This window comes from Danaus plexippus, chromosome 4 (assembly GCF_018135715.1).
Source record: "Danaus plexippus chromosome 4, MEX_DaPlex, whole genome shotgun sequence".
In the NCBI taxonomy this organism is placed as follows: Eukaryota; Metazoa; Arthropoda; class Insecta; order Lepidoptera; family Nymphalidae; genus Danaus; species Danaus plexippus.
Window position 1 is genome coordinate 8,204,016 of NC_083538.1, and position 135,104 is coordinate 8,339,119.

Consider the following 135,104-nt stretch of genomic DNA (forward strand, 5'->3'; position numbering starts at 1 on the left):
GAGTTTCAAAATATAATACATATATATAAATACAATTACAGAGACCGAGTCTGTTAATTCCTTTTTTGTTTGTTGTGCTTAAACTTTATAAAAATACAATATAATAATTTGCAATATTGATAAATTTGCTGTATGTTGAAATTTAATTTTTATAAAATAATGTATAAAGTATATAATTATATTAGTGACAATTTGCCAATATAGTCTATAGTTGGCTTAGAACAGTCTTTCATTTTGTTTGGGCTTGTTTATGTTGTCAATGTCATATTCCAAGTGACAAATATTTGTCAGAATCTAGAACTATATTTTTGGTCTATAAGAATTTAGTAGGTACAACAAATGTTCAGTATTTTATCAACGTATGTTCGCGTAATATTGTTTTAAAATGTCGGAACTTAAAGCTATTTTTATTTTATTCACCACATTTATGTATGTACAAATAATCAACTTTTATTTCTGTTTAATCTCTGTAAATACTGTATAATTACATTACGATTTCAGTATTCATTTTGCAGTGCCAACCGTTAACGCGGGATCTGATTTCGATTTGCTCATTTTCACACAACAATGGCCTGCAACAGCTTGCAAAGAATGGAAGAAGCATAATCCTTCCCACACATGCTCAATGCCAAAAAATTCCGAGACCTGGACTATACACGGCATTTGGCCCACAAAAATGGGAATGATCGGACCAGCCTTCTGTAATAGGACGTGGTTTTTCGATCCCGAAAAGATAAGGCCTATTGAAGAAGAGTTATTACAAAAATGGCCAAACATTTATGGAGGTAAGCTTGTTGTTTGTAACATGTTATCAGTTGTTAACAAAATCATTGTGTACTGTAAGTAGGTCGTAACAACTCTTTTTATCATAAATTTCATTATTTTGTACATGTAAATAACAAAGACATCTTTCTCAATAAAATCAGCCCCATAATTTCCAATGCCCTTAATTAATATCCATGTTGTTATAAAGTGAAAAGTGAAGTATTTTAATGAAGTCTTAATATTTTGAACGAAATTTAAAATAATAACAAGTTATATACATCTTTTGAAAAACATAAGCTTAGTGTGATTAGTAATCTTTATCAAAATTATAAAGAAACCAGTTTACAATGAACAAAGTATTGTTGGAAAAGATATCAGAACTAAGTAATGTTATTCCACGCGGGATTAATTAATGATTTTAAAACAAGCTTTAAGGCAGAAAGAAAATCCTGTGAAGAAAGGGACTAAATAAATAAAGTTATTACATAAAGAAGAATGAAGCTAATATTGTGTTACCGTCATAAAGTCTAAGGACTCTTTCATCGTGTTTATTTCAGGTACTTCAGAATATGCTCTCTGGTCTCATGAATGGGCCAAACATGGCACCTGTGCTGCCATCCTCAAACCTCTCAATTCTGAACTAAATTATTTTCAAAATGGCCTAGAATTCCTCAAAACATTCACAATGACCGACATACTTGAAAAAAATAGTATTGTGCCATCAAATACTGAAAAATACACAGTTGCTGATATACACGACGCAATCAAACAGAGAGTAAATAAAAATCCCGTAATAGAGTGCAAGGTAGAGGAAGGAGGGGACAACTATATATCTGAGATCAGGATTTGCTTCACAAAAGAGCTCCAACTGACAGACTGCGATGGAGTCGTAACTCAGAAATATGGATATGGAGGTATACTTACAAATTGTCATTCTACAAGGGGTATAATTTACCCACAGTATAAGAAATATATATGGTATGTGGAATTGTACAAGCTGTTAACTTGGTTACAATGGTTCACTTTGTAGGGGCATTAAGTATCTAGTCTAATTGATAAAAATACAGAGAACTCGTAAGAGGAAATGTACATTAAAGACATAAAATGGAAAAAACAGGAGTTTGTTCTATGAGCAGACATAAAAGATTGTAGATATACAAAATTATGGAAATGACTTAAAAACATGGCTTATCTCGTTCAAATAAACTGTGTCCATTCCTCTGACGTTGGTTTCTTGTATTCACTTTTCCTGCCATTTTCCTCCCAGTTTTATATATATTTTTGACTTGTGTAGCAATAATTTAATATTTCAAACATTAAAGACTGTACAATTCACTATTTTTCATAGATGTATTAATATTTAAATTAAATAGTTGTTACAATAAACAAACTAAAATGACATTTCTGTTTTTTTTTCTTTAATATTTTAGATTGGCAACACTAATACAGACAATACATACTAGTTAGGACTTATGTAATATAATTATTAAATAAGAACATATTTTTTTTATATACTTACTATGCTTTTGGTACTTTCTTTTAAAAAAATTTACCTGTTTAAAAAAATATATTCAGAGAAAACTAATTTATAACACTAATAGAAAAATATGTTATAAATAAAAAATAAATACACCTTAATAATTATCTTTATTGAAACAACCAAACTTTATAGACACATTATAAATTAATGTTACCTTTAGCTCAATGAGATTTTATTAGTTATTATACACCCAGAGACGTACCTACATGAAGGTCAATGACATAGCATGGACTTAAGTCACTTGTGACCTTAATTACCTCTGGACACAATTATAACCGCAGACGGCACAAGACCTGCAAATAGAGATATATGTTAGGCTCTATTCAAATAACAACAATAAACAATTACATTATTATAAAAAAAAAATGATGAGACTAGCAACACTGGATGCAAAACTCAGCTAGAGGCAATTTGACGAGGGAAATCTGACAAGTGATTAGATTATTGTCTGGAAAAACAGATTGCTAAATTGCAGGATAAATTAAAAAAAAATTATAAAAGACACCTGATGTACACAGGATAACTTATCCCTTGAAAGAGATCTCTAGCAGGGATACTAATAGAAAAAAAAAATGGGAAATTTTTTAGGAAATGTGTAATGTTTCTGCCAAATATATTTTCCGTGTCTATGAAATATATTACAAACGTCGAGACAAATAATAAATCTAATTTATATAATGTTGTTTACTAAACGGCTACATTTATTGTATTTATCATTAAAAAAATTCTTAAATAATGAAAAAAAAAAGTTAATTTTGAACATCATCTGTTGTATATGCAAAGTAGATTTGGTTCAAAATAATATTATAGTTGCCATATAATAAAATGAAGGATTATTGTCACCAGCCACATCAATTACAAATGAGAATCATTTTTATTAACAATAATACAAATAGCTGTAAATAGTTTAAGTTTTATTTAACTAACATAATAAATGTACTGATAGAGAATAAAAAAAAATAATTTTACAATTTGAGGCCAAACTGAAACAACATAAACCTAGCCGAAAAATCCAAGAGAATTAAAAAAATGCAATCAATATAAGTGAATTAGCTGGGATATTCTCAGACATAGCGAGTCTTCACTTATTTCTAGGAACTATTTAATCCACAAATAATAGTAATTCCTCAAGGAGTACGCTGACCACCTTTGTCACGACTTGGTTATGTCATTATGAATGGATGTCAACGGTGGTATATGTATAGCATATATTCCTATATTCCGCTGTGTGTGTATGTTTTAAGCTTTCAATATGAATAATCACCTAAACATTCTAACGGCTTCTCGTAGTCCTCAAAGGTGAATACCTTCTTTGGGAATGTTGTCATCAACTTGAAGTTGTCATTGTCAGCAAACTCGGGCTTATTCATTTGCAGATACAATCTATAAAAATGAAGAGAAATAATTTTATTAGTATATAGGCACAGTCGCTTAACTGGATACTTTAAACTAACTAGGTATATCATAGCAATTGCTTTACTGTAACAAAGTGTTATCTTATTCAGTAAAGCAAAATCCATACAATTGAACCAACGCTTTTTACTATATGCGTATTATATATATTTACCAGAACTATTTAGAAACTTTTGTCTATCTGTCTTTCTGTTTTGCCTAATTTCTGAAACAAATGGCGCAGTTTTGATAGAACTGACACCGGCTAACATCTGATTCAATAAGTAACATGATGTCCCTAATCTTATTATTTTCATTAGTTTTCAGTACATATTAAGATAGAGGTATTCTAGGGCCAAGTCGCGGCCTCAGCTAGTGTGAAAACACTTAAAAATTCCATGAACTCAGACATAATATTAAGTGTAACATACTTTACAGCCGCCAACTGCTCCTTGGCACTGAATGTGTGCGATATTGACTGTCCGTCGGGTAATTTGAGCTGGATCCTAGCTGAATCGTACGTTCTGGGTGTGGGGTTGCTTGCTACTGGTGCTGGGATTGGTGCTGGGGCTGGCTCCGGAGCCGGTTGACCAGATAGGGCTTGTCTAGAAGGATATTAACAGAATAAATCATATATACAGACTATCGAGACCGTTGGTTTAATGCAGTTGTCGCGAAAAATTAAGATTTGCGTCATTGTTTTAATAAAAATTAATTTATTACGGAGTTATACATTTATTAATTTGATTACAATGTGTAATCAATATACATATAATAAGACAGTAAAAACCGAATGTCTGTACATTAAATACTTTTCCAAAAAACTGACAGGAGGCAATTAAAGAAGAGTCATAGAGACTAATAAACAAATTTTTGGAATTTTTGTCTGTCTGTCTGTCTGGTAGGTTATAACTTCAAAACTACTCAACGGATTTGAACGCGGTTTTCACAGCTGGATAACATATAATTAGGAGCATTATCAAAACTTTGTTTCGTCAAAATCGGTTAAGGGAAAAAGTAGTTATGGTAAATTTTAAGTTTGATATGGTTATTTGATATTTATTTGATATGGTTATGCGAAAAGCGAACAACACGCGGGCGGAGCCGCGGGCAACAGTTAGTATGCAATATTGAAATGGTGAAATAAGTAAAGATGTCGACAGATATTTGAGATTCTTTTTTCTTAACGTACTTCTCATTTTTAAGTTTTAATCCAAGTTAACTCTATTTCATGATTGTAGATGACGCAAAATCTCTCCGACGTATTAAAATCGTATATACACCAAAGTGAGTTTTCGTCTAATTTTCGATCCGACGTCCAAAATATATTTGTAATATACAAATTAAACATTATATGTTCGTGTAAAGAAATCTAAACAGGATCACTGGATACTTAGAACGAATTCACACGCACGCACGCACGCACCAACACACACACACACGCGCACACACAATAAATTACTGCTTTGTATGTTTGTATGTCCATGTTTTTCGCCTCCAGTTCCCTGTTATAATATAATCAATAGTTATCTATAACTTATAATTTGAACCGTTTTTCTCACTCGGTGATGACACCAAATATATCTTATTATAACCCAAATGGAGACCAGTTAGATTTCAGATCAATTTCTGTCAGTTGTTATACCGTTTTGTGATGCTACTGGCCAGTAATTGACACCAACAAATATTATATACATACGAATAATATAGATAAAGTGGCAAAAATCCTATTATTTGAATAACTAATAATTGAGGGTAGCTGAGTTTATCAGGTGTCACCCGCATAGCCACCTGTGCAAGTGTAGTCACAACAATGAGTGTCTGTGGGTATAGATAGAGGCGAGAGTACAGTGAGTCAATCTCGAGCTGTTGCAAGGAACGGACGTCTTCAAAGTAAGGGTTTGTCAAACTGTTTATCAGGTAATCTTCAAGAGTCTGAGATCCTGATGACATTCAAGAATAAAGGCGTTGGTGGCGTCAGTTATGCTGACGTCACTGTTTTTAGAAACCCCAGTCTGGACCCTACTCCCACATACATAGTATATGTAAATCATAAATACACACTTCCTAGCCTGCCTGTCTGCTTCTATTTGTGCACGAACTCTCTCTCTTGCTCGTTGATCTTCAAGTTTCTCCCTTCTTCGTTGCTCAACCAGCTTCTGCATTTCTTGTTCCTGCATTCTTTGCCGAGCCTCCTGCAAGTCCTTCCCCGATTTGATACGCAGCCTCTCTCGTTCTAATGCTTCAGCCTTAAAATAATCATACATATAAATTAAATTCTTAAGTAATGTTTTAATCATGTTTTATTAAACTTAATGTGAATGTTAACTTTCTCATTGACTTCCTATTAGAAATTCACATAGAAAGCTATGTGGGGATAGATTTACTGCAGCTCAGTTTAGCTCAGCAAAACCTGGTCAGATCTCCACATATAGACACTATACCAATTTAACTTTTCTCCTTATTTTAACAACTTTATAATTACTATTGACAATGACTATTCAGAATCCTTGCAGAAGCCATCTTCTAAACCGTTTTTCTTGACTATTGTTATTATTACAATTTACACGAAACAAACAATATGAATTGTGTGTTATATCATCAGCGTATCGGAGCCCACTGCTGAGCAAAGGCCTCTTCTCACATGGAGAAGGTTAGAGCATTAATCACCATGCTTGCTCAAGACAGGTTGGCGGGTTGTGTGTTATAGATTCATCAAAAATAATTTATCCATACTAACTTTGTAAGTGTATACAGAATACAGTTACATATGTGATTTATGTATTTTCTAACAAATATACATCTAGGAGAGTAAAAACTATGAAATTGAATACCTTCTCTCTCTCCTCTCTTTCTTTACGTTTCTGTTTCATTCTCTCCTCCAGTAAAGCCAGCTGCGCTTTTTTTTCCTCTTCAGTCAAAGGTTTCTTCTCTTCAGTGGATTCTGAAAAACTACTGTGGTTCGTCTTCGCAGCATGAAATTCCATTTCATCCTGATTTTTGAACAGTTTGCCACATTCGTCACATTTAAATGACTTCGCTTCTTCCTCGGCTGCCTCTTTGGACTGCGTGTCGGCAGCCGCATCAGGGGGTTCGCTGCTGCTTTGTGGTTGGTTTTCACCAACTATATGTCCCGGACTAGGCTCGGGATCATCAGCGTGAGCTAGTAACCACTCCATTGCCGGCTCTACACCTTTGTAATTTGTCACTGCCAAAGCTTTTTCACTAAAACCAATGATATGAATGTAACCTGGTCATTTGAAAAAAGCTTGAATATAAAAAAAAAACTTACGCTCTGTCTTTCGGAAATCCCATCTCAATTAACGTCTGTATCTCTGCCATTTTTAAATCCGATATGTATCAGATAAATACCAATTAAAATTATTTGAGACTAACTTTTCATCACTTATCAGCTGTTTTGATTTTCTAGCTTACTTTTTAAAATAACAGATACCAAATTTCACTATTCATGACAGATAAAACAATATTACCATGTTGTTTAATATTTATATATAAAAATGTTGCACTGTGGGATTAATTAGACTGCTTAATAAGCAAAATAATATTATTATTTAAGTAATACATATATATTCAATTATAATTTTAATAATAATGTAAACAAAATATTCGAATGCATCCAAAAATAGCATCTGTGAAAAAACTTGACTTTTATGTAATCTAATCTAATTTTTGAAAAGGAAACGTTGTATTTTAAAATTGTTATTCATTTCTTAATAATTTTAAAATATTTAATCACTTATTTAATAATTTTTGTTAACAATTTAAATGGCGACGTTAAAAAAGACAAACAAACGAAAACATATCCAAAACAGTGATCCTGGAAAGATATTAGATTTGGTAATGAACTTAACTGACGATAGTTGTTCTCAATTACAAATAAAAATTAACTCTTACGTAAGTTTCCAACGATAACCAACTTCAGTTGATCATGATCAGTATAGTACCTTATTTAGATAATAATAACAATGAATGAACATTATTCTTATGTTTATTGTTCAGTTAAAAGAAGAATGTGACGCCGAGACCGTGTTTGAGATTATAGTGCATGGGGGTGTGGAAGCCTCGATTGAAACCGTTGGTTTAATACAGTTATCGCGAAAAATTAAGATTTGTGTAATTGTTTTATTTAAAATACATTTATTATGGAGTTATTTATATTTTTAGTAATATGATTAATTGTAGACATTGGTCTAATATGCAACATTTAAATAGTCAAATCAGTAAAGATGTTGACAGATATTTGAGATTTTTTTTCTTAACGTACATCTCATTTTAAAGTTTTAATTCTAGTTAATTCTATCTAATAATTATAGATGACGCAAAAGCTCTGCGACGTATTAAAATTGTCTATAGACCAAAGTGATTTTTTGTCTAATTTTGGATCCGATGTCCAGACGATTTTATCACCGGTTTGTATTTCTTTGACTACACCCAATCTTACGATAAATTGATAAGAGCACTGTTAGTTATAATAATTACTTTATACAAGACTTTAATTTGTATTAATTGAAGTTTATAATCCCAGTTCGTAACAAAGGAGGCTAAGAAACGCGTCGTGATGTTTCCGATAGGAGATAATCCGTTCTCAATTATAATCTGTGCCGTCGCCCCGAAGATTGTTGAAGAACAAGTCGCTTTAATTATACACGAGTGCTTTGTGTATGTATTTTTATATTTAAACTAATAAACAAATTAGTTGTTACATAATTACTTTCTAGTTTAATTAGATCTATATAACTATTATTCCTAGCGTATCATCATCTACCCTCAAATTATTTGTCCCAAACATCAAAGCACATTTTAACGTTCCTATAGTTTTGTATGGCCCGTACTTAAGAAAAGCGTCGCTCTGGAATACGAGTGTACTTTGAAACAGAAATGTCAGCAGTTACTCCGTGTTGCCAGAAGACTGTTCACTCAAGTAAGTCCGAAAATAATATTTTTAAAATCACCACACATCGGCTTATATTCTGTTTTATGATATTATTTGTATGTTCGTATGCAAATGCGTATAGATCTATACTTAATAGTCCTATTTTGGTAATTTTTATGTCAAGACGCCGTATTGGAGTATTGTTACGTATTAGGTCTGTTGTATACTGCTAGGGCTTCAAAAATTTATTTGGTCTTCTGTCCATTTTGAGAATAAATTATTTTTTAGCGCCCTCATTTTTTCACTTAGTGAAAAATCGCTGTAAATAAAATTATAAATCACCCCCTAGCTTTACAAGGCACCCATTTTTTTTTAAGTCAATTACAGCTTCTTAAAGCCTGCAGCGCCCACTTTGGGAAAGGCTGTATTATGCTTTTAATAAGCCCACCTTTAGTATCAAGTATTGCGCTAATCAGATAATACCTTACGTATCAACATTAAGTATACTGATTAGCACGGTGATATTACGAACGATATACGATAAGACAACCGAAAATTAGAATCGCGTTATTTAAGGGAATATAATTGTTATAAAGTTATCCATAGAGCCTTCTACATCCCATTTGGTTGATCGGAGGGTCTTAGAAAAATTTAACCATTCAACTGTGACTCATTTCATGCGTGACACTATCAGATCACTATTTGCCATTCATTAGTGTAGGATCAACGATGAGATATGTGCTTTTATTTTATTAAGCTAGACAAAATATTAAAGTATTTTACACAAAATTGGTTTACACGACCTATGTATGGCAAACGAATTACTTTGGGTTGCAAATGTGCTGAAACGACTTTAGGATTAAAATTTCTACCTTAAAGTAGTTGGACAATTTTGCAGATGAGATTCCTTTGAAGTTCAAATTCTTTGAAGATCTTTTGACCAAGATTTTTGTGATTGAGCAAATCTTGCTCCTTTTTAGTGATGTGGCATCCAATGGGGTTTTGATTGTGAATAAAATACGCTGTGTTTTAATTATACATTATCATACATATGTAATATCAATTATCTGAAAGGTGGCATCCTTGGAGACTTTGCTTCAAATGGCGATGGAGCAAGCCAAACAACTCACGAAAGCGGAGTATTGCTCTGTAATGTTGGTAGACGTGGACCGTATGGAACTTGTTGAACGAAGCGGTCCCGGACATACGGGGCTAGGGGTACGTCATTATTAAAATTGACGAACGCTGTATTGTCTTAATATACAATCATTAGGTAGATTGTCTTAATGTACTCTTGTGCATTATTATTATTAAACAAAAAGACGTTATTTAAAGACGGCAATATATATATTGAATATTTTTATTATATATAATTTTGTTGTGTAATAAACTTACCATAGAAATGCACTTCTTCAGGACGTCAGTGAAACCTCAGAGCGAAGGTTTCCCATAAACATAGGTATAACGGGACAAGTTATTAAAACTGGTAAACTAATAAACTGCAAGAACGCCAAAGAGCACGCCGCCTTCGACCCTTCTGTAGATTGTTATCCCGATATAGAATGCAAGTAGGGGCTTTTGGTCTATTTAGATTCCTGGTAATTCTTTTTGGAAGTCTATATACTGAATATAATCCCAGGTCGATCCTCTGCTTCCCAATTTGCGAGCGTTCAGGCATCATAGGCGTGGGTCTCTTGATAAATAAAATCGGCGATCCCTACTTCGACGCCATGGACGAGGAAATGGCGTTGGCTTTTAGTATATACTGTGGGGTTTGCATCACTCATTCTGTGGTGTATCAGAAGATACAGGAGGCTCACATCAGGAACGCTCTCACCAACGAGCTGGTCATGTACCATATGAAGGTAACCAATACTTTGAGCGCTGTGTGAGGTAGATAGAAACTGTTATGTATTTCCTGATTTATATTTTAGATCAGGTTTTAATAGGTAGGTTATTCTGTGAAATCTTCTATTGTTAAACATTAAGCTTGTCTTTAACTGAAAGATAAGGAATTGTGTGATGACGCAAAAAGTACATAAATGCAATTTTTTTTTATTGAATATATCCTCTATGGATTCTTTAATCTCTTAGGAAAAAATCCCTTTTAATTCATTCTCTCTGGACCTCATGGAAAATATATTATAACGTATGATTGCGTAGGTAAGCGACGCCGAGGTGAGTCGTATGTTGGAGTGCACGGGGTACCACAACCAGGGTCATATAACCAGCTTGCATTTCAACCTGCGAGCTTTACCTCTCAGGGAACTGCCGTGCTACGTGTTCAAAATGTTCTCGGATCTCGGCTTTGACAAAAAGTATTATTATTGATTGTCCATAGACATGTATTCTGATATTTGAATAAATTTATTAAGATCGCAGTTAGAACATAGCGCAGGTATGTGTTTGTAGAGTAGATCTGTTTGTGGCCTAACAGCGTTTTAGTTGCTGTGAATATTCAACACAGGATTGTCCAAGTAGAATCAATCGGCGTTACTATTTACATCGTTATCCTGTTTTCAACATTATGCTAATTTTTATCATTAGACACAAACTTCCAGATTCAATATAAAGTCCCAAAAACTGGCGAGGTTTATTCTCCACGTGAAGAAAGGTTACCGGGACGTTCCGTACCACAGTTGGTTGCACGCGTTCAACGTCTCTCAGTGGGCGTACGCCGCTATCATAAACTACAAGCTCGTGTCTCAGGGCTATTACACGTACGTTTACAATCCTTGACCCACGTACCTACTGTAGGGATGTGATACATTTTATACAACTGTTCTAGTGAGCTCCAAGGACTCATGTATATGGTAGCAGGTCTAGTCCACGATATGGATCACCGCGGGACCACTAACAGCTTCCAGATACAGGGCCGTTAGTATTCATCATTCCTTCACCTTCATGAGAAGTTCTAATCATAGTCGTATGCAACTTAACTCATTTTTCATATCAGACAAAGGGATTAATTGCATCTTAAGACAGCCATCAATATCCGTAGTCATTTTTAGCCCATGTTTGTGTTCTTTTATTTTCTTTTGCTTCATTCGTCTGTGGTATATATTGATACTGTATAACATGTTACTCGTCACGTCCAGAAACAACCTTAGCAGCTTTATACTCTAGCGAGGGTAGTGTGATGGAGAGACATCACCTGGCCCAAGCGATGTGCGTCCTCAACACGGACGGCTGTGATATATTGGAGTCTCTGCCCAGGAGGGAGTACGACAGGGCCATTATTTTGCTCAGAGATTACATCCTGGCTACGGATCTAGCTAACTATTTCAAGTAAATGATCTTAATATTAACGAATTAATGAGATCACCTTAGAGAGTCAAAGAAATATGTAGCGATTATGTTGTCTATTACAGTAGAATACATTGGTAGTTAATTTTCATAGAGTGAAAAGGTCGTCACGACAACACTGTCGTATTTCAAAACGTGTGACAGAAATTTTATTAATATTAATTATAAACTACCCTCAGACGTCACTGTGTGGCAATAGTCCATTAATGATACAGATTGCTACCTTATAAGAGATTAACACAGAACAATCTGTCCACCAGAAATCTTAACGACTTTAAGGCTATATCATACGACTTCCAAAAAGGCAATCGATCCCACACAAGCGCGCTCCAAGCCATGATGATGAACGCGGCCGACTTGAGCGATCAGCTCAAGGATTGGGGCAGCGTCAAAAAGACGGCGGTGAGTACCTGCCTTTATCTTAGTTAATGATGGCCATGCTTCATATCTTGCTTTTGCAGTAAATCTTTACGCACGCTTGGGGGTGAGATTACGAAAGCGTTACGGACATGTGATCGGGCGAGGCCAATGAAAGTGAGAGGGGGGAGAGTGTTACGGTTCATGGATGGACGCATGGATGGATTTATCAATGATTACCCATAATGATTTCAAATATTTGTACAAAATTAATATGTGTATATATATACACACATGTCTGTATTATACATATATAAACATATTACACATAGATGGAGCGAAAAAAGTTTTACTTCTGCCGTGTGGTCTAAAGCACACTGGTTTAAATTTATTTTTTTTATGCAATCGTTTTAAAACTCCCGGTTGTGAATGTGACCTCTGAAAGCTCACACTTAAAACTTATTCAGATAGCATTTTATAAAATTCCTATAATAATACTCCGTGAGTTGTGATAGTAAATATTCATATGCCTTATATCTCTCTGGCCTGACATTTTAATGAATTCTGCCATATTTTTATAGGCTTTCTAAGCAAATGAAACTATTATTTTCCGAATTCACTACGCGTTTTTAATCATTTCAACTACCTGCGCCAGACGTGCGGTTACTCCGCAGCGACCGCGACCACGGGCGGGCGAGACGTGAATATCAATATGAAGTTTAAAGTAATTAAAACGCGTAGTAAATGCGAAAATATTAGTTTCATGTCAATGAATACTCGCGAAGGCTTTAAGCGGTTGCTTCCATAATGTTAGGTAGTTCTGCATAATTTCCAAACAAATTCCTACAGGCCGCCGTACTGACAGAGTTCTTCAAGCAAGGCGAGTTGGAGAAGAGTCTTGGAGGTCTCCCCGTCAGCATCATGGACAGAGAGAAGTGTTTCATACCAGACCTCGAGATACAATTCCTTAATACAACATGCCTACCGCTGTTTGAGTGAGTGTTGCCATGTTCTAATATTTCATTTCAAATATGTAGGTAATACCATGAAACGATCCTGTTAATGGAGTGACAACACTCAAAAAATCTTTTAAATTATTCCTTTGCCTCAAATTAAGTAATCTCCATTGATATATATAAATGACGTTCATAAATGTTTGAAATGAGTGTTATAAGATTAATCGCTATCGATTTTCTAATGAAATACTCTATACTACAAGATGTTTAGACAGTGTTGCCAATATAAAAAATGTAATTGCTAATTAGAAGAAAAAAAAACGCGACCTTGTTCATTCACAAATCCCTCTTCATGTAGCTCAGAATAATATTGACACGTGACATTGGCGACATCTATAATGAAACGCCACTAACTAAAAGAGAGAGAGAGAAGAGTTATTTTTAGAATTTACTCTTTACAGGACGCTGTGTCGCATTATACCGAAAGCAAATCCCTGCGTCAAGATAATTGACAACCACATCGAGCGATGGGACGCCGCCAGACCGATCTTTGCCGAGGTATTGAAAGTAGACGACAGGTCGGCATCTCGCTTCATGTTTTTATCAACAGATCGTAGTAATGTAGCCATGTCTTCAAGGTGCCGATAACGGCCGGGTTGTCGGTGCTGCTGAGTCCGGAACTGGACACGTTGATAGAGAAAAATATAAAAGAAAAAGAGAGGCTCCGTCTGGAGGCCGACGCCGCGGAGAGGAGCAGCGAGACGGACTGAGCGCGCCGCGGCGGCTTGTACAGTGAACAATAAAATACGAGTCGCTTGATGCGTTTATTGCTAAATGGTGTTTTATATGGCGTCTATAGTACAGAATAAATATGGTAACGACATTGTTATAAAAAAAATATACGACACGAGTCTCAGACTTGTAGGTTCGTCAGACTAACCTTACAGTCTTGAAATCTGATTTGACACATTGAGATGACTGTATATATATAAAACGATAAGTATGTGCGGAACTGGAAGTTACCGACGAAAGATACGTCCAGGAATTATGATTAAAATATCACAAAATAAATTAAAAACAACTCGCGTTCAACGGGAACGATTATCACAGAGTATAACAACTTTGGTTGAATAAATATGGTAATGTTGGCGGCGTAGGACAATGTTAGCTATGCTAGGAATGTGTTCAGGCGACCAGCCCGTTGGCCTCGGGTTGCAGTAGGTCCTCAATAAACTCCTTCACCATCTCCTCCATTATAATTTTCTTTTCCTCTTGCTCCCTGGAAAAAATTCAGTTTATGACCAAGTAATATTTTGCTATCAACCCTTTTAATGGTTTAAATTAAAAAAATAATAATAATATTAAAACCACACCCAGCCTTCTTTCTTCCGTCCTACTTATCACGTTTAAGACAATACAACCAGTACGGAATCTCTCAATCAATCAATCATTAAGCCCTTTATCCTGAACTAAAGTAGTCGTGGAAGATATGTTTCCCTGTTTAGAGGATATCTCTAAATACAGTGTGCCTTTTGGCAAAGGTCTGCTCCAACAATTTCCATTGAATTCTGTCTCTGGCGATCCTTCTCCAAAAAGGGCCAGCATCAAAGCATAAGTATATACTAAGAGAAGGAACACTACAGATAATTCAGGAGAGAAAACAATCTCTACGAGAGACTCGATATGCCTATAACTATTTATATTATATATAAAACAATGTCGAGAGTACACTTTAATAAAATCTTATAGATAAAAATATGCCAAAAAACATTAGGCACGATGGTTCAGTTGGCAAAGTGACTGAAGCTCAGTACTCTGTAGGCAGCGGGTTCGGACTAGCTACATGTCGTATGTTTGCTATATTGGAGTGAAACTCCTTATGCGACTTACAAGGTTGCGTTAAACGTTTAACACTCCTGGGAGAGGGGAGGGGATGAAAAGAGAGAGCGAGAGAGAATGACTGGCAAGTAATAAAGATTCGTATTTCTAAACAATTTCCACCCATTTCCGTTTAAATTCGAAAATGAAGCAGTTTACTTAGTAATACTCTACCGGACGGTGGGCGCGCGGCACACGAACTCCGTGTAGTATTTAAGCTTGGGCTCGGTGCCGCTGGTGCGAACGGTCACGGCCAGCCCCGAGCTGCACGAAAACGTGATCATCTCGCCGCTCGTGTAGTCCTGGTCCAGACCCGTGCCCAGCACCTCTGTGACGACAACATCCAAAACATATTATACTGTAAAAATACTATTTCTAATTTAAGTTATATTTGTTTGCACAGATTAAATTTAAAGAGGAAAAAGTTAAAAAAATATATCATCTTTGAATAATTCAGCCATGGATTCCAAAAAAAAAAACATAAGATTTCATTACCTAGGACCTATTAATTTTCTTTATATATATTTTTAAGACTAAAACGAAAAAGATGCGCGCCTGAGATGGAAAGGAGATTATAACAATGTGTCTTGAGCTACGGTTCATGGTACTGAAGCTGTGTGTTAGGAGACAATTTTTTAAAATGTTATTTGAGAAATGTGTAATAGAAATAAACGTGCATTTTAATAATCGCTTGGTGGAAGCAAAAAAGTAGTCATAGTAATGGTTCACTCACTGAGATGGGCGTCTTTGTTATTGTCCTCCGGTATTTTGACGCCGGCGGCAAAGTCATTCATAAAAGTCACCTCGCATGGACCGACTACCCTCGGGTACTGTACAAAAATATAATTTAACACATACATACTTTGTTTGCGACTCTGTCTGCTTTTACTTCAAAATTTATCTCAGAGGAAAATGTATAAAGAGTATCAAAATGTGGGACGTGACTGTGACATCTATAGTTTATGAGCTGACGGGACTTCATCAACAAACACAAATTACTATGCCGTGACAGTAGATGAAGTACGTGGAATCCGAGATAAACTATAGTCTGTCTTTTTCTTAAATGTAAGCTAGATTATTGTGAACTCTCCTCAAAAAAAAAATGAAGTGGTTTTTGCGGAAAAGAGGAACAGACATCCCCACATCACGAACACACACAGCTACATTTATAACTAGCAGAGATATGTTTAATATACTGAATTGGAATCCTATTTCAGCTACATTAATTACTAGTGAGCTAAGCTAATTACTAAAATAATATATATACATTTTTTAAGTATTTCAATAGTCATATAAAAATATTTAAATGTGTGTTCCGCGGGGGTTTATTCGACGGCCCCTTAATTTCCTTGTCTACATAAATGAGATACGACGTTTTAAAATCCACTCACCTCCCCGGGCCCGTGGAAGTTCCTGATCCGTCTGAATATCTTCTGAACAATGTTCTGATCCTTGACGGTGAAGTATGAATTCAGCGATATGTGGTAGCCATAGTCTCTGTACAGCGCCTGTAGCTGGTCGACCAGCGAAGATCCGTTGGCGTAAAGCTTCGACGCCAGGGACGCCACCTGAAAAGTTGAGTGTTACAAAACATTCTACCAGCGTGTGCATAGTCCAGTCAGAGTACACACTTGGACAGCGGCGGAGACTCCGTCCTTGTCGGGGACTCGAGGATTGCACATGTATCCGATCGCTTCTTCGAAAGCAAACAATGGTACTTTTCCTTGTTGCTGGAGAAGAAGAGTGGCGTTGCCTGTGGAAGATTTATTCCGGGTAAGTTTAAACGACTGCACCTAAATAATGATCGCCCACAAACACACAACACTAGTTCGCATGAACCTAATATTTGCGGATTACTGCGCGTCATTTCATTATTTTTAACACCCCCCCGACGGTTTCCGGTCTCCGGTCACCGTGCCGCAGCCGTGATCACGGGCAGACGCTATTTAATCTCGTATTCTAAGACGTTGGTCATTTAAATAGATACTCGCGATAGTCTTGGACCTCGTTAAGACTTATTTGGATTCGCTTCAATGCTAAATCTCTCACCCATCCACTTGAAGCCAGTGAGCGTTTCAACCAACTGTCCCTTTCCTTTGGCGATGGCTCGCAACATCTTGGAGCTGACGAAGCTCGCCAGCAAGTAGACCTCCTCGTCGACGGTGTTGTGGGAACAGTGTTGATTTAAGATCCACCACCCCAGCAACGATCCCATCTCGTTCCCGGTGAACACTTTCCAGGATTTTGCTCTGAGGATTTTTGAATAAGGATTTTGTTTCAGCAAAAAAAAACTTCCGACGTCACCATATCTCCGCTATTAATGATAAGAAAATTTCTATACACGACGAGTATATATGAGAAATTATTGATTTTGGTAGGGACTTTTTTGTGTAGAAAATTCATTACTCTCGAAATTATTGTAAACTGAATTCACGAGTCAAACTGTTCAGTAACGAGAACTTCTCAGTTTAGGATCGACATGCTGAGGGTGCGCCGACATGTTCATTAACAAGCGAGGTGTTAGGGTTTCGGGAAGACGTTAAATGAGTTACTCCTTATCGTATTCAGCTACGGCCAGTCTATCGGCGTCGGGATCGTTGACCAGGACCAGGTCGATCCCTCTCTCTTCAGCCAATTTCTTGCTGAGATCCAGACACTCCTTCTCTTCGGGATTGGGGAACTTCACCGTGGGGAACTCAGGGTTTGGGGACTGTTGCTCTATAACGCTGATAGGGGTCTAGGGGGAGCAAATATTATATTTTATTTGACAAGCATTTTCTCCCTCCTTAGATCGTTTTTGTTGTTGATTTATTTGATACATAATTAAACAATTCATTAATCAATTTCCTTTCTGTTAAATTATATTAATGGGAGACGATTAGGCAATGATAAAATCAAACAACAGTTAGTTAACTATTTAAGGAATCCAATATTATAAAGGTTTCTAAGACTTTGACCTGATTTTTAAAATTAATATAAACTCCGACTTAATTCGCGTATAAATAAAATAAGAAGATTTTTTATTTCGACACGCATTTCGAAGAAAAAAATATATTTTTCAAGGACAGCGCCGTAATATTTTCGCATTAACCAGGCCCAAATACCTGCAAATTAGCAGCTCGGAATGCCTTGACGACGTACTCGTACCCGACGCCGTGCATGGCGCTGTACACGGTGCTTATCTTCGCCAGCCGGTTCTGTTCCAAGACCTCCTCGTGTAAGCACGACTGGATGTACTCCATGTATTTGTGTGTGACGTCTTCCGTACAGTCCTTCACCAGCTCATGGCCGGTCACGTCGTCCGTGTTCCAATGCTCCAGTGGTATGCTACGGATGGATAATTACGTATATAAATACGTAAATACGTAAATCATAGTTTAGTCAAAATTTATTCGTGAACGGTTTCTGAAACATTTCTCATCTCAAATGAAACTAATATCTTAGTATTATTACGCGTTGTTTTATTATTTTTGAAAACTACATGCTCCCGACATACTCATCTCCTCTGCCCGTGATCACGGTTGCTGCAAATTAACCGAAACGTCGGAAGCATTTAGTTTGAAACAATAAAATAAGGTGTTGTAATCCGGAAAATATTAGTTTAATTTAAATGAATACTCGCGAAAGTCTTAGATCTCATTGTTTCCCAACTCACTCCAAGCAGCTATATATTTCATCTAGAATGTTCTCATCGTGTGGAGCTATTATCTGCGATCCATTGCTCCAGTAAACTTTGTAACCGTTATCGTCTTTGGGATTGTGGGAGGCTGTCACCATGATCCCGACAGCAGCGCCGTAAGATATTGTCGCGTATGACACGAGAGGAGTCGGACAGACTTCGGAGAACAGATGGACTGGTATTGAAGAAGTCACGAATACCTTAGCCGTGAGCTCAGCGAACCTTAAGAAAATTATATCCCAAATAAAATTCCTATACACCTAAATATTAATTAAAAATTATAACATTAAGTATTATAAAATAAATCATATTATATATTTTGTTTACAATAAATTTATTTGGTAGATAAGTTATCGTAGTGCGTGAAAAGTTTCGAACGTAATACATAATTAAAAATATCGCGATGTTACATCACGCAGACGTCAACTCAAAAAAAAAAAAACAATTAGGTTATATTGTACGGTTCCTATTAAAAGGTTTTAGTCTATCAAGAGGTAAAAAAATCATTTTATTAAATCGGAATGCTAACAGTCGTAATCTACACTACCTAAGCATTGTTGTCAAGCTAATTTAAGGTGACGGTGATAATTAAAAACCCGCCTATATCTTGCAAGGTTATTTACTTCAAATCTATGTCTGATTGTTTTTGAACAATTCAACTGCCGATTCAAATAACATATATCTGAAAGAAAGTTGTTACTAAACAGAAACTATTAGTTATATAGAATTGAACTTGTGCTTGTAGATAGCCGCGTTTGAACTCAAATTTATGTTTTTAAATTATGTCAAAGCAATGTCTTGTCAAGAAATGTTTTAATTCACAATTAACAAGGTAAACGATGTCATTCATTTTTTTTTTTATAAAAATTCAAGATATTCGTTATAATATATACTTATTATCTTTATACATATACAAACTCCTTAATTTTAAATTAAAATAATAATATTTTAAATTAAATAATTAAACAGCCTACCGCCGGCTGTTGTATCTTCCATCGTAACCGATGACAACACCGCTTTGAATTTGCTCGAAATTACATATCTTCTGTATGTAAGAACATATACCCTGAAATAAAAAAACTATGTGACACTGCTATTATTAGTACGAAAATTGTATTGATAAAGTAAATTTTTCATAAGACTATAAATCAGTGAGTCAATTCAACTAATTAATATTGACGATTCTTCATAAAAAGACGTAAAAACTACTTAGTATTTAATTTGTTTAGTCAGTGATAACGAAACGGCAAAAAAAAAAATTTTTCCTCTAAGGCTACCATTTAAAGAACTTAAATTAAATAAAGATAATATAATTAATATGGTTTTATATAAATTATAGTTTCTTTACCTAACATTTTTCTGATTTAAATATCAACTTCGTAAAATTTATATCTTAAATTGACAGCTCATTCAATTAGTTTATTTAAATAAAAAATTCAATATATCAAAAAATTTAACTCAAATTACAAGATTATTTATCTTAAGTCTTTGAGTAATTCTGAATATTGTTTTACAAATAAGTATTGCCGATGTCTAATCTGAATGTACCTGGGCCGTCTGCAGTACAACCACATCATTCATACACATGTACCCGGCTCCCATTCTTCCTCTAAGCCCTGCCGTCCCAAACTTCTGTCGACTCAGCATTGTCTTCTTCAGTTTATCCCATCGTCCGGCCTCTATATCTTCCAATACTTCACTGCGAGTTGCTTTGCACTGTATAAGAAAAGTGTTATCCGACTGAACTTTGTAACTATCACAGTGTATATAATATGTTCCACTTATTTTGGGGTAATTTTTTTCATTAATAATTCAACAAACCACTCGTATTAATTAATTATAACCAAATTTAAAGTAAATTGTTTAAAATTACATTTAATATATATTTTTAGACAAAACCTAATTAAATATTATTTGAGATGTACTGGAGTGAAAAATTTATTAGTGATAATTTGTATATCTGACATAAGACTTTTATCTAAAATTATTTTCTTGAAAATCAAATCTTTATCAATAAATATCTTCATAACATGCAAGAAGTGTTAATTGAAACTTATTCATACTGTAGTGTTTTCATGTCACAATATATATTGAATAAACATATAAAATGTCCAAGTCGCACTGTTTGTACTCAAAACATGCATTTTACATTGTATAAAAGAATATAAGTAGAAAGGTATATTGGTATTATATCACTTCAAATAATGTGTAATTCAAATTTTAGTTTAAACATACAGAAAACACTTAAATAAGATCATAAAACATATATTTTTTAATTTATTAATAATAAATAAATAACTTTGTAAAACCTATTACTAAGTATCATGGCAACTGGTATTTTACGAATCAAGTTTACTTATTACGAATTAATAATACTGACCATGTCAATATTCAGCCACCTTTCAAGAGCTCTATCCAATGTTTCATCACCGCTGTACACAACCATTTTCATTGAATGTTTGCAAGATCTATCCAAAAAATGCTAAGCCGGCTAAGAGTTTTTTTCTGTAAAATTGCTATAATTAAGACTCCACTGGAACTTGGACAGTAACTAGTGACCTTTCACAAACCCTCTATCAAGGATTCTGCCGTCTGGTTATTAAAAGTAAATCAGAATTTGCTCAAATGATTAAAACGAGATGTATGCTTTATTTCAACGCGATAAGGTATTTAATAAACGTTAAGTGGTGATTTATCTAACTTGGAGTTTGGACTGTCAGCTGTCAAAGTCAAATAAATGAAGTATTACAAGTAAAAGATTGTCAATTGATCGAGATAGGAATTATAAAAGTCTAACGAAGAAGGCTGTCACTGTGATCTTTGTCACGATAATGTCTTAAATTTTGCTATAATTTATTTAAAAATGTGATATTGTTAGTTCTTATAACTTTGGCATTAGTATAATATTCCGATTCTAGTGCGAATGAAGCCATAGCATAAATAAAAAAAAAGTCTAACGAAATAAAGAAGATAATTAATCGGTCAATGTGTTTTACATTTTTTAAGGCTCTACTTATTAATGAAACTTTTTGAAACCCGAAATCGTAATAAGGCTGAAATAAAAAACGCAATTTACATTGATCGCATAATCAATTGGATTTTCTTAGACACTGTTACTATAATAATTATTATTGGATCTTAAGTCATAAACTAGCTCATTGGTTATTCTAGTACCTACTTATGCTACTACTTCCAAAAAAATCATTCAATTTACAAATTAAAAGCATAATTTATAGAACCACGCGTATGTGTATATGATGTTGTATTTGAAAGTAATACTATGTTTTATATCGTTAAGAAATATTTGTAATAGTTAAAAAAAATCGAATATAATTTTGGTTTTTCACAAATTTTTGTGACTATACCAAGCTATTGTCAAGTAAAGTTTTTTGTCTGTTAAAGTTCTTTACCAGTATAGCATGAAAATACCAATATTATTTTATATAGGAATATATATTGAATATTTCCCAGATGAATTTATTGTTGTTATGCAGTTTAAGTCATAGACGTTGTTATATTCACATCAGTAACATAATTCGCAATGTAGAAGAGTTTTCCTCTTTAAGCCATTTTCTTTTTTCGTTTGTTTAAATCTGTTCAAAAAAATACAAGTATATCATTTTGTTATCTAGTTTTGTTAAAGTATATATAAATATATATTATGAAATAGAAAAAGGGGGACAGTAATAAATTCTTCTTTCTAAATAACGCGATATAGAATAACGATTATAACGTTTGATAAAATTGTTGCGAAAGATAAACACAACACAGTTTATGATTGCTAAATAATTAAACAATATTTATAGCAATTAATTATCTGTTGCTCTATCAACAATTCAACACAACAAAAAAAAACATCCATAAATAATATTCGTATCTTTTATTTTGTAAGAATAATTGATTTCAAATAAATATTTGTTTATACTCAAGATGAATGGGAAAAAATATTTTACCATAAAATATTTAGATATAAATACAAGGAAAATTATTTTATGGCAAAATATTTTCCCTTTGCGTAAAACAAATATGTTGAGTTTTGTCCGTTATCAATACACCTAAAATAAGCTAAACAGAATCATGAGGTCAGTTTAATGTAGGTAGTTAAAATTTTAATATGTTATCTTTTAAACTATAGACCCGTAGAACAATATGCAGTTGAAAAAAATATCCAAATTAATTTCGACAAAATTATGTACATGCATTACAATACATTGTTGGTTACATGAAAATGTTTTAAAGTTACTGATACTATCAACTATGAAGGAGGGGAATAAGTCATCGAATTAGGTATATAGGGTAGCAACCAAAGGTTCCAGGAAAACAACGAACTTACTTATATGTACATTATAATAAGAATTACATATTAAAACTTATAACCTATACCTAAGACTACATGATTGCCCCGATGTTAGGATAGCATTCTCATTCCATTGCTTGTGTGGTGTCAGGAATCTGCTGGTTCTCATAGTTTGGTGTTCGTTCCGCGGAGTCGGCAACGCCACTCGTTATATGATATTTTATCCATACAACATATTATATCCATACAACGATGTTGATGTTCATTTATTTTTTAATATGTTACGCGTACGTAAGAATCGATTAATTTTTATAATTTATGTTTCTTCTTTATCTTTCTTAATGTCATGTCTTTCCCATAAAATATTTCTATCTGTTTTTGATAAATTTTAATTATATTCGTGAAATTAGACAATTAATTACGGTGTTAAATGAAAACAAAAAAAATATCCTTTGATCTTTCGATCGATGATAATTTGTATGTAAAAATAACGTTCCTTACACGGAGTTCCGATAATGTGTTTGATTTTATAAAATGTCAAATTCATTACAATGTATTTCGTTGTTATTGGTATTTGAAGACATACATTGAAATGCCTTCACATACTCTTTAAAATATATTTAAAACGCACGATTTATATAAATTCTCTATACCAATACAAAGATTCTTTTAAAGAAATGATAAAGTGTATTATATTTTAATGACTTATAAAAGTTTATTGTTTATTTCATTATGTGTACATTAAATATATATTTTACAAAAAAATAGGAGGTTAACTTAACGGAAAATGTTACTTTATTGACCGGAGCTGGGTTAGTCATAGGTCAATATAAAAATACTTGTCCGTTACGTTTGGGGACCGGGAATTTACCAGTTAGCGCCACATATGAGCGTTACACATTGACATTCAACAAGCGATAGCGGGGTTAAATGTTACATGTACAGATATAGACAGTTTATATCATATAATAAAAAATGTTAATAATAATAATAACAATAATAAATAAAGGTTACCGCCTAGGTAACAGGAATCATGAGATATGTTAATTTAGTCATGTGATAAGTATTTGAAACTTCGAGTTTGCAAGTTGCAAAATGTCATTGTTTGAAATTCATGTCATTATTTATCGTTTGCTTTATATAAAATCAAAATTGCAGCGTTTTATCAATAAAAATTACAAGAACTGTGTACCTACTGTCAGCGATAGCGTTGTCTCTTGTTAGTTAACATTATTTTTTTTCGTATTTCAATATTGCCATTGCGAAATTTATTTAAATGTATGGTTAAAATAATAGTAATGAGTAAAATCTCATACTTTCTGTTAAATATTTTAAATTACTTTTTCTTGAAGTAAAAAAGTAAAGAAAAAATCGCACCTAATAAACATTTTTAGAGTAACGAAGATTAGAATATTTTCTCAGTTTTCTTAGGATAAAGTATTTTTGATTTAATTAATACGTAATATATTTTATTTCTAAAAACAAATATTATATACGGAGTTTTATTTTTATTTTACGTCTCCTTAAATATATAGTTTATTGCAATAATTCTTTTAAAAACTACGCACTAAATACTATTTTATGTTAGTCATTATCTTTATTACAATTTCTATTATGTCGGTAGAGGTTTTCACCGTTATGTTGTTCACAAATAAACATATCACCACGACCAATACACAATATTTCGCATACAGTGTGTGCATTAATTAGATAAGTAGGAATCCCCTACGAATGTTCCTACCTACCGCGTTCATATAAAACATGACTTACTGCTCACATCTTCAGATCGTTTCCAACACTCGGAATAGTAGTACACCTAAAGATAAAAATATATATTTGTTATAATGAAATTCGTAGCAATTTTTCTGTTTTTTGCCTTAACGGCACTGCAATGTGAAGGAAAAACGTTTACGAGATGCGAGCTTGTGGCACAGCTCAGAAGCCATGGATTCCCTGAGAACAAGATGAGAGATTGTAAGACACATTACATTTGTTAACTTGATGCTTCAAAGAAAGTTTTAGTAGACTTTCATATGATACTCCACTTATTTATTTGTCCGTTGTTCGATGTTGTCACAGATAACATTTTTTAAATATATTTTAAATCAAGTAAATATCCATATGTGATATTATTACGACCTTCCGTTTGAAATATTCGCACGGAAAAAGTTATTAAATAATCGAGTGATATAATTTTTTGATTGATTGAATTCAAAGTTCATGAAAAATATAATGGAAAAAGCAATTTATGCGAATAGTCTATATTTTTGACGTTAACCAGGGGTTTGTCTCGTGGAGAACGAGAGTGGGCGGAACACGAGCAAGATAGGAAAGGTCAATAAGAACGGCTCCAGGGACTACGGCCTGTTCCAGATCAACGACAAGTACTGGTGCAGCAACACCAGTAGTAAGGGGAAGGACTGCAACGTCACTTGTGCTGGTAAGACAACTTTGATACGTCCACTTAGTATGGACAATGAGAGCGAAGATTTTCGCGAGCATTCATTGGGATAAAACAAATATTTCTCGGATTTACTACTCGTTTATCATTATTATTAACTACATGCTCCAGATGTTTTGCTTGCTTTGCAGCAACCATCTCGTCTCGCCGAGATCACGGGAGCATGTATTTAAAAATAATTATCGCGTAGTAAATGCGAAAAATATTAGTTTTATTTCAGTATAGACAAACTCTTCCTTTGAAAGCTATCTAACTCATTTAAAAACACCATTAATTTTAATGTTAGCATACCATTTTTATCACTTTACTTAATGAAAGCTGAATAACTTACATTTGACTGAATAAAACCAAAACTGTTCTGTGACAATTATTCTTTCATCTGTAATAAAAAATCTGGAGTTTGCATATGCTACCTAAACACTACTATTTCTTTAATCACACCTATTAAAGATTTATTTACAATCAGAGGTGAGCCAAGACGATATAACTAAAGCCGCGACGTGCGCTAAAAAGATCTTCAAGAGACACGGCTTCAACGCCTGGTACGGATGGAAGAACCACTGCCAGGGAGCTCTCCCAGACATCAGTTCCTGTTAGATGCTATAATATTACTCAATATCTGTACTATCCTCAGTCTAAACACTTGCATGTTTATAAGAATCATGTACACTGTACACAAATGTATAAGAAATTTAAAAATATCTTAATAAACTATTATTTACGTATAAATAAATGATTGTAAAGATATATATTTTTTATTATTCTTCACAATATAAATATTTGATTGTTCATCGTTGCCTTAGATTGAATAAGACGTGAATATGATGAAAAAAAATATGTCCAAAATTTATTCCATGTTAAATGAAGTTAGGCTGAATATAAGCTAAACTTAATTATTTTAAACTAAGCGAGAATACTTCGCCGTTATCTCTGCTTGGTCTGGATTATTGTGGCTTAACGCCTACTGAAGACAATGAAGGTAAGGCGGCTTGCACACCTGCGGAATTCTCGTATGAAAGCATGTTTTGACAAGAATGTTATGCAAACTATATGAAAAGCGTATTATAGTACGTTGCATTTACAAAAGAATGTTTTGGAGTTTCTAAAGCTTTAAGTTATTGCTAAGAATTAAATATCAAATAAATAATTTGCCTAAAAGCTTATTCTTAGGTTCTTTAATAAATATATATATATATATATATATATTTATATATTTTTTAAGTAATAATAACATATATTTGTTAAGGAGACGTTATTGTAACAACTGCAAATCTAACATTTGACATTGACATATGTATTGGAAAAATAATAAGTTGGCATATTCTGTCACTCTATTTATTATCTGTGTTATATACAAAATAAAAAGCTTAATATATATTTATTGTTGTTTTATAACATCATAAAAGTATGTCTACATTTATCGTTATGCTGTAACTGTAAGTCCAAACCTTACAAACTGTCCACAACTTTGTTAGTGTTCACACATACTATTAAGGAAGCTTTCAAACATTAAAGCTAAAGAAACTATGCATATTACAGGGTCATGAAAGTTGTTATCACCGGAATTATATATTCTTCTCAGATATTTTAAATTAATAAAATTATAATTAAAGCCATATTTCATTGAATTTTATAAAGAGCTCTCTAAAATATTGTAATAAATACAGATAACAATAAAAAAAACATAGTGTCATTATAAAAATAATTAACAGATGAAAATTTCGGGAAAGTTATAGGGTTCTTGATTAATATAATATAGAAACTAATATTTTTTTTATGTCATCATAATTAAAAATCCTCATATAACCTATAAACTACGATCCCAAGGGTAAAAATGAAATTAAAGCTACAGGTTTCATTGTTAGCCATTTAATTACGTCGGTTCGTTAATTTGTAGCACGAACAGATAAAAAACACTAACATAAGCTGTTCAGATAAAGGTGACTGTCACTAGAAGGTTACAAATAACTAAATTAATTTTAATAATCAAACTTTATGTACCCATATATTTAAAATTTGTCAACAAAGTATATGTATTCTGTGACATTTTTTATATTTACTATTTCTTTATTCATTAATTATAATTCTGAATTTTCTATTGTAGTAAAAAGTTTACAGTATTAAATTAAATAGCATAATAAGAATTTTTTTTTCGTTTTAGTCCTATAAAACTGATTGTAATTTGTCATTAGAAAGCCCTTTAATAAAAGGACAAATTTTCACCAAACAGGCTGGTTGTGACTCAACGCCACTTTACGCTAAACGCTCCAACGACTATTCACATTTAACTAACAATCGGAGGTCGAAAAAACCTGGTCCACGCATGCGCTATACATATACAATACATACAAACGAATAACGCCTCTATTTGTTTATAAATAGAGGTCATTGTATCGGATACGAGTTGAAGTACCACCATCGATGTTTCATGGTTGTCAGTTTCACGGTGCAGTTTGGAAGGGATGTCGCGCGGATGGGCGGCGCGGGTTGGACGCGTGAGGCGCGAGTGGCTGAGGACTCCGACTTCCAGACCCTGAAGAACCTGCTGTCCTCCGAGGACGGATGGACCCTGGAGTACGAGAAGGATGGAGTCAAGGTCTGGGCGGAGGACGCCGCTCACGGCGCGCTGCGAACCGTCAAGGTTTGTTTTTGATTAGCCGATAATTAAAGTTATCTATGTTAAAATGTTTACAATTTTATCTATTCAACCGTCGTTTGACCTATTTAATATTTATCGTCGGCTTATAAAACAGATTTCATTTCTGCGGAAGTGCAAAAGCGTGTCCTACAACATTTACCACAAACTTGCAAGACTTTACTATTGTCCGCGTAAATTTTATTTATTTCGACAGAAATTTATTCTTTGATTAATTTTAGAGAGCACAGACACAGAATATTTATATTTTCACACCAAAATTTTTAACTGAGCCAGTAAATGTAACACTTAGTTTACCTTCAACATACTACACAGTCAGGTTGTGGTTGTAATATTATAATATTGAGTATTACACAGATAAAACACAAAGTCTAATTTCAACAGTAAATTATTCCTAATAAACTTATAACAAAAAAGTTGTATTGATTCCGAATACAATCTGATAATGTAAGGGAGACGCAATTTAACGTTTTGGAGCGTATTAAATTTATTAATTTCATCACGTCATGTTTATTAAAACAATAGCGACCCCGGAGGTTTTGGACCCTTGTCAAAGCTTGTTTGCGTGGGATAAAATCATGGCTTCCATAGACACCGTAAGTGGAAAACAAACAAAGAGGTCACACACATTAACTGCCATGGCAATTTACATTTACAACATCTGCTTTTTTTTAAATCCCTTTATACATATATATTGTATTTTTAATTTAAATATAATTATCGTGCTACATTAATCAGTACTGCTGGGTAGTTAATTAGTTACGTTCATGAACTCTGTGATGTCTTTTGCAGTAACTTTTTTCTATACATACTGTTTAATTGTCTCTTTGAATTCATTGTTTTATATTAAATACAAACTTTTTAAAGATTTTTTAAGCCTTTGAAATGTAAGTACAAGTCACAAAAGGATTTTTTTCTTTTATATAATATGAAGGTTTTGTTCCTTAAGAACATGACACTTATTTTTCGTTAATTATTAACGCTTCAATTATTTTCTATTTCGAACCAGAACAAATATTTCAAAGAATTATATCTTTTTAAAAATATTTTTTGCCTTCTTTTTAATATGTAATTAACAATATTTTATAAAAATTAACGTAAGGTAACTCACAGTTTTTGAACGAAAATTGCGTTAAGTATGCGATTCCCACTATATTATAATTTAACATAAAAAAAAAAGTTTGCGTGTGAACTCATCATAACAATTTGTTACCTTTTGACGTTTAAAACAAAATGAAATTAATACTTATAATTAATAAATGTAATAAAAATTTATGTTTAGATATCTTTGTTTCGAAATAACTTTTTTTTTATAAAAAATATCATTAAAGATTTTACAGAAAATTTCAGCATATTATAATTAAATGATGATTCACAGTAGACACTTCTTTTGAGACTTAAATGTGAACAAAATAGTTAGAAGTTCTTAAAATAATAGACAACATAACCATAAACAAAAATCAACTATAAATCTTTATCCTTTTACAGCGATCTAATGGATGCAGAAGTTTATTCCGGTTTACGCTACAATTCCGCTTTCTGAGCGATTACAGTATTTTAACCGAAATTTTTTTTTTTATTATTTACTATATACAAATTGAACGATAAAACCGTAATGGACAGTCACGAGGTTTTTGAATTAATTAATATATATCAGATATAAATTTTGTAATCATTCTCACGTTACTTATTATTCAATATACCATTGTTTCTGATGAAAAATATGTCACGATTTTGTATCGTTTACGAAAAATTCAATCTTCAAAAATGACAAAAAAATTACTGAAATTTCTTTTTTTTTTCATTGAACTAAAATTTTAAAGCCACTCTTTTTTAACAAATCCATAATAGAATTAATTAAACCGATTACTCGTGGATTATAACGCCTCTAGTTCCTGTCACGTAAATTTTTTATATTTTTTCACAAAAATTTTGGCGGCTAACATTTTTTATAGCATGGCGGAACTCGTCGGCGTTCAGTCACGTAAGATATAAAATCATGAACGCAAACGAAATCCCTGATGAATTGTGTTTACCAGACTCGTGCCTTGTCTTTTCATTGACCCAATTAAAAATATGAAACATGTTTCATGACGAAAATATGTTGTAATTATTATAATACAATAAATAAATAATTATATATTAACTCCTTTGATGGCAACACTCGCGTCTCGTTTGACGTTAAATTGATTTGAAATTTACATTTAGATTTTAAGGTACTCGTATGTGTAAATACATGCGTAATTGGAATTAAGAGCGTGGAATATCGTATATCTTTTTCATGTAAATAACAACAAAGTGGTATATAATTTGCTACCATTTATAACATAACAATATATAAAAGAGATAAGGGAACAATTATATTACATGTTTGTACAAAGTTTCACTAATAACCGCCTTAAAATTGGATGTTAAATATTTCTTTGTATCATCTGATAAATCACAATCAATTTAATTTAAAAAGTCTCTGTTTGCTATCCAATTATTTTAATTAAAGAGAGAAATAAAAAAAAACAAACATATTGGTATAATCGTATCAATCACAAGGTTGAAAACAGACAGCACAAGACACGTAGTGGTTGTATCAATGAGTATCTCTTAAGTATTTCCTATTTTAATTATCTTTACAACCCTTTGTTGGATACAAACAATAAAAATCCTATCCAAAGTTTATTCTGAACCAGTGGAGCGAGTTTATTGCGTGCTTAAAACGATCTAAATAAAATAACATTAATGAATATAAAGGAAATATACATACTCGTTCATACATGCGACTTCACACAGGATTTCGACTATTTTGCTGTATTAATTAAAATTATATATTACATACTTTCTTCGCCATTTGGATAAAGGGCACTTCAGCTTAGTAGAAAAACGATTGACAAGCTATCCCAAAAGTCCCATGTACGAATATTGTTCCCATAATTAAATTTTTCTTCTATATCCCAATAAATAATGTGCGTTTAAAGTAAACTCATAATTAAAATAGTCAAAAGTTTTTTCATACAAGTTGTATTAACAAAAATATTGCTACCATTTTTTTCTCGTTATTCAAGCGTGTGTAGAGTCGTGTCAAATCGAATTATAAACAAAGTATTAGACATCAATCGGAGCCATCCAGCTGTAGAGGTCGGATCCTAATGGTGTGTATTGGACGCAGAACTCCAGGGACCTGGAAATTGCCTTTTATAAGAGGGTAAATCAATTACAAAACCCCAACGTAGTGAACAGTTTAACAAGCCAGCTTGATTGCCAATATGGACCATTTCTGGCCTATTGAAGATGTCAAGGGTTAAATTTTGTTGTGCTGTTTTATTTAGTCTGGCAATGTTTGTGTGAAACCTAAGTATAAAATCATTGTTAAAAAAACATTTGTCATTTAGAACCTCTTTCGTTTTGTGTACAAATAATATTCGTCTTAAAAACCTGTGGCATACCTGTTTGTAATTTTACTCAAGTACCATTGTAAAACATGTGCTTTCATGGTGTAGTGTATGTGTGGTTGTGGTTGTGGGAACCCTCATACAAAACTAAAGCTGAAACTTGGAACCCTTCCAGGGTTTCCTTCCGAGAGGTTATTGAACCCCATTCTTTGTTGAGCCGCACTCGACTGCATTGTAAATATGGGTCTTTGTTTAAAATTTAAATGGTACCACATATGATACAAACGTTGAAAGAAAAAAATAAATCTAATACATGTAGCTCTAGAAATGGTTTATTCATTATCCGAATAATTTCCGTTTTTTAATGTCTTAGTCTTAATCATCATTGATAATATTTTCATGATGAAAATATCATGCCACTCTTAACATAGCAACTTCACGATAAAAGACTGAATCATGAGTGATAATACATCACTATTAGTTGAATAATGGTTTGTCATTCGCTTATCAAGTTGTTTACATTCTCAATTACACAAACCGCAGACAAAAGAATGTTACAGAAGAATGAAGAAGATTTTCCTTCGTATGAAATATAATAATAATATATATATAATTTGGAGATGACTTTAGCTTCAATTTTATCCGACGATATAAATTTATTCTTTATTTAACATTAAAACATGTCTCTCATGTCTTATGATTTTTAATAATAAATAAATTAGGTAAGTCATTTAATCGCTGCATTAATTTAGAAGTTTCGTACTTTTTGCAACACCTTGCGATCGTAAACCATAGTACTGAAACGCTTTTGAAAGTTTTAATTATAATTTGCAGTATAAAGTTGTGATGCAAGTTAAATGTTTTATTCTAAAATAGGGATTATATTGAACGTAATTTATATAGTAATTGTTAAGGAGATTGGCTGAGTAACGTAATATATCACGTATTCAATAGATTTTACGAGGTAATGAGTTTGGTCTCCCTCTTAGAAATGCTGATATAAAGGTGTAGCACTACTTTAACGGGTAGTAATGGCTTCGAGCAGCTACAGCATTTTGCTGAGTAATCATAAACTGTAACCCACCTTCTGGCTCCTTTTCTTATTACCTTGCGATTTGTCTTTACCCGCGTTAATCTCGACTTTCTTTATCTATTCTTTCTTATATGATAGGAGTCATATTTTAAAGAGTCATACTAATGAACACATGTCATAAATTTTATAGTATTATTTATAATTTAAATGAAACTAATATTTTCGGATTACTACGAGATAGAATCTTTGTTTGTTCGTGATCACTGTTGCTGAAAAGTAACGGAAACGTCGGGAGTATGTAGTTAAAATAATAAAAATACGCGCGGTAATCCGAAAATATTAGTTTCATTTAAATGAATACTCGTTAAAGTCTTAGATCTTATTATTTATGAATTTCATGGTAGGTGGTCGCTGAATTCGAAGATGTGGATCCTGAAGCGTTGTACGACGTGCTTCACGACCCGGAGTACCGATCAGTCTGGGATACACACATGCTGGCGGCCGAAGACGCAGGTCACATCAATGTCAACAACGATGTCGGATACTATGCCAGTGAGTTCTATTTATCATTGTGGCTAGATTCGTTTGCAGGAATTAACTGAATCACGTGTCGACGTGAGATAGGAATATGCTCTAGTGGGCAGCTATGTATTTAAGCTTGTATTAAAACCGATTATTCACACGGATAACCTTCGTTACAACAAAAAAATAATGCGTGGAGTCCCTCCGCAGGGAGGAAGTGAAACTTCGTAATGTGGAAATGAAAATAGGAAGGGGTAGTAATAATTTTTAATGAACTCATATTGTTTGTTTAGGACGAGCTTTATAAATATTCCTTACAATTCACAATGGACCCACCCATTCACTCTCGCTCCGTCTCTTTCTATTCCCCCACGAGCGTTGAACATTTAACGCAACCTTGTTGGAAGTCGCGTTACAAGTGTCACTTCAAAAATATTAAAATTATGGTAATTAAAGAGTATTTTTTTGGTTGTTCTTTACCCGAGAAGCTGTTTTCATTATCTACGAGAATATCAGTATCGAGTCTGTTGGATGCACCACATAAAGCACGAGTGTAGTATTAGTTGGTAGCTATTTTACATACATTAAGAATTTCGGTCCTACCTGTACTTGATGTTGTTTGGATATCGCTGTACCTAATTCACTGAGCATCGAGTACCGCGTACAAAGTATCGGGGAGATTACACAATTACTACTACGTCTGGTAGATAGGTATACATAACATATTTATAAATATTTATGTATAAAACAGGTATGGTTATAACTTATAGCCATTTCACTCAATCTTTATTGACGTTCATAAAATCTTGATGTGGCCATTGTGGCTGTTATATTTTAGCTTGTAAAAGGATTTTTATAACCAAATCGATTGGGTTCTCAGTAAAGGCGTCTTGTATACCCGTTATGTCTCTGGGTCTGAAAGAGATATTGTTCGTAGTGGCATAGTTAAGGTGATTTCTGGTGTGTGTATCTAAATATATCAATACAAAACAATTTTTATTCGTATTTATAATTTTTTTAAACCTTAATACACATGATAACATATCAACCCGAATAAAAATTTATTCTCTATGTATTTTCTACGTGAAGTAGGATACATTTATTTTAAATTAAAAATTTGACAACTTTAATTAAATTAAAGCCTTTTTTATTTTAATATTAGTCAATAATATATATGGTAATAGAAAAAACATATAGCAGAATATTTCATACTACTAAAATTACGCTATGAAGTCGGAATGTCATTTGCGATATGTTGATATAACAATTATCTCTAACAAATTATTATAAAGTATAAAAAATCTCCACTGAATTATTAATGTTTATAATTTTTATTAGCTAAATAAACAAATCCTTAACATGTTACTAATAAAGGTCTACCGTACGTAAAAATAACAAGTGGAGTATATAATGTATGTAAAGTTCTTTGAGATTATAAATTATGGCTGATAAGACAAGGTGGCGCCCATCCTTCAATGATCCAAGTGATCATTATGGTGAGGCCATGACTTTATGGCTTGAGGAGATTAGCTTATCATCCATCGAATCCATCCATTATCCAGGCAGGAGGAAACTTACTAAACGTTAAAGGAATAGCGTTACGTAATTTTACGTTATTCCTTTTTTATGCTCAAATTTATACACGTCACCTAAATAAGTCGATTCTTTTGGCTTATATAAATAGCTCAGACACCGCAAATGTTCGATCAAATCTTTGTTGTCGGTACGGTACAGGGTTGTATCTGTATAAAAACTTTTCCTGTTTTCTTTTTTCTGATCACAGTCATATATTTATAGGGATTCATTTTTATCTTCCATTTACTTACCATTATTATAAAAGATATTTTAATTTTCATTGTAATTAGTGTTATCATTATGTATATGTAATAAAATGCGATAAATATAAAAATGTTTAAGGTTACGTCGTCTTTTTATCATTCATATATACGTGCTCGGATGTTTTTTTTCAGACGTAGGTACACGCTTGTATGAACACTTGCGTGAGTATTTTTTTTTAAACAAACTGCTCAGTCGATTTTGATGAAAATTTACATAAAAATAGACGGTTGAAGAGCTCAGATATATTTATATCAGATATTTAATATGTTGATGTTGGCGCCGCCAACACTAGTGAGTCATCACAGATTTGCAATCTCCCTTTGTTCCTTATGCTTTTCACGCCCGCCGCCTCTCATAATTGACAAACGCGCTCATGACTGCACGTTTCTTATTCATTGTCATTTGTTTGAATAACTCGATCACGTCATATCACAATATATATTGAAGCTGTGTAGCTCCCTCCGACATCTTATTACAGAATGGCATCCTCAATACGTTTGTATTACTTTATATAAAGGAAATTCTGTGTCCAGAGGAAATGTCAGTGTTAAGTAAGTGTGAAATACATTTGTATAATTGTGAAATTATTCGCGAGGCATGAACGTTTGATGTAACGGCATACAAGTTGTATTTTGTGTGACGTCACGTGTCAGACTACAGATGGCGCTGCGGGCAGCCAATTGGTTTAATTATGACATTTGTTTTGATGAAATAAACAATATTTATGCCTCATTGAACCTTGCTTCGAAGTCCACAAGGATGAAGTCGTAGTCGTAAACAAGTTTATTGTATTTCTTAAAATATACCTACAAGTATATTTTTTCTCTATCCAGTTTTATTATATATAATCTTTGGTACTCGAAAATCGGATCTTCGAGTTGAATGAAATACAAACGCTAGGATTAATAGTGACCACCTTGACGAGAAAAATTGTTCCATCTTAAAATTCCTTTAATTATAATAACATATATTTATTTGTCGCGATCTCGAGTTGACCGTATGAACAAGGATCTTATGTAAAAACAAAAATACAGGTTTATTTTTGACGAGTATACCAGAGACGAAACTTCTCAACATTCCATGGATTCACCATGCGGGTGCCGGGTCCATCGCGTTACAGGGAGAGGAGCTTCAACAGTGCCTGGGACTTGCGACCCAGGTGTATGTTTAAGGGGCCCCTATCTAACGCGCGTTAAAAGCTTACCTCCACCGTCCAAGCTCCTCTCTCTACCTTACCAAATTTAAAACAAACCTACTAGGGATGCCTTACCCTTAATAAAATATGACGTATTATAAAATAATTCAAGAAGTCAGTGACATTGCAAGGATTTAATGACGTATTTTATCATAATTCTGAATTAAAGTCCAAGTTTTCAGTAATTAATTGAAAAATAATGTTCAAAAAACGAAAGAAAGAAGTGAGTTATTGAAGTGAAATATGATTATATTAATCAGATTTTGTGTTATAAACTTAACAATTTGTGGTAAATGTAGAGAAAATAATTTTTAATTTGTTCTGAATATCTTAATTTATCAATGCTTACGTTTCTAATCAGGGAACGGAAACTGAATAAATCGGCTCTTCATTCATCTGGCTCTTGATTAATAGCAGATTACGACATTAAAGTACTTCAGGAGATTTGAAAAATTATTGCACTAACTCTCTTTCGTATTTATTTATTCCATTGAAAACGAATTGAAAAATGAAAAAAAAATTATTTCCCACTTTATTACGGTGAAATTTATAATCCGACAACAAAATTTATCTGAATTAAAATGTCTTTTCTATATTTTCGCACGAAAATTTCTTAGTAAATTTCTAAAATACACCTGTGTATGAAATGAAAGTATAAAAATATATATGTACAACTCTGAATGTATTATAAAATAAGGCATAGTTTTGTAATCGGGTCAAAAAGACCGCAGCCTGCAACGCTATCCGTCGAGGGTAGCCTGTTACGGATTGGGACTAGCGAGGATCATTTTTTGCGATATAAAATAGTAAAGGAGAGTTGCATGAGTACCGAGTTATAATATAACAATCGTGTAGTAGAGATGTTAGAATATATCAAAAGTGCTCAATAAGGTTCACAGAAAAGGTTTCGCGATAAATAATAACACCCAATAATTCCTAGCATATTTACTGAACTCAAATGTCTTATACCGATTAAGATCTTTGATGTTTTCAGCCGTTTGGTATTTTAATATCATTTAATAATTTCCAATAACATTCCAATCAGAGCCAGACATCGTTTCAATGCTGTAATTTTATATTTCAAGAAATTAAAATTTTCTCTTTCAGATGAAAATTTTTCATCGTATTAGTTTTGTTTTCTAAGGCAGGTTATTTCATTATTTTAAATGAATATTCTTTTTGAATTTTTTTAATGATTTGCTTAAATATTTTTTTCTTATTTTGATATACAAGATCCAACAGGCTCCTGAATTTAACAGGGTCGACTTAAAACCCAAAGTAAGTTAGATTGTATTAACGCTCCATAAATACTATGATAAATATAATCACACCTCACATTCAAGTTTTCGATACCTCCAAATATTCGGCTCTAATTAGGGGCTTGTTTTAATATATACTCATTACATTTCTGGCATTGGTATAAAATTTAAATTGTCCGATATTAAAATATTGTGTCGTACGCATGAGCATTTATAATTAAAATGGCGTCCATAAATTAATACAATACTTTTCTTTTTGTTATTTACGTTGCTTCTATTTATTTTACGTTATGTTAAGTACTTGTTTCTTTAATTTATGTGACTTACATAAAAACGTAATTACAAAATTCAAATCGTCTCATATCTAAACGTCCTACTCGCCATCATTTACCTAACTGTTGTGTACCTTATTTATTACGTCATTTGTATGAATTGATATCCTTGTCAGTGTCGTGTCCCGCACCGCTCAAGAACCGGGACTTCGTCCTGCAGAGGTCCTGGCTGGACACGGGAGATGAGAAGATGATCCTAAACCACTCCGTCTATCACAAGGATTACCCGCCAAGGAAAGGTTTCGTCAGGTATGTAAAGGTTGCCGATTAAAACTATCATACAATATCAACACCTATACCGCTAGGATACTACGTCCATTAATTTCTTCACCTAATTTCTTTATTAACGCAAAATGACTTAAAGAACGTGAGGTAGGTATATTTAAAAATATTCCAAATAACTTTTGGTAAATTCGCTGTAATTTACCAAAAGTTATTTGGAATCGGAACGATCGACGGCATTCGACAGTTATTACTATTGTCAAAGCGGAATGTTGGGTAGGAATCCCATGAGCGCTGATACGAAATTCATAGCGTCCTATATTCTGATACAACAAAAATAACAATACTATTATTAAGGTAAACATCAGCTATGATTATACAAGTGAATTCTACATTAATGTATAACTTATAATGTAAAACTAGTATCATTAAATAAACCTACATTAGTATAATTTATATTCTTTTGTCTTTAAGTCGGTTGTTTATTTATCTGTACTAATTAATGGATCGGTGTTGCCAATGTATTAAACATTTAAAGGAAACAGCTCTTACTATCAAAGCCGAATGACGTGATCTTTTGGAAAATTCTTTTTTAATCTGTTCGTATAACAAAACATCTTACGAAAAAAATGTTTGTAAACATTTTATATTATTAAAAGTTTTATTGAATTAAATATTCCAATAACCATTTGTTTATTATTATAATGAGAAATTTTTATTTCGTGTTCTATTTTCCATGACTCTTTCTAATGCGACGGAATAAATCCTTTAATTGATACCTCTGAACTCTTTTTTATTTCTTATTTCATATGTGTATTAATTTAATTTAAAACTTTTGTATGACGTCATCAAGTTTATCCTGTAGGTGGTTTGTCATTATCCGGACTCGGTACTCCAGATAAGATAACTTTACATGCGTCAGTGCCGCCGCTGTACACTATTTGCTATTAAATACATAGCATCGGAATTAAATATCGGTTTAATTAGGATTGTACAAATATAATATTTTAGCAAAACAAGCGAGTAGATTGAATGTGACCAAAGCCAATAATCGAATAACCGAAAATTCAGACATATTTGTGTACATAGCTTTATCTCCGTATTTATCAATATACATATGTAAAGTTTGTGTCAAATTACTTACGAAATATTGGCAGTTCTCATTTCTTAACGTTAATACTATAATGTGGCAAGATTTTAGGACGCAAAAGAGTATTATACTTAGTCCGAGATTGCATAATTACATTACATACGAAGCGTTTTTCGTTTCCTATTGTATAACCTACGTTCATAGTATTGTGGTCAAAGATATATGAGTGAAAAACTGGTAACGTTCTGTCCGTAGTACGGCGATGCAAAATTAGACTAAGCATACTGTTCTCTATAACTTAATGTAAAGTATATTTTTCTTATTCAGTTTGTTATATTAATGTTTTTAATTGTTTTTAGTAATTAAGTTGAAAAATAATAATACCTTATCTTAGTCGTCACATACATTTGGTAGACGGAAATCGATACGAAGCATTTATATTCGAGTAATTATTGTATTCCTGTTAAATATTTAAAGGTGAATTCCTTGCTTGATAATGATGGAGTAAAGAAATAAAAAAAAGCAACTAATAATATTATAAACAGAGGCTATGTAACATTTTCGTTATAATACTCATGAAAATAATAGTACTTTTGTCTGTTGACGGAACTTTTTTCGGAGAGAAATTCGTCAATAAACAATTTAACAGGACAATAGGCTTGGAAACAATAGCACAGAAATGTTTTGTTTCTGTTTTGATTGAAAATAGTCTTAATTTATTGCTACAAGCACTTAGTTTAAGATCCTCTCGATCCTATATTTGATTGAAATTCAATTTCATTTATAAAATAATATTATCTGTAATTTTTAATTTTATGTCAACTTAATTTCAACACTCCGCCATGAAAATGTATTTAAATGCATGTCCGTTTTATTTTTTATTATATGTAGTATTTGTTAATATTATTCTTCTTAACATTATTCATTTTCAAAGTTTTACGTACTAAAGGCGTTTAGAAAGATACCGAAAATTAATGAGTGAATGTGAGTCAGGTGTATTGAAATTTTAAATAATATTATTATTAGTTAATATAAATTATGTTACTCAGGATCTCAAAACAAAATAAAAAGTGATAAAAAAAATAAAAAATTTAATGTTTTATTTACAGAAACACTTTCAAAACATATCTCATAATAAATGAAACTAATATTTTCGAATTACTACGCGTTATTTTATTATTTTTAAAAACTACACACCCGACGTTTCGATTACTTTTGTTCATAACTTTTCAATCGGAAAATATTAGTTTCATTTAAATGAATACTCGCGAAAGTCTTTAATCATATTATATTTCATAATGTTTTATTTTAGTGACAAAGCTAGTATGTATTAAATGTTTATCTTTACCTTAAAAAATACCAATAGTTCCTAAGCATCAGTTCTTAATGGTACTTTATTGTACAGAGCCCTTTCGTTGTTGACGGGGTTCGTAGTGCGACGGCGGAATGGTCCTGGCAGCTGGCTGGGATACGTCTCTAGATCGGACCCACGAGGAGCCCTCCCTGCGTGGCTTGTTAACAGGTTATTCTACATAGCTTTAAAGTTTGAAGTAACCAATAAGATGCTGTATATTCATAATAATCATCAAGTTTTTTCTATGAAATATATACGAGTAATTTACAGTAAATTTATTACAAAGTTGCATTTATTTTGGTTCAAAACTGTTTCTTTTTATATATTCCACAGAGTAACGGCTCAGCTGGCACCTCGTCTCGTGCATCAGCTCCACGCAGCCTCCCGCCGGTACCCTGGGTGGAAGGCGCTGACCGACACCCCCTATTACCAACCCTGGAGGAATCCAGAACAAGTGCCACCTTACCGCATCAACTTAGAGGATGTAAGTGACAGTAATCATGATACCTACATAAAAATACCCTATCATGAACTAGTCTTTACATTTATTTCATTTGAAAATTTTTTAATTTCACTAAAACAAAGGAATAACAAAAGTTAATTGAAGAATTTGAAAAAAATGATTTATCCAAATTTGGCACAACACATTAAAATGTCATCTATTCAAATCTTGCCAAGAATACAATGTAATTAAGATATTGTTGGTATAACTCATAGAAGAATAAATAGAATATTTAATAAGACTTCAATTTTAGAATGAGACTGGTAAAATTTACAGCATATTGTATTAATGTAGCCTGTAGCTTTCAAAAGGCAATGTTGAAGATAGCAACAAAATGCTTAAATTCCCAATGATATCATTAAAATAACTTTCGAGCCGGAGGTTTAGTTAAGTAAGAATTCCAACAAAGAAATTATGAAATAAGATGTCTGGCGAATTGCCAAGAGGTAATTTAAGCGGGTCTCGAGAAATGCTATCAACAAAATATAAGAACAATATCAACAAGTTGTATAGTTAGTCTTTGAAAATGGCAACTAGTAATTTTAATACAAGCCAAACTTATTTATTATTATTATTTTATTACGAGAAACACTTGGTGCTATTTTAAAATATTCTTCAAAGGAAACCGCTTTCGTAACGTCAATATAACCTTTTACTCAATATTCAATCAATATATGTAATTGAATTTGGAGCAATCACCGAAATCGCTGAAAGGGGCACGAACCGTAATCCACAAAGTCGGATTCCCGCTTTGAAGTTATCTTATTACAGAAATATATTCAAGAAAACAGCGAAATTAATACAAAAACGACTTTGAAAGACACTATTAATGTCGGTGGGATTTAAATTTGAAGTTGGGTCGAGGATATTGTCTGCGGACCGCTTAATGACAAGATGTACCACGATTCATGTCAATCATTTCTTTGAAAACTTTTCTTCTTCTTAAAATTAAAATATACTTCATTTACATATTTCTTGCAATGTTACTTTCCTTGTCTTTTCTTTTCAAGTTTATTTTCATCATACTCAAAAATGAAAAACCAATTAAATTTTTTTTAAGGCGAATATTTTATATATAGAATATGCTGGCAGTCACCACAATATTGAATTAAAAAAAAATGCTATTAGACGATAAATAAATCTATAACTCAAGTATGCTGATCTCCCACACACATCTCAGGTCTTTTCGTAATCGCTCCCGCCTCGCAAATGACTCACACCGGATTTTTCACGTTATTCATGTCTCACGTAGTTTCCAGCTTGCGATTCGGTGCTGTAGGTTGAACTGAATACTTCTAAGTTAGAGATATCCCTAAATATATGTCGTTTAATCGACAGAATAAACTCGATTTCGTTTTAAGACAAATAATCGTGCTTTAACCAAATCCACTTTCGTTCAAGCTGCTACTTGAAGAGGGAATTCAACAGAATTAGTCCTGGAGACTCAAGGAAATTTACGTGGATTCACTCTCAGGGATTTCTGCCCTCAAAGCTGAATACTCGAGGGTGGCCTCGATTCGCTATCTTGAGCGTTTTCACTCTGTAACTTTAACTTCCCCATGACGTCTTCAACAGTCTGTGCATTTGAATATCCATAAAGCATATTTCTTGTATCTTGTATTACAAGATACAATATTCTAGCTTAATGGCTGCCAGTGTATCCACTGACAACTTCTTCGATACTATGTTTGAGCGAATTATTACTCAAATCCCACATTTGGATATTTGGTGTGCCACAGAGGAGTGAAGTAAGTTTCCAACACCTATTGGTGTCGTATCCTATGTCTATCTTTAGATTTTCGAGTAATCAACCAATTTGGCAATTATTTTGATTTAACTTCACTTTCAAAACGGCGGTGTTCTTGAGCTCTGAGAGAAAGAAAGAGAGCACTGATTTTAAGCCAAAAATAGTAAAGTATAATAATAGCCTTAGCCCAGTGGGTTCTAGCACCTTATCCTGAAGGAGACCGTGGCTAAGAAAATAGGAATTACTAGAAACTAAGTGATTGATTTTGAGTTGTCTATAATTGGAGGAATATTGCTTTAGCCACCAGGTTAAGCTGGTGGATTGGTGACTGCTTTTGGTTGGAAATTTTCTCTGACAGTGTCGCTGTCCGTAAGCGGTATTAGTATTTGTTGGTTCTAGCCTTTATGTGGATATACTCCTAATAGATGACATGAGTCGTATATGTCACATCTATATGCCATGCAACCCTACCAGGTAAGGTTAAAAATTTGGGACCGCAGGCACTAGTTCTCCCCTTTGCATCCCTAACTGGAAATAATAACTCAATATAGGGTTCAAAAAAAGTTTATTTAAATTTCAGTGCATTGACCCCGAAGCTCCCCCACCTCCGGTGGAACAAAAGCCCAATACTTCGAAAACAAAACTTGAAGTACCTCAAGTTAAAGAAGTAGAAAGTCATAGTATCGAAGATTTGGGAGACATATCATCAGAATTCAGCGTGGAAGTAGAAGAACTAGCAGATCTCACTCTCGATCCGACTAAGAAGAAAGGGAAGTTCTATAAATTGGTGAAATCCATGAAGAATAGAAGGAAGAGTGTTCAAGTTGCAAAGAGTGCGGACAATTTAGTAGATGCCAAACCTACTGAAGTCGAAAAAACAGAAAAGAGGAAGTCGTCTTTCAAATTTCACCGAAGGTTTAGTCTTAGTAGGGGACGGGAGGACTGAAGAATAATTCAGTTTAAACTATATCTTCTAAATCAATAACAATTGTTGTAGTGGAATGTTTCCATCGAATAATTTAGAAGCCTCGTTGTTACTTTGAAATTCTCTTGGATTTATAACGTATTCTCCTTAAATCTTCGTTGTTAACTCGCTAAATGTAGTCTGACTATGGCAATATCATGACGTCGGAAATTCAAAGTCTGCGTGAAGAAACGTTAAAACAAAAATCATTTACTAATTATATACAGACTCTTTAGATAAGTAAGAAAATGAGATATAATGAGATAAGTGAAATTGTTGGTTACGTAGGAATGATGTAGGTTAAGATGTTGAAGTAGAATGATTATTAAATATTATAAATGATCTTCTTCTGTCTGTCTGTTCGAAGGTTATTTCATATAAAGAGAGTGTGTGCTATAGTGCAATCAAAACAGTAACATTAATTGAAAAGAATGAATAATATATCGTTGCACAAATATCGATGTCGCATATCAGCTGTTCACCGACTGTAAATATCCTTAGTAAGTGAAGCACCCAGTAACTAAACTGAAGAACGTAATATGAAATACTTACAATACTTATGAGTGAGATTTTAAATAGTTCAGAATTAATGTAATTTAATAACTAGTCTTTGGCGATGTGTTATCTCGTATGTGCACGCGCATGCGTTTTATTCGAAAGTCAAAATGTTAATCTAAGCTACCGTACAGGTTAACCGTGTAGTCTTCTCAAAGAATTTTTTTCTAGTAAATAAATTTTGCTTTCCTCTCTGACACAGCAAGCAGTTTAATTACTTAAAACAAGCAAGAAAAGCAATACCAAAGAGGTTAGATATACTTGAAAGTTAGTTTTAGCGCATCATTGCATACCTTTTTTTTTAAGTACCTTCGAGATAGAACATCTTAAAAACAGTTATAAGAAAAAATAAAATAACTTTTCCTTCGTAATTAAAGATATAAAATTGTATTAAAGGTTTTGTTATACGATACTTAACCACAGATGAAAAAAAAAAAAAATTGTTATAAAAAAATATCCGAACAAGAAATATTTGAATTGTCGACAAGCCTGGCTGTCATATCATACTTTTTTCAATTTAAATGTAAGATAAAAATCGTTTCTCAATCTCATAAGCTATTAACATAAAAAAGTAAATCAATTAGAATGTTCGAAATTTCCAACAAATAGCTATAATAATGAGAATGGTTTTTTCTTCGTGAATGAAGGCACATGATACAATGAGACAATTTTTTGCCGATCAACTTCCGTGAATTTTCAAGGTAACTCGATAGCTATCAAACAAACAAGGATTTAGAATCACTCTTTATCGTCGATGGCTAAGGAAGACGCGCGTTTTCTTAATCATTAATGTCTAAATATTAAACATTTGTTTAAAATCATATAAATACTTATTGGACACTTTATGTATTTTGACTGTGCCTTTGCTATTCTATTCTATTCTATTCTATTTATGCTTAAACGTATACCTTATTTGAATTAAGTAATGTCTGTTAGAGTCTTTTGTAAGTTTATATGTGTAAGATCGGAATTGTTTAATGAATTTATATTTGAATGTTATAACATAAATTTTTACACGCTGTCACAGAATAAAAAAACAACATTGCTCTTATTCAAAAACCGCATCGTCTTTAAGCTTTTTGATGCCGGCGCCATTGGAATAATTAATAAAAGAAGGAATTGAAATTAATGCTTTTACGTATAAGACAAACGATCCAGAGTTTATTGCGCATTATACAAAGTAAATAAGCTTTGAAACACCGGCTTCGAAGACGTCAACTCTTATATATTTATGGAATAAATTATATCATGATAATTGAAATTTAATGAGTTCGTAACGTTAGTGTGCTCTACGTCGACAACACTGTCAGTTTGAAGGTTAATTAAAAATATTAACTGTTATTATTTACAGATTCTTCTTCAGTCTTCGTAGTTAACAAAAAACGCACAATTATGTTTTCTTTTGGTTTAAATAGTATAAATAAAATTGAAGCAAGCGTTGTGTATAAGGATGTTAACTGTCGTGTTACTATGCTCGATTTGTTGATAATATTAGCAGGTGATTATATTATTACAAGTACATTGGCTGTTTTATTAATTCTCATTCAAATATCCCCAAATTTAATGACATTGAAGTTTGTTCGATTCTTTTTCGTTTTGTAAAACTTTTATTTATATATAATTTTAATAAAATATTGTACTGTTGTAAAGTATACTCTGTTGTAAAATCGGAACAGCAATATTTAAAGGCTTTTTACAATTACATTTTTTACAATTCTTCAATTTGAATACTCTACTAGACTAGTAGAATCTAGCTGATATGTTCGATATGCTAATATGTATGACTCGGAATTCAATGTTAAATGTGATATAACGACATTTATCTTTAATGCTGCATTACAATGAGATGACGATAGTATGATTACTGGCATATTTTATTTACGTCTATGTTTTAGTTCGGTTCTCAGAGGCTTTGAGAATATCTTTACTATTTCTTTTATCGTATATTCCTCACAATTTACCAATAATCTATACGACGCAAAAAATACTATCAGGCACCCAAAAATTTCCTGTCATCACTTCTACACTTGCTATTCACCAAAAATATAAACACACTTAACCCTATTCGCAGACCATACCGTAATATATACTCAATGGTCCCTGGACTATATCATCCTGATACAAATAAAATCCCGAAAAGAGCACCACAGTTGTCTTTGCTAAAAATAGCTGTTTCGGATTTCATAAAATAGTATATTAAATTATACGAATGCCTCATCCCTTGTCAAACAAGGTTAAATAACTAGGCGTCAACCTGGATAATTGTCCAATTGCCACCCACATATCTAGATTGTAAGACACAGGGGACTTAGCTGCCCTGTTATCATATAGCCCTTTATACCCCTTGATCTGCAGTAAAGGTAAAATGTCTTAAGAAATAAGGTCACACTTTATAAGACCTGCGTACTTCCAGCCATATCATACGCAAACGTGTGCTTCGCTTACGCTTCTACTTCAATAATTAACAAACTCATGCTACAAAATAAATTCATGCGGTTTTCCTGAGGCGCACCCTGTTATATCAGGAACTCAGACCTCCAAAGGGATCTCTAATTTTCGACTATAGTAGAACACTTTAAGACGATCTCAAAAAGATTTTTCGTGACTAAGATTGAACATCTAAAACCACTTGTCATCGCAAGGGTTGTCTACTCCCCGTTCCCCCACTGCCGGACAGATGAGAGACGCCCTAAAGAGGCGATCTTAGACTCCTATCCTGGAAGGACGTCATGTTTTTTTATCTCCCAATACCACCCTCTCTTCAACCCCTCTCAGAGGCATCCCTGATATCATCGGTGACTCCTTCAGACCAGTATTTCGAGTAGTTTTGTACAACTGTCAAAGCTAAACAGCAAAGTCAAGTAAAAAAAAACACAAAATTTCTTCATTTCTCATCAGGTTGGTCAGAACATGACTCTGTTTAGTTTGTGATGGCATTCTCGTACTACAAAAAGAGTTCTAATAGTTTTTCATTCATCTTAGTTAATTGCGGGATTAACGTATTATTTTTAAATGAGAATCTGCAATAAACAAAGCAAACACAGACTATGTATACTGATAAGATTGTACAGTTTTACTATTAGATTTGCTTTGTTTTTTTTTACAATTCAAAAGACAAACAGTTTAGAGATCTAACTTTATAAAGGTATAACTTTGTTTTATGTATTTTGAATTCTGTTTTGTTGTCAGAGCTTATTGTAATCAGACATGTTACGTAAAAAACAGTGACTATCATATTTGAGGAACTGACGTTTATCTTTTTGATTATACATAAAATAAGTAAATTTTAATCTTAAATGATGTTTCGTTTTTAAATTTATTTTCATGACTAAACTAAAAATTGGCAAATTTACTTCTTGCAAGGATGTATAATACTTTTGCACGTGTTAACATTATACCCTAGTATGGCATCGTATAGTACTGGTTATAAAGACTAATCGACTTGTAAATCCGTGCCGGTGTGAGGAACTTATGAATAATGATGCATAAAGTATGCCATGTTAATATTAAAATGGGCTTTTTATTTTATATGCGTTCTCTTAAATTAACGTAGGTGAAATTTTTATGACTGGCAAACTGATTTTACATTAAGGGCTGAGGGTCAGTGACACTATTTACTGTTTTTTTATGAGATGTTGCGTATGCGTTGCACACCTTGGATGTTGAGAAAAGGGAGGGGTAGGAATAAGGAGGTAGCAGGAAATGGTGACAACAGGAAAAGGACAACCGGCTCTCTCACTCATCAGAAGACACGCAGCCATTAAAGGCTACTTTACGCCGATCTTCTGTAAGAGGGTGGTACTTCCCCGGTCGAGCCAGCCCATATTCGAGCTATAGTAACTTGACCACAGCTAGGCTCTTCCCACACACTATTATACTTTATATGTTTTGTCGGAAATATATTAAGGTCTTCGATGTCAATCCATCTATATAACTGTCTTAAAAAAATGCTTTATGTCCGAGTAAAAGTACAATGATACATATATTTAATGTTTCCTTAACTCAGTAAACAATAAAACTTTGGGACTCCTCAAGGACGACATCTGGCGTAGAAAATGAAATTATTGAGAAAAATCACTAAAATGTTTCAGTTTCTGTTTAGATAACGAAAATTTCCCCCCTGTTTTCTAAAATTGTGTTCAGACAAATTATCTTGCTCGCAAAGAGATGTAGTTCGATTTTACCAAGAAGAACCGCCAAGAGTTTAATGCACATAAATCACCGCGAACAGGTTGTATGCAGGCTCCTCATCTACACATGAGTTTGAATAACAAAGATGTACCAACATAGCATAAAATTAAATGACTGTGGTCTTACCATTCAACATTTAAAACAGGTTTTGAAAACAAATTTCCTCGTATACATGGATTAAATGTTTAGGATGCATTAGGAATAAATACGTTAGAAATACGACAAAAATAAAAACGTTGTTAAGTAAATGAAATTAATAATCATATGGGATACATCATTATCTCGGTTTATTGACTGTTGTTTAAATGAAATAGTGATTGCGACGCAGAGAGTTGTAAAAACTATGAGATAATAATGTGTTTGTTAAATCCTTGCTCTTATATATAATTCAGATATATTTTTTTTATAGCTTAGATCACAATTGACTCGGCTATGTGACTTTGTATTTTATTTCCATCATCGATTTTAGTACAACACTAAACACTGATCAGGACGAACAGCTGAGACCGTTTGAGGTCATCGTTGTGATATAGTGACTTCAAAACGAAGCCTACGCCGAAAAACTAAACATTAAAGGTGCGTATTAAAAACAAAAGCATTATAAATGAGATATTTTAAAAGCAGTGCCTTAAATTTAGCTTTTTAATATTATAATTTATTTAAAATTTAAGTTGTGGATGCATGGAATTCAAGCCGTATGTAAAATTAAATAGAATTTTTTACTTTATTTTTATTAATTTGTCTTATATTTTACATAAATTATCAGAGTCTTTGTTATTAATTGTTTATTTTTATAAGAAGGAAAATAATGCTATAAGTATTGTTTATTGAATGCCCACTTGCATTTGGTAATACAAAATTTGCAAAATTTTGCAAAATGTTTCATTTAAGACGGCCAACAACACAGAATTTCTAACATAAAATGAAGTAAGTAAAACAAATGATTTATACAAATACGTAAAGGACCACATTATTATGTAAATTTTAAATTACCATTTCGAATTATTGTCATGAAAAGCGAGTTATAAACCAGATTTCGTATCAACCAGTTCCGGACAAAAATAAAACGTCTATAGTTTTTTAACATAATATATGTCAATAACGGATTAAATATAAAGAGTACATCAACATACAGACACCATTGAAATATTGAGGACAATATTCGGAAATTACAAAAAAAAAAAATATAGACGTGGCTCACATTGTTCAAAAGATAGGTTTGAATTGTCTAACATGTTTATGCGTTTTAAGTTATATCAATTGTGTATTAAAAATTTATAAAAAACATATTTAAATATAATGAATAGTGGATTAATATGCTTATATGAATAATATATTTTTCACAATTATTGTTGTCAACTAATTTACCTTTCACGGCTGACGGAAATTATTCGTTGCAATACAAATAAAAGAACAATGACAGGAAAAGAATATTAAGAAAATATTAATTGATATAATTGTGCTGATTTTTTGCAAATGAGACCGAAATATAGATGAATAGCTCGTCAAAAGGACAAATAGGGATAATAGATCATGAGTTATTGAAGCAATATTCGTAGCGAGTTATTGTGATCAGATATCGTTTATTTTTAATTATATTATAAAAGTGTTTGTCTAACAGGATCGCTCCTAACAATTATCGAATTAACATTTACATAGCTGATTATATAGAGGCAGGTAACGACTGTCGCACGCTGCAATCTGCACGCTTTACATAGTACATAAACAATTATTTATGCAAATATACGATGTTTTACCTTTCTTTAGCAATAAGCTCATTGCTAGAGAAAGGTATTCTAAGTATTGATTCTAAGTATTAATGGTATTCTAAGTATTGGTATAGGAATATATTAATTTCAAGAAGATTCTTTTGAACGAGGCTTAAATGAATTTATCCAACTCTGTTTAGTAAAAAAGTTCAGCGGAAAGCAAAAATCATGAATATGAATTGTTGTTAGTGTTTGTGGCCATCGTGGGACAGTAAAAGTTTTGTTAAGAAAGAAAAGAAACCTGGGATGCTATAAGCAAAGAAAGATTAAGGCTTCCCTCAATCTTACTTCTCGAGCGAAACTTGATGTACCTAATATGTTACGGCTACGATATTTTTATAACGACAAATTCTCTGTTAATCGATTTCTTAAAATTTTTAAAGTATTAAAAACTATTGTACAGATTCTAAATAATGTTATATGTGATGACTAGATGCAGTCCGATGCTTCAGACTATTACCCCCAGGGGGTAAAAGAGAAGACGAGTGGGGAAGCTGATGTCGAGGAAGAAGATCATACCAATTGCAAAGAAGCTGGATATTATTTTGGTAAGATATTAAGAAAGACTCAGAATTACATCTCGTCTGCCCGTGATCACGGTTGCTGCAAATAAACTATACAGATTATAACAATTATACAGATATACATTATACAATTATACAAATTACAAAAGATATATATATATATAATATTAAGGCATACAGTGATGGTTCATTGTGATTGGAATATTTTTCAGCGGTCTTTTAAATTCTCTTTCAGTCAGTGTGGTACAGACATAATATCTACTGCTATATTTATGCAAAAAATATGAGTTGATATATTTTAACATATATTTATTTTATATATTTATTTGTGACATAATATAAAATTTATGAAGGCGATGTTAAACTTGTTTTAATTTGTAAATGATATTCGAGTTAATAACTTTACATGTTTTGTTTGTGAACAGGTCCTAATAAATTCGGGATCGAGATAATTTTTGGTGATAATTTTTTTTTTGAATTTAATTCGTGTCGAAGGATAATTAGAGTTCGTCAAACCTAAATATCTGATTCTTAACAAAGATAAGGGGCGTTTGTTTTATGTTAAATGTAAAAACTCAATTTCTTTGTAACGAATTTGCAAAAACAAAAAATCAATCGGGTAATTTAAATGACATGCTAACATCAGGAATTAAAATCGTAAGCGATGTCTGGAAACATTCAAATAATTTATTATTTCTTTCATTAATTAATTGATTACCTTTATGAAGGTTTAAAATACTTCCAAATAAATAAAGGCGTTGTCTTGCAAATAAGTTTTTGATATATAAAAGAAGACAATTTGCATCTAGCTGTCTAATATCCTCATTAAAATCTTGCATTATAATTACAAATTATAATCTTGCTTATTTGAAAAAAATACATCAATTTTGTTCTATAACCGACACAGTGCACCTTCATCAGAAGAGAATAATTCCCAAGATTTATATAAATCATGATTGATGTTTCTGAATATTGAGTCTTAGTAGATGCAATATTAAGTTTAAAATTGTAAAACAAGTTATCAAACGAAACAGGTTTTTGTGGTTACATCTAACACACAGCTTCAGACCAAATGTCGGCAGAAACCATGGACGAAACGTAGTTAAACACGTCGTAAATATAATTGTCTTGGATTTTCGGTCAGTAATTCTAACCGAATATAGCAAACCCATCTTTTTATTACCACTTAGATATTAATTGAATAAAATAATCATTTAAACTCAAAATTATATCTTCAGTCCCGGAACAAATAAAGCAAGTATATGCAGATTGTATAAAACAGTGACACTTTGATTGCAAGTAAGACCAAACATTAAAAGTGATTCACATAATGTTTAACCAAATAAAGGGAAATAAAAGGAACGTATTTAAGCAAAGTAATGACCAAATTTGGTTTTCACTTATCATTAAATTTTGATAAAAGTGTTGGTTACTTTATAGCGACCGAGATCACGGGCAGACGAGATGAAAGTGTTTGTTTCTTGCAGCGTAGTTTCACTCAAATGTGTACTCGTAAAGTATTCAAAGTGCGTAACAGTTATTGATTGGGAAAAAATATATAGGTATTAGGTTAGTATTTGAGGATACAACTCTCGATATAGATGACTGAGACACAAGAACGGTTTAATTTTAATTTTATCACAGATGAACTTACTGTCAATTCCATGCATTTTTTCGTTAATCGTGTTAGAGTAAGCGACATTTAAATATTACGATAGCAAAAAGTAATGTTCAGCTGAATGGAAAACTAAAACGCTTAGGATTGACCAAAAAATTCGTAACACTAAGTCCGGACAATACGCCAAAAATAAACTTTTACCTACATTTCAATAAAAACAAAAAATACACGAAATATGTTGTTCAATGAGGTATTATTTTGCGAAAATGAAGCCCCGAGTCGCGCTTTAGAGTTGAGAATAGTGTTATGAAAACTGTTTTGTATAACATGATTTTTTGCTAACAAAATGTATTAAAAACGTCTCTATGATGCATTAATTAGGTAACTTTTTTGTATAACAATTTATTTTAAGGTTTTTATATTCCTTTATCAAAATGAAGATAACCTTTTATAAACATGTGGCTCCCAAAAATAACATTCATCAAACAAGCGAAACTGCGTGCGGATTATAGTATGTGTAATCTGAAAGTGTTGCTGACGTGGAAAAAGGAACATTAAATACGTTAATCTTTGTTGAGCGTTTGAGTGTGAAAGTTGGCAAACAGTGAGATTATAATGTAATAAGTTAATAATACTTTTATTATTAACAAAAAATAACATGAAAATCATTGTTATAATTATGAGGAAAATGTAATATTCAAGAGTTTTAAAAATGTCCACCATCTGTAGATAGATAGATTATATTCATTCGGAGTATTTTTTCTGTGAAGATATAAGATAATGACAATATATGTAAAATAATATCCGATTTACTTCCAAACTTGGACACCAGTACATCGGAATCCAAATAAAATATGTTTCTATGGCTTCACGTTTCCTATACTTTTGGGTTTTGATTAGTTTGGCATGTATAGGGTTTTCCATTAAGGGCGCTTGATCTTTCTTTTCTTCCATCGTAGCGTGTGCTGTGTGGCACGTAGCGCCGTCCTGTTGAAACCACATGTTGTCCAGATCCATATTCTCGATTTCAGGCCAAAAGAAGTTGGTTATCATCGACCGGTATCGCTCACCATTGACGGTGACGGCCACACCATTATCGTTTTCGAAAAAATACGGACCAATCACGCCTCCGGCCCAAAATCCGCACCAAACAGTCACTTTCTGCGGGTGCATTGCCACTTGGTGAACCTCGTGTGGATTGGTCTCGTCCCAAATACGGCAATTTTGCTTGTTGACATAGCCATTCATCCAAAAATGCGCCTCGTCGCTGAAGATGATTTTTTTGCCAAAATCGGCGTCAACTTCCAACTGCTCTAATGCCCAGTCAGCGAACACACGGCGCTGTCTATGGTCATTAACCTTGAGCTCTTGGGTCAGCTGGATCTTGTACGGGTGCAGGCTCAAGTCACAACGCAAAATTCGCCAAGTTGTCGTCTGCGAAAGGCCGAGTTCCTGTGCGCGACGCGGAATTGACTGCCGCGGGTTTTCGAGGACACTGTCGCGCACAGCGGCGATATTCTCGGCAGATCTCGCGTTACGTTGACGCACGGGAACCGGCTGATTGTTAACTGACCCGGTTGACTCGAATTTGTCCACCAATCGACGGATAGTCGACTCGGCAGGACGATCATCGCGACCGTAAAACGGGCGAAGTGCGCGGAACGTTGCTCGAACTGAAGACCCATTTTCATAAAATAATTTTATGATTTGCACGTGCTGCTCGACACTGTAACCTGCCATGGTGGTTTGGGAGGACGGAATGAATATAACACACTGCATTTGACAGCTGTCACTCAAACAACATGGCCGCAATCAGCTGTCAAAGTTCAAGCGTCCCTATTGGAAAACCCCATATATAACGAGGCGATTGAGAAGAAACTTCTTTAGAAACGGAGGCGATCGCACCTTACACGTGTAGCGTAAACTTTATCATTATGCCAGTTTTCCAAACCATGCTTATCTCACACCTGGAAATGTGTAATAAATGTTCCTCTACTAAACCAGTCACGGATAAAAGTACGGACTCATATTTAGAAGAATCCTTCACGTCTTTTAGTAATGCGAACGAAACTTTCTTATTTAAGGATTGTTTTTTTATCTATCAAATTAACAATAGAAATATACCGTCGTAAAAGACACACCTTTTCTACTATATTTATATTTATATTACTTAACTGCGGTATTGAAAATACGTTATAATGAATTTGATTTACTGTTTCAAAATATTATGAGGTGTTTAGTTAAACCAACTTAAAAATTAGATAAAACGAATGCCTAGTTGTAAAGAATGTTTAATTATGCAATAATAGAATATTCGTTATTTACGATATTTAAAAATATTTATTCTAGATTACAAGAGTACTCTAAAATATAAGTAAATTTTGATTGTTTCCTTAAAATTTCCAACATCTAATCAAAGTCCAATAAAATCCGTTCAGCCTTATCAAATGACGCCAGTCAAATAGAAAGACGAGCCAATAAAAGAATTGAATACCTATTTTTTTGCATGTGAAAAACAAGCATTAAAGAAAATTTAGTTGTTTTAAATCTCAGATAAAATATTGTTACTTAAACGAGATAAAACTTCAAATGTGTGATGGTCACGGGAACAGCACAGTTAGATGTATTAATTATTTATGTGAATTGTGACTCTTCTGATCCTTGGCACTTGGCAGCTTCCTTGCTTATATTTTCCTCGAAATCAGAAGATTTCAGACAGTTATAGTGAAAAGAAAAACAATGACTTATTTATTATTAGTAATGTAATTTTCGAAAAAGATCTCGCTTGCTGGCTAATTAAGCTAACGGCCAGTAGAAATTTCTTTTAAAGGGCGTTTGATTTGCTGTCGATTCTTATAAACAAAATCACCATCATTATCAGTATATATTCTTATAAACAAAATCAGAATTGCCTTTTTTTAAAAATAATATTCGATACAATTTCACTAATTACTTATAAATTTACACAAAACTAAAAACCAATTTTAAATTAATAACTTTCAACTAATCCGCTGTAAAGTTACCGTCAAATGACATCTGAATATAACAAACGAAAGTTTTAAACACACTTCGGAATACTACGATCTATTTCTCTATCACACCAACATACTTTACGAACGAAAACGAGCCCTAATGCCCTCTGACAACTTCTTGTATCTCGTTCGAGTCTATCCTACCCTCACATATTCCTGAAATATATAAACGACTTCAAGGACAAACAAGATGAGCAGGTTGGGATGTGAGGCGGACAATTTGGTTTGGGGCTTACCACTACTTATGTTATATGATTAATCTGGCACTGACCTTGTGGTAACCTTGGAAACTCCTAGTCGTGGCGCCCTCTGCGTAACGAACATTCATTGTATATGTTGATGACCTTTAAAATGAACTTTATTTTTTTCAGGTGACGCTGTGTTTGGGACGTTTGTAGTGGCGCCGTTGGTTATAATAACTTGGAAAGGAACCTGGGGACTAATGGACCTGCAACCAAAAATGTTTCCTTTCGCTCAAATATTCATCCTAGGAATGGTTATACACGTCACGTTCGTAGTATTAAGGTGGGTAGGATAACTGCGCTCGTATATTTTCAATTGCCATGTAAATCTTTACAAGATTATAATAACCGGCTGTCACTTGCTATGTGAGTGTATAGAGAGTATATATTCGAATTCATGGAATCGTTCTGAAATTTATATCGAATTTTCTTCTTCTAAGATCTAAATTTTAAAATAAATAGTTATATATATAAATATATATATATATCGTTCCAGTAGCAATGGCCTTAAAGCAAAATAGATTTATCGTTAATTTCCTAGAGTTTAGTGAAAAATAGAATAATCAAAAATAATCCCATTCAAATAAACTAATTAACTAAATATTGATATATTATGTAAAAAGTTGCGGTAGCCTAGAGGCTAAAAGCGAAAGCCAAGTCTCTCGTGCACGAGGGGCGGGTTTGAACCTGGCAAGTACCAATGTGCGAATCATAGGTACTTTCTAAGAGTATTTAGACACCACTGACAGACGGTGAAGGAAAACATCGTGAGGAAAGCTGGACTTGTAATCAAATTATAAGTCTGGAGTCGCTAATCCGCCTTGAGTTAGCGTGGTGAATAATGCTCTAACCTTCTCTATGAGAGAAGAGGCCGTTGCTAAGCAAGGGGCACCGATAGGCTAATGATGATGTGATATACATTTAGATTTTGCTTCATTAAGTATTTTTCCCTAAATACATTAATAATTGAATTTGGTAGAAACTGACATGGAATATTCAGTCATTTGTTGTTTCAATGTCTGCGTCTCTTACTCATACCAAGCAAATAAGGGTTCTGCAATACACTTCAAGAAACAGAAATATCGTAATTGTACTTGAAAATATTTTTCTCGTAGCATCATAGTTTTCTATTACTTTGTACAATATAAACACAAGTAATTTTATTTAAATCTGTTATATACTTTTTATTAACAGTTGTAATTATTAAAAATTTCAGGAGTCACCTTTTTTCTCGTTCCCGCAACGCCTGGGGTGAAGGCAGAGCTGGTCGGTGGCTACGAGAACGGTTGATATGCAGAATTTACACTTACGTATTTTTATTGTCCTGTGTCATGCACTGGAGGGGCGGTTGGGGCCTGTTCGACGCTACCGTTGACGCAATCACACCAGATACTGGAGACCCTCATAGGTATAGACCATGTCTTAGAAACTGTATACATGAAAACGTCACTAATTTTTGACTTATTACGGTTAAAGCTTTAAATAAACATATTATTATCGATCAGAGTATGTAATAAGTTTATCGTAGAGCTAAAATTTCGCAAAGGGGATGATAAATATTTTCAACCTACTCTATCTCTCTCTACTTCTATCCCTTTCGCTCTAATTCTACATATACTCGTTAGCTGATATTACTTAGTCTCCTGAAGCTGATTGCCATCTGCAATGGCCCATACGAAGAATATGACACCTTGATTTTTCAACCATAAGTCTATCGAGAGGTTACTCCGCCCTTTTTCCGAGCTAAAACTGTAACATATATCATTATTATAGATTTACTAACTTTTGACCTCTCATTCTTGATAGAGAGATGTAGAAAAAAGGTTAGGACGTTTTTAGAGATGGGTATTATTGTATTCAGAAGACCGAATACAATCAAAATATATATTGATCCCTGTATTTAATACGCCATAATCGAAAGTCCTTCCTATCGAATATAATATTATTTTCAATCCATACATATCAAAAAATAATTCACTGTGATATGAAAAGAAGTATAAATGCAAGCTTTGTAATTTAAATTGTTTTATTTCAACTGAAATTCAATTGAAAATATGATTGAAAAAAAATAAACATATGTAAATACGTATATATACAAGTAACATATAAGGTTGAGTAAAACTAATATTTTCGAATTACTACGCGTCATTTTATTATTTAAAAAAACTACATACTCCGGACATACTAATCTCGTCTGCCCGTGATCAAGTTTGCTGCAAAGCAAACGAAACGTCGGACTCGGGAGTATTAGTTTTATTTAAATGAACATTCGCGAAAGTCTTACATCTCATTATAACATATAAGGTTACTCAACATTAATAGTGCTATACATTTGTTCAACAATCCCAAGCTTAAAGTAGAATTGTCATTTCCTCAGACCATTGGTGCTCGCAGCTCTGACTCTCTTGCTTTGCATTGTCGTCACCTGTCTCCGTAGTACAAGAAACCTCCTGGCCTCTCCATACTTCCTATGTGCTGATGGAAAAGAAGACACATACCTCTTCACAACGAGATTTAAAATACTGGCAAGTATTAAACTCTTTAATAATCAGAAACTTACTAACTAGAAACCTATTCTGAACGTGATAAGGGGCTATTATGAAGAATTTTTATTTATACTATTACATTAGGAAAGCGTTCCGTGAAGAGCATTATTACACAACAATCACATGTTAGTCTGATGATCGTTAAGGCATCACATCCTAATACTTCCCTACATTGAAACTATTTCGAATCTTCAACGATTGAAGTATTTTTCTTGAAAAGAAAATATGTAATAATATAGTGAGATAATTTAATTATATTTTAATACGTAATTAAGGCAGCATATTACTTTAATGTTGAACGAAATTATAAGTTATACCTGCATATTATTATTGCAGAACTATTTTTAACTTTTAATTTGTTTTAAATGAATCGAAGAATCCAAGTTTAATTTATAATAAAAATCAAGAGTGTAATCAACTCAATCTTAGGTTGGCTTATTCATAATTCAAGGTCAATGAATGAGCTCACGTTACAGACGAGCTAAGGAAGTGGAGTATGAGCTACGATTTGTGAAATTAACTAGCGGTCAAGCTTCTTAACTTTGAACTACACTTACTGTATCATAAACTTCGGCTTAAATATAATTATATTTCCATACATTTTAATATACATAAATATAGTCAAGCTTATCTCGCTGTAAGATACATGGCTTCTCTCATATCGCTACAGCTATAAAATCGGTCTTATCACTAGGAGCTATATAGACACTGCTTGATGTACCTAATCATCAATACCTTTCCCATTCCAACGTTGTGAGGAAAGGCTGCGAAAGTATATTCCGAATCAAGAGGACCCCGTCCCAACAAACAATACGTCATAGTTGTGAGTGCGGGACGCGATAATACAATTATATAGAAGCAATCTGTAGTCGTTCTGAACCCGTGGCAGGGGGCACTTGTAGCTCAGTCATGCGTGGAAGCACTGCCGGGCTCGCTGAGACGATCGCGGGTACGCGGCACTCCGCCCTCCTGGAGTTCGCGGACATCGTGTTCGCTAGCGTGGTGGTCGCCCCAGCTGTCGTCTCCTACTGGAAGTCGACCTGGTCTCTCATGGACCTGTACGTGCTCACAGACAACCCCGTCAGCAGTGCGGCCGTGTGCGCAGCGTTCGGTTTGTGCTGTAACCTGATATTCTGCGTGTGTCAGACGAAGTTAAGCCAGATCCTGAAGCCTGATAGGGGTCGGCTGATGTACTATGTCTTATCGCGGTTGTGCACGTGTGTCGCGGGGGCGGCTTGCGTGGGCGGCTGGAGGGGTGTGTGGAATCTTCTCAACGAGTGCACAGGAGACAGCGCAAAGACACTCATGTCTACCACTGTGGCTGCCACGTTGTCTCTGGCGGCGTTGAGGACCTTGAGAAATATTTGCGCAGCTCCATTTGCAGTGGCTGTAGATTCCCCCGAAGACTATTTCGAAGTCCCTACTATGTTTAGAACGGTTAGTAAATTAAGGCTACAAATACCAAAATCAAATCAAATCGTAGTAACTAATATTCGAAATCGTAATACTTTCCGTTTAGTTATTTCTTTCAGTTAAATAACGATTAAAATAAAAACACTATGATAGTATTATCAAAGAACGATAGAATTAAAATAATAGTGTAAAAGGAAAATTTTCTGCATTCGGTACGTATTTCGGAAAGAATTGATTGTATCAAAGAAATTTCAATGTGATACAACGGTTATTTATTGAGCAACTAAGAGAATATCATTTTAACAAGTAAATGTTGTTAACAGAATTATGTTTATTTCTCTTGGACACTACAGACAATTAGTCAACCATTCAGTAGATATATAACCTCAACCTCTTTGCAGACATATTTCGAACAAGAATCAGAAGACATTTTATATAAAGGTAACCAAAAAGATATGTCAAAAATATCAACACGAATATGCAAAGAATACGACATATACTCATTTAGACAATTATATATATCTTATTATTCAATAATTAATATCTAAGTGCTAGTGATCAATCAATGTGAATAAATATAGGAACCAATTAGCAAAAATACTTTATGCAATATTAATTATCCTTTCTTTCTTTCATACATAACAAATACTGTTAATAATTGAAATTTCTATAAAAATGAGGATTTCACAACAGTTATTCTAAATATGCAGAGTTCTTAAAGAATAATATAAGTTTTTAACCAATAATTATGGTCGAAAATCAAGTTCTTTAGAGTAGCATTGGAATATATTAATCTAATGAAGCAAACATTTCTAAAATAAGGATAACTTACTTATAAACGCACATTATTAATTATAATAAATAACTCAAGTTGTTTTTTTTTTATAAAAAAAAAAAGTAAAGAGTGGGCAGCAAACGCCAAAAACAAATATCTAAACATATTTTATACTCTGTTAAAAGTTTTAATTATTCATCAGTTATAATTCGCGCCAAGATAACATTTAGTTTATGCAATTTTAAATATTTATTTTTCAAAATAATTGATATAAAAAAAAAACTAACTTTACTCCTGCTAATTGGACTACAATAAAATGACAGTCATTTAAATTGAAACCATACCTTCATTGAATGAAAAAAAAAAAACAGTGTTAATATTTGCGTTCATAGCAAACAAGTATTAAGTGACAAGGATTTGTTGAACGTCAAATAACGAGATCATAGTATCATTTTTAGTTGAGTATGTGATATAGTCTGAACAGTGAAAGTGCTGTGATCCAGAAATTTACACTATACTTGTTTTTCATAATAGTATTTGATTTTGACAGTTATATGACAGTGAAGTGATAAAAAATTAAATGTAATTAGTGACGGATATATCATCTGTAAAATTCTGAATTCTGTTCTGAAATTGTTTTATGAAAATTTACATTCACCTATTTCTTTTGTCTTAAACCATTAATAAAATTGTATTTTTTTTTTACTGAGTAAAGCTCATTAAAAACAGTTTGAAGAAAAAGCAAGAGACCCACAAACAATTCTTTTCAAAATTTATTTTGAATATCTTATTTTTTATTTCAGAACAGTCTACTTATTTGTTTTAATTGATTCTGACTTTTACTCTCACAGTACGAATGGAATTACGTTTCTTATTAAAGGCAATCGTTTTAAAATTTACATGTATATTTTGTTTAAAGACACAACCGCTTACTTTATTTCAAAGAGTCGGATACAGATATCAACGAACGTGCGTATTGTATCAACTCAAACACTAATTAATCTTTTTAGATTTAAATTATAACATGAGTTTTAAACGGAAATCTATGTTCTTAGTTTTCTTACTAATTAAAAAAAATCCTTTTTCCTTCATTTTATAAATAAAAATTAACGAAAAAAATTAAAAAGACAAAAATGTTGCATGTCATTCAGAAACATTCAAATTTCATTACAATATTTTAATGTTTGGATCACGGCTATAAAAGCACGCTTAAAAAATATATCAAATATAGTTTTGCACAGACTGCTCACGTGGGCTTAAAGATCATTCTATATATATGTATATTTTCCATACTCTTAATTTTTATATTTCTGAAATGTTAAGAACGAATAACTTTTGGCTTATTATTTCATATTGTTTGTTGATTACGTAACTCGTTTCCATAAAACATGTCTATTAACCTAAGATCTGATTTCTGTCACATTGACTTTATTACTCCGTTTTCGTTATTCACCTCTGATACAAAAACGTAAAATTTATTAACATCGGCAATTATTAAGAAAATCTAATACTAAGTTTCACTTATTTATCACTGCTATCTAAATCGTTGTAGTTTGAAGATACTTGCTTAGTTTTGTCCTCCTGTCTACAAACGTCAGTATAAAAAAAATATGTTTCGCATAAAGACTAGTGTTCACGGTTGTTGAATAATAATCGAAATGTGAAATAGTACCTCCAAAAAAATATAGTTACATTTATATAAGTTTTCACTAATATAGTTTCTTTTGCAATAATCTATTTTTGTCAATTGCTGTTTTTCTATCTTGCCCACGTTTGATAGCCCTTAGTTACAGATCTCTAAATGTGACCTGACACTGGCGTTTATACACTTATAACCTTGTACGATCCAGATGAAGACATTGTAAATACAACAAGGAATGACGGAACGTAATACAATTCTCTATTAGGTTTACAAGTAGTTTAAAAATTTTATACAATGTTTTGAGTATTTTCCTCAACCTGTCAATCACTGTTTTTGTATGTGACAAGAATTTAAATCGAAATATCGATACGACAGCTCTGAAAGGATTACTTTAAGTTCATTTATACTGAACAAGTGAACACTAGGACCTACTTTAGTTTAATATTGAAACAATCTTTACTACATGTGGCAGTAAATTATACAATGTCTATTCCTAAAAAACAGATATTTTTTTCTTTAAAGGACATTACTGTAACTATACTGTAAAAATACAACAAAATCACAGTAAATCCAAAGAAAACAAGTGGCGAAGTTATCTCACGGTCCCTTGAAAATTTAAGGTTTTTTAAATACAGTTCTTGAGCTTCGTCTATTAATTAATTTAGTTTTCATTGTATCATTAAACAATTTTTTATTTTTTTGTTGCTATTGATAAAGTTTTTATGCACTTAGTTTGCATTTATCGGTCACCAAACATGTGAAACATCAATAAACGTACAAGATCGTTTTATGAAAAGAACAATTAAATATCTCCTTCAACTTCACCTGGCCTTATTTATAACATCAGAATTCACTCTCATGATAAGATCAATAGACGAGTCTCGCAATACTATTTGATTCTTCGTCTTTTCTTTTCGTCTTTTCATCACCATATTTTTGACTGAAAGGTCCTAAAACCTGGTGAAATCCCGTAAACTATAAATATATAGACATGATTTGCTGTATTCTAAATAATTCTGGTAATTTACCTGTCATTGGTAACTTAAAATTGATGTATATTATCTATTTTATCATTCTAAAATATTTTAGGGTTCCTTCTGTTAAACTTTTTATCTTAGAGAGCTTAATTATTGTTCAAATCTGATTGTGGTTTGTCTGCCAATTTGGCTTTATAACTCGCAATGGGATGTTAAATATATTACTGTGATTAAACTACGCATACTATATCAACGTAGATATGAACAAAAATTTGTAAATATTTCATATTATATTAAATGTGTTATTTACAAGTAATTAAATACAGATAACAATATTAATAACACAAGATAAAGTTTACAAAAGATTAAAGTTATAGAAGAAATTTTTATAACTAACATTATAATTAATTTTTTAAGTCCCATAAGCTTATATATTATAGTCTACATATGAATGTTGCTCTTACAAAAAAAAAAAAACATATTTAATGGAATTATGTCGATACGGAACTTTTTACAACAGTCTATATCCTAACTTAGCTTGAGAGTTGAGATAACTCGTAGATATCGGTGCGTGTGAAAATAAAGTGCGTATATACAGCGATCATGTCGCTTATAAGTTTAATATTGTTCGATGTGTACACATATAACTACCGCGACTAATTCTCAGTCTAATAATCAGTTGCTCCCTAAGAAACAATCACAATCATCTGTAATATATTGAATATTTATTTTTCAAATGTTTTCCCTTTCGATTCAGTTGGTTCGCGAAAATTTAATGAAAATAAAATCTAGTGCGCAAATCTACAGTGCTAAAAACCTGTTCTTCAGATGACGAACGCTTTCAATATAACAAAGTCAGTGAGAGCGCGTGAATAAAGTGGAATTTTCCTCAGCAACAGGCAGGCAGTAATAATATAAGGAGTCTCGCGTGGTGTTCGACCACCCACACTCATTCACCGAATATACTAGGAAGCATGCTCCTAATACAAACGCTCTCTGGGGATAACACAGACGCTCTCTTAGAGATAATTGATATTCTGTTTACGGCAGTAGTCGCCGGTCCTTTGATAATTGTACATTGGCGTTCGCTGTGGGCCCTTATGGATCTCTACGTGTATCCTGACCATCCATTTAAGAGCGCTTACTGGACGGCCGCTTTCGGCATCGTCTTTGGTCTCGTGCTGTACATGGGACAGGAGACCCTTAACAGAAAGTTGACACCAGGCGCTGGGACGACCAAATATTTCATCATTACTCGTTCGTACACGTGCGTGGCCGGGGTTGTTAATGTTGCAGCCTGTAGGGGAGTTTGGAATATTCTTGAGTGCACTATAACAGAAACACGACTTATAATCATTTCGACGGTTGTTTCAACAATAGCTATAATTTGGCTGAAGGGCCTAACGAATTTGGATTCAGCTCCGTTCTGCATACAAGTGGACACACCCGAGGATTATTTTGAGGCGCCGACTTTTTATAAAACGGTACATAACTTTTTTTAAGTTATTTCGTATATACTACAACTTCAACAAAAATTTGAATGTTATTTTAAACATAAAAATTAATTAATTTCATGCATAATATTTTTCTTTTAAACACCTAGGAATCCGTGATGCGTCTCTGTTAATAGGAAATTTCAATCAACAAATAATTGTTTTGACGTAAATGTAAATCCTAAAATAATCGACATGTCTATTTATTTTAGATAACATTAAGAGTCGTGTGCTCTAGAACATTCAATTCATATCATTTCGTAGCGGCTTTGCGCGGATAAAAACTATTCAATTGGTAATTTTTGGTGACATTTTTTTAATAGTAAAAGTCATCCTAGTCTCAGCGGTGTGCGTTTGACAGGTCTACTCTTCAATCGCTCATGTGACTTAAAAAACTAAAATATGTTTGTTGATAAGATTAGAAATGAAATTTGCACGCATGAAGGCCATATTATAAAAAAATGATCATTAGGAATGTTTAAAAAAATCCTTGGCATTATTTATTATTACTTGTCTGCATTGCTCATATTTTAAATGCTTCGTAAGGTAAAAAATATGATGTCCTTAATTTTGTAAATTATTTCTTATACAATTAATATATGTATATGGTAAGTAAAAAATCATTAAACTAAAATGTTGATTGGTATGATAAAAAACAGATATACTTTAAAATTCTTAACAAGACTCAGTGTTACGTATTATTGGCCTATGAGCACATTGTATATCTTCAAATTTCAAATAACGCTGTCTTGATTACTGAGAACTATAGATAACACCTAAATTTTTATCGAAATCGGAAGATCAGTTTAGGTATTGCATAAGATTTATATATTTCAAACTGTTTTCTTAATTGTTTACGATTGTAGTAAAAGAAATATTGTGACAAAAACATTAGTGGGTCCAGAAATGTTAACATAAAAAAATAACCGCATGAAAATACTAACCACTGCTTTCATCTCTTACAGATTCAAAAACGATCTTACTGTTATATCTGCATATACTCACCGACATAAACATAAAGGATAGTATTTATCCTCAAAAATTATGTATATCTTATTATCTTAGTTCGGGAACATTTATAATATACAAATTCACTTCTTTAGCATCTTTAACAGACATTCATGTTGTATTCGTTAAACGTACAACAACGTGAAAAACGTGATTAGCATTATGAATCGTTAATATTATTCCTTCCAGTGTAATGGACATTTCTTCTATACCTTCCACCATCTTCGTTCATCTGCCACTGACACTATCTTTTTGAAGTTGGCTTCTCCCATTCTTCTATTCAATCTCAGTCCAAATAATCCATGTTTAGGCAATTTTTAAAAACAAATTGTGGAATATTAATTCTAATTCCGTCGTCATTATCATCATCATCAGAATATCGATGTCCACTGCTGAGCAAAGGCCTCATCTGACATGGAGGAGGTTAGAGCATTAATCACCACGCTTGCTCAATGTGGATTAGCGATTTCATCTTATAATTTGAAATTATAAGACCAGGATTCCTCACAATTTTTTCCTTCACCACCTATCAGTGGTGTCTGAATACTCTTAGAAAGCTCATATATCTCGGAAAATTCTATCATATATTTCTATATTACCAGAATTTGAGCTTGTTTGTGTATATGTATATTTTTCGGGCGTTTCGTAGTTGTCATCGCTACACCGAGTTTTCCTCTGACATGATAATTTAATAATTCGTCCAGAATGAGATAATCGCTGACTAGATTACGGCGTGCTCCTGTGATTATTAATTTCAACGATTTAAAACTCCACATCTGACTGTCGGATGTCTTATCCCGTGATCCAAATGGTTTTTTCTTGGTAATAATTATCACCTCATTTATCCAATTGAAGTTTTATTAGAAGCATTATTTTCAACGGTGTCTTGTCTTTCCATCATTGTGGAAAATGGTGTCTCTTTTTAAAATACATACAGAGTTATCGAACGTGTTTCAAAAATATAACATGTGATTTATAAAACTTTCGTTTTAAAAAATTATAAATTAAATAATACATAATGAGATCTAAGATTTTCGCGAGTATTCATTTAAATGAAACTAGTATTATTCGGATTTACTACGCGGATTTTATTATTTAAAAACTACATAATCCCGACGTTTCGGGACCTCGTCTGCCCGTGATCACGGTTGCTGCAAAGTAACCGAAACGTCGGGATTATGTAGTTTTTAAATAATAAAATCCGCGTAGTAAATCCGAATAACACTAGTTTCATTTAAATAATATATATTTTGGACAACTATATTTTGTGTTCAAATTGTAGATATTTATAAGTTATTGATGAAGTTAAGTTCAATAGTTTAATTACAAAGGAAACGTTCAGGTGATAAGAAATTGTAATATATGTAGCTACGTTTTCAATATATAATTTAGGATGTTTTGGAGGCTTTAAATTGGGCCTAAGTTTGTTTTATAGAAGTCATAATTTTTTGTTGCAAAACATGGTTCTGATAACAAAATCATTACTGGTTGCGTCTTTTTATTAGAATTTGTTTCATAGTGTTTCACGTCAAATTATTCCAAAAAGTTGAAATAAAAGTGCTACCAACTGTCATATTATTATTAAAATTAGCAAGAACATAACAAGACTATAGTGTCTGTCCAAATTAAAACCTTCATTAAATCCGTTTTAAAGAAACAATAGTGAAAATAAAGTTTTAAACATTACTTCATGAACAAAATCTCAAACTAAACTGATTATGTTTATCAAATTATATTTAGATTTCATTAGTCACAACTTTTTTTTTATAAATCACAAATGTATGGACACATATTTTCAGTCTGAATTTATCATTAAACGACTTCTCATTTCCTTCGTAAATCACAAAAACAAACTGAAATACCCCAATAAATACTTTTATAGCCACATTTATGTGAAAGAAAAGAATAACTTTGTACTATTTTTTGTCTACTGACCTTCCGCAGATATACACCTAAGGTCAATGTGTAATATTGGCTTATTATAAATCCTATTTAACCAATAAGTATGACTTATATAACACTAAGCATCTGCTGATCCAGCTTGTTTGTACCAAGTTTAAGTGAGTAAACCTTGACTGTACTTGAAAATGAGTAAATCATTCGACTTTCACATTTCAGCTATTTACTTATTAATACGGTTGATGGAAATCATTTTACTGTAAGAAACTTAATGTTTAAGTTTCTTACAGTAGTATAATAGAAGTATAATAATTTTACAGTATTTAATTGTAGGATAATTATAATGTAAATGTGGGATTTGTTAATATTGATAGTAATTCTCAATCCCCGCGACAAAATTCGATGTCTGACCGTGTGTATGTTTGGTTAATATTAGTCCAGCAGTGTTAGAGCATCAACCCTTTTTAGAAATCTTTTAAGGCTTCCTTACGTATACTCGGATAAGTTACAGATGTTAAGGTTTTTTAAGGCTAAATTGTTATTATTACTGTTAGGGTGTTTTTTAACTTGTAATTTGATATTATTTTGTGATAATAATCCAAAGTTTGTAAATAATCTTATAAAGAAAAGTCAATGACATTTCGACTCCGGTAATGATATAAGTATAAGAATATAAAAATATATTTTAAAACAACTTAAACACATATTAAAATTAAATGCTTTAAAATCCATCGTGTATTTTGCCTCGCGAATCGTATTTGTTTCAGATGACCCGCTACCCCAGGGTCCAGACGCACAATCACTCTTCAATATTGAAGATTATTTAAGATCATCGAAAAACAATGTAATTTAACTAAATATGTATAAGGCGACCCTGTTTAATAGCAGTTTTCTTTCACAGAGCAGTAAAGAGACCGCTCTATACATCTTGGACTGTGTGTTCTCCGTGGCGGTGGTGGGCTCGCTGGTAGTATTCGTGTGGCGCGGCTCCTGGGCGCTCCTGGACATCTTCCTCTACCCTGAAGACGCTGTCAAATCCTGCTGGACCTCTCTGGTGAGCCTAACCATTCACCAACCCATGTTTAATTCGTCCCAGCTTTAAGGAGACTAGTATTTTTAAATTATTTTGAAAAATAAATCATTTATCTCTTTTACCACTATTAACTTTATATTCTTGCCTAACAAAAAACGTTTAAATTTCATTGTAAGCATTTAAAAATATAACCCTGAGTGTCCACAAAAAAATTTCTTCCGTATTAAATCCACCATACTTATGAATTAGATGATAAAGCTTTTTTTAAAATGTCGAACTGTTCTTGCGAAGTCGGTTATGAAACAAATGTCTTATCATAAAATATTTGTCTCATTTTATTATCAAAGACGACAAATGATTGTCAAATTCACAATGTTTTCCGCATATGGGTCATAGCATATTGAGTCAGTGACCACTTATCCATCGCAATTGGTTCTTCCTGCGAGCAGCCCCGATGTACTCAACTGATACTTCGTCGCGTTTAAGGTCAATAGGGATATCTGTTTTTGATTAGTACCATAATAAATATAATTTAAAAAAAACATTGAATTTTCGATGGTGGCAAACAATATTTTGCTTTTTGGCCAAAATATTATGGAGGAAAAATTTCTTAAGTGTTTCCTATATAAATTAATGATTTACAACCTTCAAAGACACATTAATCAAACAAAACTCTTCTAAGAAATCATTTCCTATGCATCAGAAATGTTTCCATTAAAAATATGCATAAAATCTAAGATAAAGAAAGTTAATCAAAGTCTGTATAAATTAATACATTCACCTTAACATTTGACATATCAAATGTACGGAAGGACGAAAATAACGAGACGTAAATGCAAATTACTGGAGTGTTTACGTGAAACAGGCTTAAGGCTCCTTAACGAGGTAATGATGTGCTATATTTAGATGGTATGGAAAACAGTTGCAATTTGAGTTAGTTAGTTCGTAATTTTTTTCCTGTCTATGTATGAATCAAGTGTCCAATAACGGTAATTATCAATTATTAAATTAAATCAGAATTATTCAATTATCAACGCAACACATTTCTTAGTTAATTCCCGACAATAAACAGCAAATCTGATGCTATATTAATGGCTTCCTTAAATGAGATGAGAGAACTTAAAAATGATAGTACTTGGGATGGTACAAAACATAGACATAACTTATCAGTATATTATATCCTTATATTGCATTAACAAAATCCTAAAATCGGAATAAACTAGAATTTAATTTTATTGACCATAGCGAATTCTTAATATTTTTTGGCCTATAATTTCTGAGGAACAGATAAATATAACATTCACTATTCCGTCCCATCCTGTGTATAGATTTTGCAAAGAAGAAAGAACGTAACAATTGATTCAATGAAACCTATTAATTAATACTCAGACTCGGACTATTTTATCGTGATTGTCTTCTTGTTCATTGAACCTCTCGTTAAAGATAACATTATTGTCGTTTTGTGCGCTCGAAGAATTTAATATTAAGGATAAAGAAAAATATTATATCATAAAGAGAAAAACGGACAAAATTCGATACTTCTTTACTAAAGAGGTCTAAAATGATATAAAGGGACCTATTGTTATTTTTTACCACCAAAACATATGAAAGTTTACAACTGTTTGTATCAAAATAAAGTAATCCTAGGAATATCTATACACCCGTTTCTAGAACAAAAAAAATTTTGCTAATCAAATATGTTAAGAATGTCTTATTTTGTATAATTATTTAATTATACAAGAAAAGACACGTTATTTAGTTGAGAAAAGATTCTGAAATGTCTTAGTGATATGATACTTAGAATATTCTAATAGAGTCACTTTCTTTTTTTATTATTCAGCCCCTGTATTACGTCATAATTCTTTAAGCACAAATCACACAACTCTCTATATCCGTTACGTAGTCTTAATTCCACATCAAACATACTATATTTAAACCTATTTACTTATGACAATAGCACGAACAATATAATAAATGTTATATACTACATTTACATTTATTTATAATATATTTTATAAGTTTGTTGAGGGTTTTTCTCGGGCGCCATTGCGCACTGTTGTTGCCGGATAATGGCGTCTGGGAGTCGGAATCAGCTGTTATTGTTTACAGTTATGAGAGTTATATCAAGATTACTCTATTTATATTATAGCGTTTATTTATTTACTGTGACAACAATCTGCTGAGTTTAATTTAAAGTCTGGAAGGAATATTTTTAAAGGATTACTGTTTTTATTTAAATATTTCATAAACTAGCTATTCTTTAGAAACTATAGTATGTTCTGAACATATATTATATATATTGGAAGTTAATTAAGGACGTGTGTGTGTGTGTGTGTGTGTGTGTGTGTGTATGGTAAACTTATATAATATTAATATTCAGGCTATCTTGCAGCATGCTATGCATGAGAATATATCGTAACAAACGTAATTTTAAAATTGAAAAAACCTCTTCAATCAACCATCAGAGGAGGTAACAAGATTAAATCCACAACTTATTCGGGCATTTTGACCTTTTTGTTTATTTTATATATATATATATATAAGCTGTCAATCTTGCGTGTAATTTCTTTTATTATTTGGCTTTTTAGGAATACGTATTTTTTTTTAGTTATTTATTTAAAGACACACATTCTTTCTCCTTTCTATAACTAATAATAATAAACTAACGTGAGAGCCTCCTGTTTGATTTACAACTTCACAGATTTATAATAATGGAATAAACGACCGCACGTTAAATATTTTTTCCTCTTCATATTCACGTAATGAATTAAAATGTATATAATTTGTCTAAAACATCAAGTTACATCTATAATCATCTCTTTAGTTTCGAAGCTGTGGAACAGTGGTAGCAGAAATAATGTTTAAGACATTATTATTATGTGAATGCCCTTTCTAACAGGTTGTGGGCTACGCTCTGGTTGTGTTGACCTTCGCCGCCCAGACTCCTATGAGATGGGCGGTCGCGAGGAGTCAAGGGGCTGTCAGACTACTGCTGGCTGACTTGTACCACCTGGTGTCCTTCATAGCCACAGTCAACGTGTGGCGAGGAGTTTGGGGCTTAATGGATATATATTTCTTCCCAGGTATGTTAGCAATTTCAGGCGTAAACTAATTATGATAAATCCTCCAGTTAGGAGGTTTATTGTTTTGTCTATATACTCTCTTCTGACCTCGTAACACAGCTGTGTTATTGAAGAGAGAGGATCCGATGTTTAGAAAAATATATTTTTTATATTAAAATTCTTTTCTGAATGTATGTTATTTCCACAGAAACGCCTAAACTGAGTAATTGGTGTTCCCACATCATCAGCCTGGTTCTGCTCATCCTCCTGAACTGCTCCAACTCGGTGCTGGTCCGAGGGGTATACATTGATGCCGAGGAACCTGCCGGGGACTGCGTGGTCTTCCCGTGCCATTACCTGAGATTATACCTTCACAAGGAGAGAATCAAGAAGAGACATAAGGACGTGACTCAATCAGCCAAAGAAACAGAAGAAGCGAACGTCCCTCTACAGATGCCAGAAGAAAAAGTATAAATAGTTATCAATCTTCACTTTTTCGTTTAATTACAGCTCAGTCGATCTAATTTTGATTAGAAATAGAGCATAGTTTTATCTCAACCAAAATTAATTTTAATAAACAGTTTCCAAGCTAAGTCATAAAGGCTATATTTCTTAATATTTTTTAATCTATTTTTTATTAATCTCCAGCTTTATATCAACTAATTGAATTATAATATATTTATGTTAAACAATATTAGTTATAATTTATAAAGTAGGTATGTTTGTTTTTTACAATCGTGTTGTTTTTGACATTTCTGTCTAGTTTTTTTTTTTTTTTTGTTATAGCTCTGTAGCAGAATATAAATCTATTGGTGACTTGAGTTATTATGAAGGAGCTTTATAATTTAAAATTTTACACGGAATAATTTATTTAATACAAATATTTTGTAATATATAACTTATCTGTTATTTCTGTGAGTTTCTACGTCGTGTTACAAAGGTACTTCAATGCACAATTAATGTAAATAGTTTGTTACGTGTTGCTTAGTTTTGTAAATGTAATTACTTAATTGTAATATTGTTTAATTTACAATACTTCAGCAATGTTTTCATCGAAACCTAATTTTAATAATTTCACCGGAAACGTCACGTTAACTTTGCTATTTATTTTTTTTGACATATCAACCACGTTTTACGATATAAGTCTGTTTATAATGTACAAAGTCCTTAATATTATCACAGTATTAACATGTATCGAGTCACGAAAAAGTTCCACCAAACGTGAAACTAATTAAGACACGATCTAAGTCACTTCGAGAACATTCCGCAGCTCGCATGATATTTAACTTGTAAGTCAATGTACATAGCGTCTAACCTTTAATATATACATTTATTTTACCAATTATCTTATGATTTCAAACCCCTCCTAATACAAAGTGAATATGAAGTCTGGTTTTTGTTAATATATCTTCTCGTTATCAACAACTGTTCTATAAACGCTACTACTGGCTCTTGTTACTTGGGAAATTGGAAATATATTCTACACTGAAATCTAGATTCTAATTAGGAATGGGTCGCTATTATTTTATGAGATCGAAAACTTCATTAAGATAAAATTTACATAAATAATCAGTAAAAGAAAATTTTCTGTTTTTTTTCTTTATTTTGAATATTCAGAAACGTATACTGAAGTTGTTATAATCGAGCCTCGACAAGTACTGCCAGTTGGTGAGATCGCATCTCTGAATCTTGCAGCCCGGAGAACCTGTCTTACTTAACCAATCGATCCTGAAAATATTGAAAAATCGTAGTAAATCCACTTCATATAATTATAATGTTAATTATATCTACAACAATAGAGAAGAGATGGCGCTGTTAACAAAAGCTTTTAAGTTAATATTAAATATTCATTATACGTTTTTACATCAAATCATATATATATATATATATATATATAACTAATTCTGGAAGCGTATACTTTCTGGAATGCATTAATTTATATGAAATGTAATAAAACGTCTTATAAACATAAATATTGATTTCCATTTCATTAGATTTTTCTTAAAAATACAACGTATAAAGTAAAAATAATCCAATGTAAATATTAGGTGAGAAAATATGGGCTATTGAGAAACTTTGAAACAAAGTTTCTTTGGAAGGTAATGATAAGCTTTCTTAATTAAAGCGAAATTTCAATTAAGGTGACGAAGATTTGCTCTAAGAACTAACAAAAATATAATGACGTTGTATTTTAAAATCTGCTATCAGCTCACAAGATGGATTTTTATACAGAACATTTTGAATCAAAAAAATTCCTTATTCAAATACTTTCAACTTTATTCATAATGAGAATTTGGGATGTATCTGTTATTCAGATATAAGGGATGCTTGTTTTTATGAAATCTATACCAGCTTACATTTGGTCCACATGAGGCTTGCTGCCTTGTATCTTTCCAACGATAGTTCCGTTCTTCGTGTTCTTGATCCAGCCGCAGATGCGGAGTTCCTCGGCTAATTCTTTGCAATATTTAGTGAAAAAACAACCTGACAATAAGTAGAAGAAATATTAATTTAAAACCTACTTCATACTTGATATATGTACTACAGAAGAATATTATAATAATGAGTTAGTAGAACGGTGATTTATTTATCACTAGCTGTGCCCTCGACTTTGTCGACGAGAAATATTTTTTTATTACGTATATTAATTAAATTAAAGTTAGTAACTCTTTATAACATTAGCTATCTGCAAGTGAAAGTCACGTCGAAATCGGTCAAGCTGTTTCAGAGATCAGCGGGAATAACAGACAGATGGACAAAAATTGTAAAAAAATATATTTTCATAAGTGTAGTTTATACATCTTTGTACATTTATTAAGAAGAGCTTATTTAATACTTATAAACAGACACTCCGACTTTATTTATAGATATATATCTGGTAAACATAATATAGTAACATTGTCTATTTTTCATTATCTATTTGAAATATTTACATTTAATTGAATATCCTATTATTATTATTACCATTATGACTAAATTAATTTCGGGTGTTTGTTCAATAATGTGGAAAAAAAAGCGTCATACTCTTTGCCTGCACATATTTTTTATGCCGTAGATTTAACGTAGTTAATAACTTCAGTTACTAGTGAAGTACTTAACATCTGGTTTGTAATATGGTTAGTGAATTTTCTTAAGAAATAATGAATATTTTAATGTGTTGTAACTTATAAACATCCAACCGGCTGAATAAATCACTCTCGAGTGGAAGTAGCGTTGTTATATTTGGTTCTGGCAACATTTCAGTAACTATATCTGATCAATTGATCTTTTTTATTAGTGTCGATGTATTACAAAATGTATTTTCTACTTATTGTTTAAAAGAAATATAACTGTAATAATTTTTGAACTACAAAAGAAGATATCTGTTTTGTTCGTGATACAGATCGTAGAAAGGAAATAGCATGTAAACGTCTCGTAATTTAATCAGTAATTTCTTAGGTACATTAACTCTCAGTGATGTTTCTTCTTGTCTTTGAAGCGAGTAGGAATAGTTTAGTATGATATGATATGAATAAAGGTTTATAATATACTTTAATATTGAACATTGATCTTGTTCGGGTTTTGACGAAATCAATTGTTTACTAACCTTAAAAAAAATAGGTATTACATCGAGTACAGTCAGTTCATTTTCATATTTACCTTTAAATAAACAAACTATATTATGTCAAATTTTATTTCACTTAAGAGTGCCTTTTTTCGTTACTCCTACATTGTCCTACATATTTCAATAATACAATTTGGCTGTAAACAATGAAACCTATTTGGAACAAACTCAATAAGTGAAAACTGTCAAAACCTTGTGTAATGCCAGGGCCGATGGCATCAAATGCCAAAGGTCTTTGTAATTATAGCGCCATTGATAGATTTATAATTACAATCATAGCAACGTGACCTACATAAGAGTCAAAATAAAATAACTAGTAAATGATTAGAGTGTTGACTTTACATTAAAAGGGTTCTGGTGTCCTAAAATATGTATTAACTAATTCATCAGACTTCAAAGAAAGTTATTACATAAAATATTTAAACTCTAATGATAATTTTAAAGCTAATAAATTTCTGTATTAAGTTCGAACTAATACAAATTCCACAATTCGTATATATTTCACAAGTTTGCATTATAGTATGTGTATAAATGTTTGTTCCAGTGGAATCTGGCAACATATTTTTTGTAGAAGACTACTTTCATCGAGTAAGCTGAATTTTTTAAATATACGTTAAGTTTGACCAAATTTGTTTTCTTGTGTGTCGTTATCGATACAATATGGCGGACAACCCAGCATGACAGATAAAATATTTTCAATGCACTCCCAAAACATTGGTATTAAATAAAAAAGGAATTTACTTTCAGTTTTCCTTCTTTTATAACGTATTTTTTGTGACAACGGAGAGAGTCTAATGTAGAGCATATTCATCTTAAAAATTGATAACGTATGTAGGTAGGTAATTTTAAAAGAACTACAGATTTTACAACTTTTGATTGATGAAATATCTGTGTAAAGAGAAAATGAAAACGTAGCTGTTGTTATTTTTCAGTAACCTAGCAATAGTAGTTTAGCTTTTTGTGAACTCAAGCCTCAACGTAAGTAAATAAAGGCTATTATGTTTATATATATAAATAGTGATATTTGTCCACACAGATCGCACACAGATCAGATCATACACAGATCAGATATCACACAGATCAGATCACACACAGATCACACAGCTAAAATCGTTAACAGAGATCATGAAATTATGACGGAACGATTTACTATAGTTTATTTAATTTCTTATAGTCGTTGGAATCAAGGCCTTCATCCCTTTTAGGCTTCAAGAAGATATTAGAACTCATTTCGAGCTATCTGAATTCTGAACGAAATGAAATCTTTTACACGAGAGGATAACATTTTTCGAGTTAAAGTTTATCACTGGTCTATAAAACAATACTTATTAAAGATATGTCTTTGACTTTAGAATGTCAGTGCTGATAACATGAACAATATACCTATTGAGAAGGTAGTAATGAAAATTTAAGGTCAAAACTGTGAGGTAGAGAAGATGTCACGGCAGACTTAGTAGAGACATCTTGTCTAGCTGTGTGAGTGAAAGTAAGATTTCTTTGCACTATGACTGAAATAATTGATTAATTTATAGAAAACCATAATTTTTCATAAATTTAAGTATCGATAGTGTCATGGCTTTAGTGGCATTATGCGTTTGCTGATAACTCATTGAAAAAACTTTTAACTGAATTTTTTTTTGTCACTAAAGATATTATCTTCATTCATGTCACCGAAAATATGTTAATTTAAGCTTTTTGCTGTCAATTTGGCCATAATCAACTTCAAAGTTCCAAAAAAATTCAACCAACATTATCCAAATATAAACTATAAAAAAAATATTCTTTACAAAATCTACAATGTTAGTAACATTTTCTGTAAATAATTGAAACAAATGAAGAAAATAATAAATAAATAGGAACTTATAATATATGCAACATTAACTTTCCCGTACAAACATGAAATATTTTTTTTTTAAATAAATTACTTTCCTATCACATAACAATTTAGATTTCTACTGTTCGGGTCTTTATAAAGTTACTCGCGTAAAAGACTTTTAAAAATTTACGTCACACGGACAAATTCAACTAGAAATTTCTCTCGTCTGCCGTGATCACGGTCGCTGCAAAGAACCGAAACGTCGGCAGTATGTACATATAAAATTAAAAAAAAAACACTCAATACAAACTGACAATACAAAGGATTATTTTCAAAAGTGGTTTATCTTTAATTAACAGCAACTTACGTTTTAATAATTATTGGAAAAAGATTAAAAATATTACGACCAAAAGTGGCTTTAAAATTTCATTATGCTGATTAAAAAATTGCATAAATTAATTATTATTCTGGTTTAGACTATATATCAATATTAACTAAAAAGTAAAGAGAGGAATTAGCCAAAAAAAAAAAAAAACACCAATCACCTTGAACCTCGCCAAAGACTTCGAATTCAACGGCCACTAACATATTCGCGTCTTCAGCACCCATTTTCAGAAATGATTTTCACAAATAAATAATTATATTTTTCCGTAACTGTTACTACGACTGATACAGACGTGATACTGCCGCCCGCCCTATTGCCAAATATTCCGCCCAGACAACTTACACAGATGTAAATACATCAAGATGAATGACCGTCATAAACTAAATACATAAGATAAGACGGATTCAGAGTCTTGTATGTATCCCCCGGTTACGTCACAGTTTACTAAACATCAATCAATATATACATTTATTTGGTAATTTAGCTCGTTTCGATTTATTTGACCGCGAGTATTTTGTTTACCTTAGTAATATATATGTAGTCTACTTACTTTAAATAATATTTTAACAATTAATTCATGTTGAACTTATAATGTAATTAAATATAGGGAATAAAAATAGAACTTCCGACAAAGTTTTAAATGTGTGTCTTACGTTAAAAAATAGTTCTTTATCTTCTTGATCAAATTTTTAAACAACCAGTTCTGAAAAAATGTAAATGTGCTAAATATGTTTAAGACCACAAGCGACTAATGTTTTTTTTAAATATAGAACATAATATTTGTGTAAATAAACAAAGTTTCAATTAAGGACGCCACAGAAACACGTTAATGTTTTATTAACTAACGTGGCAATTTTCCAAATTGTGCTTGTTTCTGAGCTGGTTTTTAGCGTTACCTGTCTGTATTGTACAGGTAAGTAAAAACCACTTCATCATAACAAATTACCATGATAAGTACATAACTTTGAGGTACTGTTCAAAAAATATTCTTCGGAATGAGAAAAACTCAACAGTCATATCTTTTCGTGAGACTGCCTTTAGTACGAGTAGATTTAGTTCCCGACCGGTCAGCATACCTACATACAAAAGTTCGTTAAGCTCTAAATATCAAAGAAACAATATCAGTGTTGTTTAAGGATTTATAATTAAGGTTATTCAATGCTATTCATATAAAATAACAAAAACAATACAAAAAATGACGTAATAAGAAATAATATGTGACTTAGGACAAAAACATACGCAAAAGTTTACAAGTGGCGACAACTACTTACCATGTATTAACTTTGCTTGTTTCAGGTTTTTTATCACAGAATGTTTCGTTCTGTGATAAAAAACCCTTCAATATATGAAGTCAAAACATTCAATCTATAAAGTTAATTACGTAAATTTAACATTAATTCAATAAAAGCTTAAATATTAGCATATTTCCTGAAGTTGTGAATACATAGGTTTAATCAAAGCAAATATGGCTAATTTCATCAAAAAATCTGTCTTTTGGACGCTTTATTTCTGAGTTAAATTTCAACTAAGGTTTGAGATCGAAAGACAGAAAAAAAATTAGCAAAATCTAAGTTAAGCGTTATTGCGATAGATTATACGTAAAATATCAGTTCCCAAAGATCAGTTCTGGTTGACCTCGCTTGATTAGGAAGCGTATTTTCCAATCAGTGGCCAATAACATAATTGTTATTGTCAGAGGAAACGACCACTCCACGCCCCCGGACCTACTACGTCCGTCGCTAATTTGTCGAGTACTTTTAAACAGACTGCCACTATAAGGTCAATAATGTATTAAAAAATGTACAAGGGATCCAAGCGAATCCCTCTCAGGTGAAAATCCTGATATAAGTCCTGCTATAAATATAACAGCAAAGAAAAACACTTTTATGGGACGTACGGTAGTTTAATTCATTCATATTTAAACCGTTAAAAATATGTAAAGCTTATTCGAACTGGTCTTCAGTTACTCTAATGCGGTCCATTAAACCTTGAGGTCAGGTATAAATAGCAGTAAGCACTATATCCATGGAAAAACTTTTCACAACCAGTAACACGAATGATTAGAGACCGAAAATTAACATAGAACTGAGAATTAGAATTGACCATAAAACATGATCCAGTGGGTTAGTATCGGGAGTAAATGCCAGCCAGTGTTCGGCTCTGATGAAGTCAGAAACGTTTGCTTCTAAGAGTGAGTGGACGATACTTTATGACCCAGCGTCGAATTTGGAACAAAGCGTCATTCTTTGTCAAAGTGTTTGAAAAGGCTTAATTACAATATCAAGAATGATTATCTTGCGAATTTTTTTTTATAATATGTCGTAGTTGCTTCTTCATATCTTTAGTACCCCACAAAATCACTGATGGCGGATAAAGCTCACGTTGTACTCTGTTGATTAATTGAATTTCTTTGCAGATTACAGCGTCCTATATTGGTTGCAAAAAAAATTTTCATGCATATACAATACTTCTCTATTGCCTTTTGCTTGCCGCTTTAGTAGGTATTTAAATTTACTAACCAATTATGTATTTGTTAATTAATTATCAGTTAGGAAATGACCATTGCGTCTCCTACAAGTCCTAGGTCATCTTTTAAAATAGGCGGTTCGATTCTGGGTGAGGCAAGGTCGTACTTAATATGTAGTTTGTAATTATATATATTATTTAGTAAATTAATGAAGAATGATTTTATTATCGAATATTCATTAAAACACTTGATCTAAATGTAGGTTTACTGTGTCAGTGTTCATTGAATGATATCTAAAACTTTCAAGTTTCAACAAGTATAAACAAATTAATTGCCCATGTGTATAGAACTTCAACGTAAATACATTAATGATATGTATAGGAATATAACTAAATGTGTCCGAAAAAATTAATTATTAATTTTGTAAATGCGCTCTGTAGGATGGCTGTATAAAATAACCCCGGCAGTTACATAGTTGCTTAACTCAAAAAAGGGGGCCTGTAGCACTGTCCAAATTCATAACTAATTTTTATCCAATCACCTTCATACTACCTTTGTGAAAATCGGATTAATTTCTTAAAGTTCTTTTCAAATTTGGTTAGCTAGGGAGAGGAGCTTGGACGGTGGAGGTGAGCGTTTAACGCATGTTAGATAGGGCCCCTTAAACCTATACCTGGGTCGCAAGTCCCAGGCACTGCTGAAGCTCCTCTCCCTGCAACGCAATGTATCCGGCATGTGCACGGTGAATCCATGGAATGCTGAGAGGTTTCGCCTCTTGTAGCATAAGGATAATATTTTTCGCTACATGGACGCACAAATCGTACAAAAATACGTACGCACGTAGACACTAGATACGTACAAAAACCTCAACTGATTTAATTCCTCTTGGAATTAACAGCTCTCGTGCGTGATGAAGGGACGTTCAGTTCGTTATAATACTTGCCGTGATAAATGTTAAGTATCCTCATTAGCAGCGAACCCAGGAACCTTAATAGTGACTTCATATTTCCTTTCTTTTTCCGTCGGTAGAAAACTAGTGTGCTACCAAACCGAGTTATAATATCCAAAAGTTACTTATTGAAGACTGATTCAAATATTCATTTAAATGAAACTAATATTTTTCGGGTACACCTATTACGCGTGCTTTATTTTTGTAAAAGAACTAAAAACTCCCGACGCGACGTCTCGGTTACTTTTCAGCAACCGTGACCACGGTTAGTATATCCGAATAATTTTAGTTTCATTTAAATGAATAAAACTAGCGAAAGTCTGAGATCTCATTATGATTCTAAAAAAAAATTAACAGAATTGTTAAGCAAAAGCCACTCGTACGAAACAACTAAGAAACTGATTTCGCAATTAGAATTGCAAATGCTGATCAATGAAATTGGGTGAGGCAAGCAAAGGTAAAGATTTTACCTAAAAAAACTAATAATGATAAATGCCGCCGACTAAAAACTAAAAACTTCATTACATGTTGTAGTCTCATAACTTTTGGGGTAAAAAAAAAAAAACATGTAGGAGTAGATTTTAATTAATACACATGTAGGAATATTTTTAGTTTTAACCGAATACAAAAATCAATGGCGACTGTCGCATCCGCTGACAGGCCTCGGGGCGTGTGGTCGATACCAATAACATGCATTATACATTTCTATTCTTTAATTTCTCTTCAATTCTCTTTTTGGATTCCTTGGCTTTCTTCAAGAGCAGATCTTCGATTGATTTAAGCTGAACAAAAAAAAATTTTTTTACCAAAATATAAGATCATAAACTAAATAATAATATATATTTTCTTATATATATATATATATATATTCTTCTAAATACCTCAGTATCAGTATAAATGTATACTACCTCATTGGTAAACTCGTCCTTTATCCTGTCTATGTGCTCCAGACCTTCCGTCTTCTCCTGTTCATATCTCTGTATAGCCTTCTTCAGTTCCTCTATTCTCTGTGAAGCTCTCACTGATTGCTCCTGATGCTTCCTCTCTCTCTCTTCCGCCTCATGGAGGTTACTAGAGACAATAATTTAAAGTTGAAAAATCTAGTCCTATATAAAACCAGTTCAACTCAATTCTTAGGTCAACTAATTAAAATTTTACACATATTTTTTTATGTATCCATCAATTACCTTTCAATGCATAGTGTTAATATTAATTATTTATAATAATTATATTATTATTCTAAGCCTAACATTATATTCTGATACTAATTGGGAATTCTTATAACAGTAACCAGCGCCCTCTATACATATTGTAACTCACCCTCACCTCAATGCTTCACCGTTGACATTATTTTGTTACTACTTGTGGAGTGATAAGTATCAAAGGAGAAGTACCGCCCAAACTTATTTCTAGCAATAGATAATAAATTAAACTACAAGTAGTTGTTGGAAGTTGTATATATATTGGTCTAGAAACCCTCAAATCTGGTTATTGTTTACTGATGCTAGTTTAATCTGTGGATGTTGACCTGAACATTGCTTTTATTCTTTTTCTCTTCTGTTTTCTAGATTTTGACATGTGAAGGACAATCATTTAATATGGATCTACATGCATTACTATATTTATAACCCATTTTCTATATTTAAAGATGGTTAAAAAACTTTATATCTCTGACTATAGACATTCATAAAGTTGTATAAAAAGTATACAACCTTCTTCAGCTCAACTAATCTAATTACCTTATAAGTATTTCTTTTTCTCTCTGTCTCTTGATATTATTTTCCCTCATCTTCTCTCCCTCCTCCTCTCTTGCTGTCTTCAACTCTTGCAGTTGTACCTCCAGCTCTGACAGCTCTGTATTTAGAACTTCCAGCTCTCCGTCTTTGCTGTCCGCTTCCAGATCACCAGCCTCATATTCCCTTCAAATTTGATATAACTGTTTAAGCCTCTTGTAGATATATATATATGTTTCTTTATAGGTGGTTGGAAAGGCTAAGTATGACAAAGAGGAAACTTCTCAGCATTCCATGGATTCACCGTGCGGGTGCCGGGTCGACAGTGCCTGGGACTTGCGACCCAGGTGTAGGTTAAGGGCCCCCTATCTATCGCGCGTTAAACGCTCACCTCCACCGTCCAAGCTACTATCTCATAAACAAATTTGATACGAATCTACTAGGGCTGCCTTCGAAGTACGTTCCTAGAATGAACCCAAGTCTTTACTTAGTTGTTATGACTTATTATTGTATATGAAAAGTGTTCATAGAGGTTAGCTTAGGACTAGTTTTGTACTTTGTGATACTTTATTAATGAACAAAATCACAATCTTATAAATGTTAAGACATTCAAGACGATAAGCCGTCCTTCCTTGACAAAAATCGCGCTTTTTATAAAGTGTCCCAAAAAATAATAATTATATAATGATTTTAAATAAAATTCGTAAATCCAACGGTAGCGTAGGCAAAACGATGAATGCTGATCCCAGTCATCTCAAGACGGGTCTTACAGTAAGAGTGCGTTTCTCACTTACAAACTGTGGTTAACTTAGTACCAACATATATTTAAGGGAATATTTTTTTTAATAGATATGACTTTAAAGAACGATAAAGTTAATTTAACCAAATAACATAGCTATGATATATTCACTACTAACCGCACACTCTCCATGAGCTTGGACATGTCGTACAGCAAGTTGTTGGCCGTGTCCAGATTGGGTTTGATAGCTTGTAAGTTCTTCAAGCTGTTTTCCTTTTGCATCAACGTTGCCTTCAAATTGCTGAGTTTCTCCTCAGCGTCCTGTACGTTCCTAGCAGCTTGTTCGGCTTGAGCCTTTATATCCTCTGCGTCGTAAACCCTCAACGCCTTCTTCTTCTCTACTTCTGCGAGTAAAGTATCTCTGTGTGTCTTCTTTTGTTCTAGAATAGTTTGTATACGTCGATTCTCATTTTCCGCGATCTCTAATTCCAGTTTGTCCTCAGCTAACGCTTCCTTCTCCTGTTTGAGTTCATCCTCGTATATTTTGATGTCTTGGTCCAACTGTAAACAATAACATTGATCAGTCATTAATTGAACTAGACATCATTGAATATGGTTAAATATTGCTCCTATTTTAACTTAAACCTTTTTTTTTAATTGTGTGTGAGAATATCGTTAAAAATAGGAAGAATAACTGCACTAATATTAGGTCTACTGACGCCATTCCATACATCATATATTTAATCTTGCATTTAAACGATTTCTATTTTAAATTAAAAGCCCATTTATTCTCACCGTCTGTATTGAACATTGATTGGACAAAAAACACCAAAACAAAAATATATTTCACATTAGAATATATGAAGATACTGAAATGTAAAAAATCTTACTGTAATTACTATGCGGTAGAGTGAAAGGAACAGAACTCCGGTATAATGACAGACTGCATGACAAAACAAGTTAAAGGCTGTTCGTTAATGAGTTGAGATCGATACCCCATAACGAGAATCTTTCTTAATATACTAAGTGGTTTAATTATTTCAAAATTTTCCGTCATTCTGATTAAATACAGCAATCAGAATCATGGGCAGAGACGAAACATCTAACGATTGATTGGCGATTAATGTTTTAAGACTTAAACACATTAGCAACTTTTACTTCTCCCTTTTGAAATATTTTAATCTACTAGATAACACAGTGAAAAACTTAAATGTAGCCTCGGGATGAATATAAACGGGATGCAGAAACACCAAGTAGCAAAATAAGAAAAAATTTAAGTACATTCATTACAGATACGGAGATGGAGCAGCAATATAGAGCAAAGTTTGAACAATACAATGAGATTAACCCGATGTGGAAAACATTAAGGTTTGTATCACACTTCGAGCCCCTAGCTCAAATAACTCATTATTATCTTCAACTTACTACACAATAATAATCAACATAGAAGACAATTGAAAATTATTGATGATTAATTCACAAGTGCAATAAAAAAGTATTTTTTTAGTATATATTCTACTTACCCATATCTTTGAGGTAAGACTATTATAACTTAAGACTAGTGTGTTAAGAATATTTTTTTTAAATTTAATTTTGCGGTTTAAATTAGGTTTATTAAAAATATTAATGTTATCATTTGGCAAAAATTATAAAAAAAAAAACAATAACATTAAAAGTACTTGTTTGGATGAATAAGTAAACTCTCAGCCTACCTTCTCGAGCTTCTCAGATCTCTTCCCCTTCTCTTCTGCCTGCTGATTCAGAAGAATAAGGAGTTGATTCTTTTTATCCTCTAACAGCTTAACCTGAAACGTGAGTAACGCAAACTTAAACTATTGAAAATAATTAAAATGATTGTATCCACAGCTAAGTATGTATAATAATATGTATGTATAATAATCAAGCGAACAGAAAGATAACACGTTTAAAATACATGGTAACACAAGATAAATTAATGAAATCCCGACCCAAAAAAAGTACACAATTATTATGACAAAGGGTTAGTGTTTCAAAAGTGAGTTCCAACATATGCTTGCAAGCAAACTGAGTGTTTAACATTCCTATCACACCTAACAAACGACCTGATGATCTTGTAGACCTGAACTGATTTCCACCAAACATAGCAAAAAACACTTGCCTATACCTTTCAAACAAAAAAAAAAATCATTAAAATCGGATCATCCGTTTGGGAGCTATGTTGCCTCAGACAGACACATACACACTCACAGACACATCAAACTTATAACACCCCGTCGTTTTTGCATTGGGAGTTCACAAATAATACAAACATATAAACCTGATTAGTCTTAGCAAACAGTTCCTCTTCATATGGTGCTATATCTCGCAGCCTCTCCTCGTTGAATACCATCAAATTGAATAACAGTAGCAGTATGGAATGGGAGGTGGTGACCGTCGGTTGGAGTAAGTGGATGATGCTTATAGTGGCCCCAACTTGCGGCATTACGGACACGAGGTGGTTGATGACACGTGTCATGTTAATGACTGGCAGCAAGTCCCAGTAGTATGCCAGGCTCTCCGTGCGACTTTCTTCCGGTGGAGGCTGTGTCGAAATTGGTTTGAAGACAGCTTATTAATGAATTATTTTTTTTATTATCTTTTGTTTTTTGTATATATGTCTAAATTTTCATTGGCTTTTATGCAGTATAATTAAAATTATTCAATAAAATGTTTTATAACAGAGATAATTATGTTAATTCCTTGTATTCTGGTAGTATGCTTTTGAAATGCAGTAGCTTTCTAGATATTTTAATTAAATATAGTATATAACAATAGTAAATTGATTTAGCATTACCTTCAATATAGCTTCCCTGTCAATATCGAGGCGATCGAATATTTCAAGCAGTGCCTTCATTACTTCAAGAGGCTTTTTTAAGTCAGCCGCGGTCAAAGGATGATTAGGAAACTCCCCATTCCAATTACCAATGAAATTTTCGAGTGTAAATGCTGGAGCTATAATATAAATATATATTAGTATACATGATCAAAACAAGAATTATTTATTAACTACTGTCATAAGCCTGGACGGAAGAGGACTTGAATATAAGTTGATTTTACATAAAGTAAAAGCTTACTTTTCTCCATTTTATAAATCCAGTTGACCACTTAAGAAAAATAACTTCAATCAAAGAGAAAATATCATAACACTTATGTTTACTGAACAACAGAAATAACGGCGAGATATATTTTGAATTCAAATTCAAATGTCATCTAGGAAACGTCAAAATAGTGTTTTCTTATTGAATCTATGGCTTCCTTCAAACTGAATCTGTAGAATGTTTTCCCAACGTCAACATATTTAATTATTTATGAGAAATTCTAATTTTCCATTGCTTGTTTGTAAAAACTGAAAGATTTTGGGCCAATTAAAGATTTTTTATGTTAATAATCAAATATATTTTATTCTGTTTTGTTTCTAGTGCCAAATTGACGTTGCATCATAGTGACTTTGATGTATGTCATGATATGACATAATCTTGACTTCGGAACTTGTGATTTATATTAGGTATTTATTATCGAAAGTTAAACAAAATAATGAGCTGTCAAAAGAACGAAGTATTATATAGTCATAAGAAGTCGGTCGGTGGCAGTCGTTAGTTGTGTGGATGAGTGTGATTACAAATATAAAATTAATTTTACGCAAATAATTAAAGCAGAATGCCGGGATTATTGACTATCGTGTAATCTTGGCATCAATTTAATATAATGTAATATATGGGAACTCCGATATTAAATTTTATTTTTCGTGATAAACAAATTCTGACTAATCAGTAAAACAAAGGCGTAAGTATTCCTTTAACCTCTATTAGTGAATAATATTATTTCTTAATTTTCATTCATTAAAAAAAAATTCTAAAATTTTGCAAGTTTAGTTACATAAACAAGTATATTATTTTTTTAATACTGCTATGATTACTGCTTTTACAATCCTTTCTTATACTAAAGAGGTTGTCAACCTTTTTATGATTATGATAATATATGAAAAAAAAATCATATATATGTCTGTAAGAAAAAAAAACAATGCAGTCATCTAATATATTAATACATTTATGTAGTAAATTATTATTTTTATTATAATAAAGAAATTACATGCGCATTATAAGTCACAAGATAAAAATAAAAAATATAACTATTATTTGCGGTAGAGAACTGTTACATAGTTGTATATTTTATTGGCACATAATTCCCTAGTATTGCTTATTGATTGTCACAATTGTTGATGAGTGCTCTTCAATTAATAACTTTCAATAGCGCATATTGAAAAAATATTCGAGAAAAAATTGTTTGTCTATGCACAAATACTTTTTCACTAAACATAAATGGCCTTGCATTTATAAAACAGTTTTTTTATATGCTATGACATCTTAGAAATCTGATAGATACTGAATAAAGTTTGGAACAACTTATTCGACGGAAATTCATGAGACAGATTGCAGTCCACTAAGATGGAAAAATTTTGAGAAGTATTTTAATATATATATAATAAAAGTTAGGTCACATTATTTAATACTGGGTCTTTAATATATTATTTTTATTATAAGTCAAACAGTTTTAAATTATTACTGATATTGTAGTAGAGATTATTTATGAGCTCAGTTTTGTTGGACTCAATTTTTGTCCAAACTCCAAAAGTATTACACACACTCTGTACTTTAAAAGGTTGGTTTGAATTTCTTCAATAATAAAATCGGATAAAAAAAATATGTCTCTATCTTTATATAATATATATATTTCTTTAGCGGTATTTTGTTAAATTAATAAAATTTATTCCACTTTCAACTGACCGTGACAACTCTGGGATCAATTACTATTATTATTCATGAAATGTGATTTAGAATCGTGCTTTCGTCACTCTTAAATTGTATCTGAAAATCTTTTGTATGCATAAAATTATTTTAATTATTCTTTCCAAACCGGTATCAATTTTTAAAACACACTTAAATATTACTCAATACAACTTTTTTCAATATTAAATTTCTATTAAATATAGTTGTATGTTGAAAATAAACATTTAAGATGTCAGAACTTGATTTGCGTGACGGTAAAACTAATACAATAGCCAGTAAAACTAATGTTTTGCTGTTATCAGTCTTATTATTATTGCACAGCATAATTTATATAAAAAAAATATAACCTCATTTCGGTGTCTAAGTATGCCATCTTGATTTTTTAACGAAGAATAAGACGAGGTGACCAAAACTAATACCTTTTCGGATTTACTACGCGAATTTTGACTATTTTAAACTACATAATCCCGACGTTTCGGTTACTTTGTGTTACTTATCATCTCCATGTAACAGGACCGACTGACAGACATTCACATCTCGTCTGCCAGTGATCAGTGATCACGGTTGCTGAAAAGTAACCGAAACGTCAGGATTATGTAATGAGATCTAAGATATTCGCGAGTTTTATTCATTTAAATGAAACCAGTATTTTTCGGATAAACTACGAGTGATTTATTTTTGTAAAAAACTACATACTCCTGACGTCTCGTCTGGCCGTGATCACGGTTGCTGAAAAGTAACCGAAACGTCGGGAGTATGTAGTTTTTTACAAAAATAAATCACGCGTAGTTTATCCGAAAAATACTAGTTTCATTTAAATTCAGGATTATGTAGTTTAAAATAATAAAAAATCGCGTAGTAAATCCGAAAGGGTATTACTTTTATTTAAATGACTCGCGAAACTCTTAGATCTCATAATACGAGGTGACATTGAAATGTTATGTAATTATAAAAGTGTTCGTAAAGATTTTTTGCGTTAAAGAAAATTATTTAAATCTTATTTAGTTTAGTTCTTTACGTATTGTTTGCTCTGGTACTTAAGGACTTGAAGTGTTAATATAAATATTCAATATTTAATCATCAATAGTCATATTTTTTTTGTTATACAGTTCAGGCATTTGTATCTAGATTATATGCAGTGATTTATCGATAACTTTTTTGGTGACTTTGAACTGGACACTGCGCTTTGGACACATGGCAACTCTTAAATTTAAGCAAGTCACTATTGATTAGATATTTATCAATAATTTGGTCTGATAAATTCCTAATAAAAAAAAATCTGACAAAATTTCGTACATGTAACACCAAATAGTTTATCGTCCGTTTAGGCTCAAAAGGACTCGTATCCAGAGCCGTAAAAACATACAAAAAAAATACAGTATGTTTTGAATGCATAATTGCGAATACTTACAATATTATATTTTCATTTTTTTTTTCGAATTACGTAAATGTTTATGTAGACTAAAAATGTTTTAAGAACTTAGTCTATTTAATAATTAGTAAAATTTTAACTTTATAATTTTTTTCCCTTTAATATCACTAAAAGTAAAATCATACAGAGTAAGTAGTGCTGTATAGTATAGAAGAAATAACAGAAGGGATCAAATGAGGCAAGTCAACATCCTCAACATTAATTCCACATTAACATTTACCCTTGAAGTTGCAAACATTTACCCCGCGTACATTACAGCGGGGTTAAGATTTTTGTGTATTTCAATTGCGAAACAACTGTTAAAGATAATTCAAAAAAAATCTTCTTTTCTCTCTATAACAATGCGGATTGCTACCGAAGTATGAGTAGGTCATAAATCAAACGAAAATGGACGGAACAGGCATCGCCGACAGAAATTTGCGGTTTAAAATTTTTACTAATTTAAATCATTACCCACTCTAAAATCTTCTTTTAGATTTTTTTAAAAATTATATAATTACATTATTTTTACAGTTAACACTTTCTGTCATTTCCCGTATCTCATTTGAGAGGAATGACACGTTTAGTAATAATCACTATTTAAATATTACGAATAAGAAAACCGTGTTGCTGTCAATGTAAAAAACAATTGAAAGCCTAGCAGCGATCTTTTCCTTATGATAAATATAACATATTTTGACGTTTTAATGCTATCCTGATCCTATTTTTTAATATGTACTACATTCGTATTTATTCGTTGGACACCCCGTAATAAATAAATCAACAATTCCAGCGTTTGTGACCACAAGGTATTAAGTTATCATTACGTTTACAGAGCATTACGTCTATATCATAAAGAAAGCTCACTTTGCTTTCAATTTACTCGAGATTTGGATCAAATCAAATCAAATGAAAAGCACGACAATCCAATGTATTGGGGATTAAATATTCATAAAAACTATACAAATATATAAATTAAATAATCTATTTCGTAAATAATAGCGAACAGAAACATAATTTCTTGCGTAATATTTATTAATAATACCACCTACATTTAATCGTGTTATATAATCTACGAGTCCTCATCGCAGAATAACATATGTCTTATGCAAAAACAAGCTATTCCATACATCCTTTGGAACCCGAAATTTTACATACAGTTATAAATAATTTATGATTTGTTAAAATGCCGTGACATATATACGTTGGTAGAAAATTATTAAATTAGTTGCCTAAATATCGTTATAATCTGAGATTATAGAGAATTATCTGATAATTCGAATCAATGTCATGGAATATTTTTAAATTAATTATAGAATAAAATTTTAATATTAGTTTGGCAGAGGTTGAGCGCTTTTTATTTTACATAACCGCCTATTTCATATTAAGCCATAGTTTTGTTATTGTCTCGTTTCTTATATTCCCTCCCTGGTATTGCTCTGGTCCTTGCTCCAATTCTTAAGATTTTTTTTTAATCAAGCCCCATTCCTCCGAGGTGAACGACGTCGAATTAAAAATATTATACCTATATTTTAGATTTCCTCAAACTTTTTGTGGCTAATTCTAAAACTATTTTGTTAGACGAATTTTATTTATTGTTATATAGTCTCAAGTGAAATATTGTCCTTCGCTCATTGCCTAGAATTATATAAAAAGTTCTTATTTTATTTTTTTTTAATATTTAATCGTTCATGTTGAAGTGAATATTTACGTGTTATTACTAAAAAATAAAATTAATTAAGTCATTTACGAAGTCGATGTGGTCCAGACGTAACAATGTCACTCTCTTTCAGTCAGAATGGTGTCCATGGAGAAGAAGAGTGCCATCCTCATGAGCGTCGGCTCCTTCCTGGTGGTGACCGGGGCTGTCATGGCCGTTTTCTGGCCATCTTTATTCATGTTAGTGTTGAAGAAGGTAAGTAATTAGAAAATAAATGTATTTGACATATTCACTTGTCTGTGATAATTGGGACTATGAAATACGTATTAAAAAAACTGTAACGTGTTTTTGTTAGCAAAAAAAAAAGGCTTTCGTCAAGCGGACGAATGAAGAAATATTAAATAATAAGTAGAATATTGCTTGAGATATTGTTATTAATCTAGATTAGCCAGTCGATGTGTCAGATGTATAATCTCTATGTCCAGTATAAATCTTAACACAAACAATATTTTCAAAGTTTTGAATACTAAGTTAAACTCATATTTACAGAAAGTATCTCGTTATGAACACATGTTTAGCGTCCGGTTGTGTGTATCAGTCATGTGATATTGAGCGTTTGCAATTCATATTTTTCTCTACAAGGCTACTGCGGTTAATAATAGTTTGGTACAATTGAATGACAGTATTTGTTCTCGTTTCCTTATCTGCGACAATTCATGAAATATAACTTTGTTGTAATTTACTATGCGCTAGATTACAGTAAAGTAAAAATTAACTCTTCTACAGTTTACCGATGGCATGTTGATTATTGTCTCGGTTAGTTCGTCACGTTATTCGATAACAGCGATCTTGTATTGTTTGTTTGTTAAAGATAAAAATGATTTGCTGAATAAAACGTGCTCGATGTCAGTTGCTTGTTTACTGTGTGCTAACCTTTATTGCACATAGAAATAGAAGCGTTATTACGATTGCATTTTAAGAAATGGAATTAAGGCTTCCTTTAGATTAATTATAAGGGAATGAAGGCACTTCGATTACAAATAATATGTATCAGAAATTTCCATAACTTACTGAACATGTCGCTATACTCGTATCTGACAGGAACCGTATGTACAAATCGTCTCTCTTATAACCCATGAATCTTATTTTAACATCTTAAAATCCCATGATTAAATGTCTTCTGCTGTCTCGGATGTCTTAGAACACTAGAGCTCTTCCTTCTAGATTATGGTGCTGGCACCTGGTTCCACTTCTTACAACATCTGGAAGGAGATACCCATACCTATGTACCTGGAGTTCTTTATGTTCAACATCAGCAACGTCGATGACATCCTAGCTGGGAAGAATGTGAAGATGCAGGTGGAGCAGTTCGGACCATACGTGTTTAGAGAGTACCATAAAAAGGTGAACATATATAGATTTGTATTTAAATTTTAAAAATCGTAGTCTAGAATTGAGTGCAAAGAAAACAGGAATTTAAATTTCTTCATAGATGTCCTCGAGAGTTGCTTTGTGTCATTTGCTCTAAGTTGAGAATTTGTATTCAGTTTGGGACGGTTTTTGGGACACACACATTGACTTGAAATCAAATTCTGTTCTCCTTTTTGGTCAATAGATTAGCTTTTAGCATATTTTTGTTTTACTAAATTTATAAATATATATAAAATTATTAACTAAATAACAAATGTATTTGATTAAATGATTCATTTACTTGTTATTTGCTTAATGTTTTCGTAATATTTTATGTCAAGGTTTGTTTTCTGTGTATGCTCCATGCAAACCTGTTCGCCGACCTTTAATTTGGCAGGACCTAAACGACTTTGGGAAACCTGTATTCTGTGTTCCTTCGATTCTATATAGATACATGGACAACAAGTCTAATTTTTTATTTTGTTTATTTTATTCTAAATAAACGCTAAATCATTTTGTACGAGGAAATCAAAACTATGGGGTAGGTTTCTTGGAAATATCGAAAGAGGAAAATTTCTAAGATCAACATATTTAACGATTTTATAATATTATTGATTACGTTTAATAATTTTCATATATATTTCAAAATAATACAGAATATATATGTTGACTCGCAAATACATAGGTCAGAGTTTCATGACCCGTATGATTGTTGTTACAATTGAACCATGTTGATCCGCCTCCTTCCTTCTTCCTCACAAACGTCGCGGATGTTTGATAACATGTTCATGTTATGATCTATTCATATGCTAGATGTCTGGTATATTTGTTCTATCAGTCATTACAAACACTATTAATTTTATTTCGATTTTAGCTGTCCAGTATAGCACAATGTTGTCATTAAAAAATTTTTCCTTTGATAATTCATCAGATTATTTATGGGCTTCTGGAAATTTACAAATTCTTGTTGGTCGTTTGTCAATCTCTCTATCAGGTTGCCGCGTGTCAAAGCAACAAAGTTTTAAATTTGATGATTCATTTTGAAGACATTTTTTCAAAGATTTTATTTAATTTAATTATGCGAAAGTTATTCTCATTTCCTCGGTATTACGATAAAATGGCGCTATCGTGGAATTTATCTCAGATTGGCAGAATGATTAATTAATATTTTATTATCTTTTAAAACGTTCGCTATCTCTGAGCTTAATGATATTGATTTCATTAAAGAATTTTTAATCGTTTTTTAAGTCGTGAATTCATTGTATCTAGGATATCTGGATGTGAAATAAAGCACTGAATGTTAGGAAACGTATTTCACAAAAAGACCCTCTTACGGTATAACGAAGCTTATAACATAGACTCTGCTTGTTGTAGCACACATTTAGTTTTTTACCAATATATATATATATATAAATTAGATCATACATCCAATCGGATTTAACCGATGAGAACTGAACTTTTTCTTTATAACAGCTCTATTTTTATAATCGCATACTAGTGTTGTTACCCCGGTGGCTCCTGTCACACAAACAGACAAAGCTATGAACTGAAATACAGGACAGCTCGTTTATATGTCGTTTATAAATCACAGGTCAACATCACATTCAACGACAACGCGACTGTCACCTTCTACAACGAACGAACATGGTTCTACGAGCCTGAAATGTCGAATGGGACCCTGGATGACGTCATCACCAGCATTAACCCGATTATAGCGGTGAGTGGTCCCACCCCACGATCGCTTCACCAGATAATACAACTGATTATCCAAGTACAACCTTGATGATACAGAAGAATTGATTATTTGGATGTTTTTTGTTTTCCTTTAAGTGTTATTCTAGGAGTGTTTATCCAAGACATACTTATTGCACGTGATGTATAATAGTCATTTCAAGCTCGTAATCTACAAACGTTCCTCGCAGACGGTGGCCTACGTCCTCCGCAACCAGCATCCATTACTGAAGGTGCCCGTGGATGTGTTCATGAGAATGTTCCATGATAACATGTTCCTGACAGCACCGGTCAGGAATTGGCTGTTCGATGGTATAGAGGATCCCGTGCTGGACGTTGCAAATCATTTCCCTGATCTACCCATCAATATACCCTACGATAGATTCGGCTGGTTTTATGAGGTAGGTTCTTGTATTTATTTTCGGGTTGGGATTGGCTTCGGGTAAATTTAGTTTTGGGTGCGAGACTTTTTATCCGTAGAAGGGATATTTAGCTATCATTATTGACAGATCGGTTGACGAACATAAAAGGCTCATTGTCAGACGTAATCAAATAGTGAGAAAACCACATACCAGAATTTATATGATAAAAAATTCCTTATATTTTGTGTAATTGATATAGGAATAGCAGGATAAGTAACAATCTGAGTATATCCCTTCACATATGTGGAACAAGGTTACTCCAAAGTTTGCAACTAGTGTAAAACGATCTCTCGCTAAATGAATCATTATCATGTATGACCTTTGAACTTGGCGTATTTGTGATATGTTATTGGGTCAAGGGTCGTTTTTTATTAAGGAAACAAATAATTGTTTTGTGCTCGCCGACCTTTGACCATTATTGATACAGTGAAATGTGGGGAGTTGGTTCACTGCGCGCTTACATCTAAAATGACAAAAGATATACCATTCAAACTGCTTCTTATATTGTAGTGTAGCGAGTAAGTTTGTGTGTTCGTTTTAATCTAAGTTACGGATGGACCAACCAACGGTTTATTTTTGTAATGGGAATGTTATTATTCAAATATATTAATTTAGGGACACGTTTATTATAGATAATTTCTTCCGGTTTATGGATTTATTATATTTTATCTGGATATAATATATTGACAGTTATTTTGTTGGTACCCCGATTTTTGTCGTTAATTTTATTTTTGCTTAAATTCTGAAGCGATGACAGATAACAGAAAATTTAATAAATGGTTGAAATAGCTACTGTGTTAGTCTTTTTATTCGGCTCGTAAACCTAACTCCAGTGTAACCTTAGTACTGTAATGTGAACTGAAAAACTGTAAACGATCCGTCATCATCATCATCATCATCAGCCTATGGGAGCCCACTGCTGAGCAAAGGCCTCTTCTCACGTGGAGAAAGTTAGAGCATTAATCACCACGCTTGTTTAAGACGGGTTGGAGATTTCAATCGTATAATTTGAAATTATAAGACCAGTTTTCCTCACGATGTTTTTCCTTCACCGTCCGTCAGTGGTGTCTTAATACTCTTACATATGATTCGGAAAAGATCACATTGGTACTTGCCAGGTTTCGAACCCGCGCCCTCACGTATGAGAGGCGGGCATTTAACCTCCAGGCCACCACGACTTCGCTCCGTCCGCTCCGCTCCGTATCGAGTGTGTATATACAAACTTCGGGCAGCCATATTTAATATTTGGCGTGCGGGCAGCGGTAATCACGACAGCGTATTGCGCTAACCGACTTTCGCTGATTGTATAATTATGTTTCATTAAATCGATTGATTTGATTTAACTAGCTGTTAAACGTTACTTCGTCTGTCCTATAGTATTTTTTCATTGGAGGTCAGTCAGAGGAAAATTTATTTTTTTATTATTTGAAATAAATCTAGAAGTTGTCTTTTTTGTCCCGACATCCAATTGCGTCGGTAATAAATCAATTTGAATGGGAAGAACACAAAATGTAACAAACACTTTCAGAGAACTTTTTTTTGATCCCTATATTTTTTTATTATTTTTTGTTCTACCAAAGTTATTATATTTTAGCCTTATTGCACATTATACAGCTTGGTTAATTGCGTGCACTTAATCAATGTATAAAAAGGTTTTATAATTAGCAAAAAAAAATTTCACAAACCTCCTTCGCTTAGTAAAAAAAAAACATTAAAAATAATAAAAAATTACAATATTTTCACTTATCTCGTCACATATGAAATACAATCAAGTGATTTAGTATTATCTAGTTCACAGCTCACGAGTTTATAACATGTGTTTAAGAAAAATAATTAAATCGTGCCCGTATTACATATTACATATTATATGTTAATGTAAAAGAGAAATATATTTTAAATTCCTTAATACATTACATGAATTCACAATGTTAAATCAAACGTAGACTTAGATTATTTTAACACTATTATTTCTTATCACTAAGTATTTGTTCGTGATAACCTTATTTTTTGAACACTTCAGATTTGAAAGAGGAAGTCATTAAACATACACATACACACACACACACACACGCACATACACACACCGACACACACGTATACATACACACACACACACACACACACACACACACACATACACACACACACACACACACACACACACACACACATATATATATATATATATATATACACATTATACATGTCCTAGCTAATAAGTCGACTTCGTTCTACTATTCCAATGTCTTGCACGACCAATCGTAGTTCGTCTTTTTCATATAAACAAAAAAAAACTATTCAGCTAAGGATGTCGAAAAGGAGCGGCCAGTATTAATTTGTTTCAAAACATGTTCCAAGTAACGTATGTACCTTATGTGCATTTTTTAAATTACGTATCGATGTAACCAACAGACTAATAATCTTTTTATAGTTAGTTTTTATAGTATGGACGAAATAAAGATGTTTTTAAAGTTCAAAGTATTATTCCAATACTATTTGTTGATATTCATAATAATTACAACATTGTTATTATACTAACGCATGATTCAGGCCAACGTAATGCATCTCGTGAGCTATTAGGTGTTGTGCAAAATATACGTCACGTGGCAATCAATGTTTAGGTAGATTTATCTAAATAGTTTTCAATTTATTTAACATCTGACATTATGTGGGACTGTTTGTATATATGTTTTATGTTAGCTCTCTAACTGGTATGTTTAGTGCAAGTCACTTCACACTGCGAGTGAAACCTTTTCCATTTTTATTTAATAACCTACGTATATATAGTATTATCGTGTGTTCGTTGCTAAGCATGCATGCAAGTCAAAAATATTCGTCTGTGAAATGCCTTCTATACAATTTCGATATTTTTCCCAAATTAGTTATTCTTGCTGCATTATGAAATGTGTGAGGGAATGAATGAGTGCTCTGAGTGAATCATTACTAGGCTAGTGTGGCTATCAACTTTGTATTCGTTTCCGCCCGGCAAATAGAATAAAAAACCACAAAGAAAAAATGTTAATGCTGTTTGGTAATTATATGTATCGATTAACAAACACAGGCTCGCGCATATGGACGTAGACTTTTGTTGGTGTTAGTTGGGTTGCAAGTAATTTGTGATATTACAAAAAAATAAGCATTGTAAATGTTGCATCTCGCTTTAGTGGAAGCATTAAAATTAATGATTGGCAAAATATATACGATGCTTACAAAGTCTGAGATAATAAAAATGCAACGAACGTAGAAAAAATATATTAAAGATTATTTAAAAATTTAAAGCGCAACGGGTCAAAGGAATTCGATGGCATATTCCTCATGAACACTGGCGCTAAAGACTTCTCCTCTCTGGGTAACGTGGAGAAATGGAAGTATTCTGACCGATCCAACTTTAGGGACGAATGCGGTGTGGTCCAAGGATCGACGGGAGAGTTGTGGGCCCCTGAACTTGGACAGCAGGAGCTCACAGTATTCGCCCCGGATATATGCACGTAGGTTATTCATAAAATAATTCTGTATTATAACTAAGCTAGATTTTAAATTAACAAATTTATTACAGTCCAGCTTAAAAAACAGGACACTCGGTTGTTATCTTTGCCGTCACTAGTTTCGCTAACGCTAGTGTTCCTGACATGAAATAACTTTATACTTTCAACAGGTACATGAATCTCGCGAGAACCGACAATCCGGTCGAGGTCCTGGGCGTCCAAGGTGTCGAGTACGCAGCGAATAATTCATTATTCGACAACGGCTACAGATATCCTAGTAAGGTAGGCATTCAAATTTTTATTTTTTCCCAGCTTCCCTTTAAATATTGCGAGGTCGACTAAACCTGTCAGGAAATTTGCATGTTATATACTGATAGTCCAATCAGGTATAGATGCTTTGCTCAGAACGTGTAAGAACAAAAAGTGAGGTAAGTTTTCGTCCAAGACAGATCTGATTTAAAAATATTGTTGCACTTCTAGTCTACGTGCAGTGATATTCACTTTATTGTACAAAATTTCTTACTAAGCTCCTCACTGTTCGGCGCACCTGAGTTCCCTGTCAATCTCCTATTTCTAGGCGTGCTATTGCGACGTTGTCCGCGACGACAACTGTCTCCCGCCCGGCGCCCTGAACGTGTCTTCGTGTAGGTTCGGTGCCCCGGCCTTCGTATCACAACCGCACTTCTATCAAATGGATTCTCATTATCTACAGAAGATCGAGGGTCTCAACGCTACCGAGTAAGTAATTCAATTTACTACCAATTTTTGATGTAAGAATACTCCTAAAGGAACTGTACTATCTGATTCGCGTCCGTCGTTTATGATGATGAAGGTACTCTCTGGATGTTTACACGAGCCTACCGTTGTAGTACCTTAAGTTTGTTCAGCCTTCATTGTTTTTTTGTTGCTCATAATGTTCCAGCTGGTCGGTATTAGTGTCATGGTGGGTCGCCCTAGCGCTACCAAAGAAAATACCTAAAAATATTGGCAATGGATGATATAGGGACGTTGTGTATTTTTTAATGGATATACTTTATAACGTATTTAAAGTTGCTAACCTTTTAGGCTCCTGATAGTGCTTATTTGACCACACCAAAATATTTGACAAATCTGTTAAATTAACGATAAATTAAAATAAGATTCCGATATGAAATATAAGATGAAAAATCAAACAAACGGGATTCGAACCGGCGACCAGAACAGCGAATTATATTTAGTTACTAGATCATCATCCTTAAGCCTTCTCTATAGACATGGGACCTATTAGTTAGTGACGGTGATTAGTTCATCCTGTTTCCTGTCTTTCCTCCCCAGCGACATGAACTTCCGGCTGTCCTTGGAGATGTACACCGGCATGCCGTTGTCTGTCGCGGCTCAGCTACAGATCAACCTGCTAGTGAGACACGTCGATGCCATCACGTGAGTAACTCGATCGTAACCGTTAAAATAATAATAATAATTAGACAAGAAAAAACGGTGCCGGTCTACACCATGTAAATGAAACGAATATTTTCGGATTACGTTTTATGTCATTATTTTTACTGATGCTCCCGACGCTTCGGTTACTGTGCAGCAACCGTCATCACGGACAGACGAGACGTGAATGTACGCAGTTTTAAAAGTAATAAAATACGCGTAGTAATCCGAAAATATAACTTTCATTATAAAATTATATTCGCGAAAGTCTTAGACCTCAGTAGGTCTACACCATAGTTCAACAGTCTAGATCACTAGTTTAGAGTCTAGACTCTAAAACTGAATTTTCATATGAATATACAATCGAGTTACGATTTTTTTGCAAAACGAATGAAAAGCAAAAATTTTACTGTATTTTTATGGAGATGCCAAAAATCTTCAACTAATTTCAAACAGTTCGTACAAACGGTAAATATATGTTTCCAGTATAAACAACCAGCTTCCCGACCGGGACACGCTGGTGCCCATGTTCTGGTTCCGCCAAGAGTTGTTCATGACGGAGCAATACGCCAGCCTCGCGAGGCTCGCGCTGGGCGTCCGCTCCGGCGTGCCGATTGGACTATACACTATCACGGTAGTAGATTTTATGTGCCTCAGACGAACACAGCCTTCCTGCGGTTCATGGCCACTAGCCCCGAACACCTGTATGCACGTCCGAGCCAGGCATGTTGGTTACCAAGGACATCATCGCGATTTCATACATTTTTGGTCCAAACACGAAAGTGCCGGCCAATAAAAAACTATTCTGTGTTAGAACCTGTCCCCCTGAGTTTTTATCTATGACACCAAAGCTGTAGGGTCATTGTCCTTGTTTTTATTGGAGTTCAAAAATTGAACATTTTAAGTGAGTTTCTAGAAAAAAGCAACAGAAACAAATGATTTGTTCTAATCCATACAGCCGATGAATGAATGCATGTTATAAACTTGGTTGCAGGCGGTCGGCATCCTGCTGCTCGTTATAGGTATCTTCATCCTCCTCAAGAAACTGCTCAAGCCTTCCGACACCTTGCTGGACTCGCCGCACGAGGTGGTGCAGTGAACAATAAGACTGCCTAGGACATTATACTATGGAAATTCATGATTCCAGTTACCGGGATTGCTTTTCTACAAATATATCGATTTCAGAGCCCATTACGTTCAGCGTCAATAATAATTCCATATATTTTTTATATTTTTTTTAATTGTAAGTCTTAGTGCAATACTTTAGGTGTAACAAAGGGTGCTATGGGTTCGAGTAGCCCACTCGTATATTAGTGGCGACAGGTAGCATTTTAGTCGACTAAAACAATATTAATAATGATTAACTAGGTGATAGGTTTTTTTAAGATATCTAATAACTGTTACAGCTGTGTATTGTATCATAGAGGTCATATATTTTTTATACATAGCTCTAGTCTGTACATGTAGTATTCTTGGGCATTTCGTTTTCGTTGACTGGATCCGGAATAGACACAGTGTCGTATATATTATATTATTGTTTTATCATTCTTGACCTCATTTGAAACAAATATTGACGTTTTTGTTACATTATTCTAAGAAGGTTATGTTTTTAAAAAGAGCGCCATCTGTTACATGAAGGTGGTACTAGTTGTCCTTGTTATGTCTTGCCACTATGAAATAAAAGTCGTTACACACAACAGTGCTTCTACACTCGTTAAAAAAATGCGTTCAAATTGATTTATTTATTTAAATGATTTATATTTAGTATTTCGTATAACATAACCAAAAACAATTCCTTCACATTATTTAACTACACGGGATGGAGGAAAACTCGGATTAATGTCGTTTTAAGTATATATTTTTAAATCGTTGGAAATTTTCTTAACGTTCATTTTATTAACATATTTTATTAAATGTATTATATAATTACATTACTCATGTTATGTGAACAGTGCCTTACTAGATGTGTCTAGTTTTTTTTTTAATTATGGCCTCCAGCCGTGCAAAGACATGCACAGTATATTCTGCCAGTGTCGAGTATAATTTAATATTTATAAGACCAGGTTTCCTCGCGATGTCTTCCTTCACCGTCCGTCAGTGGTGTCTAAATACTCTTAGAAAGTACATATGTCTCTCATAAATCACATTGGTACTGTCCAGGTTTCGAACCCGCGCCCTCATACACGAGAGGCGGGCTTTTAGCCTCTAGGCCACCACGACCCTGTGTGTCTGTTATACAACGTATTTAATGTTATCTGTTGTTAGTTGCCACTTCATGGTTACCCTAAATGGCAACTGTCAAAAATATATATTCAGTCGAGACTGTTCAGTTTTATTTCATTGAAAAGTCAATCCCGGATCGTGTGTCCTCCATTCTACCTGACACTGGCAGAATGTACTGTGCGCGTCTTTGCACTGATGAGGGTCATATAAAAAAAAATATAAAGAAGATTCAACTTAGAAAATTGTACGAAAGAGTTACCTTATGATGTTCCAATCGGATCTTTCCCTGTAATTATTCTGACTTGTTTATAAATAAATGATTCAATACAATCGTTTTGTTTTATTCTCGTGTCTGGAGTCCTGGATTTAATTTGAATTATAATGAATAATATTCATAAACCATAAACAATAAAAAAAATTTATTTCTTAAACTGTGTACTAACTAAAGGTTTAAAGGAACTAAGAAAAAGGTTCGTATTGTTAGAAATTAACTATTGTATTATCTGTTTCTTTAAAATCTTTAAGCCAATAATATTATCACCTATAACATCCAAATTTAATAAATAAATACAAGATGGCTGCCAACACGAAGGGATGATGATTTCAACACTGGTGGAAAAAATAATCACTTTAAATAAAAAATAAGACACCAGAGTTTTTTTTTAAATGATTCCTTCGTGTAAGTCATACGGGGGGACTGAACATGATTAGATAATGAGATCCAAGACTTTCGCGAGTATTCATTTAAATGAAACTAATATATTCTGATCACTACGTTTTATTTTATTCACGTCTCGTCTGTCCGTGATCACGGCTGCTGCAAAGTTATCGAAACGTCGGGTGTGTAGCTTTAAAAATAATAAAATAACGCGTAGAAATCCGAAAATATTAGTTTCGTTTAAGTGACTCAAGGAACCCAAATGCGTTACCACTTAAAAGTCCCTATCGACTATACACCTAGAATTCCTCAACATTATTTTTCTTTTATCTACGTACGGCTATCTCGTGCGAAGTTTTATATTCGACAAAGTGAACGGTATCTGTACAGTTTGTTTGTATTGCCAACTACTTGTTGCATAAAAAAATTCTTTTGTCAACACTTTAAATATTAAGTATATTACAATAAACATATTTTATATTCTGATATTCGAAACAGTGACGTGTATCACGAGCAGTGGTTTTGTGGAGCCGGAACGCTCCGAAACGTCGTTCTGGTACTTCCTTTTTGAATAGCAACGCGTTCCGGAACTAAAGATGATTTCTGATAACGATAATTGGCTGACGTAGTGAAAAAAGAAATTAAAAAGAATTGCAGATTTTTATTTTTATGTTTGGCGTATTTTTGTATTTATTATTTTAAACAAGGGTTTAAACCGAACCCGAACCGGAACCAACAGGCTTATTTTTCCGAACCGTGAACCGGAGTGCGGAACGTTTTTTTTCTGCTGCACCGGAACTCGAACCGAACCGAAACAAATACGTGAACCGGTTCAACAGGAATGAAACTTTATTTATAATAAACATTAGAAGAAAAATTTAACCCCCCCCCCCCCCCAACCCCGTCGTCAAAGATGGAACATGGGACCAAAAAAATAAACGTCGCCGCCAGGATTATCATGGAAAATCACCCCCGGTCGTTAAATTTTGAACATGAAACCGCACAGAGCGCCGCCTGCCCAGGGTCGGCCCTTTCTATACAATTATATATACGTGTTCCGGTGAAAAAAATAATGGCCACAACACCACTGTTCACAAGGTAGCTGAGGATGTGGTAAGTATTTAGAAGAATGCTGTAGTGTCATTACACGTTGAACTTTATTAGTGACGTGAAGAAAAAGATACAGATGTGAAGGAAGATAACAGTGTACTAACCTTCGCTTGAGAAGATTGCTACGAATTGATCACCCGCACAAAGGCTCCAAATAAAAAACGCTTTGTAGTATTCATTTCATTCTTTAAATGATTTTAAAACTTATCATAACTTAAATTTTTAAGCATATTCAAATATAAAAAAAATAATAAATTACATTAAAAATAATTACAATAATAATTAACAATTTCTTTGATACACACATTAAATGTAAGTATCACTTAAATAAAATCTTATATATAACTGTGTACAATATCCTATGAAGTGGACAGCTTGATGCAAGCCGTTCACATCAGTAAATGCTTTACATTTTCTAGCCCCAAGAAGGGGGAGGTTAAAGTTTTGTTCTACGTCCACGTACAAGCTGTGAAAAGGATCAACAAATTTCGATGAGGTTTGTATTTGAGAACGATTTCCTTGCGGTGGTTCTTAGCTGTGTTACTATCAATCTATTAGTTTAAGATTATCTACTAGTATAAGAAAAACTATTATTAGTGTCAGTTTTGTTCCTAATGATGCAAGGCATTTTTGCAATTATAACTAGCAAAAGTACTACGTGCCTGCAAGTTTGTACTTGTCTGTTATAGGACAATAAATGCGTCGTTTTTTTAATTAAATAAAATTTTCAGTTAGACTTTTGTATAACTTGATACCCCTTAATTATTCATTATGGCAAGAGTAATTTACAAAGATATAATTCACTAAGTTCCTATGTCTTTTCCGCTCAAAAGAAGTGAACCAGTGAACTATAATTAACTAATTACAATAAATAGTGTTAAATCAACCGTAGTGTTGTCATCTTGCATATCTCCATTCTTTCAACAAAAAACTAATACACAAAGCAATAGGAAATATAGCTTTTCTTCTCTCATTTGATTGCCAATTGCACAAATTGACGAAAGTAACATATAACTCTCACGTCGAGTTCGTCACGTTTGGACTTATGTTATTGCTAAGAAACTTTTGGGACGCTGCGACGTCGCATTCCCTTAACTGCCGGAGAGGGAATCTTCTGATTTTATACAACCCACTGAGCAGGAGGCTTGCACCGAGAGCCTAGAAAACAAAGTACTAAATGAGTAATGTTTAAAAATTATAATTTGTACATACAGTACTAGTGCGTTGACAGAATTAACACTGAGAATCAAAATGCTTCCAAGATCTTAAGGGACAGTTAATATACTCATTTATCCATTTATAATACGATTAATAATAACATAACCGATAATGGGTACGGTCTTATAGTGAGTAAAACCATATCTTGTAGTGAATAGTCTTCCAAATCATTTCTCTACAATTTTATTATCAGATACAATTTAAACGAAGAGTAACTGAATCGAAATCGAGTAACGACATTGTATGCGTATAAGTTGAAAATTTTTGAAAAACACATCACAAGGACATCACGATATAAACGGTCGGGTAGGAAGTTAAGGAATAAGTACTGAGTAATAAGATAAAGGTGATATGATTATAATATGGGAATAGATTTAATTTTCAATTTAAATTACTTTTATATTAAATTTATATTAAATCCCTTTAAATTTATTCCTACCCGGCGCACCGAAGGATAGCTCGCGCAAGTAATCTATACATTTAGATAAAATTGGAGTGTCTGTTTTGTAATTTGGAAATAGCTGTTTTTTAACTTCATATATTATTTACAGTTCATACACCAAGATAACATTTTTGTAGTCTGTCTGTCTTTTTCCGGCTAATCTCTAAACGGCCGGATCTATTTTGACAGGACTTTATTGGCAGATAGCTGATGGAATGAGTGACTTAGGCTACTTTTTATCAAAATCCCGAAATTTTGCGTTATCACGAACGAGTGGAAGGCGAGGTGCATGCGGCGCTTAAAATTTTATTCATTGTTTCTTTTTCATGGCAACGAAGTTGGAGGTAAGAGCTAGTAATTAGTGAATTAGTGAAGATTCTGCAACATTTTTAACTTAATTACGCTCCTACCAAGTACTAGGTCTAGCTTGAGAATCGCCTGTTGTCTTTATGTTGAATGGGTCATCTAATACTAAAAGATAAATTAAATTCAGAACAGAATTTTCTAAGATAAACACGGACAACCAAATAAAAAAAAAATCTTCATTAAACTTTACAGATTTCAGAATTGCATATAATACATAAATAAAACTTAGTTTTTTGGATACTACGCTATTTTTTATTATTTTGTATCTAGATAAGTGTCTTTGGGACGCTGATGTAATCTGCCCGTGAGCCCGTTGCTGTAAAGTAACATCATGTACATACAAATAATAAACAACGGATAGCATTCGAAAAACACAGATTTATTTTTAAGTGTGAACGCGAGAAAAGATTTTCGATATTTAAAAAATCCCAATCTTACTTACAGTCTGATAATTGATTTTTAAATTTAATATTTAGCGGGTATTTAAATGTATTTTATAAGTTGCCAGACCAATCGTAGGCACCGATTACCATGATCCATCCATCCATCCAGCATGCATGATGACTAAGTGCCTTTTTAATACTGTTTCACTCAAACTATCTTCTAGTTTGTACAATGAAAGTTTTCAATAATAATTAAAGGATAAATTGTTATCTAATTGTCCAAACGATTGCAGATTAATGATAAAATCATAAGAATTTTTAGATTATTTTGCTGGCGATATTTAAAGTATCTGTTAAGAATTCTGCCAATAGAAGGAGTCTTGTAGTATTCATTTCAAATTGCTTACGATATTGCCTGGGAAATACGTAAGAATCAGATCTCAGACTATAAGTAAAATGAGTACAATTTCTACTTACCTGGTACCTGAGAATTGGCCATCGGTATAAGCTAGCAGATATGTATAAATTTACTGTCCAAACTAACACTAACCTATTGTAAATTTTTTGTCCTTCATGAATAAGCAAAGTCCATGGGCTCTGGATTCTTGCTCTATATAATACAACATTAATTACGAATTAAAAACTGCCAGCGCTCGTATGCAGTATGGAAACTAGGAGTAAGGATAAGAACATTCAGTAACGTAGAAGTCTAACGTAGAACTTACTATCATAACGTACAAGCCGTAGGGAACGCCGTATCTCACTGATAGCGCGCTCCTCGCGAAGTTGGCGTACTCGTCGTTCACTTCAATTTCTTCCCGGAACCAAAACATAGGCACCAACGTGTCCGGGTCCGGTAACTGGTTGTTTATACTGGAATATATCAAAATATAGCGTTCATTATTATGTCTAGTTATTTCGTTATGTTTAAGAATACAATTTAATACAACGGTTCTATTCATTGTATGAGGATATTTAACATTTACAGATTAGCAAAACTAATGTGAAATGGACGGTTATGTATGATCGAATATGTCGTACTGAAGCAAACTGGCTTGAAGTTAATATTAACATAAATATAAGCGGATAACAGTAGATTATGTACTACAAGCAACCCTCCTCTTTGATTTATTAAAGTACCCACAAATTAATTATCTTTAAAAATATAAAAAGATCTGTTGTCTTATATAGAGTCTTTTAATTGCTTGTGGACTGTCTGAACAGTCGGAGCTCTGTAAATTCGGCAGCGTGAGTCGTTTTATAATCACATTGTTAGATTCTGTGAGGTAAAAAACCTATTACTTTTGTTATTTCATTAATTTGTAAGAATTATTCAATTGTTTTGTTTGTAATTAATATTTTTTAAAGTTATTTCTTCTTCTGATACTAAAAGTACGTAATATATATTAGGTATTGTAATTAGCCTCAAGAATTTATTTTTTCACGAAGACTGCATGCATACATTAAAAAAAATCTACCTAAAATTACAAAATCATTCCATTTATATAAATACTTTTTATTTTAGTTCTAAATGTAAATCACAAAAAATAAACATGCCTTATTCCTGTGACATGTCTGACGAGAGCGTTCGCTTGCAACTGAGCCGAGATAGCCAGCGGCATCCCTGTCACCGGCTCGATTGACATTTTGAAATTGTGCTTGCTGGAATTAAGTATTTAATGTCATTAAGGGCCCATTTTCATTGGTCGATAAGGCCCGCATTCGGGGTGTGGGAGATTTCTGTAACGCATGCCATAGGGCCCGCAAAGAGTTTATCGTTTTCATTGGTCGTCAGAGCCCGCATACGGGGTGCGGGTGATTTCTATAACGCATGCGAGTTCCGATATTCCGGAATGCGGATATCACCCGCACACGTTTAATCGACCGAGTTATCGACCAGTGGATTTCATTGGTTGTTAGCTCGCATGCGGGTACTCCCCGCAATCGGGCTAACTACCGACTTATCGACCAATGAAAATGCGCCTTAAAGCCAGTACAAGATTTATATTTCTCGTATACATGTATATATAAAGTGGGATCGGGCTACAATATGTTTGGGTAACAATATATTGGGTACTAAACACAGTAGTGTAATTAGCGAAGCAACTGAAGCGCGACGTCTGGAGGCCGCAGGTTCAGTGCTGCTCGTGATGATGAACTTCTCATTCTATATTTTATAATTTACATTTAAAAATAAGCTCAATATTACTGTACTATTCAAATATAATTTGACGAACATTATTGAACTATATATATAATAAAATTGAACTGAGATAAAATGTAAAAAAATATTTAACTTATAAAATGAAAAATTTGTTAAATTTATTTTTTTTTAGTTTTGTAAGTGTTTTTAACTTCCATGTTACATATATTGGTTTACAAAAAATTGCTATTTATATTTATGAAGTAATTAAATTTTAATTTATTAATAAGTGATTTAATTTATTTCTTTACTCTATATAAAGTATTATATACTCAGTATGGGATTTAGATTAAAGTTATATAGTAGTCCTAATTTATGTTAAACTCACGGTGCCGGCTGTAAGCCTTTTATCTTGTTAGCGTAATAAGGGTCCATGCCTAAGAAATGTGGCCGCGTCACGATGGCCGGGGCGCCGTACTTGCAGGCCGACACGTTCAGCGCTCCAGACGGCAAACAGTCCCTACCGCTGTTCTCATCGCAGTAACAGGCCTGGAAGTAAAACACATACACCTGGAAGCCTAATCGGATACGGTTAAGACTTTAAACATACCTACTAAATATCTGGACATAGAATAAAAATCGTAGAGTTTCAATGTTAAGATGTGACAAGTTCATAGCTACAGAAGAAAAATAGAAAAAATAGAAAAATAGACGCCTTAGAAGAAAAATTTACAATTTGAGAATTGAAATTGTTTTTTTTTTATTGGTTTAGTATAGCTACTTCATTGTTATTATCTATTATCTAACCGTTTGTGGATATTTGTGTCCATTATCAAAAAGAGAGTCATTTGCTGCGAACTCTCTTCCAGGTAGGCCTTTTTTGATTACATCTCCAGAATAAGCCAGGCTGATGTACCTGTGACAGCAGAACATCAGTATAATATATGAGAAAGTTTGGTATTTTATAAAGAAATAATCAGGAGTTCAAAGTTAGCATTTCTAGTAACACGAGGTGCAAATATTTTTTTCAATCACAGATAAAAAATAGCTTTAAATGTGAGGGAGTCGTCTTGCAATATAAAACTTTATACTTTTTTTTTATACTGAATCAGTATTATTAAGCAAATGTTTGAAGTGTTAGTCACTTGGCCGGCAATATTCTTACATTGTTATTATCATATTTTTTATCAGATTTTTATCATTCGCATAATATTTTAGCCTGTTTATTAAATAGATAATACATAAGATTATTAAGTAAATAATCTTTCTACACATTTTTAACAACAAAGGGAAAGTAAATGACGCTTTAAAATGTATATAAAAAATTTTCAGCAAAAGCTCGAGAATGGCTGTTTGGTGTGAGCTTCGTGTGTTAATATGATAGTGAAATTTATATAACAAGGGGTATTAAAAGTGAATCACCAACGTGCAAAGATCAGCGGCGTATATTTTAATCTCAGGCGCATCATTCTCCAAGTTCCACAGTTCCCCGGTCGTACCCTGGACCTCTCCGCATTGACCACGGAACACCGTCTTATTGGAGTTGTTCCATTTCAGCGTGTGTCCCAGTTTGGTGAAGTCTGATGCACCAGTATGAGCTAGAAAGAGACCAGTCGCGTCCACCGATCCGTTACGCTGTGGTCAAGAAACCAATATTTTTTATAGACACATCTTTGTTTTAAGTTATTATAGCCGGAAGTTGAGACAATTTATTGAATTTTGAATATATACCTATATGTAGATAAAATATTTTAGTATTTTCTAGGAATTACACAGTTGTGAAGCCCAGACGAAGTTATCGATAATATATTTTTGTTGTTGTATCTCCCTGTGGATATAAGTTGTGCTTACTTTGTAAAACCAGCCAAATCTATCAAAGGGTATGGTGTAAGGCAAGCTGGGAATCTTCTCGACCAGATCCAGGATGGGATCCTGTATGCCGTCGAACAGCCACGACGAGGCGTTCGCTGTCACGAACATGTTTTGGTGGTACATCCTCAAGCTTAGGTCTATGATGAACTTCAGCATCAGCGGTTCATTGCGAACTGTATAAGCGATTGTCTGAAACGACAACCGTAGGTGTCACAAACTTAATAAATTTATATTTTTGTTAAAAACAAATATATAATTTAATTTTAGCGACGAAATGATTGTAATGTACTAATGGGTGTACTTTTGTACAGTTTGCTCTTTTGAGCAGTGCTGCATTTCGCTACTATTATTCATATTTTTTGTCATTATAATTTTTAATATTAAATAAGTATTACTTTCAGTCTACCAAATAAATGATTCAGAACAACTGTAAAGTCAACAACTGTAAATTAATGATTCAGAAAAACTGTAAGGTCTTTTCGATAAGTGCTCCATCAGTTGATGTTATTCAGTGAAGTTATTTTAATAACTTCTATATAAAAGATGTCTCGTAATCAGCTGATTGATACCGTCCTCAAAAGGACCGATCGATTGCCTCCCAAATTACGTTACTACCTCACTTACTATGAAGGTTAACTAGCTTTCGTTCTCATTACTTTATCATGTATAATATTGGATTATAAGTTTTATTAAACACTTAACTATATTTATAATTTCAAGTGTCGAGTGTGATGGCTGATAAAAGTGAAGAGCGATCAATGATTTTTAAATAACGAATCGACGACAAAATTAATTAAAAAAAAAAACTATTCATGAAATGAAAATATGTTATGTAATAAAACTAAAATATATTTAGTAATATAACATTTTCTTTTTTATTATTGTGAAACTACAAAAAGATAACCTAAACGAATAAATATTGTGATTTTAAGGAATTTAAATAAAATATAATAATGTAAATATGTTTTTTTTAATAAAATTATTATGATTTATAGGATATTTATACTCACAGCTATAATAGGATTTATACTAGTAATAAGGTCAGAGAGACTCCCGTTTGACAGGTCCTGCTGGAAGTACCAGAATCTTTGATTTCTGAACGTAACAGTGCTGTTGTCATTCCAGGTTATGTTTACCTGGAACATATAAATTATTGTCTATTATATCTAATATAATATGTATTATACTTTTCATGGTTCCTAAATTAATAATCTATTCTTAATTACAATAATTTTAATATATCGACGAGCTAGTGTATGTATATATGTTTGTATTAATTATTTATTTATCGTCTATATCTGTTATGACAAATAGTAAGTATAGTTGTGTGAGATACGTGTTTTATAACGTTTACGCGAATAAAAGTCATGCGTAATATGATCGTTTTAAATAAATTACATGCAATCAAAGCAGGTTTTGATAGTTGTAACTCGAAATATATATAAGAATTTGTTGTGAGCTTAAGGGTATTGATTTCACAGCTTTTGTAACGCCATTTCATATTATTTTTTTAAATTATTTTTCATTGCGATATAACTGGTTAAGAATCTAAATGTTATTTCGTTGTAATAAAACTTTTCAAACGGGAGCAGGCGTTGAATCGTGACACTTGATACTAAGCATTATCCGTTGGTGATTCAACAGCCTACCTTAATATTCTAATGTGGAAAGATTTATAAATTAAAAACTTAGAGTAAGCACACATATTTATGTGAACTGATTGGTCTCTGAATGTCATTAATAGTATGAATTATTCATGTGCTGCTCGCGTTGGCATTAAGCCGATGATTATAAAGAGTGAAGGTGTCGGACACTTTAGATTATTGTCACTTCATGGTTTTATTGATGTTTTATATTAAAACCACCTTGTAATATGAAAGTTTCTTGATATTTCGGAATTTTAATGGAAATAAAAATGTTATATGATATTTTTTTTATCTTCTAAATGGTCAATTTTGGATTAAATTATTGGTAGTAAAATTACGTCATTCCTCAAAAGACATTCTTATCGGGCTTTGTGTTAATATATTTAAATATATATATTTTTAAATATACATAATAGTTAAGATTATTTAAATATATAAAATATTTTTTAGGATTATTCTTAAAAGATTATATTTACTCAAGGAACACATTTTATATTTTTGTCAGAAAATTTATCCTTGTTATAAATTATTTCCTATTTTTTGCATTACTTTTTATTTCCAACTAAGTAAGCAATGCTAAGTTGATTTGCTTGAACTGACCTTGGTACTTCTTTCTCGGAACACGTAAGGTCCGAGTTCTTCGACGTGTATAGGAACATTTTTTCCCATCAGAATGTCGGCCACATTTGTGATGTTGAATAGAAAACACTCCAAGTATATCGGAATGGGAATATCTCGCCAAATCTCAAAAGATGTCGAACCGTTCCTAAGGACCATCATCTGTAATAAAACTCACTATGTAAAATATGATTTTTGCTTATTTAACAAAGTTGTGATTTTTTTTTTACTTTAAAACATTTAATTCTTGATTGTTTTTACAAATCCGACTATCATATTCCCAGACGCTTAGTTTTTATGTTCGATTGAGATTTATGTTTGCTTAACATAAAACTTAATGAATCGCAGACAGAACTAATGTCTGTTTTTATTGCAATCAATACATTATCATAATATATACGTTTTTATTATGAACACATATTGACATTGACATATCAATTGTTGCCGAAGGTAATCTATCAATATATTGAATAAAATCTTATCAGGTAACAGGTGTAATCATTGAAACAAAAATATTTTTCGCTTACTCGTATTCAATAATAATAATAAATGATTTAATAAGGTTAATCTTGTTATAAGGGATGTAAATTAAATATACCAGATTTTTTTAATGTAAGGCATTAAAATCGGTTACGTTTAAATAGCTGTCTAATGTCTATAGTTCCTGAAATAAGACTTTGATCATGGATTTGTCCAAAAACACAAAATACATCACAGGGAAATGGGAATTTAATGTAATGATTCACGGTTGTTTTTTTTTTACATTGAAGAGTTAATTCTTAAATATAACATTTAAGAAAAATAACTTATTTAAGTCTAGCACTGGGTGAGAGAATCACCTTGGGAGAAGTCACAAGTTGAGCAGTGGAAGGAACTGATAGAAAATAGTTTTTAGATAGATCTTATACGTTAATCTGCATGGAAGTCATAAAAGGTTACGATTACATTACTGTCTGCGAGTTGAGATGTTGGGGCGAGTATGATCTTTATAAATTAATATAGAAGAAGTACTATTCGAGGGTAAAATTCTTTTAACGTTAACTTAAACCGAGATTAAACCACAATTGTCTCATAAAGACTGGCTGGATTGATTGTGAAATGTAATAAAGCTTTGAATAGTTATCCCTTGACACTTATTTGGCGTTTAAATCAGGCTTGATTTTAGGTAGTCCATATAACACCTTCGTCTTCTTATAAGTTACACCAGAATCATAGCGTAAGGTGACGCACTCTTTTTAATACGTTTTATTAGCTTGGGTTGTATGTGTGTATGTATGTGTGTGTGTATGTGTGTGTGTATGTGTGTATGTAACGGAATCTTTGAGCTTAATTTTCATCGGTTTCTAGAAGTCTGAATAATTTGAAACTTTGCATACGTATCAAGGACCGATGACAGTGCAATAAATTGAAAAAAAAATTCCATTATCCTTATTAGGACCGCCAGGATTAATGAATTCTTTAATAAATCCTCGGTAGTGGTGTGACACAGATAGAGCTAGGGCGCGGTCGGCGCATGTCTGCAGTTAAATAATAGTTTAAAAAAAACACGCTTTTAAAATTAATTGAGCTAAAAATTTAGAAATAAATAATAGTTAAAAAAAAACACCAAAAAAAAAACACGCTTTTATAGCCAACCGAACTAAAAAGTAGCAAATAATTTTCAATTACAAAGAAATTATATTACAGTAGTAGAAGGTCAAACAGTCACTCATAGTACTCATAGTACTCATATACTCACGTCAAAATAAAATTATAATAAAATTTAAGTTATCAACAGAATAGTTTAATTCATAGTAAAAAGCGTGGGGTGCTTGATATTGCATGTCACAATCGTTCCAGTGGCAACTATGTCTCTATGAGAGGAAAGACATGAAATGTAGTCACATGCACTCCACGCTTTATTTTGAGGTTATTAACTACTAATGATTCATTGACCTTCTACTACTGTAAGATGATTTATTTAATTTCTTTGTAGTTGAAAATTATGTGCTATGTTTTAGTTCGGTCAGCTATAAAAGCGTGTTTTTTAAACTATTATTTATTTAAAACACATCATGTAAGTCATTAAAAATGCGAATAACATTTAGTGAAAAGTGTCCGAAATTTATGAGAGGGTTTGTGGTTTATCACAAATGTTTAAAATACAGATAATGTCTCTGATAAAATGCTCATTATCGGTGCAACATGATCTGGAAGTGAAAAAATATATATTCAAATAGAATAAAAATAAATAAAAATTGTTATATAGGCGTGGAACAAAGAATATTATTAGAATCTCGGTTATTACATATATGTCATGAAAAACTTACATTTTTGATCTTAGCGTGGAAAACAAGCGACCAGGTCGCGCTCATGAGTACGCCAAATCCGACCAAACTCATCCCGCAACCAACAAACCACATGCTGTTCTTGCTGACAACCATCTTAACGGGTTGCCGGAAACGCTATCACTGAAAATTTCGTAAATTACACTTTAAATACAAAACGTAAACAATATTATTCACCGCGTGCAAACACTACGGACGTTCACAGACTTGTATATAAATTGTGATTCAGTCAGTGCTGAAGTTAAGGGAATGAGCTGCGGGACGACAATAATGTCGCAAAACATGTTTATAAAAAACATCTTTAGTATAACAAAGGTTAGATCGTATAGAAGGATGAACACGCGAAACACAAATTAGTTTTCTAATTACAGCTCATTCCGTACCATCGTGTTGTGTAATTATATTTATAAAGCATATTCTAGATAAAGTAATCTATGGCTATTATGGAAAATGACGTCAAAACTATTGTAACTATGGTAATAATATTTAATTTGTTATTATACAATATTTTTATACTCCCACCTAATTAACTGCGTTTTAAATAAAGCAATACCTACATTGATTAACAATGAACAAGTCACAATAGACATATATAATTTTTATATTGAAAGTCGTCCGTGTGGATGATCCCTAATATATTTTAACTTATCTGATTACGAGCCAAAAGTTTCTTATCGGAAGCAGCTAGCCTCTAACACCACCGGTGTCATTGATGAAAAGTACACCAGTTACAGTAATACCAATACTCTTAGTAAACTGGAGAAACCGGACCAAAAAAGAAAAGAAAAGATATAATAACAAATTATTGTTAATCCAGAAAATGTTTAAATTTGGAAAATTAGGTTTTATAAATGACGTAAGCTATGTTCGATGCAAGTTTGATCGGCTGGTTCTAATTAGTTGCAATACAATGCAATAGAATAATGATTTATTATAACTTAAATCACTGTTCCTAATTTTATCCTGAATTCATTAACCAGCATCTTAAAGATATAAGTCCAAATGATTCCTAATAGCTTGTAAAATTTTCTCTCAATTATTTGTCATCCGCTTTGAGTTCAGCTGAGCTCTTTGCAAAGCTGACAACCATATATCAATAAAAAAAAACATTAAAATTAATAATTATTTCGAGTAAGCCTCGTACGTATATAATCAAAAATCAGATAATAAGATTCTCAAAGTTTTCAAATCATTAAAAAAATCCTTATACAAGAGGTTGTTTAACTAAAAGTATTGAAAAGATAATCTTATATGTGAATGTTTTAAGCAATATTAATATAATTACATGAAAAATAATTTAAAAATAGCGTTTATTATGCACATTGATTGCAGTATTTGCAGCTGATAGTATAACGCTGTCTGTCGCTGTCTGTCTGTATACCTATTCTTATGTTTTTTTATCTTTAACATAGTCAATGTCAACTCGACCAATGATATTGAAAACGACACCAAATAATCTTACAATGATACAAATATAACATATCTAGGTACTGTCATGTATTAGGAATTTTAGTGTGATGAGCAATCATAAAATCGCTGTCATAAAGATAAACAAATAATGTATATTATTAATAATAATAAATAAATTATAATTTTGTGATAAACATTACATATGTATAGATAAAAATAATTCACCTAGATTGTTTGAAGGGATCCAGTCGATAAATGCAACTGTATGTTCCGTGCTCTTCGCTGTGATAAGGTAAACCTGGCAACCCGAGGGTTGTGACTGGAAAGATATAGGCAACCGACATTCGAATTGACTATGGGTTGCATACCAAACCAAACCAGTGAAATATAAAAAAAATGTATTTTTTTTTAATTAATTAAAAATATTCTGAACTGAAATTTGCTAGGCAATTCACATGCAATATATTTTTTTATATATTAAATTACATACAAAATATGTTTAGTCCATTAACCTGCTCGGTGAAGGTCGTTTTATGTCGGGATCTTAGACTAGCACGTATTAATATTGTTTTATACTCTCGTAGGTATTTCGCTATATATAAGCCTTCACTTTCCAGACTTGACATGTAGTCAGTCATCTTCGATCCACATAACATTACCGTACAATTATAATTAGGTACTTGTTTTACTGGTTTGGCTTCGCTGGTTATAAAGATCCTTTAAGTGAACCAAATATTTTTCGGATAACTACGCTTACGTTATTATTTTAAAAACTACATACTCCCGACGTTTCGGTTACTTTGCAGCAACCGTGATCACGGACAGACGAGATTTTAAAATATTGAAATACGAATAATCCAAAAAATATTAGTATCATTTAAATGAATACTCGCGAAAGCCTTGGATCTCATTATCCTCAGTAATTTTGCATCGTTGACTTTTAAACAGCGATCAGTTTAATATTATTAAAGTATCTTAAAAGTGTAGGTAGTTCTTCTACCGGACAAATTCCTATTTACTGAACGTATATATATAATTTCCTCATTTATTTAGAACTATTCTGTTATCTTTATTGATCCGTGTAGTGCAATATTTTCGCTTCATTTAACTCTCGTATTCGTGTTAATGGGTCTTCAATCAAAGATCAAGACGTGTAACATCAATATGATTTAAGTTTGTCCTTATTTACATTTGAAACATTGAGTCAACTGTTATTCCTTTCCTACTTTTCAGACATAACGTCAGTTAGCGCCCTTCGTTTGGGTATCAGGCGTCGATTAACTAAACGATAACGTATTTCCAAATTTAGACGAGCGATAAGATTGTAAATCGATGAAATGAGGCATTCAGATGATGGAAATGCTATCAAATGTGAGAAAATTTTTTGTGTTTGAGTATTAATGATGAAAAGACAATCGTTGAGATGATACCAAAATATGCCTACATGGTCATATATGCCTACATGGTCATATATACCTACATGGTCATATATACCTACATGGTCTACAAATAGTAATTATAATTGTATATTCTGATAAATTAATTTTGTAATATTATAAATAATTTTCAATGAATTCACTACAAGATAGAATTTTTTATTTTGATAATGATAAATTTTATTTTATATCAAATGGTTTGTAAATGTACAAAATTACGGAACTATTTTTTATAAATTTTCTTTACCCTGTTTTGTTGTGTAGCGACTGGCGACTCGATCAATATGTTAAACCGGCAGACTTCAGTATGTACCTACTTTTTAACCTAAAAAAAGAAACTCGTCTGTAATTAAATATGTACGTACATATTCTTGTATATATATTTTAAAACATCAATATTTCCTTCACATTTAAAGTGTTTTTTGACAATTTCTTTATATGCAGTAAACATCTAGTCATAACAAACAACAGTCACATTCAAAGTATTGTTAGAAAAATCATTTTTTTTTTTATTATCGCCGAAGTTTATTTACGACCAGGTTTCTAAGTCATGTCCAACTTTGTCATAATAAAATGATAAAAAAATTACAAAAATAAAATAGTTGGTTATATTTTTGTATATAATTAATTTCATATAATGTTGTGTAAGATAAAAAAATATTTTTTTCTTTCTGATATTATAGACTCGAAACTTTATTCAGATCAATATAAATAGTCGTATGTGTGCTTGTTTGTTATTCTTTTTCTTAAAAACTCTTGGTTTAGACAGTTATATTTATATAAATTTATTGCTGTTCGTTGGTCTCGCTAAAACTCGACAACGCCTCGATCGATTTGACCAATAGTGGTCTAGTAAGCGTTGTTCTCACAATCCTACAATGCACAGAACCGTTGTTCAAGAATTACAAATGTTTTTTCATCAGAACAACAATTTAGTAGAGACGTTTAAAATATCTTTCGATGGGATGCCATCTGACAACCACATAATTGTGATCCAACTGACAGAACACCTGCCAGTCAACACACAAGATGATTTGATTAACCCGCCATTGACGATCTTTAAAATTTTTCACTGAAACGAATACGTTTACAAGTAAATATACTTTGTTTATGTTTTATGACATTGTTTGTTGTGTATTGTTTTAGTTTAGCATTAATTTGTGAATATTTTGATTACTTCAGTATAATCATTTATTTTTCTTAGTATTTAAGTGTCCCTGTATAAATAGGTTAAGTTATAAATTTGTTTCATTTCAGAATGGGTACAAATCGGCTGGTACTTTGTATTAGAAGCAGTATTTATTCATTATAAAGAACTTAGTATCTAGTAGGTAATTTTTGTAAGTTTTATTTAGCTGAGCTACATAAGTAGGTCAGATTATTTTTATTACTTTAGCATTTAGGGACATTGCTTTCTTTTTGTTTTGTTCTTGTGAGTGTGTATAGTATGTACTTAAAAGTTTTTAACAGTTTTTCTTTTTTTTTTTTGACGCAGACTAAGTTGCGGGTAACAGCTAGTTATGAATAAAGGTTTAAAACTGTCTATGCTTAGTTTTACAACACAAACATGTGATTAGACATAAAATATATATTGTTTATACATTTTTTGATAAAAACGTAACAAAAGGCAATCGCAGCAGCTTGAAGTATGCAGTATAATTTAAACGGACCTAACTCAATTACTAAAATCACGTCGTAAAGTAAGTGTATTACGTAATTTGCTTTTTACGAAATCGACGTTAAAGTAGATTTTTTTTTATACAAATATATAAGTATATTCATACAAGGATAAATTAATAAACATTATATTACTTTACAACGAAAAAAAAGTAAAATATTTTTCGACATCTTAATAAAATTAATTATTATATTAAAATTATTACACAACTCAATAGTTAGTGCAAACATTTATTATATTGCGTGGGGTTGCACGAGTTTCTTTGAAATACGCTGTCTAAATTTAGTATATATATTTGGCATCAACAAGTAACCTTTTAAATCCGTAAGAGTTTTTTATTTAATGCAGTTTAGAAAGCTACGTTGATCATTAGCCAATTTAAATTTAAGAAATAAGATACAGCTATATGCCTTTCATTAGTTGCATATAAATTCATATAATTAAAAATTAAAACCGACATGTTTATTTAAATCTTCTTGACAGATGACAAGCCGCTTGACATCTGTCAAGAAATTCACTGTGGACGGATAAAATTTAATACATTTCTGAAAAAAATTACAACTTATGCGTCTTTCAAATAAACTATTATTGAAGAAATAATTATTTTATATTATTTAGAGGTTTTTAGAATTTTTTAAATTTAATTTAATTACGCCTGGTAAACGAATGCAAACACGTCAAAATGTTTGCGCTAACCAACACCGGTGTAAACATGTCGCTTCAATTTAAAGTTTGCAATTAATATATATTTTTTAATTATAATTAACGTTTAAATAAAATTTTATCCAAATATTATAAAATAAAATATAACGTTACGTCATAGTATTTAAAGTTTCAAGAATATTATTTATATAAATAGTTTGTTATTAATTTATGCTTATCTATGCATTTGTTTTTGTGTATGTTTGTCTCGATCGGATAACAGTATATAATTGCACCCTGGGCTTTGATATAAATATAAATTGTCGGTATTTAACATTTTTATGTTTCATTATTAAATAAATAATATAACATTCTGTACGATATTGTTACTGTTGGAGTCATATGTATTTATTCTTGTTGTTTGACCAATCTCGTAAATAAAGTGTTATTATTTACGTCCGTTTCGCAGATATAAAAAAAAATATGAAGGCAAATTTCTACAAAATTAAAGGATAGTTGTGTAAAGACAGTTATGTTCTGGTTGCATACTGTTTGAAACACACACAAGCACAAAACGTATAATTTTTATTTGTCGTATTTTTGGTTACAGCAACACCAACGGGCGCTCGACAAACAAGATCTATAATTGTAATCTATAATTGTGACATGTTTTACATTTGAAATGTAGTTTTTATTACAAGTCAAAAGCATGAATTAAAAATATAAGTGCCAACCTGTCTGCATACTAAAGACATAAAAATATTTGGAATTATCAAATGTGTCTGATTTAATTAAGCGAATGCTCTTTTTCATATAACATTTCTAGCGATTAATCATACTGAGTTTGTTGGTTTAAACTATTCATAAATAAATATCCAAAAGCATGTTCAACTTTTTTAAAACTTTAAAAATGCACAAATAAAAATAAAAATAAAATAAGTAGTTATCTTGTGATTTAACCATAATTGACTTGAAATACATGGCCCCCAATTAAATGATTGATTTATTAAGTCAAGGGAAAGTTCTCGGTAGATTTTAGCAAATTGAGAGCTTCAATATATTAAAAAATTGAGTATGCAAGGTTGCATTCACGTAAAAGTTTAATATTTTTTCAGTTCCAAGAATCAGCAGACCTCAGTTTTTGATATTAATTTCACCTCGTTACATACGCGGTCTTATTAGATTGACAGACGGGTAAAAATGTCAATGTTCAAGAACTGTTACGGAACCATAAAACCACATCAGGTATCGCGCATAAGCTAAATATATACGTTTGATTTTCTTTTAATACCTTCGAGAATACATCGCGTGTTTTCTTACCACTGATATAAACAAAATCCACTCCACTTAATAATGCAAGAACGACTAATGGATTGTTAGACCAGCACAATGTGACTGAACGTCGTCCATATTATAATTTATATGAAGTATTTGCGTGACTCTCAGTGTTTGCGAAGGAAAGTAATATTATGATAACGTGATACTAGTTTATAGCTGTTGCTTTACTCGTATTTTTATGTAACAATACGTTCTCATATATGATATTTTATATTTAAAATGTATTAGGTACAGGTTACTGAAATAGGAATGTTATACAAATTAACTGTTAGAAAATAGTTTTAAGTGAACTCGTCTGGGAAATATATTTCAGTAATGACGAGTCTAAAGTTTAATTATAATTAAGACATCAATCATTTTCATCATTAAGATTAATTTGGTTACAATTAAGTAAAACGGAACATTTTTATCATAGCTACTTAGTACGAGTTCACATCGTTACACTGCGCTGAAAGTAACACGTTCATTCAAAGTTTTTTAACACGAGATTTTAAAACCGTCCGTGTATATACTGACAACGTAAATAATTACTATAGATCATTTTCTTTATGTCAATCAAAGTTAAGGTTTTTTTTTTACAAATAACTACGATACTGAATCTATATTTAAGAAAAAGTCTATTGGATGGTGAACGTATATATCCTAAATAAGTGACTGATACAAAAGCACGAATTACGTAGAGATTACGTATACGTTGATGTTGAATCGAGATTATCACGAAAACCTCGCATAATGTATATGTATATGATTAAAAAATCAACAAGCAACCAGACGAAGAAAAATATAAGGTGATTTATATAAAATTAATATTAACCTCTCATTAAGTGCTCAGTATATATGAACGTAAGAAGGCTATTGCACAATTCAAATGACACACTTGAACAATGTTTGTAATAGATTATTTTATTTATAGATAAATAAAAACAACATTTTTAACTTACATTGTCCGTGAAATGCAGACCCCTCAGGATGTCTGAGTGAATAAGGTGTTTTGAAATACTTACCATAAGTAAGACACAAACTAATTTCAAACGTAAACCAGTTTTTTTTTAAACACTGTTTAAATTCTGCTTTATTTTCCTATATCAGTTGTTTCAATATGGGTTCCGTAATAGGTGTTATTTCTAAAAAGCTACCCCATACAAAACGTGGTACAAAACCGAAAATATATTTCAAAATAGGTGTAGCAATTGTTTAATTTAAATCTGAACTCTCGGCCGTTACAGTCACGTGTTGTTTACAGCGGGAACGTTATGAAGAAAACTCTTTCCACTTGTTTCATTTAAATTACCTAATACTTTTTTATTTTGTTACTGTTATCACCAATAAAACGGTTAACTTTCCACTTCAATAGTTATTTCCAGCAATGTGCTACCGATTCACTACCTCCTTTTAAACTGTAAGCGTCTCTAAGATTTATCTTAAGCTATCGGAAAGAACAGTCTAATACGGAAGGTTGTCGTACAGTGTGGTGGAATAAAAACAAACATTTTTAGAAACTTACAATATTCTGGCATGTTTTTGCTTAATGAAACGATTTGCCATGAAACCTTTTTTATTGTTTGCGTACGTATTCCAAGTTTTTCGCAAATTTGTATTTATAACATTCATCGTTCAGATTTTAAATAAATATATATATTAAGTAAGATTTTTGTTTTCGTACTAAGCTCGCTAAAGGTCAAACTTACATCAGCTCAAACAGAAACACTTAGCAGGTTATTAAAAAAAAATAACGATCAAAAAGCAACCAATTAAATATAATCTGTGGATGATTTGACATGCACTTTGCATTACAATAAAAAACTTTTCCTGAGTTAAAGAATATAAAATATTTTAAGCCAAATCACTAGAATATTCAAATAGTCAAAGCTAATCAGAATATACAACATCAACAGGCATAGAAAAGAATTATCATATAATATATATTTTAGTAAATAGTAATCATTGACAAGGAACTCATTGGTCCAGAACACAGTTATGGATTGTAGAACCGGTGAGAAAGTTTTATCAAACCATATATATGTGTCTAGAAAATAAAAAATATATATTATTTAATTGATAAATTAAGTCTGACATTTACTGTACGATTATCATCCATTTGCTAATCATTATCTTAATGTGTAAGATGAACTAGTAAATTCATTCAGGTAAATAATAAAAAAAATACAAAGGACCTGTTGTTCATATAAATGAACCCTGACTTTTTTATGAATAAAATATTTAAAAAAATATATCAATAATCACTAAAGAGGTCATATACATAAACAAATCCGTTGAGTCACATTCATTTACGGGGTCTTTTAAAAAAAGTAAACCTTCTTTGTCGTATCAAATGTCATGGAAAATGGCATCATAAAAATAAAAGTAATTTTAATTTTTTTAAATAATCTCCATCAACAGTTGCATAAAGAGTAATTTCATTAAAATAGCAGGTTAAGTAGGAGAGTCTTTCTCAGTTAATGACTGAATGAACCATATAATGTTGTAGTCCATATCAAGCAATCCTAAAGCAAAAATACAAACGAACTAAACATGAATGACGAGCATATATTAGAATATTTTTAAAGAGGTGTAACATTTCCATGTATAAATATAATTAATGCGTGAAAAAATTATTTGAGTTCCTGTGAATGGTTAGTTTTTAGACGATATTTTTATTGTCTAAATCGAAACATAGACAGAGATCAGAAATAACAAATTTTTAAGATCATTCGCTCTTCTGACACCACATTTTTTTGTTTAACAGTCAATAACATTTTATATTTGTGTTTAACAAAAGTATTAAAGAAATCCTATATACATAAATGTAAAAATCACTTATAGCGATCGATTTTAAATATATTCTTTCCATATTTTTTCTCCTTCATAGCTTTTTGTAATTCCTTAACTCTGCTAATGGAATCCATACAACAATAGTGCAATTTGATCCGCAGGTCATAAAGTTCATCGAGGCTCGGTCATACCTAAACAGTTTTCCTCGTGTGTTATCTAAATTTGTTTGGCATTCCAGTATTAAACATATAAAACACAAGAATTTACAAAATATAACCAGCATAAAATTAAAACAACACAAAAACTCTAGTAATCTTTTAACAATTACTATACTATTATATAGAATAATTATTAGTGTAGTCTACGTATATGTACATAGAGTAATATTGTTTACGTTTTTATTATGACAGGGTTAAAGCAATTGATGTCGTTAAATATTGATTGGTAATCGTTAATGGAAGCCAAAACTGTGAAATTCGATATCATTTTAACGAACGTTTGTCTTCTGTGTCTTTTAAATGCAACAACTAACAAACTTATATTTAGGAAGGAAATTTTCAAATCGTTTATGTAGGATTACTTGAGATGTATTCAGGTTTTATGCCAACGTTGAATACTTTTTTCTAAAGCATTCTAAGCACTTTAGTTTTGGGGAGTGCATTTTTTGTGCCCTAACCGCTTTTTATTAACGATAGTTATTTTACGATCGATGTATCTATATAATATTTTAAACTAAAGCCAAACAGAGATGCAGAATACTTAATATCGTAACGGTTTTTACGAACGAATGTTAATTGCACTGTATATAGTAGGACATGTCGTAGTTTTATTGGTTAATATTCGTATTGTTTAATATTAAAGTTTCATTAAATGGAAATTTAGTCACTGTGCACTATATATACACATCAGACGACTCGATACATTTAATTATTAAAACACAATAAAATATAGTTCCAATTAAATTGCTTCCTCGTAGAACAAAAGAAAACGACCCTTCGAAAAAAAGAACCAGCGTAAATCGTAATTTTGAATTTACACTGACCGTTTTAAAGTTTATGGATACGTGTTTATGTATCATGTTTTTGTACGACAAAGCTTTCACTCCAGCTTTACGTCTCTTCCAATAGGCACTATGAATAACTTGAAGATTATACTTGATGAATTTAAATATTGACAAACGTACACACGCTAAATCCTTGATATAACACTCGTATTAAAAATATTATCATTCAAACATACAAAACAATTTTAATGGAACTAAATCTCAAACAATCGAAATACAAAATACTTTATCATCATATGCATTATTAACAACGTAAAATCATGTTATATTTTAAACTATTATTGTATGTTAACATTTACTTATGAAAACGCAATATTTTTTTTTTAAATAAAAGTATAAAGTGATCGCTCACCGTTTAATTTTGTCCAATGCTCCAGGCTGCATGCGATACACTCGTTTCGCGGCCGTTAATAAAATGGTTATGCTTTAAAGGAGTTGCTTGTTTTTACGTAGGGCGAAGTTTTCGTTTAAGTTTTTTTAAGATTCGTAAGTCTTGTTGTGTTTGTTTAAAGCAAAACATTATCCAATAAAGATTCTAATTAGACGTTATTAATGTAAAATCATCTGAATCTACTAGCGTTTTTTTTTAATATACCTACGTCATGATGTATTTGTCAAGCAGACGTATGTGTATGTGTATTGGTCAAGTCAAGTGTTTGAAAAAATATCCGTGGTTCCAACGTTTGTTTATAAGGTAAATTTTAATGCACTAAAATCTGAAACTATTTTTTTTTAAAATTCCTAAATTTTGACTGTCTTCTTGTTTCTAAAACATAATGAAATTGCTTTCAATATCATTTTATTATACCAATATAAATATATTAATTTGAGTTATTTCTTAAATAGCCAACGCTGTATACAACCTAGGTTCTTATACCTACTAAAACTGATTAACATCAATAACTTGTGTATCTGGTTGTAGTTGCCTGGATCGTGTGAAAAGAGTGATTTATGGAAAAAAAGGTATAAGTCCAAGAAACGAAGGGCAAGAATGACGTCATTATTCTGAATTACGACACATAAAGGAATCAAACAGAGCCTTTTTTTGTCCAGAATTTGACAGAATATATTTAAATGTATTAATTGTAAACAAAATATACATCAACAAAAAGTAAAAAAATATAATTTCAATAATAGACTTTCTCTATAAGACGTTAGTGGTCTAGAAGATTTTTGTCCCTTTGTCCTTTCAGAACTGAAAAAATTGAGCAGCACATGCAGATCTAAAGATAAAAAAATAAGACTTCAACATCGTCAATAATTAAAAATATAACGATTTGCCTTAATTTTCGTATCATTTTGTAAAAACTTTTTACTATCTATGATTCGATTTTTTACCATTTCAATAACAAGAAGTTCTGAAGTAGAAAAAAATATATCACATAGAGATAGTAAAATAATGTTTAAGTTTTTTTGAATCCTGGATGGGAAGTGGCGAACAAAAACATACATACAGAAATACATTATTCCAAGACATAAACTAGACTAAACTATAAAAAATAAATGCGAGGGCACTTTCGTTGACCTAGAAACTGACAAGATCTTTCAAAACAAAATTAAATATATTCGGAAATCATATTTTGTAAATATTTCAATTAAAAATAATTTAATCTATATAAATATATTTTTTTTACCACTGCTGGCCGAAAATATACGGAACCTTTTTTCAAAATCGATGATGGAATATTTGTATTCGATCAACACTTGCTTTTTTTCCTTTATTTAAAGTTGTAAAATTATAAAAAGTATTATAACTAATAGCTGACGGTGATTACAATTGAATGTTAAAAATGAGACAACATATTTTTTTATAAAATAAATTAATAAAACCGCACTGAATTAAAAAAGTAAAACTGTGGAAAAAACAGAAGTTCAAATAAGGCCTCTAAAGTTTTCAGACAGGAAAATCAAACAAAAAACTAGATGATGTATCAAACAAAACCAAAATAAAAATAAAAAAATCTCCTCAATGGAAACATAAAAAAAACAACGCATTATAATCTCGTATTGCACAACATTGCTCAGTAATAATTCATCCTGAGTTATAGTTGTATCTATAGATGTTGATCGCGATGTTGCTCGGCAAGTTTAGTGAGGACGGTATCAATCAGAAATAGGAAGAAATATCACACAAATATACATACAACAGAGAGAGCATTAAGATATCAAAACATTTATTACCACCTGATAAAGGATCGATTCAAAAACAGGACATAACAAATAATGCCCCCAGTTTTGGTCGCCTTAAATTAAATATTTAATGAGACGTAATTATTTCGTCATAAAACATTACGAAAAGTAAATTAAAATATTAATTTTATATTGAACATCTTCAAACAAAACAACAGCCGGAATTCGATGAAGGAAAGAAAAAGGAAAAGTTCAAACAAGGAAAAGGTCGCAAGTTTTAATATATAAAACTATATTTCAAGGACTTTAAAACACGATCTATGACTCTACGTCTAGCCGGTTTCAAATACTTTTCACTGGCTATCGTCACGGGCATACGAGATGAAAGGGGCTGTTAGGTACGCTTCCAAAGATATTCCATCATAAAGACAGGGACCTTAAGAGAGGCCTATGACATTAAAAACTATCCCAATTTCAATAGAGAATATGGCTAACAATAATCAAAAATTTGGGATCCTCTTATCAAAAATCTAAAATTACATATTCCCTAATAACATTGAAACACCTCAAAACAGTTTATTTGAGTGTGCCCAGAGCTGTGCTCCAGGAAATAAAAGTCGTTGGCGGTAGATGACAATAAACTACAGACAATCTAGTTTCCTGCGGCCGTGATGCCAGATGCTGATCAGTAGACGAAACTTCTCGAAGTAAATCCGAAAAATATAGCTGTATTTGAATGAAGATTATTACATACATAATGCACCATACATTTTACATACATATATTTCAAGGCATGTACTCGTGATTCGTCGATTTATTTATACAATATACATTCAAGTAGAAGTTAAATATTTTTTCTGTTCCAAGAATCAGCAGACCTCAGTTTTTGATATTAATTTCACCTCGTTACATACACGGTCTTATTACATTGACAGACGGATAAAAATGTCAATGTTCAAGAACTGTTACGGAACCATAAACCCACATCAGGTATCGCGCATAAGCTAACTACGTCTTGAAAGCATCCATTAGTACTAATAATTATATTACAAATATAGAGTTACACAAATATAACTGGGATCTGGGAGGTCTGTTCATCGCAATACGACGGCACTTCATGAGCTCAACCTTACCAGCAACAGCCACGCTTTAGGCGGTTGCAGCTTTCACAGCGTTATATATGGTACGGACCAACTCTTCGAGATATTCCATGTAGTTAAGGCTGTTTTAATCTAACCGCTATTGGTGCATGTTGCCATAGCAGAGATTGGAAAATGCTCTTGTCCCCAAAACCTTAATTTTCATTATGTAATCATAATCATTGATGTCTAGCAGATTGTCTTGCTTGTTAAATCTTTTTTTAAATCTCTTTCATAAAACATACTTTCTTAATGCAATATCATATTTTTTACTGTTTTCAATGTAACGATTTTTTCATAAATTAATTTAAATATATAAACAAATTCTAGGCCAGTAAGTATACAGGTCATGATATTTTCAATTGATATTGCTTTTATCGTTAAGTAACGGATTCAGTGTAAGATAATTTAACCGTTAATTAGTAATTTTATGACAAAAATGAAATGTATAAAATTAATTTAATTCCTGTTTTACATATTAATTGTGATTTTTATTAATTTTTTGGCGATAATTTAGTTTATACATTACTACAAATTCAATTACGGTCATTATAAATGATTTTTATTTTATTAATTTTTTATTGAGAAGATTTCATGACACTTAAGAAATTTTAACATTTTTAGGTCAATTATATGTAAGATTTATATTTCATACATTTTGTAATAAAAACAAAAAAAATTAAGGACCAGTTTAATACGATTTTTTTTCACTTTTCCATTTCAAGGTTAATAAAAATTTATTTTATATCACAGAATATCTTTGGAGTTTTTTTTAATTTGTATTTATTTCGACATTACATTAATGCCGTTTTAATGAGAGATACGTACTTAAAATAAAATAAAGATAATTTTGAATAAATATACTAACTGTAATAACTATCCAATGAGAAATTTTATGTCACTAAGCATTAAGCATTAAGCAAAAATTATTGCATTTAATATTATCTGTGACCTTAGTGTTGCCTGTTAAACTTGGTGTTGCCCAAACGCAAAACAAGACAAGACATAACCAGGCGTGGTCTTATATTGGTCTTGACTATTTATTAGAATTTAGAAAACTTAAAGAGTTATTTAAAGTTAAATTTATATATCCATAGCAATAAAGGGAAAATAATAAATGTATGAACATTTAATGGGAAATTAGAATGTTCCATCAAACCATCTCTGCAGCTGCTCTAACCAACTAAGCTAATACAATATCGCACGGCAGACGGTCTGTTTATAATCGTCTATATTATATTAAAACATGCCTAAAACAAATAAAACTATAAACTCGAACTGTAATTTAAAAACCTGCTCCTATTAACAAACACCGTTTTTGACAACGATCGAAAATATATTAATTGTATAGTTTCATATATATATATATAAATTTATTGTCATTATATACTAATTAATTCATAATTTAATTGATTATTGAAAACTTTATTTTTTATTTTGCATGTTCATGCAGTCCGAGCGGTTTTTCCTCCAATGAAAATACACTGGCAGTCATAACTCATAAATATCACTTATTTGACGTCTATCTTTTTATTGCACACTTTCTCCTTGAACATTCTTTGTTTTTTTATATATTAAAGGCGGCAAACGAATAGACGGCCTGCTGGATGGGAGGTTGTCCCCGTCGATCATAAACATATGCGACAGAAGGGATATTACGGATGCATTGCCGATCTTGATTGTGGCAGAGGGAGAGGAAACGATGGGAAAAGGGAAAAGGCAACCGGCTTTCTTGAAATAATATTAGTAGCAAAACCTTTTGTAATAACACTTTCCTTTGTTTTATTTCTTTTGTGTCAAGGTGTCGTATTAAAAAAACCATTCTTTCCGCTTCCTGAACTGGTATTCAATAAAAACTGCAAGAGAGTTAGTTTTATTCTTGGCTTAGTTTTGTTCTTGCACAAATCTTGCACGGCCGTAAATGGTTTTGGTCTATCCAAAATAAGGCTGTATTGTTTGGTTTTGGTCTTGCAAAAATGCAAGAACAACACCAAAATCGATTTCATAGAGCACTAAAAGGCCACTATTTTTAATTTCTTTTAAATAATCTTTCCACACTATATACAGATATATAATAGCCATTTTAATTACAAAAATATCATCCGGAACTAGGAAAACGTGTTAGACTCTGCTTACATTAATATATTTTGAGATTTGTAAGATCTACAGTGCAAAGTATTTAAATTATCGTAGTAGTTTAAAGAAATTAAATAGAGGTTCTTATATAACTAGATAGATCGAAGGTACTAAAATTATAATGTAAGTACGTACATAACAATGAGTATATACAACATATGTACAGCTTAGCGACAACCACTTTTAAAACACAACACCAAATGTTGATCCGGAACAGACAATTACGTTTTAAATTAGTCATATATATTTTAAAGCAAATATAGACATATATGTACAAATACGGACATCCTAAATATATGTAAAAATAATGTTATGGTTACATATATTGGGTTCAAATATTTTACAATTAATCATCTTTGAAATTAACGTTCAATATATCAAGCGATTGTGGTCTTTAAAAGTTAGACGCGTTATTACGGAGTGATGCAACATAAGGATGCCATGCTGTAATTGCCTCTACTGATGTAACTATATGACTAATACTTTAGAGAATAAACAATGAAAACCATGTGTTTCCAAGTATTCAGATAGAAAAAAATTAGCTTAAATAGACAATGATTACTTTTTATCAGTTTCTTTTAGTTTTTTCTTATTTCACTAAAATAGTTGTGTCACATTCGTGTCATTTTTTGTAACAGATAATGTACTAGAGAAGATTCTTTATATATGCTATGATTTACCCAAACAAAGGCTTTACTCATACAAAGAAATACTTAAAGGCTAAAGCTGTAAGAGTAATTTACTGGGTTAGAGGCAATAAGATCGGCCGCGGGCTTAGGTAACGTCAAAGAGAAAAAGTCATGCCCGCAATCAATTCGTCGGGTTCCGGTGTGTTGTATGATGAAGACGTATGAAGGATTTTACTGAACTGAACAGTTGCCTAGTAAGTTGAACCGAGTAAGATACTTGATCATAGAGGATAGCGGGATCCGAAAATCTGATATGTATATTCTACGATACGGATGTTCCAAAGTTTTAGGGTGTAAAGGAAATGTGGCGGTACAAGTAAGTGGATTGGGATGAGATACAATTCTTTGCATCATATACCTGGCAGCTGATGACGCTATAATAGAAGTGTCATGCCAGGCGATATAATATTTTATTCCACTCAGGCTGAAAAGCAGAAGTAATTGCCGTATCTTTCATGGGTAGAGGCTAGAAAACGCAAAACTCCGAAAGTTAATTCCAAAAAAGAGCTCTTAATCTTACTATTACCGTGTCATGTGTTTACGCGATTGATATTACAGTTGTGTAGTGGTATTTAGTCAGTCCTGGGTCCTGTCGGGATCAAAGAGAGTTAGGAAGAGAGGTCCTGACAGGACGTGTTTATCTTCATGTACTCGTGTAAAATTGCAAACCACCATAACACAATGTCTCTTCGCCTCCAGAAAAAAAACTTTAGTTCAACCAACCTTTAGTCCAACTTTTTAAAATTTATCATTGGAATACTCCGACCGTCGTTAATTATTAGGTATTGAGGTAAACTCGAAGCTAAGGCTGATGCAATGGAACCTGCTTACCTTGCAAGAGTATGGAAATAATCATCATATAATAATAATAATGACATCGGGACAGCTTATTGTTTATAAAAAGCAAAGATTCGTACGTGGAATATTGTTATTACATTTGGGCAGGCGTTACAAAATGTCCCCTCACTGCTAGGGGCGAACAGAAAGGTTAATTTAGTGAAAATGATTTGGTTTAAATAAATCTAGTCACCCTTGAGGACAGACGTAAAGTAGCCAGTCTCCCAGTGTTTTATAGGATACATTTTGGAGAGTGTTCAGGACACAATTTAATTCCTCCATACCCCTTTTTAACATCAGATACCCAGACCTTGTGGATCGTTTTAGAATCCGAGAGAAAAGTTAGCCTTCCTCCTTCCTCAAGAAGTAGAAAAGTTTTCGTAAACTGTGAATGCATCTGTATTTCCTTCTACATATAATTTAGATTTCTTCATGGGTGGAGTCAATAGGGTGTTAATGATATGGGACGATTATCATCAATGACTGTATTACAACAGATGGGTGGCATGATAGTCAAGAACTATCCAGTCCTTCATTAAACATAATAAACACATCTGTTCTTACTGTGATGCCTAATTAATGAAACATGAGCATGTGTCATGAGCATTAGTTGTGAGTTCGTATTATAGAGATTTTAAAAAGAAACAAAAAACAGTGATTCTATTTTATTAGTCCGTTTTATCATCTTTTCCGAAAAGGAGATTTACTAAGAGATATTTGAACAAACTATAAAAATATCAGAATGTTAAATCAATTATGTGTCGTGTACACGGCAAGAAAAAAACCACTGACCCTTAAAATATTTGTTTGTTGTTATTGAAAATCTTAAAACTATGAGTTTTTTTTGTAGCTTACTTCTTAGATAAATATATTATAATAGATTGCACCGCCACTAACCACAATACATGCGGATCCCCGGCAATAGCTACTTCAGCACTCCGCCGAGGGCGATAACCAAAATTCAATTACAGCGGCTAACTGTGTTTAAAAAAATTTAAAATTATAAAGAAGTGGGTTGCACCGGTTATCTGTATGTCCTGCCTTCGGTGCTGTCATGTTCATATAAAAGTTACTCGATTAAAAACCAAAACATTAATAATTTATCTTCGACCTTATCTACTCGTTTTATTTATAATTTAATGTTAATTTAATGAAGTGAATAAACTTCGAGAAATAACTTTCCCCGGCAACTATTTAACGGAAAACTCAATTTGCTCATGAACGTAAAGGTATCATAAATAATTTGCATTTTTCATATTATAAGAGTTTATTTCAAGAAAGGAAAAAGTGTAAAGAAAAGATTTGTAAAGGAAGCCTTGTGAAAGGATATCGAGTTGAAAGTAAGATCTTTGATCAAATAACATTTTAGATTCAACTTTCCGTTTAAAAACAATAGAAAATGCGTTTTAAATATTTTATTATTCATAAAATAATTTTGTTCATTTAGTATTAGTATAGATTTCTTTCTATCAGAAGTTTTTTTTTCAGATAAAGAAAGATCACTACAGTTTTGCTGCAAGTTATATTTGGGAAAAATATATATATATTTATCTTTTTGTATTATCAAAACTTGGTTGCTTAATGAGTTTAAAATTAATTCTCAATAGAAACATTATTTTATTTTAGAAAAGTAGAAGCTCGACTATGGAGTTGAATAACTCTTCATTCAACAGCAAATACTTAAATTTATACTTAATTCCTTTATAGATTTTTTTTTATTTTTTTTGCATACCAAAATATTATTGCTGTTTCTTGAAGTCTTTGACTAAATTTATTGATATCGAGCACAGATATAAATTTAACAACTTGTATAAATGCTGACCTCACTACTTTTAATTCGCAAATCTTCGTATATTATAGTACTCCTGAAGATTTCAGAATGAAAACATCGAAACCGTTGGTGTGGAGTTTTACATGTCCTAAGGGTACTGGAGTCTGATTTTGGTATCGAAACAATCCGCATATACGGGAATATAAATGTTGAAATATAAGAACAGAATCCAGAATTTCCTTTGTTTGATAACTATACATTCCTTATAATTAAATATTTTTAAACAGCCAATAAAATTATACACACATTTCTAATATAACAACAATATGTTATATTTAAACATGTGTTACGTACGCGCTACATATTATAAAATATATGAACATCGCCGGGGCAACATCGTTGTATGGATAAAATATCATATAACGAGTGACGCCGCTGACTCCGCGGAACGAACACCAAGCCGTGTGAACCAGAAGATTCCTGATACCACACAAGCTATGGAATCTCATTGCTATCCTAACATCGGGGCAATCATGTAGTCTTAGGTATAGGTTATAAGTTTTAATATGTAATTTTTTATTATAATATACATATAAGTAAGTTTCGTAGTTTTCCTGGAACCTCCGGTTGCCACCTTATATAATTCATGTACTCGCTTTACGAGACTTCCTTTGTTTTGTTTTCTTCAAACCGATTTACGCAGTTTAAAGTTATTGCTATGAAATTTATGAAGGATCCTGAATTGTAATGCTATCTGTTTTAATTCCTTAGCTTATAGCCTTCTAACACTCAAATTAAGTTTAGGGTTATCTATTAAAGGTAATTGTGAGCTTGATGTAACATTGTTACTGACGTCATAGTTCGTTCATTACGAGTGGAACGTTTCGTTTTTTGTTGGAAACCCTTAGCAAAACATTTAAAAAAAGTTCAACAGCATTTACTGCGTTAGTATGCAATTAAAGGAACTGCTCAATATGTCACGATCTCTTAAAAGACGACTAGTTTTAATAAATCTCTGAGAGATATCCTTTTCCTTTAAATTCAAGAAGTTGAGAACCCTTCCCAGCACCTCAACGTTAATAAGTATTCTTGAAAATGAAGCTGGATAGATTGCATATAAAACTCAAGAATGTGTACTAATACGAGTAGTAACAAAAATTATATTGGTTTACCCGGAATTTCTGACAGTAGCCAACAATTAGAAATGATAATGACACTAGCTGATAATACTACAGCTATAAATATAAAGATAAGTCTTATCTTCTTTTTATTTTATTTTTTGTTATATTCATATTGGGATGTTTGTAATGAAGCTGGGCCTTATAAAAATTCTTACTTAAAAATAAAAGGGGTGCTTCATAGTGTAGGAAACATCATGTTATTGTCAGACTACGCAAATTTGGAGAGTAGGGACTGCTGTGAATTGGCAATAAATCTAAATTTCATTAAAGTTGGATTGCTTCCTTGACTGACACCAAGTGACTTCTTCAAGCCGCGCACTCATTTGAGTCATTTGGAGGTCTTTTTGGCAAGAGTTAAGGCCTTTAAACAGTCTGCTTTAAATGAGTTCAGCTGCCCAGATATCACCCAAGCCAAATGCAAAAATAACTATTGAGGTAGGA

The 135,104-nt window shown here is 32.3% G+C and overlaps 11 protein-coding genes across 14 annotated transcripts; 6 read left to right on the top strand and 5 right to left on the bottom strand.

The window, feature by feature from the left end:
- Nucleotides 1-270: 270 nt before the first annotated feature.
- LOC116768852 (ribonuclease Oy) lies at nt 271-2,166 on the top strand. The gene is made up of 3 exons (XM_032659702.2): nt 271-429; nt 502-785; nt 1,323-2,166. The coding sequence occupies exons 1-3, from the start codon at nt 386-388 to the stop codon at nt 1,793-1,795; spliced, it is 801 nt and encodes a 266-aa protein (XP_032515593.2). The 5' UTR covers nt 271-385; the 3' UTR covers nt 1,796-2,166.
- Nucleotides 2,167-2,395: 229 nt separating this feature from the next.
- Nucleotides 2,396-7,164, bottom strand: LOC116768850 (UBX domain-containing protein 1). Its single transcript, XM_032659700.2, has 6 exons — nt 6,990-7,164; nt 6,532-6,922; nt 5,762-5,946; nt 4,129-4,302; nt 3,570-3,688; nt 2,396-2,598 (listed from the first exon to the last, which is right to left on the bottom strand). Exons 1-6 carry the CDS (start codon nt 7,037-7,039, stop codon nt 2,555-2,557), a joined length of 963 nt encoding a protein of 320 aa, XP_032515591.1. The 5' UTR covers nt 7,040-7,164; the 3' UTR covers nt 2,396-2,554.
- Nucleotides 7,165-7,379: 215 nt separating this feature from the next.
- On the top strand, nt 7,380-14,030 carry LOC116768849 (cGMP-dependent 3',5'-cyclic phosphodiesterase-like). Its single transcript, XM_032659697.2, has 16 exons — nt 7,380-7,612; nt 7,718-7,831; nt 8,032-8,127; nt 8,244-8,377; nt 8,534-8,639; nt 9,666-9,809; nt 10,008-10,159; nt 10,231-10,456; nt 10,755-10,909; nt 11,153-11,311; nt 11,380-11,468; nt 11,690-11,879; nt 12,158-12,299; nt 13,104-13,249; nt 13,672-13,768; nt 13,849-14,030. The coding sequence occupies exons 1-16, from the start codon at nt 7,484-7,486 to the stop codon at nt 13,978-13,980; spliced, it is 2,211 nt and encodes a 736-aa protein (XP_032515588.1). The 5' UTR covers nt 7,380-7,483; the 3' UTR covers nt 13,981-14,030.
- On the bottom strand, nt 14,016-21,466 carry LOC116768851 (phosphopentomutase). Its single transcript, XM_032659701.2, has 12 exons — nt 21,148-21,466; nt 20,316-20,483; nt 19,742-19,833; nt 18,744-18,989; nt 18,193-18,415; nt 17,641-17,825; nt 17,138-17,337; nt 16,720-16,841; nt 16,480-16,656; nt 15,822-15,918; nt 15,263-15,416; nt 14,016-14,489 (listed from the first exon to the last, which is right to left on the bottom strand). Exons 1-12 carry the CDS (start codon nt 21,217-21,219, stop codon nt 14,396-14,398), a joined length of 1,830 nt encoding a protein of 609 aa, XP_032515592.2. The 5' UTR covers nt 21,220-21,466; the 3' UTR covers nt 14,016-14,395.
- A 3,371-nt stretch (nt 21,467-24,837) lies between these two features.
- LOC116768721 (lysozyme-like) lies at nt 24,838-26,270 on the top strand. Its single transcript, XM_032659518.2, has 3 exons — nt 24,838-25,038; nt 25,346-25,504; nt 25,992-26,270. The coding sequence occupies exons 1-3, from the start codon at nt 24,909-24,911 to the stop codon at nt 26,120-26,122; spliced, it is 420 nt and encodes a 139-aa protein (XP_032515409.2). The 5' UTR covers nt 24,838-24,908; the 3' UTR covers nt 26,123-26,270.
- A 1,439-nt stretch (nt 26,271-27,709) lies between these two features.
- Nucleotides 27,710-45,697, top strand: LOC116768454 (START domain-containing protein 10-like). The gene is made up of 6 exons (XM_061526929.1): nt 27,710-28,166; nt 33,002-33,149; nt 37,861-37,993; nt 40,462-40,578; nt 40,744-40,894; nt 43,240-45,697. The coding sequence occupies exons 1-6, from the start codon at nt 27,954-27,956 to the stop codon at nt 43,603-43,605; spliced, it is 1,128 nt and encodes a 375-aa protein (XP_061382913.1). The 5' UTR covers nt 27,710-27,953; the 3' UTR covers nt 43,606-45,697.
- Nucleotides 45,698-48,706: 3,009 nt separating this feature from the next.
- LOC116768289 (uncharacterized) lies at nt 48,707-72,625 on the top strand. 3 transcript variants are annotated; one of them, XM_032658967.2, is made up of 8 exons: nt 48,707-48,945; nt 50,572-50,686; nt 55,684-55,837; nt 56,771-56,962; nt 57,932-58,079; nt 68,209-68,361; nt 71,240-71,423; nt 71,611-72,625. In XM_032658967.2, the coding sequence occupies exons 2-8, from the start codon at nt 50,572-50,574 to the stop codon at nt 71,874-71,876; spliced, it is 1,212 nt and encodes a 403-aa protein (XP_032514858.2). In that variant the 5' UTR covers nt 48,707-48,945; the 3' UTR covers nt 71,877-72,625. The 3 variants fall into 3 exon arrangements, with proteins under 3 accessions (XP_032514858.2, XP_032514859.1, XP_061381645.1); XM_061525661.1 differs by lacking the exons at nt 48,707-48,945; nt 50,572-50,686; nt 55,684-55,837; nt 56,771-56,962; nt 57,932-58,079 and adding exons at nt 60,763-60,870; nt 63,665-64,391; XM_032658968.2 differs by lacking the exons at nt 48,707-48,945; nt 50,572-50,686; nt 55,684-55,837; nt 56,771-56,962; nt 57,932-58,079 and adding an exon at nt 58,660-59,537.
- A 354-nt stretch (nt 72,626-72,979) lies between these two features.
- LOC116768560 (acylphosphatase-2) lies at nt 72,980-77,538 on the bottom strand. The gene is made up of 3 exons (XM_032659300.2): nt 77,368-77,538; nt 73,760-73,886; nt 72,980-73,130 (listed from the first exon to the last, which is right to left on the bottom strand). The coding sequence occupies exons 1-3, from the start codon at nt 77,429-77,431 to the stop codon at nt 73,016-73,018; spliced, it is 306 nt and encodes a 101-aa protein (XP_032515191.2). The 5' UTR covers nt 77,432-77,538; the 3' UTR covers nt 72,980-73,015.
- Nucleotides 77,539-81,190: 3,652 nt separating this feature from the next.
- LOC116768709 (mRNA export factor GLE1-like) lies at nt 81,191-86,344 on the bottom strand. Its single transcript, XM_032659502.2, has 8 exons — nt 86,188-86,344; nt 85,908-86,065; nt 85,392-85,655; nt 84,808-84,900; nt 83,274-83,656; nt 82,363-82,542; nt 81,532-81,694; nt 81,191-81,405 (listed from the first exon to the last, which is right to left on the bottom strand). The coding sequence occupies exons 1-8, from the start codon at nt 86,195-86,197 to the stop codon at nt 81,319-81,321; spliced, it is 1,338 nt and encodes a 445-aa protein (XP_032515393.1). The 5' UTR covers nt 86,198-86,344; the 3' UTR covers nt 81,191-81,318.
- A 275-nt stretch (nt 86,345-86,619) lies between these two features.
- LOC116768710 (protein croquemort-like) lies at nt 86,620-101,988 on the top strand. The gene is made up of 11 exons (XM_061526863.1): nt 86,620-86,896; nt 91,105-91,226; nt 92,196-92,375; nt 93,973-94,098; nt 94,304-94,513; nt 97,814-98,022; nt 98,190-98,301; nt 98,597-98,757; nt 99,334-99,438; nt 99,922-100,069; nt 100,430-101,988. Exons 2-11 carry the CDS (start codon nt 91,110-91,112, stop codon nt 100,532-100,534), a joined length of 1,473 nt encoding a protein of 490 aa, XP_061382847.1. The 5' UTR covers nt 86,620-86,896; nt 91,105-91,109; the 3' UTR covers nt 100,535-101,988.
- A 1,603-nt stretch (nt 101,989-103,591) lies between these two features.
- Nucleotides 103,592-125,276, bottom strand: LOC116768711 (protein croquemort-like). Of its 2 annotated transcripts, none has more exons than XM_061526846.1 (11): nt 125,133-125,276; nt 114,424-114,564; nt 112,097-112,276; nt 110,861-110,986; nt 109,830-110,039; nt 109,405-109,613; nt 108,786-108,894; nt 108,367-108,527; nt 107,393-107,497; nt 106,561-106,708; nt 103,592-104,584 (listed from the first exon to the last, which is right to left on the bottom strand). In XM_061526846.1, exons 2-11 carry the CDS (start codon nt 114,535-114,537, stop codon nt 104,444-104,446), a joined length of 1,503 nt encoding a protein of 500 aa, XP_061382830.1. In that variant the 5' UTR covers nt 114,538-114,564; nt 125,133-125,276; the 3' UTR covers nt 103,592-104,443. The 2 variants fall into 2 exon arrangements, with proteins under 2 accessions (XP_061382830.1, XP_061382836.1); XM_061526852.1 differs by having other exon boundaries at nt 114,424-115,197; nt 125,133-125,181.
- Nucleotides 125,277-135,104: the final 9,828 nt, after the last annotated feature.

Excerpts from the sequence above, each read along its gene's own strand:
- LOC116768709 (XM_032659502.2), bottom strand. Across the intron at positions 82,543-83,273 it reads AAGCTCATGGAGAGTGTGCG|GGAATATGAGGCTGGTGATC; the intron begins GTTAGTAGTGAA and ends TCAAATTTGAAG. Across the intron at positions 81,406-81,531 it reads AGGACGAGTTTACCAATGAG|CTTAAATCAATCGAAGATCT; the intron begins GTAGTATACATT and ends TTTTTTGTTCAG.
- LOC116768852 (XM_032659702.2), top strand. The coding sequence starts at position 386 with ATGTCGGAACTTAAAGCTATTTTTATTTTATTCACCACATTTAT. Across the intron at positions 430-501 it reads ATTTTATTCACCACATTTAT|TATTCATTTTGCAGTGCCAA; the intron begins GTATGTACAAAT and ends TTACGATTTCAG. Across the intron at positions 786-1,322 it reads ATGGCCAAACATTTATGGAG|GTACTTCAGAATATGCTCTC; the intron begins GTAAGCTTGTTG and ends TGTTTATTTCAG.
- LOC116768710 (XM_061526863.1), top strand. The coding sequence starts at position 91,110 with ATGGTGTCCATGGAGAAGAAGAGTGCCATCCTCATGAGCGTCGGCTCC. Across the intron at positions 94,099-94,303 it reads GCATTAACCCGATTATAGCG|ACGGTGGCCTACGTCCTCCG; the intron begins GTGAGTGGTCCC and ends CGTTCCTCGCAG. Across the intron at positions 98,758-99,333 it reads GAGGGTCTCAACGCTACCGA|CGACATGAACTTCCGGCTGT; the intron begins GTAAGTAATTCA and ends TTTCCTCCCCAG.
- LOC116768721 (XM_032659518.2), top strand. The coding sequence starts at position 24,909 with ATGAAATTCGTAGCAATTTTTCTGTTTTTTGCCTTAACGGCACTGCAA. Across the intron at positions 25,039-25,345 it reads TGAGAACAAGATGAGAGATT|GGGTTTGTCTCGTGGAGAAC; the intron begins GTAAGACACATT and ends GACGTTAACCAG. Across the intron at positions 25,505-25,991 it reads CTGCAACGTCACTTGTGCTG|AGGTGAGCCAAGACGATATA; the intron begins GTAAGACAACTT and ends ATTTACAATCAG.
- LOC116768851 (XM_032659701.2), bottom strand. The coding sequence starts at position 21,219 with ATGAAAATGGTTGTGTACAGCGGTGATGAAACATTGGATAGAGCTCTT. Across the intron at positions 18,990-19,741 it reads GGAAGATACAACAGCCGGCG|GTTCGCTGAGCTCACGGCTA; the intron begins GTAGGCTGTTTA and ends AATTTTCTTAAG. Across the intron at positions 15,417-15,821 it reads TAACAAAGACGCCCATCTCA|AGGTGCTGGGCACGGGTCTG; the intron begins GTGAGTGAACCA and ends TTGTCGTCACAG.
- LOC116768560 (XM_032659300.2), bottom strand. The coding sequence starts at position 77,431 with ATGGGTGCTGAAGACGCGAATATGTTAGTGGCCGTTGAATTCGAAGTC. Across the intron at positions 73,887-77,367 it reads AGTCTTTGGCGAGGTTCAAG|GTTGTTTTTTCACTAAATAT; the intron begins GTGATTGGTGTT and ends ACTTATTGTCAG. Across the intron at positions 73,131-73,759 it reads AAGCCTCATGTGGACCAAAT|GATCGATTGGTTAAGTAAGA; the intron begins GTAAGCTGGTAT and ends CAATATTTTCAG.
- LOC116768849 (XM_032659697.2), top strand. The coding sequence starts at position 7,484 with ATGGCGACGTTAAAAAAGACAAACAAACGAAAACATATCCAAAACAGT. Across the intron at positions 10,457-10,754 it reads TGGTCATGTACCATATGAAG|GTAAGCGACGCCGAGGTGAG; the intron begins GTAACCAATACT and ends ATGATTGCGTAG. Across the intron at positions 13,769-13,848 it reads CCAGACCGATCTTTGCCGAG|GTGCCGATAACGGCCGGGTT; the intron begins GTATTGAAAGTA and ends CATGTCTTCAAG.
- LOC116768711 (XM_061526846.1), bottom strand. The coding sequence starts at position 114,537 with ATGGTTGTCAGCAAGAACAGCATGTGGTTTGTTGGTTGCGGGATGAGT. Across the intron at positions 108,895-109,404 it reads TACGCCGCTGATCTTTGCAC|GTACATCAGCCTGGCTTATT; the intron begins GTTGGTGATTCA and ends CTGCTGTCACAG. Across the intron at positions 106,709-107,392 it reads AGACATGTCACAGGAATAAG|TATAAACAACCAGTTACCGG; the intron begins GCATGTTTATTT and ends GATATATTCCAG.
- LOC116768454 (XM_061526929.1), top strand. The coding sequence starts at position 27,954 with ATGGTTGTCAGTTTCACGGTGCAGTTTGGAAGGGATGTCGCGCGGATG. Across the intron at positions 37,994-40,461 it reads CCAAGGAAAGGTTTCGTCAG|AGCCCTTTCGTTGTTGACGG; the intron begins GTATGTAAAGGT and ends TTTATTGTACAG. Across the intron at positions 40,579-40,743 it reads CCTGCGTGGCTTGTTAACAG|AGTAACGGCTCAGCTGGCAC; the intron begins GTTATTCTACAT and ends TATATTCCACAG.
- LOC116768850 (XM_032659700.2), bottom strand. The coding sequence starts at position 7,039 with ATGGCAGAGATACAGACGTTAATTGAGATGGGATTTCCGAAAGACAGA. Across the intron at positions 6,923-6,989 it reads GGATTTCCGAAAGACAGAGC|TGAAAAAGCTTTGGCAGTGA; the intron begins GTAAGTTTTTTT and ends CATTGGTTTTAG. Across the intron at positions 4,303-5,761 it reads GCAGACAGGCAGGCTAGGAA|ACAAGCCCTATCTGGTCAAC; the intron begins GTGTGTATTTAT and ends ATATCCTTCTAG.
- LOC116768289 (XM_032658967.2), top strand. The coding sequence starts at position 50,572 with ATGCAGTCCGATGCTTCAGACTATTACCCCCAGGGGGTAAAAGAGAAG. Across the intron at positions 55,838-56,770 it reads GTCACGTTCGTAGTATTAAG|GAGTCACCTTTTTTCTCGTT; the intron begins GTGGGTAGGATA and ends TAAAAATTTCAG. Across the intron at positions 58,080-68,208 it reads CAACGAGATTTAAAATACTG|AGCAGTAAAGAGACCGCTCT; the intron begins GCAAGTATTAAA and ends TTTCTTTCACAG.